The sequence below is a fragment of the Seriola aureovittata genome, chromosome 12, assembly GCF_021018895.1.
Source record: "Seriola aureovittata isolate HTS-2021-v1 ecotype China chromosome 12, ASM2101889v1, whole genome shotgun sequence".
Classification (NCBI taxonomy): Eukaryota; Metazoa; Chordata; class Actinopteri; order Carangiformes; family Carangidae; genus Seriola; species Seriola aureovittata.
In genome coordinates, this window is record NC_079375.1 from 9,853,053 (window position 1) to 9,971,491 (window position 118,439).

At 37.4% G+C, this 118,439-nt stretch overlaps 5 protein-coding genes across 13 annotated transcripts; 3 read left to right on the top strand and 2 right to left on the bottom strand.

Annotated features, from left to right (window-relative positions):
* The first annotated feature begins 7,188 nt into the window (after window positions 1-7,188).
* Window positions 7,189-45,786, top strand: LOC130179382 (RNA-binding Raly-like protein). 4 transcript variants are annotated; one of them, XM_056392324.1, is made up of 10 exons: window positions 7,189-7,446; window positions 7,817-7,906; window positions 21,337-21,617; window positions 39,352-39,427; window positions 39,819-39,866; window positions 40,638-40,831; window positions 42,156-42,269; window positions 42,527-42,684; window positions 44,204-44,241; window positions 44,994-45,786. In XM_056392324.1, the coding sequence occupies exons 3-9, from the start codon at window positions 21,362-21,364 to the stop codon at window positions 44,234-44,236; spliced, it is 879 nt and encodes a 292-aa protein (XP_056248299.1). In that variant the 5' UTR covers window positions 7,189-7,446; window positions 7,817-7,906; window positions 21,337-21,361; the 3' UTR covers window positions 44,237-44,241; window positions 44,994-45,786. The 4 variants fall into 4 exon arrangements, with proteins under 4 accessions (XP_056248299.1, XP_056248300.1, XP_056248298.1 ...); XM_056392325.1 differs by having other exon boundaries at window positions 21,340-21,617; XM_056392323.1 differs by lacking the exon at window positions 7,817-7,906.
* A 2,921-nt stretch (window positions 45,787-48,707) lies between these two features.
* lrrcc1 (leucine rich repeat and coiled-coil centrosomal protein 1) lies at window positions 48,708-62,562 on the top strand. 2 transcript variants are annotated; one of them, XM_056392425.1, is made up of 20 exons: window positions 48,708-49,109; window positions 49,557-49,762; window positions 49,932-49,997; window positions 50,101-50,268; window positions 52,397-52,563; window positions 53,201-53,413; window positions 53,783-53,982; window positions 54,795-54,969; window positions 55,595-55,743; window positions 56,827-57,031; window positions 57,308-57,447; window positions 57,742-57,943; window positions 58,504-58,689; window positions 58,968-59,142; window positions 59,558-59,721; window positions 59,919-60,127; window positions 60,466-60,603; window positions 60,932-61,067; window positions 61,718-61,810; window positions 62,508-62,562. In XM_056392425.1, exons 1-20 carry the CDS (start codon window positions 49,066-49,068, stop codon window positions 62,511-62,513), a joined length of 3,042 nt encoding a protein of 1,013 aa, XP_056248400.1. In that variant the 5' UTR covers window positions 48,708-49,065; the 3' UTR covers window positions 62,514-62,562. The 2 variants fall into 2 exon arrangements, with proteins under 2 accessions (XP_056248400.1, XP_056248399.1); XM_056392424.1 differs by lacking the exon at window positions 62,508-62,562 and having other exon boundaries at window positions 61,718-62,198.
* Window positions 62,563-62,974: 412 nt separating this feature from the next.
* e2f5 (E2F transcription factor 5) lies at window positions 62,975-72,338 on the top strand. Of its 3 annotated transcripts, none has more exons than XM_056392427.1 (8): window positions 62,975-63,232; window positions 64,754-64,896; window positions 65,118-65,277; window positions 65,837-65,929; window positions 66,547-66,871; window positions 69,610-69,741; window positions 69,990-70,028; window positions 70,766-72,338. In XM_056392427.1, the coding sequence occupies exons 1-8, from the start codon at window positions 63,104-63,106 to the stop codon at window positions 70,840-70,842; spliced, it is 1,098 nt and encodes a 365-aa protein (XP_056248402.1). In that variant the 5' UTR covers window positions 62,975-63,103; the 3' UTR covers window positions 70,843-72,338. The 3 variants fall into 3 exon arrangements, with proteins under 3 accessions (XP_056248402.1, XP_056248401.1, XP_056248403.1); XM_056392426.1 differs by having other exon boundaries at window positions 65,837-65,947; window positions 70,766-72,333; XM_056392428.1 differs by having other exon boundaries at window positions 64,754-64,863; window positions 65,837-65,947; window positions 70,766-72,327.
* Window positions 72,339-74,767: 2,429 nt separating this feature from the next.
* Window positions 74,768-78,541, bottom strand: ackr4a (atypical chemokine receptor 4a). 2 transcript variants are annotated; one of them, XM_056392079.1, is made up of 2 exons: window positions 78,466-78,541; window positions 74,768-76,139 (listed from the first exon to the last, which is right to left on the bottom strand). In XM_056392079.1, the coding sequence occupies exon 2, from the start codon at window positions 76,131-76,133 to the stop codon at window positions 75,027-75,029; it is 1,107 nt and encodes a 368-aa protein (XP_056248054.1). In that variant the 5' UTR covers window positions 76,134-76,139; window positions 78,466-78,541; the 3' UTR covers window positions 74,768-75,026. The 2 variants fall into 2 exon arrangements, with proteins under 2 accessions (XP_056248054.1, XP_056248055.1); XM_056392080.1 differs by lacking the exon at window positions 78,466-78,541 and adding an exon at window positions 77,572-77,689.
* Window positions 78,542-97,682: 19,141 nt separating this feature from the next.
* Window positions 97,683-104,924, bottom strand: LOC130178259 (uncharacterized). 2 transcript variants are annotated; one of them, XM_056390331.1, is made up of 10 exons: window positions 104,782-104,924; window positions 104,552-104,623; window positions 103,718-103,795; window positions 103,258-103,329; window positions 102,382-102,498; window positions 101,913-101,993; window positions 100,259-100,330; window positions 99,382-99,498; window positions 98,929-99,000; window positions 97,683-98,498 (listed from the first exon to the last, which is right to left on the bottom strand). In XM_056390331.1, exons 1-10 carry the CDS (start codon window positions 104,896-104,898, stop codon window positions 98,490-98,492), a joined length of 807 nt encoding a protein of 268 aa, XP_056246306.1. In that variant the 5' UTR covers window positions 104,899-104,924; the 3' UTR covers window positions 97,683-98,489. The 2 variants fall into 2 exon arrangements, with proteins under 2 accessions (XP_056246306.1, XP_056246307.1); XM_056390332.1 differs by lacking the exon at window positions 103,718-103,795.
* Window positions 104,925-118,439: the final 13,515 nt, after the last annotated feature.

Genomic DNA, 118,439 nt, shown 5'->3' on the forward strand with positions numbered 1-118,439 from the left:
AGAAGCATAGGACTATCCCAGATAATGTAAATCATCATATACAGTAGGTTTATGTAACGTCCATCAGTTTTAATTATTTCAACCTCATTCCTGAGAAATGCACAGCAGACAGGGCTACATACTATAATACCCATGAGCCTCGGCTACTGTTACTATGGAGAAGAAGCCAGTCAGAGGCAGAGCCGTCAGAGTTGTAGCAAATTGAAAAACACTTTGTTGTCACAGTTGTAAACAAAAGGTGCTGTCATAGTGGCTGAATCTGTCCAAAAATCCATAACGAACTGCTTCAAGATAGACATATATATATACACATAATATATATATGATATATTCAAGACATTGTCTTTTTAACTTTCACCTGCTGTTAGCAATGCATGTGACTAATTTTAAGTTTGGTGACTGAATGATTATTAACAAAATGCATCATGGGAGTTGTTTTTTGGACATCTTATGCCTTTACAAAGAGCGTTTGCACTCACGTGGCATGCACCCTAACAACTTATGGGAAGAATGAGTGGGACTTTTACTACCAGGGCCAGGGGTGTGCAAAATAGCTCCTACCAGTTTCACAACTCTACAGTCCAGCACATCACCATCAAAATGTGGAACTATTCCTTTAATTCAGCTGCTGTTTGCTGTTACAGCTACAGAGATGACTGTTACAGAGTATGCAAACATCATGCCTAAATTACAGCTGAGGAAAGTCACGGTTACTATGAGTGAGCGAGAGGATGCACTGAATGGTTTTGACAACTTCTGAACATTTTAAATCCCCACAGGAAGCTTAATAATCACCCCTTGAGCTTAAACTAAGCAAGGAAGGAAATGAGCGAGAGCATCAAACTTCTCCATCGGCTGAATTAATCAGGAGCCTGAGAGTACTCTTCAGAGCGCAGGCTAGCATTACGTCTAATGACTCCGAGTTGAAGCACACTGTGTCCTTAATTGAACTTTAAACACTCAAGAAAGACAAGGAGAGAGGGGACAAAAATAACACGCTGTACCCATTACTCTTCACATAGCAGAGTGAAAGTTCAGGCGGAATTCTTAGTGGGGTGCAAGGAGACGAGTTCCCAATGGGGTTAAAGGTGCAAATGCAGATTTCCACTAGAATGAGAGTCACAACAAATCCTCGGCGTCTGCACTTTATGTCTCTGTTTTGAGAGCAGACGCAATGTTTTGAGTCTATTCTTACTGAATGGGCATTTTCGGGGAACGAGTACTCATCGCGCAGTAAGACCTTGCTTTGTGCGATGGGCACATATTCCCAAGTGTGCTATAATACATCATGGAGTTTGCATAGCAGGCAAGTCAGGGGTTTCACATTTGCAATTCATAGCAGCTCCCCCTCACGCGTTTGCTCACTCTCCAGAGTAATAGACTCCTGTCATTGATGAGTCCCTGGGGTAACCAGAGTAAATCCTTTCTCACGTCTGTATCGATTGACCAGAGAGTCCTACCTGATTTACATTGACAAGATCATTTGGCTTCAAATGAAAGTAAGCATGTTTTCCAAATTGGAAACACAAGGGAAACGTCGCTCGGCAAACAGACAGCTGGGAAGGTATACACTGACGTTTGGATTGAATACCAGTGAAGAAGGCTGACTTAGCTACTTTTGCCTCACTCCTTTAAGGGCAGTGGTCACTTTAATCGAGGTGTGTCTACAAGCTGTAAGGATAATTTGTGTGTATAGTGTGTATGCAGGTGTTAGTGTTAGTCTTAAAATTATGATGTTGCTGATGCAAACTCAGTAAAGAAGGGCACTTATGTACGCAAACGTAAGTTTTGAGTGACATGTACAATAACAGTGAATATATCTTTAATGCACTTTTTGCAATGCAAAAAAATTGAAAGAACAAGAGCTGATTTCTTTGGGCACTTACTGTAGAAGTAGCAGACAAAGTAATAAACACAACGCTGATATATTACCACCTTATAAAGAATTTATGGCTAATATTTTGCCAGCAACTACCTATATGAACATGGAGCAAATACAAACCAACATTAGTAATCACGTATGTGTATTAGGCAACCTCATGCATGTAAGTCCGATATTCTCTCCCCTTTACCTCTGTTTTTGGTCTCCACCAAGTCCTGAGGGAAATATCTGGCTCTTCAGCTGCTAAATGTTCCTCTATGTTCACCAGCTAGTCCCTCACTTTATCCGTCTGACATTTGGCACTGGGACCTTGCAAAGTTTGATAATGTGGTTTCATCACTACAAGCAACACCTTTCACATTATATCATATTTTAATGATTTAATCCATTGTGAATATAAAAATTGATTAGTGCACGTTTCACAATCTGCAGTATTATTGTTAATATGAGCAGGCGCACTTGCACTGTTTGGTGTTGAATTACACTTTTTAAAGTTTCACATTCGATCTTATATTCAGACAGGATAAAAATATTATGAGGTGAATCCGTGAGTTTGGCAGGTTAATTCACAGTATGATACAGAGACCCACAGCATATGGGTGGCCATATTGAGAAGCCAAATGAACAGATGGCCTAAAGCGCACAGTCATTTAGGTGTCAGGGCTCATTTAAGAGTCAGTATCATAAGCTGGGTGTTTGATTTTAAAAAGTCAATATTGCTTTTTGATTTTAGTGAGATTCAGTCACTGAAGTTTGATGGACACACAGAGAAGAGTGAATCATCAGCTTTATTCAGAACGATGTGCCTTCAAATCTACACAGCCATGAAAATTGTAGTACTTTGGAAAGTATGGCTTTACAAAGTCATGACCACGATATCAAATATTCCACTCACATGGACGGAGAAAGATCATGAGATGTTCAAATTACATCACACACAGACAGCCGATGAAACACTTTGTTTGAAAGCAAAAACGTTAACTTGAATTCATATTTGACAGGGGGCAGATGAAGTATTGAAGCTGATGTAATTATGTTGTTGATGCCGGCTTTGCATGGTATGAGAGCTGACAGAGCCAGCAGCTCAGGGAAATGTGAGCCTAAAGAATGTCAAGGGTTTCAGTTTCATAGAGGAACACGACAGATCTTGGGAAATGTCAGTGTGTAAACACATTAAAAGGTTACGCTTCGTCAGTCATGTGCACACTGGCAGGTGCATGGACAAACGCACAATCTGCACATGCACACAATCTCACTCTGTAAAAAAAGAAGAATCAGAAAACTCCCATACAAATGCACACACCAACTGCATCTGTAAATGACCTTTTGTCTCATCATTACTTTTGAGGAAGCAGCACAAATGGCGTTTTCATGAACCTCGCAGACAACCAAATTAGCAGCAGAGGACTCGAAAAGCACTCAAAATTTCCTCAGAGCTGTAATTTAGACACCATTAAAATTTGGTGATTTTTTTTTTTTCCAGAGGACCTTGAATAATGCTGGCAGAATTATACCAGGACAAAGCTTATTTGGTCTACATATATACACCACTCAGCCACCAGCTTTCATTTCCCTTTCTACATATCCTAAATTGTATTTAATAGCTCCAATCAGTGTGGGGATAGTGAATCCCTGCTGCTAATGCACTACTCGTGTTTGAAAAGGGGACATTGTGGGCGAAGCATCAGTCCCTTTGCCATTAACGTTGCATTACATGTCCTGTTACCCACTATAATTACAGCTCTTGCTCTGCCAGAGTGCAGACTCATGACTCGACCTGATGCTCAGAATAAATCCAGCCTATCAGGTGTGATGAGGAACAGAATTGGCCTACACACAGAAACACACACACACGCACTTTGTCTGTGATCGCCGGCAGACACATGGCTAGGAGGAGGGAGTATAAGCTAAGATGAGCTGCATGCCAGATACTGTTGGACTATGCACACAGAGCTTGGGATCCCAGCCAGAGAATTACCATGTGTATTGGGGTGGAGGAAGGTGGATAGTGATGCATAGATACAGAAATCCTTTGTCACACTATGTTGGAGTGGCATCTGCTCTGAGATTTTGTGTGAGCAGAGAGGAGTAGTGTGATTTTTCTTCTTCACTTTTCAGGAATATGTTGTGTTGCTATTCCTACAGCAACACAAGCATGTGAATGGTCTCAGACTGGACTTAAACAAAACATTTCCCTTAACAGAGCTGACAATGTCAAACAGACAACGTTTGCAACTAGCTGGTGAACATAGCAGAGCGTTTAGCTGCCAAGGTGCCAGATATTCGTCTCAGGAGTTTGTGGAGACCAAAAACAGAGCAAAGAGAGGGTAAATGTTAAACTTCATTGTCACCAGAAATACAACCGTGCATGAATGATAATGTTTCCTGGATGTGTAACTGATAACAAGTTAACTGGGAAGATTTTAAATTACAGTTCAGTTAGTGTAATCAGGTATTTCCTACACATTCCAAACCTAAATGTATAAATAAAACAATGTCATTCCTACATTTACACAGGTTTAGTGGGTAAGGTAAACATAGTTTGGCCTCCTGAAACTGTCATTTTTGGAAGTTATGTTAAATTCTTTTTATGCTACAGTAACTTGGTGTTTACGTAACGAATTGATTTTGATTGGAGGGCGCTACGGATGTTTTCTAGCAACCAATTTACGCATTTAAGTTTTTCCTTAAATAACTAGAAAGTGAGTACGTTCCCTCAAGTAACATTACTCAAGTACCTCAAAAGTACAGCTTTGAGATACTTGTACCTTATTTGAGTATTTTCTTTTTCCATAACTGTAATTACTAGTTACTTTGCAGATTCAGATTAATACAGCATTAAATATAATCAGCAAATTAATTATGAATTGTTATGAATTATTAATGTTAAAAGTTAAGACTTTATTGATAATAATAATTACAAGTACTTATGATCCAATAATAAAAAATCCATTACTCTTAATTGGTAATTTAAGTATATTTTGATGCTAATGTTTGGGGTACTGCTGCTTTTACTGTACTTTTACAGCTACAGCTTCTTTCACAACAGCATTTTAATACATTGTGAAATTTGAACACCTTCCCAAATCACACCTCATAACACAAGACATCAAAAAACATGTTTGATAAATGCTGCTCCTGTGATGTTTGCCAAAACCTATCAAGGAATTCATCCTTGTAAGAGAAAACAAAGAGGCCTTTGGGGGAAGCGTGCTGTCCTTGCATCTGTCTGTCTCTGCCTATCAGCCCCTTGAGAAGTCATTGATCCATACAGACCCTTTGCTCATTTGCCCGGCAGACGCTGCAGAAACAACAAAGACTTCTGTTCTTCCCTGACAGCATGACCACTCATGTTTCCATCAAGAATGGGTAGGAACCCTGGAGCTGTCAACCTTACCGAGAGGGATCAAATGAAACATGATGAGAAGCCAGGCTGGAGCCTAAGTTTTCCAGACCAAAATACACAGCACCTTTTATGTCCTGGAGTTACCTTAATATTTTGTAAGATGCTCAATGTTGCTTCTCAACTGTGGGCTGCAGGTGAACTCATTGCCTGATGTTAACCAAGCTTTAAACTCTGATAAAGAACTTGTTGACATCTTCACTGATGATCAATATTCTCATAAGGCTGAAAAGAAACTTAGTTGATTAATCCTTTAAGTAGTTTTTGATGAGAGAGCATCAGAGTTGAAGTTGTTATACTGATGATATATGGAAACCTTTTTCAGCCATGCAGTGGATTATAACAGCAAAGATGATAATTAGCAATGGGAACCAAATCTTTGTAGCAGGCTGCAAGGAGCAATGTAATGAAAAATGATTGATGTTGTTGCGACAATTTCCTTTTTATGTTGCAAATGTGGTGATTTAAAAAGTAACTCGAGTTTATTATACATGTAACTTGAGATGAATCTTTGAAGTTTTGGGCGTCATTTCTACCACTTGTGATGCCATTTTGTGCACCAAGTTAATTGCTGAAGTATGGGACTGTGGTGAATATGACGAAGGAAGAAGCACAAGCAGTCAGACAGGTCTTAAACAAACCTGTCTTTTTTGTATGAGAAAACAAAAACTTTGACCTACTGTTCTTTCTGTAGTGGTGTGCGCACAGTCTTCCTGTGCAACCATATCTCTACTAAACTGGAAATATGTGCTGTAGGAAACATATACAGGAATATATATTCTGTTGACATAGTGAGGATATGTTGTTAATTCACATATTTTGCAAGTTGTAGATAGTGAACGTAGCAGTAAAATAATACAGAAAAACATCAACCATCACTTCAGACACATGTTTACTTACATTTAACAAAAACTGTGACGAGAAATGACAAAAACTAGAAAAAATAAACCCAAAGAATTGGAATTATCTTTCAAAGCAATAGTTGGACATGTTGGCAGGTGCTGGTAGATGAATTTTGTTTACTTTGTACAAAGCCATGCTAGTGGTTTCCCCTGCTTAGCTAAGCTAACTAGTTGCTAACTGTAGCCTCATATTTACCGTACAGAAATAAGAACGTGTCAATCTTCTCATAACCCTCTGTAAGAAAGCAAATGAGTTAATTTCCCAAACTGTTAAACTATTGTTTTAAGACAGTAGAGGGAAAAATGCAAGTGCCATTAAAACCAGCACCTGTGTTTTAATGCAGCAGTTCTCAGCCTTTTTCAATACGTTAAAACAAAACTAATTGTGATTTCGTCATTACATTTGAACAATTCCTTCTAAAATCTGGAAACATCAGAAGAAACTCTATAGATACTCTATTACATATAATTTTGTGTGGCAGATAACCTATATGTTTTCCTGTTTTGCCTGTTAATCATCTTGCAATGTCTTGGCTGGTCCTGACTCCCCGGTTGGAAACCATACGATGTCTTCATACATTGGCCTACATTTAATTTTTCTAGGACAACTGACAGCTTATTTGCATCTGCATTTGCCTTGGGCCAATCCAGGTTTGATATAACATGCATTGACCAAAATATTGTATATCAAACTTTTTCATACGACATGGGCCCCCAGATAAATTCATTAAATTTTAAGAGATCCTTGATAAGAGTACATACAGAAGGGAATCATTATTATTCAAGGAGAGTTGAATAATTCATTAAACCTGCCTGGAGAGACAACTGCTGCGTGAATCCAGTTATTTATCAAAAAAAAAAACCAAAAAAACAAAATTGCATTTATTCCATGGAGTACCTGGCAAAAATCAACCCCACTTTCCCGTATGGACCCTCCTGGGACACCGTCAGTGACCTCTGGTGGTGCCCGGACCCTATTTTGAGAAACTAGAATAGCGCTGGGAAGAAAAATCAGTGACATTACCCGAAGAGCTCCTATATCTATTACAGCACTGAATACCTTCGCGTGTTGCTACTAGAGAAAAGCTTGGACTGATTCAAAAACTCTGGCCAATCCCGAGTCACATGACTCAACAACCGGCAGCGATAGAGAGCGCAAAAGGGACGCAGAGCCTCGGTACACACAATCCTGCACACCACCAACCCGCCACCGCTATACGCCCAATTTCTTTTTAATAGAAACGTTTTACTCCCGCTCGGTGAGTACATTTTCCACTGCCATTTTCTTAAGCATATTTTTATCCTCTTTTTCTTCCTTCCTTGTCTTGGTGTTTCGACATGGGGAAAGTGTTTTCTCGTTTTCTGCATGCAATGATTTAAATCTTGGATGCTGAGTGTTGGTGCTCCGGCGACATCCACTGAGAAATAGCCCTACGTGCTTGCGGACGCTCTTGATAATTTTTTTTTTTTCCCCTGCTCTCTCTCTTCTTCCTCTTCTCTTCCCGAAGCAGCTTCTTTACGAGCTCACTTGTTCTAATCCCCACCTTTTGCTTATTTTCTGGCGTTTTTCCTTTATCATGGCTTGTTTTGGTGTGATTTTGGTTTTGGTGCTTTTCTCTGATTTTGCAGTGTTTCTCTGGTGTTGGAGGCAGTGCGTCTGCCAGGGCGCAAAGATAACTGTTTTGATTTTCATCTTTGAGGATTTTGCTTTTCCTAGAGGTGAGAAATTTAACTTTGCTGGAGTTTGTTTTGGCATTTTCTTTGTACTTCTTTATGCAGCCTTGACGAGGAAATTCTAACTTTAAAAAAAAAAAAATTCTTTTCAACTGAATATCTCGGACAGAGCTGGATTCGTGTTGAATGATCAAATACTTTCAGATCTTTAGATAGTACATTTGGCTTCAAAACTTCTTCCTGAGGACTAATGAGAAGTGATAAAAATGTCAAGAGAATGCAGGATTTTTTCTTTTTCAAATAAGTCTATGATTGCATATCACTGCTGTGCAAAATAAAACAGACTCCTGCCAACTGAACCAGACACAGCTGTGCTCCTCCGCCCTGCGTCTCTCACAACACACACACAAAAAAAACTCATTGCATTTGCTTTTGATAACTGGCGGACACAGTCAGACACCACACAGAGAAGGTTGGAAACTTATATTGGCTCAATGATGAGAGGCGGGTGGGGGTGAGGCGGTGGGGGTAGGTATCTTTTAGGCCCAGACAAATTCTGCAGGAGTTCATTATGCAAATCAGGCTGATAGATTTGATTAATAGTTTGACCTTCACATGCAGCCACAAACCTGCGGGCGAGAAATTAAAAAACACACTAAACTCCTGCAATTAAATTAAAAATAACCACCAGGATCACCTTTTCAAAATCATTGAGTAAAGTTTGTTTTTGTGCTCCATTAAAAGAAATGCTTTTGAAACTCAAGACAAAACCTCCTTTCAGTCATCCTCGAAAGATATGGGTGAAGGCATTTGACAGTTATTCCAGCCTTCAGACTCTGCAGGTCAGGGAACAGGTGGGGGAAGCCAAGCATGAAATGTGCTGCTACGCAAACAATACTTATCTCGCACCAGGGATGAGGTGGGAGGATGGCTCTGGAATAGCCGGCATATACACGCATGCACAGAATCACTATGAGCCCAGAGAGGAGCGGGAAGGAATAAAGTTTAGCCAGGCATTTCTAGACCAGTCAGTAATCTGTCTGTGTCCAGTAATTTCTGCACCCGTGGGTTGGGATGATCATTGACCCCTAGCAGGTGTACGATGCGGGCTGCCTCAAAGCCACGCACCACAGAGTCCATCTTCTGCAAGATACGGATGAAAAACATTTCAGAGCTGCTCCAGCCTTCAGACTATAGGTCAAAGAACAGATTAGGGGAGCTGCTTCTCCCTGTCTCTTTTTATATCCCTGCATGTGAAAGATAACCAAAGAGAAAGACAGATGAGGGAGTCAGACAAACAAAAAAAGAAAAAAGGATGGCATGCTCGTGTGGAAGAATGTGTTGCTGTGGTAAAAACTGCGTCAAAATTTTCAAGCACACACATGTATGATATCCACTTCACATGAAATAGTTCTGTGTTACATTATGCATGTGGCAATACCCACTGCTCCCTATTAGATCTCCTATTCTTGGATCTGTATGCTACGTTCCAGGCCTGCATTAGTCATATTCAACACATTTTTCAATACAGAATCTGTCTTTCCAGCATTGGAAAACAGCAGTGTGGATATACAACAGCCACTGTATATGCATGCACCTGATGCTCAGTTGTTGTGAGATGTGCCATTAGCCTAGCAGCATCAGTATCTCAGCACCACGGCCAGCTCCTTTTATTCTCCATTCAAAGAGATAGTGGTTGATTTCAGCACCATGGACAGCTGCCAACACTTTATTACTCTGGCAGCTGGAGCGAGCTGATTCCTGCCTGGAAGTCTGGAGTGTCTCTACTCACTAACCCCTGCCCTCTCTACTGCACACATCTTATTCTGAGCTATTTCAAGCTCTGCACCCCTCATTCAAAAGGCTAAAAAAGAGGTCTCACCCTAGATAAGAAACAAAACGATAACACTTTCTCGGAATGGCTGCTTGATGCTTTAGAAATGCTGAAAAAACCGCAATTAATCTTTAATCTTTTTAAACCAAACTGTAATATGGTTTATATTAACGATACATACATCTATGTATGTATATGTATATAGATGTATGTACATATATACTGTATGTACATGTATATATATAACACATATTCTCACATATTTGTGCTCCTTTGTTCATACCAGTACACCATCACAGTAAATTGCACCCCTAAATTTAGCATAGAATTGAATTAGCATGTCTTGGACACAACAAATTGAAAAAGTATGAGTTTACAAATGTAGCATTTATTGCATGAAAATTGTGTTGGATTGCGTTATATTGTCAGGTGTACCTCTTATGAAATGCCCCCATTCAAATGCCAAAAAAGAGGTTTCAACTACTAAACAATAATACTTTCTCGTAGTTATTATTATTATTATTATTATTATTATTACTATTATTATTATTATTATTATAGTTAAACCTGATATAGTATTTTTTCCCCCTTATTGTTAACAAATCTTATGAAAAGACTAAAACCAACCATGGATTGATCCCACTACAGGAATTGCCTGTAAATGGAAAGCCTGATATGGTTTATTCTTCTGTGCCATAGAACAGTGGTATGTTTACCTCAGGGGGCCACGTGGAACATTTGGGGAAATTATGATTTGAAAGCAAACAAAAAAAAAAGCCAGCAACAATAAACTAACTGCACAGGACACACCTCAGTTTCCCACCAGTCAGTAGCAACGTCTGAACAGAATCTGCTGCAACTGAGATCATGAAATCTTAAACAAACTAACAAAATGGATTGCTTAAAAAGTAATGCATTGATTGTAGAAAGCTTCTACTATTTCAAGTGATACAGTAGTAGCACGAACTTGACAAAACCTACTAATAAAACCAGAAAAAACAGACCAAGCCTAAAGTTAAATGGCACCTAGTTTAAAATCACACATTTGGAAGAGCTCCTCTGATAGGGCTCCTGTTAAAAACACATAAAAGATCCACACTGATGAAATGTTCTTTTATTACCCTGTTTGAGTAACATTAGCTAAAAGCTGCAAAGCCCAGACGTTTCAGCTATTCAACTATTTGTGACTTGTTTCTAAAGATTCATGTCCTCAGTTCAGGCCACAGATATGTAAGCTAGGGAAGTGTTGACAAACAGACAAACACTTTGGTTTGGTCTTTTAATGGTTTTTATTTGACAACAACAAAAACATAAAATTTCTGCATGCTCATCTTTTATCTTTTTTCACAGCAAAACTACAACATGCCTTGTACACATCCTCCTCCTCCTCATGCATGTTTTGATCAAACTTGCAGATTGTGCGAATACTCCTCCACACGTTTGTGGCCTCTTGCACACTTTCACCTTTGACCTTTCACCCTCGCCGTTAAATCCTGCCCCAAATCATTACCTCAACATGACTTTTGCACCTCAGTCCACAGGCCTCTGGTGCTGTAAAGCAGAAACATATTTTGTTATCAGCTAATTACTCACAACTCCAGTGACCCAGTTACTTTAGCCTGGTGGAGCGGAAGCTATATTTGGCAGTCACACAAGAGGAGAATTAAGGAAATGGAGAAATATGTTGGTGCCAAGAGATATGGGAAAGCATGGCATATGTTCACATGCCCTCGAGCGGGGCTGTGGATTCCCCTGCTACAACAGCAGGTGGAGTCTTTTTCTCCTGCTTCTCCCTTCAAATGCACATAGTGGTGTAGGAGTAATCCTTTGTTTTGAGCGTGAGAGTGGGGAAATCTCAAAAAAAAAAACTTTTAAGAGCACTCAGACGGAAACAGTGTGATACACAGTGATGCAATAGAGAATTTCTGAAGCAAAATAGTTAGCGTAGGCTGCTGGTAAAAACAAATAACAGGGTTAAAAATATTCCTTTAAAACAGTAAGTCCCCATGGAGCCAATGCAGCAACATCTAAAGAGCTTTTTGCCATCAGTCACCCAAAGGTTCCTCTGTGTATCACTTCCAAAGCTATTTAGAAAAGCTGCAACACTGCAAACAGCTTGAAGTTGTACAAATGATACTCACTGACCCCAAAGATCAGGTGTGTGATATGTAATAAAAGCATGAACAAATGCCCTGATTTTAGCGATAATCAACCCTGTTATTATTATGAGATGCAAGATAAAATCTCTTCCAGGGATGTGGCTTCATCCCATCTCACCATATAGGTCACATTGAGCTTTTATCTCGCTGCTGTCATCGCTCGTGGAGGCTATAGGTTCCTCAAATCAGATTATGGTGCAACTCATTTTAGGTGCGTGGTTTGCTGCCCTCAGTCCTCATGCTTTAGAGAGCCTCCATAAACTCACGTAGAGGAGGAAAAGGGGATAAAGCGGAGTGTATTTTCTTTACAGGAGCTCTGTGTAGTCATATAGCTGTGGGCTCTCACACGGTGAAGCATAGCCTCCCAGTTCAAAAAGTCAGTTCATTAAAGGTATGAAAAATATGTAAATGATAAAAGGCTGATAAAACGGTAATATAAAAGGATAGAGTCACAGTAATAATTTATAAGCAGTACCTACCTACCGCATGATGTATGCCTGCATTTTCCATCTTTGATATTCTGGTCCGAGGCCCAGTTCTAAGCTCCTTGAAGATGATTGGCATTGCAAATACCTTTTTCCCCCTTCTTTTTTGAACATCTCTCATTCTCTCCTTCCATCTCACCTCCTTTTATTTCCCACTCTCTGCTTCTATATCTCTGTCTCTCTCCTTTTGTTGCCATTTTTCCTTCTCCTTCTTCAATTCAAACTCGAGACAGGTATTATGCGGGAGGTAATGGGGTGTAGGAACGGAGGAAAAAAATAAGAATAGTGCTTGACAGTCATCCTTCCTTGTTAAGCTCCACAGTAAAACTTTTTATAAAGAAATTCCAGGTACATAACAAACAGGGCTCAAAACTCGCAAGGCAAGTTGCTCATTACATGTGAGCAATAACAGGCTATTCTCTATCTCCTCTGCACTGTTAGTCAGTATTTACTGTACAAGTCCTGCAGGAGAGATTAGATTCCACTGGGCTCCTCTGGGCTGGGAGCAAAATGGCCCAGCAAAGGACCTCTATTCATTAAGCCTTTAATTGCTAATTGAGGTCTTTGAATGATTCAGCAATAGCCGCTGCTGTTGGGACATTAGCTGAGTAATTTATGGCTGCCAGTGAGCAAGAAAAAAATGAATGAGTGCAGGAAAGTGTTATTAAAAAGGACACTGGTGCCCGCACAGCATTGTTATTACACAACCACCTTATGTTAACTCAAAAATCTGTACAGTGCTCTTTTTTTTATGACTAATTTCCACCATTTGTCTGAGTTAAATTCATTATGTCCTGTGATTAAACATCATTTAGCCATAATGCAATCTGACTCTCCACTTGGCATGCAATTTTAATTGAATATTTGCTTTGATTAAGCATGTTATTTTGTCTTTGTTGGAGTTGTGCATTTGTAATGATGTTTCTGTCTTTGTCTACGACTGACAGTTAGAAAAATGTAGCAGTCAGGTCAGCTACAGTCATTATCCTTCACATAAAATCGCCCAGTTATAAAAGTCGGCCTTGTCAGTGAGTGATTCTCAGCATTATTTTCAGCAGCATTTTGATAAATCCTCTCATTTGAAAGAGGGAAAATAATCCATACCTACTTTGCGATGTACTTTACAAATTTAGACCGTATTAAAAATGTAATTAGATTTGGGTCCACATTTATTCCCCTGTAGTGTTTGACCGTCATTCAAAAGAAATAATATGAAGATAAAGATTATAATATAAGAAACATTCTGTTTTTTTATTCAGATTAAACAAACAGGACATAAAGTATTAATCACTGAGCTTTGGAAGTGCTGGTAAATGGAGTTACCTTTGGACAGAGCCTCTGTTTCCAGTGTGCGTAGCAAAGCTAACAGTATTCTGGTTGTAGCTTCATATTTAATGCACAGACATGAGAGTAGAATCAATCCTCTCTTCTAACATTGGGCAAGAAAGCCTATTATTATACAACCATCTCTCCAAAATGTGTACAATTTTTATAGCTTATTTTCACAATTTGTCTGAGTTAAATTCATTATGTTTTATGATTTAATATCATTTAGCCATAATGTAATTTGAGTCCCCACTTTTGATGCAATATTGTATTTTTAATTAAGCATGTCATTTTGTCTTTGTGGATGTTCTACATTTGTAACAATGTTTTTTTGTCTTTGTCACAGGCTGACAATTATGAAAATGTAGCAGTCAGGTCGGCCACAATCATTGTCCTTGACATAAAATCTCCCAGTGGCTCTGTCATTGAGGGAATTTTAGCACTAGTTTCAGCTTTTACATTATCCACAGGAGCAGTTTTATAAATCCTCACATTTTATGCTGCATATGTTCTCACATATACTGGCAGAAAGGGGAAAAATAACCCATACCTGCACTGCAGTGTAGTTCGTAAATTTAGACTGTGTAAAAATGTAATTAGATTTCAGTCCGCATTTATTCCCCTGTAATGCGTTTGGCTGTCATTCAGAAGAATGAGGCAAAAAAAAAAAAATAAAAAAAGGCTTATTATAGACCCATATTTCATTCTTTTATGCCGACATATTTTTTCTAGGGAGACACTAAAAGTTGAGACTTGGTTGGAGAAATGTCTGTCTGCAGGCAGGCTATGAAGACGTCTACAAATTAAACTCAGCCTTATGTTCCTTCTGTTGATGACAGTTGAGCATAGTCGCTTTCAGTTGTACACTGTCAACTCGCTAAAGATAAAATGCTGCAATGCAACATTCAAGCAGCCAAGGAGTGAGTGTGGCCTGAATGCACCCTTCACATCTTATATGTATTTGTCATATCGGATGAGGAGTTTTCATCTCTTCTCCTCAGTCAGTGAGGAGAGATCAGGGAGGGAGGAAGTGCTAAAATGATTACTTTCACCAGTTCCTTGCTTCTTTATCTCGGGAGAATTCAGACTCTGAAGCCCCTGACAGTCAGTGTGAAAGGACCAAAGAGGATCCATGAAATACTTACACTTGGAACCTCTTCAACACGGGAGGATTCTGTAGAAGCCCTGAAGAAAAAACATCACTGTCAAGCACTCACTGCTCTGTTGTAAGAAATACCTTTTTAGAGACAAACAAAAATGTCTTTGCGTGGAAAAAAACCTGCCAGTGATGATGTTGGGATGTGTTCGCGGCTTCACTGATGCATGAAGATGTTATTTAGCATCCATTTCTGGAGCATCAATTGTGCCAGGATGAATCTAAACCTCCCTCTCTCCTCCTGTTTTGCCGATCGGGCTGCTTCGAATTCAGTGTGAGTGTGTTTTCTGGCCTGGGATGTTTCCACCAGCGTTCGCCAGCAGTTATACCACATGCTTCTTCTGAAAAGGCTTTGAGGATCTTAGAGACTCATGAATATTGTAAAAGAATCGTCTTTGAAGTCTCTTTTTTTCCCATTTTGAATGAGCTAGAGGATTAATGTAAAACTCTTTTCCCTGTGATCATTTTCATTAAAAACATGTAATTGACGGCAATTGACAAAATAATGCTTGGGCATCTCTGGGGTGATAATTTAAGGTGATGCATGTGGAGACAGAGAGACTGAAAACTCATGACTGTCGCTACTGAACAGGCCAAGGATTGCCTGTAGTTGTATATTTGTATTTCCTGCAGCCTGCAGTTATGTAGAGTTCAGTGGAAGCTCCGTGACCATTCGATGTTGTCAGCTGCTGATAGAAGTTTGACAGGTTTTCTGACTCTCTAGGAAAGTACAAACCATTAGTTGAGCTAATGTCTTGTGTCCATAAGCGAGTTTGCATCAGGCTTGAAATTCAAAAACAGACACAAACACTTAAAAAACAATTTTCCATTCCTCTCTGGTCCATAGCTGTTTTTGTTTGTCACGATCCTGTGCCCTCCGGCTTTGGAAAAGGTTGTTTAAATCAAGAAAGTTTTGTTTAGCTTTAACACTTAAGGACGACTATAAGTCTGTATTTAACAAATTGTGGACGAGAGACCACCCTGTGAGGCTGTACTTACACAGACTAAATGCGAGCATGCTAATGGTGAAAAGTCAGGTGGTCACCAGCATGACTGTCGAAACCAAATGCCATGGCAATCCGCCCGATAGCTGTTGTTAAGACATGTCATTTAAAAGCACATATGTCAACCCCATATTTCTTGACAATTGACCCAGTAGCTGTTGAGATATTTTGGTTTGGACCCAAGTGGTGGAACAACCAACAGGCTGACATTGTCATCTCTAGAGCCAGGCTGCTAGTGTGGCCAAAAAAAAAAACAATCTTCACTCTTACTGACTCATAAGCACAAGAATAAAAGCAATTCAAATTCCTTATGACTTCATATTGCTCTAAAAAGAGAGTTCCAGAGGCTTCTGAAGTAAATCCTATACGCCTGCAGTGCAGTAAATCTATTCATGTGATCAGTGAGAGTAATTGCACTCCTGCACATGAGTTTCTTGATAAATGTGTCTTATTCTTCATTTTCACTGAAGAACTTTCTTACTCTGAGCTCTTTGTGCTCTTAAGTGTTATTCTTAGAAAATTATTAGATTCTTAGACGTTTGACAAACACTAGCTGAGTCCCAATTTTAGGGGCTGCATCCTTTGAAAGTGTGGCCTTTCGTGGCTGTCGTAGATCGCGAGGGCCGAACTGAGATGAGGCGGTCTGGCGTATGGAGGATTTCTGCTCTGCGTTAGCAGCTGTGCCTGCACCCACCATTGCATCATGAAACCTTCACAACACGTAACTTTTTTTTTTTCCAAAAACTTTTAGGTTTTAAGGTCTTTGGTTCTGAGCTGAAACCCAGTATTTAAATTTATAGTGTAATCCTCAGGCTCTCTGTCAGCATTGTTTGCTGCCATAGTATTTTTTATATCTGGTGTGCAATGAATCTTGGGATAGGTTGGACCACACAGGATCCACCCATTGGAGCCAGGAAAAGGACGCGTTTCCCGGGGAAGGAACCTCTGAAATGGGATGGCATAGTTGCACCGCTGTAACACAATCGGTCTTCAGACGCAGCCTCCGAACAACGCTGTCCCTGAATTGTGACACAGCTACAGTTTGGTAACCAGCTGCGTCGCCCTTTTGGGCCTCTGTTGTTTCTTTTGCACCCATACACATGTAGGAAACAAGTGGCTCTACTACACATATGGACCACACTTCTCCACTTTCAGCTCTATTAAACAAAGTTTGAATATACATATGATATATCTCTTACCTTTTTGCTTTGTTCACTTTTCGTTTCAGCAAAGGCCGAAGCTTTTAGCAATATCCCAACTCAGCATGGGAATAAATTAGGGAAGACCTTTTGTCCCGTTGAAAGTGTTTTTAAATATGCTTTTGCTTGCTTAATCAACCATCTAATGGCCTCACCTCTGTACATTTGCCTTAAAGAGGCCATTCAATGCACTTCACACCATCAGTCTTAGTGGGTTGGGTCAGGCAGCAGAGCTCTGAGACCATTCAAAGGTAGAGAGACGGAGTGAGTGGTATGTGATTTGATTGGACTGACTGGTGGCTTTTTAGTCCCCCGCTCTGTTGATAATTAAGTCAATCAACTCCTGAAAACTCAATGAGGGCTTTGCCACATTATGGGACTTGCAGCAGTGTTAAATTATCCTCCATTATTTTTTTCTTTAAGAAGAGCAGAGGAGATTGAGAATGGATTATGCGTGGGTGGAGGCAAAGGATTGAAGTAAAGAAGAGGTAGGATGGGGAAAATTGTGACGTGAAGTGTGCCTGAGAGGAGATCGACTGCAGAATGTACTAGTGAATGTGTTAGTGTATGAGTATATATATGTGTGTGTGTGTGTGTGTGTGTGTGTGTGTGTGTGTGTGTGTGTGTGTGTGTGTGTGTGTGCGCGTTTGTGTGTGTGTGTGTGTGTGTGTGTGTGTGTGTGTGAGAGAGAGAGAGAGAGAGGATGTACTGTAGAAGGTAACTATCACTCTGCATGCCTACTCCTCCATCTCTAGCTGGGAAAATGTAGGGACATATTTTTAGAAAACACGTACAGATATTATTGCATCCTTTTTCTGTACTTACTCATTTCTGTTCAGGCACCTGTAGGTTTGGGCTGGAGCCATAAAATATTCACAGATTAAAATATCATCCTCTAGAGTCTCCTCTTCACCTGCACTGCATGTCTTTGGACCATAGGATGAAACTAGAATACAGCTGAAATTGTTTTTTAATTTACAGAAAATTAACTGGAAACTGTTTTGATAATGTATTAATTAATTTTTTTTTTGTAAGCAAAGAAAGTCCAATGTTAAGAAACCATTCTTTGGGCTGTCTGAGGCGAAGGGAAGCGAGGAGATCTGGTCTTCATTGGGGCAGAACCAGTAAAAACATAAATAGGGATAGCAGTAAATAACTATAACAATGACACCAAAACATTGATATCATAATAAATGGAAGAACTGGAAATCATATAACTCAAAGTAATGTTATTAGGGCATCAAATTAAAAAAATCCCTGACTGAGTGAGTGATAGGGTTGAATGAGTGATGAAGTTACATCATTGATTGGCTGTGTGTTGGACTTTTCCCATTGGCCAGTGCAAACAGTCTCTATTATGTCATCAGGGGGCATTGGTAGTTTTCAACTACCATATTTCATCAAATAGTGACTGGGGCCTTTATTTACCTCAACTGCAGAGCGTAACAGGCCTTTATTTGATACACTGACCCATACACAGTCCAGACATATACTAGATTTATACCTAGTCCTGTTAGGTGGTCACCCCCCTTGTTCAGCAAGTTTTGGGTATTGGACTGTTGGTTATTTATGTGACCCGATTCTCTGAGTAGCAAGAGTAAGTCATTGAAATGAGTGCTATAAGAATAAGACATTTAAAGATCTGGGAAAATATAATTAACATTTTTCTCAATTTTCTGACATTTCATAGACAAAACAATGAATCCATTCGGCAGGTTACTGATGATGGAAATAATCATTAGCTTATAATCATGGGCTTACACTTAAGGGAAACCTTTGAGGACATAGGGGAAATAGTACAATAAAGTCAATAAATTGTCAAACAAAATAAGTCCAAGATGATGTCCTCAACAGCCTCAGACCCAAAAATTATTTTTACTGATGCATTAAAGAAGCTATTTGTAAGTTTTGCTACTGCTACATAACCAACTTTAGCATTGACAGCTGTTATCGTACCAGTCTAGAGAAAATGTTGCAAATTCAGAAATGTATTGGAATAGAAATATTATGTAGCACAAAATGGAAGTACTCACGTAAAGTACAAGTAAATGTATTTTGTTACATCCCACCATTGTGAGACTCACTCCTGCACAAAACTTTTTACAGTTCTGTGCTCTTGCAGCCTCAGAGTTTCTTCAAGAGTTTCTCTTGTGATAATAATGTGTCTGCAAGAATCTGGGTTAAAAAGCCTCATTAGTGCACACACTCACAAACAAACAAACAAACAAACAAACAAAAATCATCACCAACAGGGAATTTGAAGAAGAAACAACCAGAGAGGCTCCCTCCTTCATGTTTGAGTGGGTGCAGTAAATTCCTCAGTATTGCTGTGGTGACACTTTGTGATCCCGCCAGAGTTCTGCAGCAGTATGGGAACAAACAGTGCCGGCTGCAGGGGGGATGTAAAACGCTCGCGAAGGACTGGAGATGTTTAGAGGGAGATTACTTCGGGGCTCATTTGAGATCATTTGTCCGACTTCTCCTGCGGGCAAAAGTATTTGAAGAGTCCAGTGAAATCCTTTCTTCTTTCTGTTGACCTGGTTTCAGTGTGAAACTAATGAAGCTGTCACTGGTGCATGAACAATCTGTGGTTGAACAAGTACTGTACTTAAGTAAAAGTAACAATACGACATGCAATAGTATCAACAGTAAAAGTACTTATTCTGTAGTAAAATGTTTCCTGTGACTGATATATTATTACACATGACATTATTATATTATTGATGCTGATGCATTGACGTGGAAGCAGTATTTTACTGTTGTAGGTAGTTTATTCCACTTGTTTACAACCTAGGGTTCTGGCCCCTCCGAAGGATCTAACCCCTCACTTGTAGCTACTTGAGTAAATGTACTTGGTATATGCTTGCAATACCTGGAAGATGCTTGACCAACATGTGAAGTTTTTCCACACGGAGGAGACTCAAAAAATAAAAGAAAAGTGGAACAACAAGTGGTTTGTCACTTCAGTGTGATGAGCTATTTTCAAACGTGGGAAAACAGTTCATGCATCCAGTGAGATTTGTCAGATTCACACGTCTGAATCACAGCTGCCATGTCAGAGTTCCTCTCACCTCCTGCAGATAACAATCTGTCTCAGCCTCCATGTTCCCTGGACCTCAGTGAAGGTAGACATGGAGAGGAAACATACAGCCGAGGACAGTTAGACTAAAATTGGGTTTGGGCCTTTTGGTTTTGGATTGTTGGTTGCACAAAACGAGTGTTTTAAAGGACTGAATGATTTGTTGATTAATAAAGAAAACAATCAATAAATTAATCAGTAAAGAAAATAATTATAATAATCATAAACAGTCATTAAAAAAATGTTAAATGATTCACTTGAAGCTCTTTGGTGCTTTGTTTTCAGTTGTTAATTCTCTGGAAAAAATCTAACTCTCCACCTGAAATATTTTATAGTTGGTGCAGGTAACATGATGTAAATACAAGGCTCCTGTAAATCCCAATAAACGTGACTTTGTAACATCTGATTGTAATCAGTGATTTGCATCTTAAACACAAATAGGTGGCAACAGGGATTTCATTAAAAGCCTCATGGTGCATCACAAAACATACATTTTCCTACATGAGTCATTTTTTGGCTGTATGAGTCAGCCGATTTGATCACAGACACATCAGTATCGGCACATATTCTCCGATATGCGCTGATATGAATTCTTTTATTAAGAAGCAATAATGCAGTGGAAATGCAAGTCAAGTTGTATAGGCAGCATTTGTCATTCAAGTTAAATATATATATACATACATACTTGTTCTTATGTTTTTTATTTATAGTTATTTGTTTTTATATATTTTAATTTATTTTATTTAATTCCCGCTGAAGTTTACCGTTGCAGTATTTTTGTCATTTTGAACAATAAAGTTTATTGTTAACTGTAAAATATCCTGCGTGTTCATATATATATATTTTCGGCAATATATCGATATCTGAATTTTTTTACTCCCTAATATCGGGGTCGGCATCGGCCCCACAAATCCAATATCGGTCGGGCTCTAAAAACAACCCAGTTTTAAAAGAAATAAAATATTCAAAAACAAAATCTTCTAAGAAAAAAATGTCAAGATACACAGCTGCGTCTCCACGTTGTCTGTAAAATTGCCCCCCCATAAAGCAATACTGAAAAAAACTGGCCCACAGATGAAGCTAATTGCTGACCCCTGACCTACAACATAAGCCTACAACATAAGTTTCAGCTCAGATAAATGTTTACATCCCACTGGTGCTCGCCGTTAAGTGTTCTGAAAGTAACCTCTAACCTTCCTGGCTTCCTGAGCAGTGTCCAACTGTGTCTCCCAGCAGGCAGTGCTGCAGGACTACTAGGATGACTGGGAAGACCCAGACCAGCAACGTGACCAACAAGAATGACCCGCGCTCCCTCAACTCCCGCGTATTTATCGGCAACCTCAACACAGCTGTGGTGACCAAGGCCGACATCGAGGCCATCTTCGCCAAATATGGGAAGATTGTGGGATGCTCGGTGCACAAGGGCTACGCCTTTGTTCAGTACGCCAGTGAGAGGAACGCCAGGGCAGCCGTGGCCGGAGAGAACGCTAGGGTCATCGCCGGACAATCACTAGGTAATGCTGATCAAATATTATGCATCATGTTCTGATTCATGCATTGTTAAGACATTACAGCCCACAAATTACAGTTCAAATAATGAGAACATAAGAGGCACCACACTGGAAACTACAGTGTACTGTCAGGCTGAAAGGGTTGAACAAAGGGCTGGTTTATTGTACAGCCCACATATTCCAAACCAACACTCTGATAAGGGAGCTTGCTGTGACATTTCCACAGTCTTCGCTTAAAAAAAAACCGTCACTATATATATATATATATATATATATATATATATATAATTTTCTTATAATGATGATTATGGGACATAAAGGCCGAATCGGGTTTGATTCTTAGTTTAAAGCTAAATCCTAAAAGTACATTTACTCAAGCGCTGCACTGTACTGTACAGTCTTAAGGTACATGTTCTAAGGTACTTGAGTATTTCTATTTAATGCTATGTTATACTTCTGCTCAGCTCCCCTGCATTTATTTCTCAGCTGTGGTTACTGTTATAATCACATTACATTCAAAACATGATAAGATTAGGTAAGAGTAAAAAATGATCATTATTACAGATTTAGCTGCCTAGAGATATATTCAAATGAGCTCCACCTCAACATTTAAGGCCTGCTGACATTAATGCATCAATATTAATAAACCAGTATTAAAACAATAAAACACTACATTATATATTAAACATTATAGAGAATTATTGCTTTCAGTTTTAACACAGATAAATACGTGTCGTATTACTACTTTCATCCACCCTGACAAAAATATTATCATTATCTCTATTATAATTACTACATTTTATTATCATTGTTAAAACATGCACATAAAATATTTTTGTAGATAAAGTGATGTTCTTTATCTCATGCTTAGCCTGACAACAACAGAAATTATACCACAACTAATTAATTGAAATACCCAATACCCAGTAACAACAAAGACCATCACTGTACATCACTGTACCCTGTAATTATTGAATGAGTACCCAGTAATTAAGAAAATACTGTCCCTTATAAAAAAGTTTTTATCTCTTTATTCCTTTCCATTTTATGGTCTACCTATACCTTACATTTCTTATCTATCTATAACGCTGACACTATCATTTACATGCTGTAAGCGTCAGCACTAAGTGCTATAGTGTTATCGAGACACCTTCATGTAACATCTGCACAGGTAGATTGAAAGTGTAATATGATCATTGCAATAATAAAAACCTTTATCTATGATATTTTTCTAAACCTCATTACAAAACAAAGCACTGCATATAAAACACATACAATTTACTGCAAAATCAATAAAACAAAACAAGAAATAAATATAAAAAATAAGGCAAGAGGCATAAAACAAGGATCAATACCAATAATAAAAGATCATTTTATGAAGGCAATCCAATATTAAATGAGGTTTAAGATTGGAAATCTGAAACAGATTTAGTTAGCCTGAGACCTTCAAGCATGTTATTTCAAGCTCTTGTTGTCAAATAGTCGACCTCTTGTTTTGAATCATAATTTCCTGTGAGACCTGAAGTTAACATCTGGCTTGTATTGTTTGTTGTCAAAACTTCTGTGACATATCTTGTTGGCAAGGAAGTTTGATCAGTAAAACCTTAAAATAATTCTGAAATAGAGAGGTGTCGCCAGTGTGAAGATGCTCCGATAGAGAATTCATTTCTAGTAGTTAAACACAGCCAGGCTGCGGCGAGGACGCGAGGAGAGCTTGAACATAAAGATAAGAACGAGAAGACTAGGAGAAAGTGCGACGACAGACAGACAGCAACAAGGCGGAAACATTCAGAGCTCAGTCCTCATGGACGTTCAGTGGATCCCTGTAAATCTTCCTTATATTACTTATTGATTAGTTCAGCGTCTCCTCCATAGAAAATAAAAGTCCTCCCCAAGCCCTGCTTTCTCATTAAATATGAATAAGAGCGCTGCAGGGTCACATCTGTAATTCCACCCTGCGTTTGCCCAGTTTCATGCATTTTTGGCTGTGAAATTACACATGGCAGTGCTAAAACTGCAGGGATGAGTTGTGTTCACAGTGATTTGCTGTATACTTACATGACTCAAGAACTATTATAGTATTAGTGTAGAAATTTATGACTGACACTAGTGAAAATGAGTCAGGCCTGAGCCAGCGGGTGTTTTTTTTAATTTTATTTTGGCAATGATTTCTACTGGTAATAATAACTGTGTACTCACAGAGTTAATTTCTGGAAACCTGGCAACATTAGTAAAAAATATAGGCAAAATATATCAGCAATCATACAGGTTTTTAATAAACCTCCACATAAACCAAACTTATATTGAAGAAAAATTAAGGCTGACAGTTAAATTGTTACCCAATCTGGCCGTTTTACAGACCGACCTCCTGGTTCTGTGGTTCAGTTTTGACCCACAGTTTTACTGTAGTTTTTCTCAGATACTTTTCCTGTTCAATGAGGGATTACTACTCACATTTCAGTTGGGCTAACTTTAGGAATTCTCTTCTGAATAAAGTGGTCTGAAAAAATCTAGCTGATCTGTTGGCTTTTTTAAAACTTTGTGAGGAGGAGGAGGAGGAGGAGGAGGAGGAGGATGATGATGATGATGAACCTGGAATAACCTTCCTAAATAAAACTCAAAAGCACAAGCATGTAAAGATTTTTTTAGTTTCTCTGGTGTAACATTTTTCACTTCTTCTGGCAACTAAATGTCTTTTTTGATATTTCTCCAGAAATGTCAAAGTGAGACAATAGTAGATGATCTTTGTTTACAACCTACTGGAGCCTCTGACTGCCTGTTTTTTTTTTTTTACCTGTCAGACTTTGTTTACTGTTGCCTTGCTTCCAGATATCAGCATTTACTTTGATAAGTATGATGTTATCATAAGAAATGGTAACAATGGCTGAGATTATTAAAGCAAGACCCGTATTGTAATAAATTGTAACTCTTCTTTAAAGGAACAGTTGCTTTTTTGCAAGGAGTTAGATGAGACAATCGATACCACTCGTATGTCTGTACGCTAAATTTGATCCAGGATGTGATTAGATTAGTTTAGCATACAGACAGAAAGTTTTGGATAGCTGCAGCACACAACTCCCTTTAAAACCACAACAGTACCATAAACCATAAACCTAACAAAACAAGATGTAACATGTTAATTTGTGAGCTTCAAAGGCAGATTTTAAATGTTGGAGAAAGCCAGGCTAGCTGTTTCCCCCTGTCTTTGTGCTAAGCTAAGCTAACTGGCTGCTGGCTCTAGTTTGATAATAAACCTACAGAGATGAGAGTCTCATCTCATACTGGAGAAAGAAATCATATTTCCCGCTATGTTAGACCTGCTCCTTTAACTGTCACTTTTTAAAGAGGCATTAAAAGTCTTTACCCCGGTGTAAACAAAGTGCTTAGTTATAAATGACAGCCAGAAATGAGAATTAGAGTTGGACCGCTGAAAAAAAACAGCCATTTGACATTAAGGCTGCTCATTCATATGACCTAATTGCTAAGAAGACAAACGAATCACATTTATAAAACACACCACAGATATTCACGCTGTTGTCAACACATGTACCATCTGTTTTGTCCTGTCTGCATCATTGCATCCACTTAAAGAAGCTCATCTCATTGTTATGCACACTGACAAACCAGAACACAGTTACATATCCTAAAAACACAACAGCTACACAGTTGTATTTTTTTTTCCAAAGAGAAAGGAAGGTTGTATTAAGGGCATGTAGCTGAGAAGATCTCAGGTAAACACGTGTCTCCTGAACAAAGACAAAGCTAAAATCAAATAGGACACGGTTTGCAAAGTGAGGTATTCCTTTGCATAGCGTGGCATATTGCAGCTCCACAGGATGCTCAGTGTCCCTGTAAACACTGAGCATCTGTGGACACATAATAAATTCAGTATATTAACAATGCACTGTAAATGTCAGAGGTATACCATGGGTGTCTACAGTAACGTCTCTGCTTTGGAAATGATCTTCTCTGCTTTTATTCTGCTGCCACTGTGAAATTTAACCCTTATGTCTAATCTTTTAAACATGGACTTTATATTTGATTAGACTCTCTCTGCCAGAGGTAGGAGCAGTCTGCACGAGATATGAATTCTTGATATCTTCTCATACACATTGCTCTTTTATTAAAATCCCCAGTGAGGAGCGACATGAAGGGCGATTGTGTAAAGGTACGACATGTGACAGGAGGGTCATGAGGTCATATTCAAACCTGTAATGACCTGCGTATGCAGCGAGCACGCTTGAGTAGATTTAATAGCCGTGCGATACTGAAGCTCCAGCGATTACTTTACTCAACTTAATTCCTTTGGACATGACTGAGTTGCAGACACAATGACTTTAAGTAGTTCATGCAAATAAAAGTGACATTCAATCACACTGGTGGTTGGCCTGAGACAGCAGCTACTTAGATCCTAAAGAGGACGTGTGCTGGTGATGAAGAGCGCAGGGGTGAGTTTCATCCCCGTTTCACCAGCTCAGCATTTCTCCGCCTACTTTCTGCTTTTGTGGATAAAATTTGGACATAGATGTATTGATATCTTAAGGTTCATTTTTTAAATCGGTGCTTGGTTTGATCGTATCTGCTCTGCCATTATCTTGAGTTCATAATGTGTAAGAGCTTTCATGTGTGACTGCTGTCTGGTTTGGTCTTTGAGTGCCTCTCTGTGGTTGAAATACTTACTGCAGAACACTATAATAAATCCAAGGTGTTTTAAGGTTTTGCTTCGTGGTATTAGGTAGATAATGATAAAGCTGTTAGATTCTCTGATAAATCCTTGATGGTGAGGTTTGAAAAATGTCTGGACACTTTGTTTCTATGTTTGAGACAGTTGTTGTTGGGAATAGTGTCTGTATTTCACGTCACAGGTAACCATCTGTTTGCAGATCTACTTGTCAAAACCCCGATCTGAAAATCACCACAGAAAACCATTTCTCAGAGACTGTTTTAGTTTAATTTACTTGTGCATCACTCTTTAAAACATGAAGTTAACAAAGTGCTCCATAGCATTAAAACAAGAGAGTAAGTAAGTAACAATGAAAAGTTACAATTTGGACATGAAATCGATACAGAAATGAATATGGTTGATAAAATTTTGATAATTCAATTATTGTACAATGTATTAAAATCAAAGCTGAAATATTAACTGGAGCTTTGACTGCCAGACATTTTTTTTTTGCCTCTTTGCTTATACATTCATGAATTTTCCACCTGCATGAACACTAGATGGTGCTGAGAGAATAGCAGTGAGGGCGACAACATCAAATTTGTCCCTCAGCATGTATGATTCATTTGCATCCCCAGTTGTCAAGCTCATGCAGGGATCCTCTGCAGAATATGCAATCACATTTTTTACATTTATGAGTCACTTTAGGCCGTGAATAGTGACATTTTCTGTGAATGTCTTTCTTTCTGCAGCAACTTGCAAACTGAGGACACATGGTCTGCTTTGTTTGAAGATATGACAGTGGCTATGCTTCTTCTGCCACTCATGGTGGTGGTTAAGATGAGCTATCAAATTTGTTCCAAATTAACCTGGAATAACCTTCTTGAACAAAACCAAAAAGCACAAGCACATAGAGAATCGTTTTTGTGTTGCACCATTTTTCACTACTCACGTCAAACAATAAGAGATGTTTAAATGTCCAAAGATGTCACAAATGAGACAATAGGTGAGGCATTTTCAAGTGACTGCCCTTGAAGCCATGAATCCTTAATAGTCAGCCTCTATCTTTCATGAGATTTTAGTTTCTTGTCTTTTCTTTCCAAGAAGCTGGAGGACGATTAAGACGTCATGCGGTGTGCGAGACAGCTGCAAACCCCTTGTCAGTGTAATTAGCTGTTACAATTACAAGACTTCATCTATAACAGAGCCCAAATGCTGCAACAGCTGGGGAATCATTAGGCTGTTTCCCCCCCTGGGCGCTCTGCTTTTTCAATCTGTCTCTTAAGTCCACAGCCTATCCACTTTAAATTAAATTAAAAACAAAGAAAAAAAACTGAATGGTGGCAGACAGTGGCAATGAGAAGCTGATTGGCCCTAGCAATGGATGAAAGCACGTTGTTTGATGGGTGAGTTAAAACAGGATTTTTTTGCAGGTTTAAATGGAAGAAAAAGCAGGATGTATTTTCTAAGATGGACCTTGAATATCAAATGAGAGCCATTGACTTATGACACTCTTCATTAGGTTTGTTTGTTAATTTTCCCCAAACAGTACACAAACAAAGTAAGAGACTAGCTGCAGAATATGGTGGAGCATTTAGCAGCTAAAGAGGGAGAGTCAAACAGAGCTAAAAAAAAACACGGGTTAGTGTTTGCTAACATTTTCACAATATCGACGCTGAAAGTTTAATGTTAATGTTGTGTTTACAGCTTGTGGTGCTGCCCCCAAGTGGCAAAAAAATCAGTGAATACTACTTTAAGTCAGTGCCACTGTACATTAGTTTGTATACAGTATGTTTGAACATATAACATAAATGTAGTCATGACATTTACATTAGTTTACATTTATTGTGTATGGTAATGTACAGCTTTCAGGCTTTTTCAAACACACTACATATACAATATAAAAAGTACAACCACTCCTGTTTAGTTTAGTTTATTTGACATGCAACACACCTAATGCAGAAGCACCAGATGAATTGTTTTCAGTGTACTGGAATGATAATTTTAAAAGTTAAAGAAAAGGAAAATAAAAATGGTGGTACTGTAGCTACATTATTACTGAGGACACTGTAGTCATGTCCTCTGTACTTTTCTTGTTAATTTCACACTCGTTTTCAGGATCTTGATTAAGCAAATTTGATTAATCGATAATGGAAAAAAAAGGTTAGTTGTAGCCATACACATGATGGTATTTCACTGGCAGATTCCTCTAGCTTGTAGGCCAGTAAATTAAGTAATTAAAAATGCATGTATTTCCTCAAGGGGTTTTGCCTCCAGACAGGCAAAAGATTGTCTAAATGAATAGGTGACTGAACAAGTTAAACAGGAAAAATTGAAACTATTAAAATATTTATGAGTCCCCCTCACCTCGCCCACCCCACATGAGGGGAGGTGGACACTAAAATGCTGGCTACGGCGCTGTGTACAACTTGCACTATATATTAATAATATTGTAAAAGCAAACATATTTTCTTTAACAGTAAACATACTTTTTGCTTTTTGTGCTACATTTTATAGCCACTTAAATGCCACTTAATGTTGCATGTAAAGGGACAGGGAGACTTTTTGGATGTCAGTATTTTGCTGTCATCCATAAAGAATCATAATCTTGTCATTTATCTTCCACTAATCTGTGCGACACAAACGGAAAAAGGGGGATTGTTGGTTTAATTTGTGCTCCTGCAGCTGGAGCTGAGTGGAGTATTTGAGGCGAGAGTTCCCCCTGGAATAGTTTGACAAATGGTATGGTCTGAGGCGGCACGGCTGGTAGTCTGAAGCTGGAAGTGCACCGGCAGTCTGTCTAGTTTTAGGAAGGAGAAAACAGAGACAGAGGAAAGGAAAAGCGAAGTCGTGTCGGCCACAGCAGAGCATCTCCCGTCTTTTCCCGTCTCGTCATGACCATGTACAAAGGCAGGCGTCGCAACCAGAGATGTGAGTATCAGAGGCGTCAATCATTGAGGACAGAGGAGTTTATGTCGCTGAAGTTAAACCCGTCGGTTCTCACATTTGGCTTCATACTGTTAAATAGGACGATGGGAAACCCTGTCAGTCATTTCGGTGTTTTAACGTTTAGTAAATGATTAAAAGTTGGTAAATTAGGGAGCTTCTTGAGGTCTGCTTCACTTCACCTTTAACTTAGATGATATGGCTTAAACACATTTTTGTCTTCGTCAAGCGGAGACTCTCAAATTACCGAGACACTGGCCGATAATTGTTAAATTAGCTACATATACTACTTGCAGAGCTGGTGGTTTTCTGATGTCTGTCATTTTAATGAAGTCTTCGTCCCCTTCATTGTGCTTCTTTTCCCGTTGCCCAGTATGTGTCAGCAATTGCATGTAAATTGGAAATTTCAAGGAAATAAAAGTGATCATTATTCTACCGTAAAAGGCGAATCAACGGAGTTACAACAATTAATCAGAAAATGAATCATCAACTTTTTTTGATAATGGATTAATCAGTAATTTATGTCATTTTTTTTCAAGCAAAAATGCCACAATATGTGCTGGTTCCAGTTTTTCACGTGAGGACTTAATGCTTTTCTTCATCATACATGATTTTGGCTGAACAAAAACTAGACATTTGAATACATCTCCCTGGGCTGTGGTGGATTGAAATAGGCTTTTTATATTTATAATATTTATTTATTTATTTATTTTACCATTTTTGTGACATTTTAGTGTAGATTAATCAGTAATGAAAATTGTAGTTGCAGCCAATCATGCAGGATACTCATTAATATGCCATGCTAATATAGTAATAGTTTATGATTTCAGACAATATAAATCCTTTTTCATCCTCTTTACAGGAAGTGTGTGAAAGACTCCTTTTCACTGTGACTTGATCACAGGCAGGAGAGTGCTGCCTAAACGGCTAAACATGTATTTGAATCTATTTAGACACTACACTCATTTAAAAGCTAAAGTGGCTGTCTTGAGAGTGGAAAAGTTGCATGTTCAGAAAACACCGCAGAGGTGCCTGTGAGCAAGGTGCTGTATGTCTCTCCTGATTGCTTTTTGTGGGGCTGCTCAGTGGTTGATTGCACATGGCCGCTCCAGGTGTGTGTGTGCACCTGTGAAGCAGAGTGCTGGTGGAAAGATTTTTTGGCATGGTTAGCATCTCTGGGTAAATGAATTTCCAATTGTGTTCATCTTCTCATGACTCGTTAGATTTCATTGTGACCTTTTTCTGGGGTCATGACCCAAAGGTGTTGTCAAATATCAAAATATTTTCTGTGAATTGACTAAGTGACTAATCAGCCAACTGTTTCAGGTCCAACACAAAAGAGTCTGCGGCCAGTGATGGGTAACACAGGCCAGATGTGTGAGGTGGAATGTGATTTATTTTTTTTCCAGTTGTAACTCCCCACCATGTATGATTCTCAGTGTTTCCACAGTCAGCCCATGAATGAGTAGACAGATGTACAAGTAGTTTCTGGCAGGTGGCAGCTGTCCGTTTGTTTTCCAGCTGCTTGCACAGATTAGCGATCGTGTGGTTAGGTGGAAGTGATGGACCAGCTCCAGGGGTTAAGATGCTTCAAAGCGTTTCACTTAAAAGCAACAAACTGACATCACAAGAAAAGATACCAAAACAGAAAAGGAGGAAAAGTGCATTATCAACTCAGGAGAGATGAAAGACTAAATTATCTTTACCCTCAGGCTATGGCAATATGCTCATTATTATTTAATGCAAAAATCAACATGAACCAATGTTGGGATGAACCACAAATGCGGCATCAAAATTTTAGCTTCTGTGCTGCTGGTTTGTGTCTTTGGATTTAAGAACGTTCACCTTCTAATAGTTGTATTCCCAGTACGTTATGCTGACTCCAGCCAAGCTGAAAATTTAGCAATTCCACATCACGTTCTCCTTAATGAACCATAGCTCAGCAGGTCTAATGAAAATAGTTTTATCAGATGCTCAGGAGCTTGGGGATGAGCTGCCAAAATGTATGTGCTGCCAACTAACTATTTTCCTCAAGAGGGCGAAAGAGCAAAGTACAAGGAATTCATTAAGGAAGGACAGGCTGTCAAGTAATTAATCCACGTCCCAGCCATAACAAAAACTGTTACAGCCTCGAGGTGCTCGTCCTGATTGGAATCAGTCGGGACATGATAGACTTTAGATCAGGCCATGTAGCTCGGAGAGAGTTGACACAGTAATTTGAGTCGCTGTCAGTGAGGTCTGGAGGCTCGCAGGGTGATAGTTTGCTCCCTGTGTAAATGGTTTCAACCTACAGTGTATATAAGATTTACATTATTCACACAGTTCATTTTTGGACTAGTATTTACATTCTTACTGGTAAGACTGAACCATTGTGTTGCATAGAGAATTTAATTAAACATGTCTACAATTCAGTTTTGTGTGAAGTGTGAATTCTAGATATCTCAACAATTATGTTCATTATTGATTTTGCCATTTATTTTATTGATGTTATTCAATTGTTTGGTCTCTAAAATATCAGATAGTAGTTAAAAAAAAAAAAATGCACATCATAATTTTGCTCATGTTTTCAAAATGTAGCCTTGCAGGTTTTCACTTCCATCAGCTTGGTTTGCATGCATGCAAGAGTTTTTTTTTTTTTTTTTTTTTTTTTTTTTTTTTTTTCCTAAACTTTATTCAAAATGGCATTTAAGACATGTTGCCCTGGCGACTGTATTCTAATTGTGATTGGTTGGTTTGTAGACAGATGTCACAGCAGCAGTCACACTGTGAGAACTTCATCCTGAATGTGTGACGTTGACTGACATTTGCCGCAGGCTGTCTTTAGGTTGACTGTTTGTAAGCCTACAAATTTAGCCGCCCTACCACTAGGCTAACAGCGTCTCCATGGTAACAAACAGTGACACCTGCTGTGCAGTGGCACCACATGACAAAAAAGCTTCACTACGCTATGGAGCAACCAAAAAGAGGTTTTCAGAAAACACAGTAACCTGTTACAAAATGCACAGCAATGAGGACATTGTCAGTTTTTTGTTTTTTTTTGTTTGTCCATGAAAACTGTTGACGAGTCAGCACAAGTACCGAGCCCTGCCTCATTAAGAAGCCACAGCAGAACAGGTCTGCACTGCGTAGAGATTTTATGCTAATGTTGAATTTCATGCCGTTAACTGTTGAGTGAACGGAGCTGAGCATTATGATGTGGTTTCTCATTTAGTTGTTGTTAGTTTTTAGTTTGAATATAATCTTAATTTACCTTGAATTCATGGCAAATTAGTCCCACTTAGGGTAGTGAAGCACTAGACACCTTTTGTGCAAAGGATGAATTTAGATATCAATGGAAAAGTCTACGTCATAGTTACAGTTTCCCTTTGGAGACTGGTTTCAGGTTTTACTGCTTATATGTTGAACTTTTCATTTGTAAGAGGAAGATTTCTTTATTGAAACATCCAATAGTTTTGCCCTTACATAAAAACGCCTGATTGTCAGACTATCCATAATTACCATATATCTGTAGTCTCTGTATGTGTAAATGCATTGTTACTAGGTATAATTGCATTGTGAGTCATCAAGATAATGATGACCTCAAGATAATGAGTGTACACACATTAGTGCATACTTGCATATACCCAGACACACAGTGGTGTCGCAGGGTGTGTGCTTTCTCGACCTGTCACTCACCCTGCTCTGCTTGAGGAAAACACGCTCTCAGGTGTAATAAAAACAGGAAGCCGCCTGTGCCCTTGAGCCAAGATCAGAGATTATTCAAGTCTTCCCTGTCAGATTTACAGGGTGAAAGAACACAGCGTAGATTGAATCTGCGACCGCTGTCATGCAGGATGTCTCTTAGTCGCACATTTGTATTCACACAGGTGCCTGGATGATCTCTTAATCAAATACCGCTCACCTGCTCAGGGGATGCGTGCAGCAGCAGAGATGGAGTTTGTTATGTGGCAGAAGTGATGGTTTGCCTGCCAAAAGATTATGTTTAGGCATTAGTTCAGGGAGGAAATGTGCTGCCACTTACTTCCCAATTATTCCCATTACACGTTTCCTAAGAGCCATAGATTAGGGAAGACAGGGTTAAAAGGCCCAGTTGCTTTGTAAAGTCTTTTCCAATGTATTGTTACCTATGGTAACCCCAGTCAAGAGGAAACTTGCTAATACACTATCATTCAGCTTGTGCATGGCTAAATAGATGCAGCACAAGGGCTATACACTCATTAAGCTGCTTTTTCCTTTTCAAATCAAGACCATCACAGTGACTGTAATTCAAATTTGTGTGTGTGCATGCGTGTGTGTGTGTGTGCTCGCGTGTGCCATGACTGTCATTGTCTGTTCCCAGTCCAGTTAAAATGGCTCCACACCACCAGAGATGAAGAGCTGAAGGGCAGGCTGAGCTGAGGCGTCTATATCTAACTAAAATAGACACACACATGCACTAACACAGCAACACACTCACAGGTAATTTGGTAGCTTCATTAATATGAATGAAGACAAACTGAGAGGGCCCTGAGGTAGTGATGATTGTATTGTTGCAGTGTAGATGGATAAAACTGTTAGTGAACTCAGCCACATCCTTCCCGTAAGAAATGATCAGTTAAAATAAAAAACGGGGTCACGCAAAGCCTGCAATTGATGCTTTCATCTTGTACATAGATGAGGGGAGACAGTGGAAAAACCCTCCTTTGACCTCCGAGACTGTGATTTTAAAGCTGCTAGACTAGACTGCAAGAATAAGCAAAAAAAACAACCTGAGAGAAGGTTTTATAGTGCTCTGTTGCAGAGAAGTCCTGCTTCATGCTGGAAGAAATGGCTGAAATTAATGCCACTATATGAATAAAAGATATTTCTGTGGTATAATATGTATCAGTATGAAGCAAATACTATCTGTAAATCTCATTTCAAGACTTATCTTTATTTTTTTAAAGGGTTTTAATGCTTCTTTGCCCCAATTTGTTATTTTTCAGCTTTTTTTTCCTTGACTTTGATGTGAATATTTACTAAAATGCTTTTTATCATATTTTTTTTGATCTGTGAAGCACTTTGTAAATCAGGTTTTGAATAGACAGAAAACTACAACGTTTTTATTATTGATCGAAATGGAAAACCTTAAACCCAACCTTATTAATATTAGTATAATAATGTATAATATTAGAATCCAATTTTCATGTTACTGGTGAAACCCACCTTTCTTATGCTAAGAAAAAAAAGTTGGTGTTGGACAAAATGATGGATCTTCTCAGCCCATGTAAATCTGTAACCAGAATCACCAGTTGTGTTTGTGACCAAGTAGCCACTCGAGGGGTGTTTGCATTCTGAAAATCTTTAGTACTATGATGCATTTTCTGTAACCAACATGGACCACAGATGTTGTGAAATCAACCAGGATTTATATTTAGGATTAATATTAAGGATATAATTTAAATTACCAATCTTGTTTGTTTTATTTCTTTTTCTGTCTTTCTTTTTCTTTTTACCTTTTTACCCTTAAATTACACAGTAAGAACCAACCTTTTAACAGTTTTTCCCTAAGGGAAAGGTTTGTGTCCAGAACTGTACCTCAACGATACCCAGTATAGTAGAGTATGTTTCTCCCTTCCTCTAAAAGTCCCATTTGTCACTCCCTTACCCACAGTCTTGTTTTCAAGTACCAGTAAATATTCTATTGGTACCATATTCATAAAATAAACCGCTGGCTGTATTATAAAGTGTTTTATTTTTGTCAATATGATTGTGTCCACTGAACTGCATATAAAGTAATACTTCTTTCTTGTTTCATATTCGCATACATAAGCTCGGTCTGTGGAGCTGTGCCAGTAAAAACTTTAACCTTCTTATTGGCACATTGCAGTCCGGTGTTAAGAGTCTTGTGCAAATACAGCTTGACAACATTGTCTCATTAGCAGCTATAACATTTTAACCAGAGCTGAACAAGAACAGCCTCTCAGGAGTCAAGAGGAAGGCCAGTGGTTTTACACTATCTGTGCCTGACTTTTTATGTAGTCTGTCAATTTGTCTTGATGTTATTCTGCCGCGGCCATCTCGCTCATAATGGCTTCAACATGAAGTCGCTTTTTATATTCCCTCTCAGTGCAATGCTGCATACAGTTTACAGTATCAATCAAGTCCTAAGTGGCTATTGCTTAGCAACACAATCTCTATCTCCCCTATCTCCAGCCTCAACTTTCTTTATGGTTACACACTTAAACAACTCAGTCTGGAAGCATACAAACATACACACGCACATACACACATTCATGCCATTTTTGTGTATGATTAGTATAATGACTGTAATTAATCAGATGCTCGGTGTGTGTCTGTCGGGGGTTGGGGGTGTTGTGAGGTGGCAGTCTTCATTTTACTGCTCGGCTCTCTCTTTAATGACCCTAGCAGCGGACCAGAGGGGAGCAGACTTTACAATGTGAACCATTCCTCACATCTTCCTTGAGCCTAATGATAATGATACAGCGGTCTCCGTGCACCTGAGACCTACTGATACATCCCCAATCCATTAGTCCATTAGGGAGAGTGAGGAGGGAAAAGAGGGAATAAAGAGAAAGAGGGAGAGACGGTGCGGGCTCCAAACATAGCACCACGGGTGATCTGCAGACAATGTGTTGGAAGATCCAGACACAGGTGCAGCTGCTTGTGCGTGCGTGCGTGCGTGCGTGTGTGTGCGTGTGTGTGTGTGTGTGTGTGTGTGTGTGTGTGTGTGCGCATGTGAGCCAGAGGTGTGAAAACAGAAACAAAGAAAAAGAGAGATCTTGTTTACTGTAGTCTGAAATATTTTGCATTTTATTAATCAAGCTCAGTGCATTAACACCACTGCTCAGGATTTCATTATCAACCAGTGCGACGCCTTCAGCAAATTGACTCAACTTCAGCTCCTGTCATGACATTTGCCACAGCGTGATCCCCAGGGCAGTTGATGCAAAGCTGATGTTTTATCTGTGCAACTTTTTGAAGCTATGAAGAGGTGACTCATCCACCACTCAGGGATTTCTCCCGCTTTTGTCAGTGCGAGGCTGGGTGTGTGTGACGAAGGCAGTGTTTGATATTTGTTTGTGTTTTGGTGTATGACCTTGAGCAGCACTCAAGGCTGATTGAGCTGAGTTTGAGCATCAGCAGTGACAACAAGCCGACAGACTAAACCCAGCGATACCAACTCGGTTTAACGCAGAGGGGCTCTTGGCAGGTAGAAGGAGCTGTCAGTCATCAGAAGAGCCATGAGGTGTGTACAGATGAGTTACAGAAGTCTGCTAATGCATTTGAAGGACATTTTTACTTTTGTCTTTCTACATGGGTGAAAAACACTATCGTAACATTGACTCAAAGTTCTATTTTGCACAATGTCTCGTTTGTCTCAAGGCTCTTAAAATCTTTAAAAACTTTTCAGCCTCTCCGCTCTCCGTTTGAGTCTTTGAGGACCACGATGGACTGATATGAACTCACTAAATAAATCAATGCTTTCTACCTCAATTCACCTGCTTAGTCTCATCACACAGAACCCTGCAGGAGCTTAGATAGGCCCAGCTAACAAACACTTCCATAAGAAGTTCATTTATTTAAAGTTTATTCATTTAACTTTTGGTTAGTTGATTAATAGCTAAATGAAATCCCGTAATTAGTTAACAGACCTCAAAGTCATATATTCAGTCAGTCATAAACAATATTAAACAAGGCAGCTCCTCACATTTGAGAAGTTGTTACAAGAAACTACTCAGACTTTTACTTTCCAGCGTAATAATGTCATTCATTTTCTGTTCATTTTATTTATTTTTTTATAATTTCAGTCATAGCCATCTGTGAATAATTCTTCAACTTTCTGTTCCATCCAAATCTTCAATTGATGAAGATACAATTTTGTCTTAAAAGTGCTTAATTAATTTAATTAGTCCAAAATGATTTTGCAACATCAGCTAATAAATCTAACAAAATCAAACTTTATAGCACTTTTGTGACAAGACTGTAAAGTTTCTTCACATAAGAATAAAGATTTATAAACAGCAGTTAAAAAAAAATGTATATAAACTCCTCCTTATGCACCACCATTAAGTTATACTTCCTGACTAATTTTGAACATACACATATGTATAGAAGAATATATTCATGTATGTATGTATGTATGTATGTATGTATGTATGTATACATACATACATACAAGAATATTAATATTAGAATAAGAATATTCTAATGTTTGAGATATACTTTGCATATTGACAAGAGAAACAGGCAATACCCTTTTTATTTTTCTTAATGATCACTTTGACCCAATAACCTGCAGAACTCAAAGTCTTAGAACAAAACCCCAAACCTTTGTGCTTAATGATACATGTACATACATACCTGACCAAAATACACTGCCCAATGTACAATATACATCTTGAAATGTTTATTTCGGGCCAACAACTAAATCAACTCAACACATAGTTCTAATCGCATATTATTACTTAAAGCAACAAGAATCGCAGTGCATTAATGAATGCATGGCTAACATGGATTTTTACCTGTTTTAAAATTATTATTTTTCCTTGTATTAGTACAAATTATTACTAAAAAAATAAAACAACTTATCCAGTTTTTTTTCTACAGAAACCTCAGTCAGTGCACAGCAGGTCTGCTGAATATGTACAAATGTCAAATTTATCTATAGACTATAGAGAATTCGAAACATAGAAGCAAAGGAAACTCCTCAGGTCAACAACTGCTTACAAATTCAATACAAGATACAAAATTTATATGATGATCTCATATTGTCTGGAAATTGTTAATGAAATCACTGACCCACAAAATAAAGTTTTGCCAATAAATGAATGGCTGTTTCTAAACACCAGCATTGTTTTTCAGTTCCTTGTACCATTTTTGTTTTAGCTTAATTGTCTTTCTGCAAAATGTTTTATGTTATGTGCATGTAAAAAAAAAATGATGCTGATATCAAACAGGCCAATATTTGTACATTTTATCTGCCATTGTATATCTTGAGTACATTTTGTTCAGTAAATGTCACAGCATTGTTGATTATATTGAACTTGGTTATATCTCCGTCAACAAAACACAACTGTCAAAACAGAACAGACTGTACCGACTCTACTGTCTATTCAGTGAAATGAGTTTGTGCTTCAAAGACTGACGGTGTCCTTCGGGCATCATGATGAATACCACTGTATTCATGTTTTGAACAATATTAAGGGCTTTGATATCAAAGTGAATGGCCATTGTATATACTTTCTTTATAAAGTTTAAGGTTGATAATTGTATAGTAAGAAATTCTGCCTCTTCAGTGACTGTGAATCTGCAGGTTTAACTGCAAAGATTTCAGCTCTGTGTAAAAGAATGCTGGGAAAGTTTCCCACATGAAATCCATTCCTCTAAGATGGAAAAACAAATCTGTCATTTCAGCCAAGAGATGAAATTTAGAAGACAGTGAGAAGTGATTTAAGGGAATCAGCCCTCCAGCATTTGCCAGTGACGCCCTTCCTCTAATCTTTTTTCCCCCTCAAAAGAAAATTCTCTAATTAGCAGTTGGGATACTGAGAGCTGCTTGGTGTGGTTTTCTTTGTCACTTTTTTCACTTCAAATGGAGAGTAACGTGTTTCAGCTCTTCAGTTTAGTCTGAAAAATGGGTGGTGGTCAAGCTATAAAGAAGTATGTTCTCAGTTTCTTAAAATAAGCTATTTGGAGATTTTGACAATAGATGTGTGTTGGACCAATGTGTGGAACGAGGCTGCAATTTTTTTATTTATTTTTTTTAAATGATTGATTTAAAGACTAGGTTTACATTTTTCAAGTCTGCTCTGAAACAATACATAAATGCACGAGTACATAACATCATTTTCCCTGTCCATACTAACTGTAAAGAGATCCCTGTTTGATGCTATTCCAATGTAGGACATGAGGCACAAAATCCCTGCTCCTCTTCATGTGTAAAAATACATTCTGAAGCTTAACCAAAGCTATTATGAAGCTTTAGCAGAGTCAAATTGGTATCTTCAAAAGCTTTTTCTCAAACTATTACTCAGAACCATTAATCAATTAATCATTTCAATATGAATTTTTTTTTATTAAATGTTTGCTAGTTCAAACTAACTAAATGCATCATTATCACAACATTGATATTCATTTTGTTTCCAGACATCAACATGGCAGGAGAGCCAAAACCATACAGGCCTAAGATGGGCTCCAAGAGGCCTCTCTCGTCACTCTACAGGTCTGCGTGAAATGTGTGTCTTATTTTACTGTATCAGTTGGATATTGCTTTGCTGACCTGCTTTTCTCGCTCTACATACATATATAACATATAAAGAGTTAGTGAACTTGAGAGCCAGATTTTGTTCATGTTGACATAGCCAGGCTTGTTGTTTCCACCCTTTTTTCCCCCAGTCTGTGTGCTAAGCTAGGCTAACTGGCTGCTGGCTGCAGCTTCATTACAGCACAGACATGAGAGTGGCATCTTCTCATCTAACTCAAGAAAGCAATAAAACATAATTCCCAAAATGTTGAACTATTTCAGACAGCTCAAAATAAATCTGTGTGTGTGTGTGGGTGGGTGTCGCATCATTTTAATACTGCAAAAATAAAATTCTCGTTTATGTTCCCAGTGGCTACGAGTTTGACTATGACTACTACAGAGACGATTTCTACAGCAGGTATGTAAATGGTAAATAACAGCACAATCAGGCTGTGCTTTGTCTTTGCACTTTGTTTTAACTTTTCATATGGCTTTTTCAATCTCTTTTCTCATGATTTTTGCCCTTCAGTGTAAACTTTCCTTTCTCCCCATTTCCAAGACAGCTACTTAGATAAAGATGAGTTTTTAGCGGAATAGCCCCATTTCCATCTGAGGCCAAGTAACTACATTATCATAGGCATAATGAATGTCATATTGGGGAGGTTTTTATTCCTCTCCGTTGGGCTTACTAATGATGCTTTTATCCGCATAGGCGAGTACTGAATGTCAGATAGTCCCCCAGCTGGTCATTTGCGCTGGCAAGGCAAAGAATGCATCTTCCTTCTGACATTTTCATTGGTTTGTTTACTTCCTCTGATTTGCAATATCCCAGAGAGTCAATCCTTCAGCTTTGAATCATTATTGCTATTTTAGCAATTTGATATGTCATCGGCGACAGGGAACAGCATTTGATTGAATGGTTGTGGCATTGTTCAATATGTACAGCCATCGTGCAGACATCTTTTGCAGCATGTCTATTAGGTGCTTTGTAAGCATTTCTTGTTGCTCGAATAACAACATCAATGCACCACAGAAATGACTGGGGAAAAAAACCAGCAACTTGATGACACACTTTGCTGTTCGGTTACCTCTCCCTTTCTTTTACAGACATGTTCCTGCAGTGTAATACCTTTGTAACATTTCTATTGTTGCTGAGATTGCTACAACTGTATTTTTCATGTGTCTTCAGACTCTTTGAGTACCACGGTCGTGTGGTGCCTCCAACCCGGGCTGTGATCCCCATCAAACGTTCGCGACTAGTTGTCCCGTCCACGCGCAGAGCCAAATCATCCTTTCCAGTCAGAGCTTGTTCTTCCTCTTCTTCCTCCTCCTCGTCCTCCTCTCGAGCACTCAATGCTGGCTCTTCCATCACAGGACCTAAATGTATGTTCCCTTTTTGTTCCTCTAGTTCACTTTTTCCTGCTCTGTTTTTGTATTCTGTATTTTTTTTGTAGTTTTGATCGTTATTTTGTTTAGGACTGCAACAAATGGTCATTTTCATTATTGTTTAATTAGCCTGTTATTATCTTAATTAATTGATTAATCATTTAGTCTGTATAATAGATAAATACATTTTAATTTTCCAGAGCCAATAGTGAAAATTTTTATTTTGACCAACCAAAACTATAAAACCCAAATATGTTAAATTGGCTATCATATAAGACAGAAGAAGAAAAGCAACTTATCCTTGCGTTTGTGTTTTTTGCATCAAAAATCACAGTTTCCCTGAGATGAAGGTAACGAACTCAAAAACCAGTTTACAGTCATAGAAAACAAAGTAAAAGCAGGAAATCTTCACTTCAAAGAAGCTGGAAGAAGTGAATTTTTGACATTTTTTTTCTTGGGAATGGACTCTTAATCGATTATCAGTGCTGATTAATTTTCTGTCAGTTATCTCATCGACTACTTGTTTCAGCTGTAGACAGTAGACAAGCCAACGGTAAAAGACGATTTCTTCTTTCTGCCAGTCCAAGATTTCAGCCATTAAAGCTGCTCTCAGCAATATGTTTTATATTATCAGTGGTTCAACTGACTTTGTATAATGTGAGATTTCTCATCTTAGTGTTTTGGTTTTACAGCTGCAACTTCAATGTTTTGGTTCATTCTCACCAATCTTAGCATTGTTTTCAGCAAAACAAACACCATCTCTGATAAACCCACAGTATTCTTCCAGCACAGCACCAAAGGGTTGTCATTCAAAGACTAGCTGGTAAACATAGTGGAACATTTAGCAGTTAAAGAGTTAGATATTTATCTGAAATTGATTATAAATCACTGCTGGTGTCTGCTGGATGTGTAAATAAGCAACTTTATGAGGTGTTCAGTTTGTTGTACTGCTCTCAATTAATACAAGTTTAAGTTGGTGAGTAGAGTGTTATTGTTGCAGAATGGTGGCCAAAACTACAAAAATATGATTCATGTTGTATGAAATCAACCTTTCTTCAATTGTTCCATAGTTTGCACTGCTCATACTTGTACAGATATTAATCAGTATTCTCCCCACAATGCAGCACAGTGAAATATCAAACTTTCTTCCCCATGCCCTTTCACTGATTGAGCCTCAGCCACATTTCTGGCAATGAACGTACCCTTCAAGACATTTCAGAGCAGAGCAGTGCAGCAGCTGTTCCTGCTGTCACTGTGTCTGTTTCCTTGTCAAACATCACATTAACTATGCTTTTTTAACTTTATTAATGTATGCTCACAGTGAAGACAGACCAGCTCCTAACAATCAAAAAGGAGCTGTCACAGATCAAGACCAAGATCGACTCACTGCTGGGAAGGCTGGAGAAGTTTGAGCGGCAACATCGCTCTGACGCCGGTGAGATTTGACAGAGGGGAGGGAGAGCCTGTCTGCTAGAGGGCTTTGCATGTATACACTGGGAAAAGACAGAGAGTGCTCACTAGGTATCGAAATAAAAGATGCAGAGTCTTTGAGGAAAAAGGACAAAGGGATATAGAAAATATCAAAGGCTTATAGAGTAGCTTGTCTGAAAAAAAGCTCAGTTCAATAAATCCATTATGTTCTGATGTTAACTGCCAATCTTTCTCTCTCTGTCTCTCTTTCTCTTTTGCCAGAGATACAGAGGAAACAAGAGGAGGTGTGTGAATGTCTCCATGGAGATGCAGCAGACCACTTTGGTGGAGAGGAAGCGGAGGGGACAGCCGAGGTGGAGGCGGGGGAGATGACGGACGGCGGCGAAGACGACTTTGAAGATGAAGGCACCAGCGACATGGTGAGCAGGCCAAGTAACTATTTCCAGTCTCAGCAAGGAGTAAGTGGGGTTACTGAGTTCCTTTGTGTCTGAAGTAAATGCAAATGTGTCCAAGTCAAGTTATGTGTGTGTGTGTGTGTGTGTGTGTGTGTGTGTGTGTGTGTGTGTGTGTTAGCTGTACATCTTATTTAATAAATCACAATCTCAGGCATTTTGGGAAATACACTTATGTACTTTTCTTTTTGGTGAAGAGTTAGATGAGATGATATCACTCTCATGTCTGTGCAGTAAGTGTGAAGCTATAGCTGGGACCCAGTTATCTTAGCACAAAGACTGGAAATAAGGGACAAATTGTTGTTTTTACACTTTAGTTTTTGTACAGATTAAACAAACAAGATATAACATATTAGGGAGATTTAGAGGTGCTGGTATTCGGATTATATTACATTTGGACAGAGGCATGTATCCATTCTTTGTGCTAAGCTAAGACCAAAATGTCCAACTATTCCTTTAAAGGATAAATTGTGTCCTAGTGTGAACTACATTTATTTATCTCCTAATTTAATTAGACCCAATACACAATCAATAACTAGTGTTTCTCCTGTTACTAGAGCTGGTTGTTATAATACAATGCCTGCAAGCGATTTTTTTTTTTATGTCTGTAGTTGTTATGACCCCAAGCTGGTCTAGGGGAAAGGGGAGTAGCATAAGACTAGATAAAGAACTCAAGGAGTCATATTATTCAGATTCTCAAAGATTTATTGCCAAACATGAAGCACAGTATAATTTCAGGGAGAGCCAAGGCCAAAATAACAAACATAACAACCCTAAATAAAACTATAACCACATTTCGACAGTGTAGTGAGAGATAGACAGGAAATGCATGGAGGGAGAGAGGGGATGACATGCAGTGAATGCCATGGGTCGGACTCGAACCCATGGCACCGAGCCAATGTAGTACGCGCTCTACCAGGTGTGCCCCTGAGGCACCCCACAAAACTACAATAATGACACTAACACAAAACAAAAGGTTCCAACACTAAACTCCCTAACAAACTCTGACTTACACTGATTAAATGGATGTCATCAGGACACTTGTAAAATGTGGGACAGAGGAGGAGACATTAGTACATTGTACGTGGAAGTGCTATTCTGGGTAAAAAAAATAATCCAGTCCTTGGTTTCTTTGACATCATCGATCTTGGGTCTCTTTCCTGATAATATGAAATGATCAAAATCTAAAATGCTTTGTATCCTACATGTATGGTATTTCTCTTAAATGGGGGGAAAAAAAATCTGAAGCCCTGAATGTTAATTAATGGCTGAATAGCCTCTGACTTATGCTACTAGATGCCACCTACAGAACATTAAAACATATGGATGCTGGAAATGCCTGGAAATCCAGTCACACAACCAAATCTGTATTTTCTGATGAAGAAAGGCATGAACTATATAGATGTTTTTCTTAATGTTCCACTTACAAGAATGTATCAAAGTGATGTCTACATTCATCTCCTATTTTTTTTTTCTTGTATTGCAGATAGAGAACCACATATCAGACATTGACAACTGAGTAAGGTCAGTATTTAATCATACTATTTTGCACAATAGAATTTCTTACTTACAAGCAAACAAGCCAATCACTGTACAACATACGCTTTCAACAATTTCATTTCAAGAATGCCCAACAATTCAGACAGCAGTAACACCAACTCAAAACGATCTTCAGCTTGTTTCTATACTTTTAAGCAGAGCGAGAGTGTGAGAAACACTGCTCATCACCTTCCAGTTTAATCCCCCACTCTGTTCTTCTAAATGGACTGTCATTCTCTCCGTCTGGGAGCATATGGAAAGGCAGCTTCTCTGCAGTTATCACTGATGACTGTCTGAACAGCCACAGAGATAGAACTCTGTCTCATCCGCACTTTCCATCAAACGACATTTAAATCTCCCCTGATATTCTTTGTATGAACAAATAGCTGTGAGATTTAATTTGCCTCTTGGCTGACATTTCCTCCCCACTGTCCTCAAGTGCCCGATAACAGAAAGCTTTTTCAGCCGCTCTGAACATGATAGATTGTTAAGTTGATGGCATAATGAACTGTTTGTCCTCGGGTGGATATCTCAGTCAGTGGTTGCAGGTAATATCAGGAGCTCTTAGCATTAGTATATTTTAAATGTTAGTCACAGCCCCCATGCCTCTTCTGTTTTTCCACCCACCTAACCTGAAACTGCAGCCACCTTTTCCCCATATGTTTGCTGTGAAAGACAGTATGACAGTAACAATGAATTTTCACTGCAGTCTGTCTGTTTTTTCATATTTTTTCAAGTTGGGAGAAAGGAAGCCTACAGTACATGAAGTTGGGAGAACAGATACCAGCAACACCTTCTTGATCAAGGAGGTGTATTTGAAATAAAGGAAAGCAATGACAGCAGAAAGAAGAGATTTTCAAACCTGTTTGTTGCTTGTTTGCCTCATTAGAACATGACACTCCTGATGTGTACTTCATGAAAACGCTGGTTATGAATATTCTCCAAACTACAGCAAGATCAACTTCAAAGAGCAATCAATAACTTCCCTTCAAAGTGATTGCCGTTCTGAAAAATAAGGACAATACAGTATATTGTGTGCTTAATATATTATGGTCTGTATTGTGCATAAAAATACAATTACGTTATCAATCAGATGAACCATGAGATGCCCTCTTCTGTTGTACTGCAACTGTATGTTTGTTCTGTTTCTGTGCATTTAAAACTGTAACTGAGCCACAATGCTGGCAGAGAGCTAAATATGAATGTATGAGGAACACATTTTCTTTTACACTTGATTATGTGATTTGCTTTATTTGTACATTTTGCTGAAATGTACAGTATGTAATTTATTCACAATGTCTCCACACAGTATTGTATGCATATCATGTTTGTCATTTGTTATACACGATAAGATGCATTTTAAAATTCTGTTTACAATCTCTTTATGGTAATCAAAAGATGACTATTTTTTACTATCAGCATGTTAAAAACGTGGCTATTATGGATCGTTTGTATTCATTGCATCTGTCACAGCTATGGATGACAACAGTTTTTGAAATAAACACGTTCCTCCCCAAAAAAAAAAAAAAAGTGTTGTGGCTTTCATTTTCACAAACAACCAAAAAACATTGCAGACTGTTTCAGCTCAGTACAAAAACCTTACTTTAACTTAAGGCTTGCAAAACAACTTCAGCAATTTTTTTTTTTAGAACATCTCAATTATTTCAGTTTCAAGTCCAGTGAATAACCTTTGATGGTACAAAGGGAACTAGTAAACCACCCAAGGTTAAAAAGAGGGAATTTAAAAAAAAAAAAATTATGTAATTTCATTCATTTTGAAAACAGGGATTAACTCACAGTTTGCCTAGAGCAAGGGAAGTAAATGCAGCCTTGAAAGTTAATGCAAACAATTCCTAAAGATCTCCCAACTTTTGTTGATGACTTACAATTCCTCTGTCTGCACAAAGGCAGTGTTGGAACAGATTGTGTTATTGCACCCTCATGCATTATTAGGACAATACTATACTGCAGGAAGTACTGCTGCATATTGTTATCAGAATGATGAGAAAAGGGCAAATAACAAAGGAGGACTGACTGGTTGCTTCAGGGGTTCATCCTACAGCAAGATAATTTTGCATAATATAATTGCAAACTTACTGTGTGACTCAATACTTGCGTGACTTTTTCTCCACCCTCAAACCATTTCCAAATCAAATGACCGTAGAACAGGTGAAAAATAAGGCACAGAATAATGCTAAATGTATAAATTCTCCTCTCAAGTTTAATTATAGGATTCCCATAGATTAATCCTATTCTCTAATTGGCTATGAGAATATTCATCTAAGTTTTTTTAATGCAGTGACTTTGAAAACTACAGCCTATGAGAGGTAAATGGTGGCGAGGCAGCAACAGATGGCATTTCTAATTCACTCACTTCATTAGCACCAGATCATCATTTTCACAGGTTAAGGAGGGCCATTGGCAAGGTTGCAGGTATAATTGGTTCTATCATCACTGGATAGCAGCCAGTGAGTACAATGATCAGTCATGCAGCTTCTCTAATAAGGACAAGGTTCAGTGTGTGATGAACTGAATCAATCACCGGCCCGTGTAGCTGCTAGATGAATTATGAGTATAATAGGGGTCAGGATCTCTATAATACATCTGTGATTAGCCATAGCTGAACAAGGATGCACAACTCACAGTTTGCATTGTTTAACAGGCCTATAAGTCAAAGACAGATTGTAATGAAACAGGTTTTATGAATTACTTCTTAGGGAAAGAAAGCATAAAAAGAGCCATTTATATTTAATGTATTACACTATGAATAATTTCAAAATTGCAAGGACTGTCTTCTATCATCATCTTTGTTTGCTATGGTCAACATTGATATATTTCACTCTGACTTTAATGATACCCTAAATTTTGTCATATTTTTCATACACATTTAGGATGATAAAAATCTGTCACAGTTGGCTCATTTGCATGACACTTAAAAATATTTGTGAGGTGTGACATATATTTGTGTCCACATGCAGCACGTCACACAACTTTGTAGTAGAGGCCAAATGCCACTATTAATTATATATTAGCACTATTTCTTAATATATTTTGAACTCCGGTTTTCAGATGCCTATTCAATTTGGATCTATTAAACATACAAAACTATTAAACATTATAGTGTCATTAGTCTATTGTCAAGCTCAATTTTTACATCAACATACTCAAGAGGTCTTTAGCATTTGAACATCTGTAATTAAATGGCAACTGGATAAACTTCATCTGCTGATGAAGATTGTGTGATCTGATGAAAAACTCCAGAACAGCTACTAAATAGGCCTTGAGATGAGGTCATCTTTTCTACCCCTTATGTCTGATGTATGTAACAAGTGATCTACAAAACAGCCTAGATTACAACACTTCTTGTGTGGAAACCTAATCTAACAATTGTGATGTGAAGGCAAATTCTCCCTTTAAATCTATTTGAATAGTTTTCTGTTTTTGTTATGTTTAGTGTTAGACTTCAGGCTGTGCATGTACTTTGCAAAAAGTTAATAGTTAGTTAAAGTTAAAGTTAAATATGATCACTTATAGTGATGACTTCTCAATTATAAGCTTATAGAACTGTAGAACAGCTATTTGGTTCATCTGTTGGTCAGTTTTTTATCAGTATTGCTCAGTGGGGGGGGAGGGGGGGGCAACTTAGTTTTACAGGCACCATGACAACGCAGTTGTACATATTGTACATATTCTTTTAAAAATAAAACAGATTTATAAAACTGGTTGCTTTAGTATTGTATCCAAGGGCAGATATAGTTTCACCCTTGACAGGAGCTTATGTTAATACTTATTCTACAAAAAAAACAAAACAAAACAAAAAAGACTCACGGAGGAAAATGTACGTTTTGTGCTGCACCATGACACTTGAAATGTAAATGATAAGTTATCTACACACAATAAACAGTTGTCACATGTGTATTAGACTGTGACCTAATTTGACTTTGTGATGCAAATCATTAATTATGATCAGACGTTACAAGAGCCTCTTTTTGAAGTGACTTCTTGTTGGGAAGTCAATCAAACAATTGCAAAGACACTCTAAACCAACCACAGAGACACAGAAGGACTACAAAGAGGTATAAAATGAACAAAATCAGATGCAAAACGTCCACAAAAGCCAACGACAGAAACTAAAAACACCAACAAAAAACAAAACAAAAAAAACAAAACAATAAAGAGACACAAATACCACATTTTCAGGGGGGGGAGATTTGGCTCATGGACCACTCTAGAACTTCCTGCTCTGGTACTTTGCTCCTCTGTTTCAAATTATTCAAAACACTGACAGTGCACTGTCTGAGATATTTGACCTGAGGTCCATCTTTAATTTTAACGTTTTAATACTTTAAAATCCTTTGCGCTGACCTGTAAGAAAGCCTTAGGCAGAGTCTTTCAGTGTCCCGGATGTTGCCGTTAACGACGTCATGTAAACAGGAAGTCCAGTGCTAGAAGCGGCCAGTTCAACTCGACCGAGGCTGCAAACAGCAACAAGAAATGTGTTAACGATCTCAACAATGCTATTTTGCCTGTTAGAAAATATAACACTCCAGTTGTTGGCTGTCCCAGCTTTTGTAACTGTAGGTTGAAGACGGGTTTGAATGAGTGAGCCTCCTTTGAGCTCGGTCGATAGTAAACTTTTGCTAGGCTGCTAGTTTACGTAGCTAAAGATTGAGTTGTGTCGGCTCATTCCTCCCAAGTCTTCTGTACATTTAACTTAATGTGACAGCGGTTTGTTTTATTTGTCAAGAGACTTGATGTTGAACATCACACAGACAGTACAAACACGTAAATAGCATCATAGTCATCGTTATGGGAGACAAGGAGCTGAGTCTTATCGACAAGAATATAACAAGGTAACTAATCACAGCTTTTTGTTTTTGTTATTCCCAACTTAAATAGAGGTTGTATTACCATAATTTTAAGTCCTGATTAAAAAAAAAATTAAACATATTGTACATGAAATCTAAATATGCAAAGTGGCCTGTCACTATGAGTGAGATTGACATGAAGTAAAAAGTTGAATATTTTCCTATGAAGCATAATGGAGGAGGTCAGATTGTCAGGCAAAAAAAGACATTGGGAAACTTTGAATTTTGCAGTTCTGGGTATTTTTAGTAGACTTAACCACTAATTGACTACTCCAAAAAAAATTACAGTTTCATTGATAGAAAGAGTAATTGTTGTCTCTAAGGTTGAGGGACAGTTTCGTGCAGGTCAAAATGGTTCTGGGTATTAAGTTATGAAACTATTTTTTTCTTTTATGATGATCCTGTTGTTTCCCCTTGTTGCCTCTTGTCTAGTTTGCTGGATGTTCCCTTGACTCCCACTGTAACATCACTCAGTCTGCACTGCAATCACATCCCAAGGATCGAGGGTCTGACCTCAGCTTGGCACCTGCGGCACTTAGACCTTTCTTCCAATTGTATTTCTAAGATTGAAGGTCTAAGTTCCCTTACTTCCCTGAGAACATTAAATTTATCCTGTAACTTAATCACCAAGGTTGAAGGTGAGTCTTTAGTCACCATTTTAGTCAGATAATAAATGTTAAAACATTGTGGGAGTTCCCCAAGTAATAATTCTTCATCACTGGCTCTTGTGTTTACTCTGACGTTGCTGTAACTGCTTTATGAGCTGTAAAATCACTCAGTTGTTAATGTCCTCTCTCTGTGCCACAGGACTGAATGGCCTTGTGAACTTAACACGATTAAACTTGTCCTACAATCAGATAAATAACCTCACTGGTGAGTTCAATTCTGACTGAACAGTTTCTTTTTCTGCATTCTAATGAAAACATTAACAAGTGATTGACATGCCAATGCTGTTGATTCCTGATGTTCCCATCAGGGTTTTTGTATCTTCATGGCACGGAGTACAAGCTGAAGCACCTCAGTCTCCATAGCAACCACCTGGACCGCATTGATCAACTGCTTCAGTGCCTGCTGGGATTGCAAAGTGTAAGAGAGGTGACTTTAAGCCAGGATGGCAGAGACAACCCTGTGTGTGGGTCACCAGGTAGGTCATAAAAACTTTATTTTGGAGTACACTTTTACCTAGACCAATATATTCCCTGTAAATAACAGCCTTTTACAAATATACTGTATGGGTTCATGAGCTGATATGTAAAATAAACAAAAACAAACACATGGTTCAATCAAAAGTGCAAGGTCATTTAAAATGTCTGGTGCTGAGACTGTGAAGAATGTCAGGTTCATTGTTAAACTGCCATCTACCATGTTTTCAAGACATATCTTTGTCACAAAGATAGAGCTGCAACAATAACTATCAGTCGATTAGTCATTCGACAGAAAGTCACCAACTATCTTCACATTTGAATAATCATTTGTCAGTTTTTAAGCAGAAGTGTGAGAATTTATGGCTTCATTTGTCATTCATGATAGTAAACTGTCTATCTTTGGATTTCAGACATTTGAAGATGGCACCTTTGTCTGTGGGAAAATCATAACACAGTTTTCTACTTCTTACTTCAATTTTGCAGAAAAAAAATGTTAATCAAATAACTGATAATTGTTAGTGGCAGTCCTAGTGTACACAGAGACTACACTCACTTGCTAGTTTAATTGGTACACCTTCCTAAAATATATCTTATTTTTCTTTTGCAGGCTGAAACCTTTTTAAGACTACACCTCTACACACCATACTAGCATTCACCACCATTGATACAATAATAAGTACTTCCAGCTGAACACGCTTGGAGTTATTTATTTGTGTTGATTCAACTTTATGGTACTTTTGAAGGCATTATAATTAGCTGTTCTGTCCAGCACATGTATATCAGTGAAGGTAAACTAAATATTAGGAACAGCCCCAGGCACACAAACCACAACACTAACCTTAACTAAAATAGCTTGAACACTCATCCACCATGAAAATAGGGTTTATTGCTGGTCTGTTGTTGACCACATTCGTTTTAGCTAGGTATACCTAATAAACTGGAGGCTTAGTGTATATTAACCTCCTAGGACCTGGCGTCCACATATGTGGACCTCACATTTCGGGTTCTCTAGACCACAATACTAACTTTTTCTCAACAAGGGCCTGGTGACCACATATGAGCCATGTTCAGAAATTGAAATGAACAGTTTAGAACAGTAACAATGCAAAATGTTCAGAATGTTTTTTACTTTGTTACAGACATACGTCTTTCTGCAACTGTTAGCAGTACTTCAAATGAGCCATATTGCTCAAAGGGGCACAATTGTTCTTTCTCATTTTGTTTTTGCACTCAGGAAAATGCTGCTGTGTTCTGGCACCAAATAAATAGTTTTGCACATCATTACTCAATTGTCTCTTTATTGGTTTCTATCGAAATTTAAAACTAATGTCCTCACATCATTTTTCTCAGAAACTACATCATGTAAAAAGATAATTCTTTGTTGTTACACTCATCAGGTCCCAATCAGCCTAAATAGCAAAGAGAAATTAAAAATGCACGCCATGCAAGAGTTCGTGTCTTAGGAGGTTAAAGATTTTAGGTGTTGGACATTTGAGAAGTGTAATAATTGACATCAAAAGTATTTGATACCTGCTGATTTTTTCTCCTCTCTCTGTTTTTGATGAATCACTTACTACTCCAGGGGATAATTGTTGGATTTTGTAGAATAACTGACCATCACCATCTCCTTTATTGTCTGTAATGAATGCACAGTGAAAATCAGTGGTAGTCAAATCGACAGCCACTGATAGTAACGACTTGTAGTCTCTCTATGTGTTTTCCTGTCCCTGTTTCTTCATAATTCGATTGACAGCAGCTGTACTAATGTAAAAAATCTCTTCTGTTATGCTGAGCACCCATTATCCATATCCTCCTGTTCATGATTAATGCACTGCAGTAGTTGTTGAAAGTATCTCTTTAAATCAATGAGAGCATACTTAAAGCGTTCTTACAACCCTCGCTGTCAATATGTGTAGATACACCAATGTTAGCAGTGCTCAGTTCTCATTAAATGAACCGCATCAATAGTGAATATGTGGATAGCACACGCACAAGAGAGGCTACTCATTTAGATATGGATTATTTGATTTTATGCAACATAACCACAGTGACATTTGATGTTTTAGTCGGGCAATAGTCGGGTTTGGTTTTTTAAATGTATGTATGTGTGTGTCTGTCATGCTGCAGGTTACAGGGAGATTGTTATGCAGTCGTTGCCACAGATCTCCGTCCTGGATGGCCTGGACCGGCTGGGAAATCCATCACATCCAGGTCTAGTTAGTCCCTGTGATATCCCTGGTCTGGAGGACTATGTGGACCTCCTGCTCTCCTCAGATACAAGTCACAATGAAGCTGTAATTATTGATACCACACTACTATTAATTTAGACAATTATGTATTTTAATATAGTAACCATAATGCAGTTATTTCTTTCACTGAAGAACACACCCAGCTAATTTACAGTCATTCATATAGAGCGCAATGTAATTTAACTAAGAGGCCTGAGAGAAAGAAGTTTCACCTAAAAACAGTTACATGCCTCACAAAATGTTTTTTGAAATGTGATACAAAATGACTTTGGCATTGCATTTAATTATTCATTTAATCTTTGCTAGACTTGTTGTCCATATCTGTATATTTTGGATTTGAAAAATTCATTCACACCTTCAGAAAAAAAAGTGTGATTTTTCACTGCACAGCCTGTCCTCTCACTTTTGGAAAGTGTCATATTACTGAACAAGTATAAAGTTTAAAAGTCTGAATTGTTGGAGTATACTGTAATTTAGTGGATTTATACCAGAATAGCAAAAGTTGGGGAATCTGATCTCTTTAATAATAATAATAAGTTACTTTACATATTCATTGCACCACATGGCAATTTCCAGTTTAAATTAGCTGGAGTGGAGTGTGACACAGCCGTAGTAGGTATCCTGATGTAAGACCATGTTCTTAATCAAGTGGGGAAAAATACAATTTAAGTTTCCATTGCAGCTAAGAGGGGACGGCCCTCTCACCACACCCCGCATTGACGAGGTGCTGACCCAGTTTCGGCAGCGGATTGCCTCCGAAGCAATTACAGATGCAGCCACACAACCAGATCACCAGTGCTTCCAGCCAGTTCATTCCGCTGTGGCTCCAGCAGACCCCGTTAATGAACAACGCATCAGGAAACTGGAGCACCAGGTGTCGCAGCTCATCCAGAAGGTGCTTATTTAACACTACTGAAAGCCATTGAGTCATTTATTAAGGAACTTTTGTGTGAGGTATACACTAGGAGCGAAAGCTAAAGAGACACACAGACACTGGTTTGTTATTTCAAAGTAGAAACCAATAGCATTTGGCCTGAATGTGTAGCTAAGGCTCCTCGTTTAAAAATATAAGGCACATAATATATCACGAATAACAGTATTTTTGCATTCAAAACATTCATCTTAAAGACACACTTGTGTCTATCAGATACATCCTATGTTTGATTTATTTTTTAATAAGTTTGTATTCATCTAAACATATAATCTGTCAAATATTTATTTCATCCCCTCGCATATTATCAGCATTTCTGCAATATTTGCCCAGACCCCTGCAGGTGACAAAACCAGTGGCTCTACTCATTCCGTGGTGACGTTACGAAAAGCCAAGAGGGACACAGACCGCACGTCAGAGAGTGAGTGTGACAGCGGGAAGGAGAACAGGAGGCGCACCAGGATCCCCAAATATCGTAAGAACATAACAATGAGGACGACCAGCATGGAGATCAAAGGCAGGAGATCAGACAGGTGATTCTCTGCCCGCATACCTCTACACATGACAGTGTTTCAGCTTTCAGGTTAACTACTCTCTAGTGTGAATAATTTGTTTTGCCATCATGGTATGATTGGACTCCCTGATTTTGTTATAGTAGCTAACTCCCACCCCAGATTCCTCAGAAGTTTCTGTTAATGTTTTGAAACTCAGCTGTTTGAAGACATTTTCAGCACTGTTGGACACTATAACAAAGTCAGGGAGTGTACCTTTGAGTAATGATAATCACATTTATATACTTGCAAAAGTTTGCTGACACATAAGTGTTTATGATGTAATAATTTACAAAATCAAAAGCATCCATAACAATCAAACACAATATGTGGCAATAGATATTTTCATTTCGTACATCATGCATCAACTTAATATCATCAGGTATTTTTTATGATAGAGGAAATCCTTTTACCTCTCAGCTGAAAGGGGGTGATAAATTTTCTTCTATGAGTGATGTAGTAAACTTTCCTCCTCTATGTTAGAAATTACAACTGTCTTCTCATTCCCATGATTAATGACCATGCCTCTGTGGTCTACACCCTCATCTTACTTCATCAGCCACTGATGATGTGCTTAAGATTCAGTAATTTAACTTAAGTAAGCTCCCAACTGTCCTCATCTAAAGCAAGGTGATTTTAGAATATTACCTCCAAATTCAATTTAAAGTTGTTCAGACTTTGCTTACCTGAAAAAGTCATCTGATCTGACCTTTATTGAACCAGACATTAGCTTGAGGGGTGTTTATAATCAATTTTACAGCTGGTTCAATTTCTGTGATTTGTTTTATGTGCAGCGATCAGGAGAATCATAAACAGAGGAGTTCAAAGTCTGCTGTGGCGCCCAGGAGGAAGCCTGGTGGTGCAGGAGCTGTAGACGCAGTTGGACCAACAAGGAGTGGAGCTTTGAGAGCTGCTAAGACCTCAGGCGATGTGAAAAGGAAGTCCACCGAGGAGGAGGAAACCTACAGGGTACAGGATGGATAGGCCTATTATTTTCATTATTGGTTAAAGATTGGTTAAAGAAGCCATTTGTAAGTTCCCCAATTGCTACATAGCCAATGGCCTTTAATCTGATGATATTTTTTGATTAATTGAAACATTTAGTCTATGAAACATTGTTGTGCTGAAGGGGACATCTTCAGATGTCTTGTTTCTTCCAAAAACCCCTAAATATACAGTTTATAATGATCATTTAACATGGTGTCAGGCTTTTTGCAGCTCAGACCTGTAACAGACTTTGATGTGTAAAATCAGTCGCTCTCCCCTTTATTCTTATTAGTATTCTTTACAGGAACTCACAAAAACTTCAAAAACCTTTTGAAACATTCACAATGTTATTTAATTGTTCATCCCTTAGATCACCAAGCATTATGGTTAGAGGACAACTATAAAAATGTCAAATGTAGCAGAAATCCACTTTTCAAATTGATGCCAAAGTAATGCCAGTTTTTTGTATGTCTATGTATGTTAACTCAATGTGTGTGTGTGTGTGTGTGTGTGTGTGTGTGTGTGTGTGTGTGTGTGTGTGTGTGTGTGTGTGTGTGTGTGCGTGTGTGTGTGTGTGTGTGTGTGTGCGCGCGTGTGTGTGTTTCAGACAATTGTGGAGGAGCGTGACCAGGAAAGGGAGAGGCGTTGGAAGGCGGAGCAGGCTGTGAGGAAACTAACAGAGGAGCTAAAGTGCCTGCAGACAAGGGTCAGTGAGGAAAAAGACCTTCAGAGCATGGCCCTGCACACCACAGACCGGTAAGAGAAAAAACACAGATGTATGCACTATGCACACAAACTTCCACATGAATCGCTGCAGCGGCTCTAAAGCAGATATCATGATGAAAGGGGATAATTGACCTTGTCTCTGTGGATTTTAGTTGTCAACTGCATAATGGATTCTCATCCATTTCTACCCTCTTCATCTTTTGTATTGGCTCTCCTCAGTCCAGAGCCTGATGCCTGTCTCATTCCTGAACAATGAGTATCCAACCCACCATTATAATTCCTCACTATCATTCTTCCCTAACCTCTTATGAAATCAAGCACACATACTGGCTCATCACACCAAAACCTTTAAATATTCGTTCATCTGTCTGTGATAATAAAGCTGTTTAGTGTAAAAAAGATCATTAACCTACGCACCCATCCAGCTTATATACCTTATATTTAAATTATAGCCAGAGGCTATAATTATCTATAATTAAATATTCCTATCTCTATCCCTTCTTTCTGCACTGCATAGCTATATCAAGAGTCAGGTAACTATTTTTTGCACTGTCCTCATTTGTATCACACCCTGCTTAGATAAATCTGCATTATGATTGTAATTAGAAGCCTGGTGACAAGCATATGTCAGCAGTATTACATGAATCAATCTTAACTATCACTTTCTAATAACACTGAACACAGCTGTTACTGTTGACTCCCTCGCTCATCAGGAGACAGATGACAGAGGAATGACTCATCATGGCACATTTAAAGAGGGAGCTAATGTATATGAAGTGTTCCTACAGTTTTCTTGTTCCTTACTAGGCTAGTTTTTTCTCTTGTTTTTCTTTCCACCAGACTGCCCTATTGTAAAATCGCTTTTCTTTTCCATTCCCACTATAATTCTATTTTCTCTCCCTTAAGATAAGATTTTGATGATGGTGTAATGTCAGAATTCTTCAATTTCAAATGCTATCACATTTTTAACACTGAGCGATAAAACACAGGACAGTCAAGGGCATCACAAAATTGGTTGTAGTTCCAATTTCTATATACAGTAAAAAGAGACATTCGAAAAAAATTACTCCTGCATCTCTTGCACACTCTTATCATCATTTTCTTCCCGTGCAGACTGAAAGAATTGTTGCTAAAGGAGCGATCGGGGCACTCTGCACTACAGACTCATGTGGAGGAGCTGGAGGGGAGGTGTGAGTCCCTAACCCAGCAGCTGGAACAGGCCCGCAGCAGTGAAGAACAACGCAAGACTGCACTGCACAGACTGGAGGAAAGCATCTCCCATGGAGAGGCACTCAGGACTCGCCAGCAGGCTGAAGAGGTACAGTAGCTGGTTAAGTATACCCAAGAACACTCGCATCTCTGTTTTGATACAGACAGTGTACATTTAGTTCGGTCATTCTAGAAAAACAGAGCTTATACGTTTTTATACTGACTCTTGCAAATGAAAGCCCATCATTCTGTTACACCCTATTATCTATTGATTTTAATTATACTAGTACAGCATTCAATGATCCAGCCTTAAGATAAAAGGATTCAGCAGAGGGGGTCGATCATTGTGACAGGCTGGTATAGAACATGTGTTGACCTTCCACAGATGAAGCGGCACCAGGAGCTGGAGAACAAAGCAGCAGCTCTGAAGAGGGAGTTGGACATCCAGAGAGCCTCAGTGCGCCAGCACAAAGACAAACTGCAGCAGCTGCATGAACTGCTCGCATCCAGGGAACAAGAGCACAGGTAGATCTGGAGGATTTTATACTCATCACTAGAAGAGGATTTTTTATGATATTTGTGGTTTAATATCAACTATAAGATTTTTATATAAAATTTCTTTAGAAGTTTGCTATATCCAAATGAAATATTGTGCGAACACATGTCAGTCTCATTTATTATTTAAAGTCCTTAATGAAACACTTAACAAAGTCCTATTACAGTAAGAATTTCAGGTTATTGCTCACAAATTACAATGTGAAGACTCTTGTGCTCCAGTAGTCAGGTCAGTGTACTATGCCTGTTTGCATTGTTTTGCAGAAAACAGCTGGAGTTGCGTTTGCAGCCTAGCGGGACGGATTTCCGTGACGCTGTGGCGCAAGAAGTTGCATCAGTGGAACAGAGACAAGCTCACAGGGAGGCAGAGCTGCGGGAGAAACTGGCAGACGGCAGGAAGCAGTACGCTGCTCTGGAGGACGAGTTCCGCATGGCACTAACCATCGAGGCTGCTCGCTTCTCTGAGGTCTGCTAAAAGATGGACAACAGCCATGCAGATGGCCTGTAATTTTTCATTATATTCTCTGTACAGTCCAGCTGATAAAAGATTACTGTGTCCAGTGAAAAGTGAAATGATTGAACTGGAATTGACCCCAATCTCAATAGACTGATGGTGAAAGCTGAAATTGAATTAGGATCATTTGACTCTGGACAAGTAGTCTGTGATTGCCGCAGGAAGAAAGCTATACAAAAGGACTGGATTTGAATCAATCTGTACTTTCTCGTTATGGTTACCAATTTCATTCAGCCCCAGCACAAAATGTAATCTTATTCTTGATTGCTACTGCTTGCACAATTTTCTAGTTTAAGTCTCCAAACTTTTGACCTTTGAGAAAAGTTGAATGAGATACAGATTGCAAGCCACACCTTCACTCATGAAAACCTCACTGAAACCTTCTCTGTGAGACCTCAAAAGTGACATTGATTGATAAAATTGTCAATCTGGTAATGCTTGAACCAAAAGTCCTTCATTCTGTTTAACTGCTAGCTGCCTTATTCACATTCAGTTACACTCTGCTTTTGTAGGTGAAAGAGGCTTATGATCAGATGACTGCAGAGCTGATGGAGCTCAAGGCGACCCTCGCCCAGTCCCAGCAGAGGGAGAAAAAATCAGGCTGTCTGGTGCAGGAGCTCACAGCCATGGTCAAAGAACAGAAGAACCGCATCACTGAGCTCATCAAAGCCAAAAAAGACGCTGTAACTGATCTAAAGGTACAGCACAGGGAGATTTTTATTCCTCAAACCTCTAGGTAAATTATGAGCAAATTACTTGATTCAGGTTTGAAAAAATTCACATTATATAAGATGGAGATGACCGGTCCTGGGCATCAGTCATTGCCTTTTCAAAAACTGTTCAGCCTGCGCCTGTAGGAGACTTGACTACTTTGGGACATCATAAATACTGAACGGTCCAGCTGCCTTTCCATCTGCCAGCCATGACAGATGGCTGTTGATCATTAATACTGTCTCCATGTCTGTCCCTCTGCCAGAGCCGCCTGCATTCCTTGGAAGCAGAGGTGGAGCAGGACCGGCGTCACAGCCTGCAGCTCGAGTTGCTCAAGAAAGACAAGGCGCGACTGTTGTCTCAGCTCACAGCTCAGGAGTCAGTGATAGATGGCCTCAGGGCAGAAAGGAGGATTTGGGGCCAGGAGCTCGCTCAGCAAGGTGGGAGACGTACAGGGAGAGCACTTGTACTTTGAATCAGCTGTACAGTGCGTGGGACACAGTCAGCGAGTTTTATTTGTTTTTACGGACTGTAACTTACTTTGTAATGTATTGACCTGTAAGTCACTCTTAACATTTAGAGATTCTACATTAGAGTAGGCATTATTTGTTTGGCTTAATACTGTACTAATGTTTTATTTCATTTATATCAAGTAGAGCCTGCCATCTAGTGGTGACTTGTGAGACACACTTTCATATTTATTTACATGAAATCAAAACCGCTTTTAAAAGACATTGAAAAGGAAAATATAGTAAAGGATTAAGAATAAAGGCCTAAAAGTTATAGAACAGTTTCACAAGTTCTATCATTAAAGACATGATCTGGTTTACAATTGTATGTGTATCTCTTTGCTAGGAGCATCTTTAGCTCAGGACCGTGGGCGCCTGGAGGCCAGGATAGAGGTGCTGAGCACTGAGCTGCAGACACAGAAGAAACAGAATGAGAGGGACAACGATGCCCTCAAAATCAAAGTTAAAATCATTGATGACCAGACAGAGACCATCCGCAAACTCAAACAGGTAGGACAGCAAAAGACAAACATCCTACCAGAACCTGTCATACGTTCATGTTTGTGCGTTCTACCATGAGCATTGAGAGTTGGTGTATGTTTATGTGCATTTGTGTGTATGAATCTATCTGTCTTGTCTTATCCTGTTTTTATCTTGAGACACACTGAGGCAGTTTCTCTTCCTCCCCCCACCTTCCTGCTGTTTAGGTCTTGCAGGAGCGTGACGATCAGATCCGTAGGCTGCGTGAGGAGGCAGTCCAGGCCCAGAAGAGTTTCCAGCAGCAGCAGGAGGAGGAAACAGCACGGCAGGCTGAGCTGAGAGAGCAGCTAGAACATGTCAGCCTGCGCAAGGAAGAGCTGAAACAGCTGCTGGAGGACAGAGAGGCAGAGCTAGAGGAGGTCAAAAGAATTCACAGGCAAGGGTCCCATCACAAATACACTATACTTAGCGCAAAAAGTTCTGCCCTAGTGTTGCGTGTGTGGAAAATGAAGTGAGACAAGGATAAAAAGGTCCATTATAATCAATTTATCATTGTATTTTAAAAAGTTATTTGAAAACAACATATGAAAGTAAAATTGAATGCTGTAGTAATTTTTTAATTTTAGATGCCAACCTGACCCAAACCCTCATGGTCAAAGGCTGCTGCTGCTGCTGCTGCTGCTGCTGCTGCTGCTGCTGCTGCTGCTCAAATATTGATGTAGCAGCTACTTTCTGAAATACCACAATGTTTTCTGTTTTGTTGTCTCTATTTAGTGATTCCAGTAAGAAGTGGCAGGAGAAAGCAGACCTGCTCACTCTGTTGGAGAGCCAGGTGAAGCGTATGAAAGACAACTTTGATTCCAAGGAACGCTTGCTGCTGGAAGAAAGAGATAAAGCAACAGAAGCCCACAAGTATGCTGCAATGTCAGAGGAGAGCAAATCTCTTTTCAGCATTTCCCATCTGCTATTCTGGGCCTGCACATACTGCTGTCAGTCCACTCACATGGTCCAGGCACATCTGTGTCTCAAGGATCATGCCTACATAATCCAAACATATTCGCCTACTTTGTCTTTTTATTTTTTATTTTTTATTTTATTTTATTTTTTTTTTTTGGTAGTGGTTGAAAATTGTTGAATATGACAAATAATGGAGGTTTGGGATGCAATAAATGCAATCACAGTTGTTAAATGTCTCACCTTACGTAATATTATGTTTTGTTTGTGATTGTCTGTTCTGCAGGGCTGCAGTAGAGAAGTTGCACTGTGTGGATGATGCTTTCCGTCGACAACTTGAGTCTGTCCAGGCTTCCCATCAAGCTGAGCTGCTGCGAATGGCTAATGAAAAGCAGAAACAGACAGAGCAAGCCAATCAAAAGGTAAAATATAGACACTTTCCACAGAAATTCCCAGTTTCCCTTCAAGTTTTTTGGATTTGTGCCAGTGTATTCATATATGAGAAATGTGGAATGCCAGGTAATCATGCTCATTCTAGTATTAATGAAGGAATAGTCCGTCTGTATTAAATAGTGTACACATTCTAATTAAAATAGTCTTAATATTTGCTATGGTACAGTAATGTTATCTTCTAATGTTTTATCTGCTTCACCATGCTCAAGAGGAGCAGTTTTGAAAGTAGTTACTAATGGTTACAGGTGACCATGCTAGAGGAGAGACAGCTACACAAACATTGCATGCAAGGTCTCCGTTGCTTCACTGTTGGATTCATAATGCACTACGCTTAATGGGAAAGATTTTGTCATGGAAAGGTTTACATTCCTGACATAGCTGAGAATGTCTGGATTTGAGAAAAAAATAACATCTTGAAAACGAATACATTTAAGGAAATAGGACAAATCCTACTAATCCTAAATAATGGAGATCTGCAGTTTCGAAATGTTTTTTGACAGTTTTGTGATTAAAACAGATGATGACTTATAGAGCATGAAAATCCTGTATGAAGCAGTTTAAAGAAGTCACGTGTGTGTGCTGCAGCTGAGGTTGTCTGCATTGTGCCTGTCCTCCTCAGGTGTTTGACGTGGAGGAGGAGATGCGTCAGCTCCTGGAGGAGACAGAAACTAACAAGCGAATCATGGAAGAGAAAATGAAACGTCTCACAAGTGTACTTAAAGACTTCTAACCCATAAAATACGTCTTGTTTTGCTGCTACAGAAATGTATGAATTAAAACACTAGTGGATAGTTGTATTTATTTTTTATGACAATTACAATTACTACTTTTTATTTATTTTTTATGTTAAGTTATTGTTGTATTTCGATAAATCATGATTTATCTCATTTTTTTTCTTGAGCATATTTTTCTTTTCTTTTTTAGAACACGTAACAGAATTGGGTTTATGCAAAGGGAAAATGAGAACATCAGGTTCTGTGTTAAATAATTGTTAATCTTATGATCGATTAATATTAGTTTTACTACAATTTTTTGGTATGTGAGTATTTTGCTTTGTGAATATGCTTTCCTTGACCAGTTCAAGTAAATCATTAAAAATTTTACTCGATAATTGATGTTTTTGTAATGCACCTCTTATCACAAAAGTAAAATTAAGAAAAACAAAACATGGAAGTAACATTTTCAAATGTTAGAAACAAATTTTAATTTATTTTTTAATCACTGTCAGTATGTTGTAACTTCTGAATGTTGATGTAAAACATTATAGCACTTGCCAGGCTACGAAACCCACTTAAGGTGCCACTAAGCCTGTTAAAATTGCTAGTAGAGAACAAATGCTGACTATAAATGGCTGAAAAATACCAGTATTTGACTTCTGTTATCTTATCTTTACACTTCCTTGTGTCCAGAGGTGAGAACACAGGCAGCCAAACTCAAGAGGTGTTGGAGCAGGTAAAGGTTTTGAAGGCACAGATCTCTGAACTAGAGGACCAAGAGAAAGAGCTGGACAACCAGACACACAAAAAGTAGAAATGCTCATTATAATCAAAATTCTGATGCTAAGTCCTCCTTGACCTCTGAGCTGTACTTACTACGAGTGGCAAGTATTTTTATTTTATCTATTTTTGATATTTATTTATTTAATGTTATTTTTCATCATGCAAACATTCCTTTTATGTTTATTTTGTTGGCGGACACGGGCTTCAATACAGATTTCGGATTTAGGAGCGATTGATCAGTCAGTTGATGTGGTGTGCGGTGGAACAAGGAGAGGGCGGGGTCGAATTTGGACTGAGGCGGGGCTTCACTGACAGGGAGCGCTTGACAGAGCGGGACAAGGGTTGTCTTGGCAACTGTAACATAACGTAACGTCCGTTCATTTAAAAACCCACAGGTACCTGCCGTCGTCCCATTGAGATAACAGAGACGGTACCTGAATGGAAAGAAATGTCCGTTATTTGAGGTTAAACATTATTAAAAAATAAGTTAAACATTTAGAAAGAAGATGGAGTTTGAGACGACGGAGACCATACGCTCGACACCGAGTCGACACGAGAAAAGTTTGGGGCTCCTCACAATGAAGTTTGTCAGTCTGCTACAAGAAGCTAAGGATGGCGTCCTTGATTTGAAAGTGGTCAGTGAAACAACGTCGATAACCCCAATGTTGTTGTTTGAGGGTTGTTATTGGGGTTTTGTTAATTGGTGTTTCGGAAGTGCCACCTTCTGTGAACAAAGGGCTGTCAGCCCAACCGGGGCCAGTCAGGTGCATTGATTTGTTTTAACAGGTGGACTAGCTAGCCGCCATTAACCAGGCCTCCTCGTCTCTATTTACTTTTGAGGTACTAGCATTTCCATGTTATCCTCTTTTTTTTTACTCCACTACATTTATCTGATAGTTGTACTTTTTCAGATTAACGTTTTACATTTGAAAACATATATTAAACTTGTGAAATAAAATGCCCTGTTAAATATTGAGTTTCGAGCAGTTTCGGCTTGTAACCTGTGTCTCCTCTAAACTCCTCACATGGTTTCATTTAAATAACTGTTCTTGGCACAAAGAAGTAAAACTCTACTATATTTAGCGAAAAAAAAGGAAAGGTCCCCAAAATCCATACAGCTTTAGTTGTAAAACTTTTTTCTACTATTCTCTTGTATTAACCATATTACAACCCCTCAGTTTTACATTATGACCCTTTGAAGGGGTTAGAACCACTTCACTAAATTACTAAACTGTAAATAGCGTAGAAAGATCAGATCTATGTTGTTACCCTCTGGGAAGACCAGTTATAGCTGTAACAATTTGTCAATTAAAAAGTTTAATGGTTAGTATAATTTTTTTTAAAGAAATGAATAACAAATATTCTAGTTCCAGCTTCTCCAATGGGTTTTTGCAGAACAAGACATTTGAAAATATCACCTTGGACACCTTGAACAGGGATAAACGTTTTTCACTGTTTCATGAGGTTTTAAAAAATGAAAAAAATTGAGAAGATGATTGACAGATTCATTTATAATGAAATAGTTGTTAGTTGCAGCCCTAATGCCAGTGAGATGTGCCAACAAGCAACATTTTCTTTGAAAGTTTCCTTCCTGCCATCGCTCAGATTATTCTGTTTTCTTGTGGCTGTTTGCTAACAGCTACTTTTAAGCTCTAGAAATGAAGCATAAATGGTGATGTTTTTTAAAAACCCTTTCCTCAAATATTAAGTTGAAATTTTGAACCATCTACCCAGCAGCCCTTAGTATTTTGATAGGTGGGTGTATCTTTGCCAGACCAACCTGAGATGAGAAAAAATCTACCATCTTTTTTCACTGAAAATAAGTTTTCCCTCTTTCCTTGCGCGCCAAAGCTGAGTAATGTTTACACAGCAGGCTTCTCGGACGATTTCCCTCCTCCTCCGTCCTCTGCTATTGTATAACTGTCCTCTCCTGCCAAGGGGTTTGACTTGTTGTTTGTGCAGCTTAATTTGAAAAATTGTTCATTTGTTGGCTTTGCTGAAGTCTCTTTTTTTTTCATTCCATGCAGTCTTCGCTGCATAAATTTCCTGTTTATTGCCAATGCCTGTTAAAAGTGTCTTTGATGTGCCTTGTCAACGAGGATTCACATTAAGCTACCACTGAGTAAGAGCCTTTATGGAAATGTCTGTCTTAACAGGCTGCAGACAGCTTGGCAGTGAAGCAGAAGAGGAGGATATATGACATCACTAATGTCCTGGAAGGTGTGGGGCTGATTGAGAAGAAAAACAAGAATATTATCCAGTGGAGGTTTGAAAACACAAGTCACTGCTATTTTCAAATGTTAGAAACAAATTTTAATTTATTTTTTAATCACTGTCAGTATGTTGTAACTTCTGAATGTTGATGTAAAACATTATAGCACTTGCCAGGCTACGAAACCCACTTAAGGTGCCACTAAGCCTGTTAAAATTGCTAGTAGAGAACAAATGCTGACTATAAATGGCTGAAAAATACCAGTATTTGACTTCTGTTATCTTATCTTTACACTTCCTTGTGTCCAGAGGTGAGAACACAGGCAGCCAAACTCAAGAGGTGTTGGAGCAGGTAAAGGTTTTGAAGGCACAGATCTCTGAACTAGAGGGCCAAGAGAAAGAGCTGGACAACCAGAAGGCCTGGCTGGAGGACAACATCAAACACCTAAACCAGAATCCCATCACCAGCACATATCCTTGTTTTACTTTTTTGTTCAATTTAGGTCAGTGTTATCTTAACTCCTTCTTTTCTGTACTGAGAGCACAAACTTGTTTGTGCTAAGATTTATTAACATTTCACATTAAGGCAAGTTAAAACACCCCAGTACCTACTTTGTAACATAACCTAAAAATAATGTACTGTTTTACTGATCACATTAAGTGTTCAAAACATCTACTACTGAGACTTGATTTGTGATGTCATTCCAGTTAAATGTCACTTGGTGTCATTTGTATTTGCGATTCTTTTTTTCTCTCTTTACTGTTGGTAATTCAACTCCTTTTTGGGTGCCATTTATTCATTTCAGAGGGAAAAAAATCCCCTCTTAATCCTTTTAACATTATTTGCTTATTGAACAGAAAATGCTATAAAGGGAGGATTATAGATATGAATGCTATTGTCACTGTCTTGTGAAATCACAGCCAGGCTAATCCCAATGTGTACAAAGCTCACAGTCTTGTTTTTCCAGTTTATCGAGTTCAATTTGCTCCCATAAGTAACCCTGTTCATATTTCCTTAACACTTCTTTACTTATAAATTTGTTACGCATGAAGACATTTGCAGTGCCTTCAGCGGAGACACTCTTCTTGCTGTCATGGCTCCTGCTGGAACGCAACTGGAGGTTCCATTACCTGAAATAGTTGGTCATTTCTTAAAATATTTCTTTATTGATTTGGATGTTCGTGTGGTGTGTGAAGTCTAACTGGAATTACAAAAACAAGTTTGCGAATGAAGCACAGAGTCATCAACACATATGGCTGGTTATTCTGCACAGAGGTGTGTATCTTGCATTCATACGATAAGCATTGTCGTATAAATGACTACACTTGTTTCCTGTAAAGAAATTAACCTTGCAATAGCTGACTTTTGGCCCTTATAGAAACAAGCTGTGAACACAGCACTGACAAATTATCACCTTTGCAGATGTTAGGGCAAAGTTGTTAGAAAAATGTTGCTCATTTTACACAATATTCACCACATTTTAGATCTATTTTTAGTTTCCTTCAACTCCTGCAGGAAATATCTTTGGCTGCTAAATGATCCAGTCTGTTCAACAGCTAGTCAATAAATGTCTATCATTTGGTGCTGAGCAGGAAGTGTTCAGTGGCTTTTTCGCTGAAAACAGGTTCCTGCTGTAAAAGTTATGCTATAATACCGGTGAGAGTGAATCAAAACAGTAGTCCAAAGTGGTTTACAAAGGCATGATCATAATCTTACAAACATGTTGTGGCTTTACAGGGCCAGAGTGGTCAGAAGAAGTACCAGGTGAACCTACGTAGCCACTTGGCTCCAATCCAGGTCATGCTCATCAACAGGGATTCAGACTCCACAATACCTGTGGTCTTCCCTGTGCCGCCCACTGATGACATCTGTCTGATGCCATCTCCACCCAGCACGCCTGCTAGCCTGCAGAGGCTCCCCCTCTCAACATCCATCTACTCCACCTCCAACACCATCTCCTCCTACTGCAGCCAGGACTCTCTCTGCTCAGACCACCAGATGGTGCTGCCAGAACATGATGAAGTGCTGACGCCTTCGTCTACCCCCCCTGATGTGCAGATGGGTAAGGACAGGAACTTTGATATTTGAGCATTTAATGCTTTTTATATACAAATTCGACTTTTAAAGACTTTTCTTAGGCTGTGATGAACGAAATTTATAAGACAAAAGTTTGACTTCACACAAAGAAATATTTATATACACAGTAGAAGTTTAAAACATAATAACAAAAACAATTCACAGCTTCAGTAGCCTCTAAAGTAAGAAGCTAATTGCATTATAACCCCAAAGTGCTGTCATCTTGGGGCAGTTTCATTTTCCCTCCATCTCTACATTTCCATCATGATTTAGCTTAAATAATATCCTCAATCTCATGAGTCTGGAGATGTTAAATAACCCCCCCCCCCAACTGTAGCTGCAAGTCCTTTAGTCAATATCACTTTAGGTTTGAGTCACTTAACAAGTGGTGTTGGGTGTCCACAGTGACGCTGGCTGAATGCACCAGGTGTTTCAGTTAAGTGACAGTAGAAATGGTGTAGAGAAAATCCCACTAGTGTAGACTTGCGTACCAAATGCCACTGGCATCTCCAATAAAAACATGCCTATTGGACATATACACTCACTTACCACATTATTAGGAATACCTTGCTAAAACTTATGCAGTCAAATGCAAGAGCCCTGCAATAAGTCCTACTTTATAGAGTTAAGGAAACAGTTTGTGGTGTTGATTCAACTGTATAGTGATCTTAGAAACAGTAGTAGTTTGTGGTGCTGTTGAATTACCCAATAACTGAGTCATATTTTCTATTTCCCGCTTTCATTTTTACTTTAAATGACCTACACAGTAGCTACATGGCCCATGTTACCATTAACAGCTGGTAATTTACTAGTCTTGCAGTAAAAGAGGTAGAAGACGTTATACCTCAATGATTCTTATTGGTACATTGACTTAAGAGACCTCTTGCAATTCCCAGTATAGCTTTATTTAACTTGACCCTAAGCAGTGGGTTATGAGCCAGAATAAGTTAAAACACTCATGGGTGTGCAGGCCCTTTAAAACCATCACAAACAGCTGCAAGAGGTCAAACAACAACTAATTAATACTAGGTTTGTAAAATGATTGCTTGGTTGTGTCAGTTAGGGTGATGATGTCACAAGCCTAATCTCTCTGTAAAAATTGAACTATCAACACGCAGTGCTTTCAACGGCACATGCTGCTGTCCTTTTTTTTTTTTTAAGTAAAGCTACTCTTAGACTTTCTAAACATCAGAGGAGGTCCTGGTTGTTGATCTCTATTGCACAATACTGAGAGGAAAATGTTTTTCTACAAGTGTAGACTAACTATTAAAAACACCTGTCAGTTACAACCAATATAATGCAACAACACTGTAAACTACAAATAACCACAAATGTAAATCACCCCTCTTAAACAGTTTCAACAAAAACTGAACATTAAAACCGTCTATTATTATATATATACTGCTTCTTTTTTTTTTTTTTATCTTTGTGCAGTAATGCAATTACTGGCAGAGATGGTTTTTTCAAAACTCTGAGTTGTATTCAGTAACGCTCCCATGTCCAAGAACTGAAAGTAATGCATTGCTGAGCTCCGTTGTCAGGAACTCAAACCCTGAAGACAAACAAAGAGAATACTGGCATTGCGAAACGAATCGTCGTCATCATGAAGTGGGTTTATTATTTCTTTAAAAGGCAATTGACTCAATATCAGATGACAGAGCACCCTCACAGGCAAGAACAGGAAACGTTTTTAAAAGGCCAATGCTTGCATCCATAATACTATGTGATCATAATGTAATTTAAAGGCAAAACCAAAAGCACTGTGTCACTCATAATGGTTTGTCTGTCTCAAGCATGTTTAAAATCTCAGAAGTTGATTTTCATAATGCAGTTAAATAAACCAAAACCAATGGCCAGACCATAAGAAATCAATTTAAAAATCCATGCCGTAAAATTTTTAGGAAACTCCCACAACAGCTCTCGTGGGAAGAAAGCAAAAACATTCTGCAAAAACATTCTGGGCTAACATAATTCAAAAGTTCACAAGGGTTTTGTCTGTAACAGTTTTACACTGAGAGAGAAGGGAACTGTGATCTACTTGCATTAAAAATGAAAGTGGAAAAATATAAACATATTATCTATGTAAACCTGAAACTGCATCTCCGAATACCCACATGATATTTTGGGAAGACACTAAACACTGGTATTTTGTGTGTAGCAGACTTCCAGTATGTGTGAAAGACTAACCACTTCCTCAACTGGATCTAGGTTTATAAGAAAATGATGAGTAAGTTTTTCATAGGCACTGTAAGCATAGATAAAACTGGACAATGTGCAAACAGATATTTCTTTGCATTGTTAAAGTGAAAGTCAGTTGGATCTTCCTTCCTTTATGAGGAATTGTCATTACAGTGACACAGTAGACATTTACAAAATGATCTTTACTGTTAAATAACTCAACATATAGCGTGTTTACTCAGTGGCTTGCCACAAAATAGCCGGAGTGTCGAGATGTTTTTGAGGGGATTTACTTTTAAACAGAGGCAGGTAAAAATAACAGTTTGGATCTATACGAGGTTATGTAGTGACTCATTAGCAATAAGCTAATTTCTTTAAGTCTTTTAAGCGACTTCGTGCTTCACTATTTCTGGGATAGTGACCTGTCTTCTTCTAATTTGTCTAGGTCCAGGTAATTGAATCATGTAATGTTGCTGGTTTTATTTGTTAAAAGGAGCTTCACTGTATAGATAAGTATTCAGTTTGCACCGGCCATGCTCCCTGCAGAGTGTCAGCCAGTAGCAGTGTTGGGGCAGCAGCAGATGGACCTGGCGGACCCAGAGTTCCAGTCTGTGCTGGACGTGAGCAGCCTGCTGAAGCTCAACGCTGCTGGGGACCACATGAAGGACGACAGAGAGGGTAAAGGGATGAGGGAGATGGGGATGTGAACAGAGTTTATTCTGTAATTGAATGCAGCAGTGAGGCTTCGGGGAGACTTGATGTTTGTTTCACAGTTGTTTCAGTTATGTTCTGTAAAGGCTTTAAGATCTAAGCCTGCTTTTATTCAGTTTATTGATTCCTAGCTTTAGGATTAGGCTGAATTATATACCTATATTTTAGTAGACTACTTACTGTTAAACAGAAACATGTTTTTAATACTCTTGCAGGAGCTGTTGACCTGATTGATGAGCTAATGTCTACTGATGGTAAGAATTGCAAGACCTGGAATAAGTAACTTCATAAATGGAAAAACTGTGTCTTTATTTACTAACTGTTACAGTGTACAACCCAACTAGCAAGCCTGTTTCACTTCTGTTACACCCAGCATCACTGGTGGGTGTGGCCAGAAATGTGCTCTGTTACATCTTTAACCGCACCCAGCAGTGATTTCCTAAGGTCCTGGAGTCTGCCTGTACATCACTGCAACCAGGTGTAAAGTTAACTAGCAAAAACAAGATTTTCAGGTGGTTAAACTTACTCTGTAAATAGATAATGTACACTAATGACATTGGCAGGTTAATATTTGTCATTTTCAGCATCTTAATTTAGCATGTTAGCATGTTAACATTTGGCAGAGACAAAAGTTTCACACTGCAGATTTATAAATGTCTGTACAAAACTTGCTAATCAAGTCAAAAGATGTTGAGATATTTCACAGGATATGTGAACACTTTGACTTGTTGGTGGTGCCAGAGGAAAGGCCAGGGATCACCAAAGTCATTAGGAATCTTCCTCTCACCATGGATATGGGAACCAAATGTCACAGCAATCCATCCAACAGTTGTCGAGATGTTTCGATCTGAACAAGAATGTGTGACTGACCAGTGTTACGATCCCCTGGGCTATGACGCTTTGCAAAGCTTAGAATATACCTGGGTCTGCCTGTCTTTGTCTTACTAATGTTTTATAGTAATCTCGTTGTTGCTCCTCTCTCCTCGTGCAGGTATAGATTACAGCTTCAACCTGGATGACAATGAGGGGGTCTGTGACCTGTTTGATGTCCAGATACTCAATTACTGATGGCAGACAATGTGCTCTTCTCTGCAGTCATACAATGTCTGTAAAGACACTTCAAACCTTTCCCATTTTGTTAGAGTTGCACAGCTGACTTTAACTTTAACATTCCATTGTTATTTATCTTTAAAAACAAACAACCTTTTACACACAAGACTTCACTGCTCTGCACCAGACTTCTTCAGTGTACTATACTGGCCGTTTGCCCTCAGCCAACATTAAACAAAGTGCCTGAATTAATTAACCATAAGATATTTACATAGCCAGGAGTCATTGTGTCTCCGTTGGGTCTTTAACTGGGTGGTTATCTGCAACATTCCACAGAAATGAGTTGCCTTACTGGAAGAAAACCAGGACAAATCCTTCAGCCTTCTGCTGCTTATTTACATGTAAATTTGTATTTTTCCACATCTAGTGGAAAGCCTGAGACTTGAAGACAACTGCTTTATTTTTTGTAGTTTATCAACATTGGGACTGTGACAGCATTTTACTTTAGGTGATATTTACAGTAACTCATACAGTATTAGCTTTTTTTCTTACATTTAATACAGGGTTGATGATCTAGTTCAGGGTATTTAAGTTAGTAACTTTGTTTGCATGGAAACCATATTCTGTAAAAAGCTAACAAATTTCATAGTTATATTTCATGAAATGGCATATTGTATTTAATGAGTGAATGTTTGGTTACGTTTTGTAACAGTGTTCTCATGTGGAAAATGCCAGAAAGTTTTCTTTTCTATTGTGACACTGCCATTTTAGGCCTCTGAGTTTTTGTTTTAAAAAATTCTTAGAATTACATTTATATATTTGAACAAGTAATACCTTTTACTTAATTTGATAAACAATTCTTGGTTCTCGTTTGTTGAAAATGAAGCTGGTTGAATGCCGTAATTAAGGAATTGAATTAGCTATATTTCTTATCTGAAATAATAAATAAGAGCCTTGAGTGGCATTTTTGTATATTTATAGTTTTTTTTTTGTTTTTTTTTTTATCACAGGAAGCCATGTTTATGTTACATTTTGTTGTTTCTTTGCACATTTTTGAAAGTTTTTTTCAATAAACAGTACACTTTTGTTGTAAGTAATAGTCATAGTTTGATTTGAAAATGTGAAATGAGAGGAGTCATTTCAACATGTACTCAGTTTTTCTTATGTGAGACTTATTTGTTTGTGACTTGTCATGTTTGTCTTCAGTCACACAGAAGGCCGTGTTTATCACACTGAACAGTTTGATCCTGAGGTTGAAACTCTTTTGGTAAAGTGTTTTGGTCTGTTAACAGATGGTAAACCTCAGTTAAATGGTTTCCACATCAAACAGTACAAGCGCCAGAGCATGACCAGCAGCATGACTTTATAAAGTATCACTTGATCCTTACCAGCTGGGAAGAAAGCTAAAAAAAATAAAAATAAAAACAAACACAATGAACATTGAAACAAAAATGTGAATGGAGAATTTCTGATATTCTAACATTCAGTGAATGCTGTTTGTCTGAGAGATGAACATGACAACCACAGCATGCATAACACGATAGTACTATTTAAACTATGTAGTGCAGTGGCGATTGCTCTAAGACTGCAAGGGAAGCTCAGCTTCCCCTAAAATGTCAACAAAATAAGTGGTCAAATATGTTCTGTTGTGTGAACATTTCATTGACTAAATATGCGCTAGAACACGTTCTTCTTTGTTCAGAATCAGCTACTTATCACAGGTAACCGACACGACTTCTCCTCATTCATCCCTGCAGCGCCACAGAGCTTTACACAGTGTAGACGCCGAGCGTCTACTGACTTCACTGGGGAAGCAGAGAGTGGGTTGTTCCACTGTAGCGAAACTAGACGGTGATTGGATAAATGCTGGGCTTTGTCCCGCCCATCGGACGCTCAGCGTCTCTGGGGGTCTATGGGACAGTGGGCTGGCCCGGACGCTCGGCTTCTGCATGATGATTGGATGATCTGTCTGAGGCTGAGTCCGTTTTTGATTGACAGCGAAATGAGCGAATCAGCGATCTTGAAGTATAAGCACCCACCGGAGCATTTTTCAAGTTTTTCATTCCGTTGTTCGGAGTTGATCTGGAGACGTTACTGATCCTCAGCGACTTTGTCTTTGTTAAAAACGACTAGCGTTGTGTTTGGCGACTCTCTTCTGTCACTCTGCGAATTTACATATAAATAAACGGACACATTTTATGATGTAGGCCGAAAATGAGCTTCCCCTCCTTATAAGACCAGCAGCCGCCACTGATGTAGTGTGGTATTTATGTCTAGCTTACAATTGGAGACTGTTTTTGAACCAGTGGATGTTGTAACTGGTTTGCAAAGGAGAACACTGACCTTTTTATCTAAATAGGTCCAGACTGCTAATACTGGAATTTGTGTGCACTATTAAATGTTTGAAAATATGCAACCCTCCCTCTCTGCCCAGTCACACAAATTGATGCTTTCTTTCCAGATTAAATCAGTGTTAAAGGAAAACATGTGTAATAACATTTGCAACAATGAAGAGAATTAAGAGATGAACTTTTCAACATTTCTTCATAAACTCACAAAGAGCCTAGTAAAAATTGTTTTCTGTTGAGCAGCTTGGCAGTCCACTCAGAGAAAAACAGTGAAGTGTACATGTGTGTTTCAGATGTTCTGAGGAAACCAAGAAACAACAAAGCTGTTTCCCATATGAAAGGAATGAAGATTTGGCACACATTTTGAACAACACCAACAGTGGGGAAAAAAGCATTTGTTATCACTTCATTTTCAGGCAATCATGGTCCCTTTGCACAGTTAGTTGCAGTTAAAACAAGTAAGGCATCATTTAAAATAAATTCCATTTCAAAGTTGTTCTACAAAAGGGCAAAGGTCAAGTTACCTATTCCCTTTGTAGCTGTTTTGTGTTTCGTGTATTAACCTTATTTGCACTTTGTACTGTGTTGGAGTTAAATGTGTCTTGTGAAATCACAGATCCATTACTTCATCTCTAGCTTGTGAGTTATTGTGCAAATGGCCATGTTGATTATGTGGAACGTTTTCTGTTGAATAGGTTAAAAGGTCCAGTTCTTGGCACACTAGCCAGCAACTAGTGGCTCTACGGTCAATTGATCCAACAGTTTGTTCTTAACTGAAATATTTCAACATCTGCTGGATGGATTGTCATTAAATCTGGTACGGACATTCATGATATCCCTCAGGATGAATTATAATAGCTTTGGTGATACTGATTTTTCCTCTTGTGCCATCACCAGTCAAAATTATTCTTTATGACAAAATACCTGCAAATCTATTATCTCCGTCAGCCTCAGCTGTACTTTGCGCTTAGTGCTTATTAGCAGATGCTCGCATGCTAACACATTACACTACAATGGTGAATATGGTACTCTGGTGCATTTCAGCGTGCTGCTAGCATTTAGCTCCAGGCACCCTGTTCACAATATAGCCTCATAGAGTCTTGTTAGCCCATATACTAGTGGGTGGTGGTCATTGTCGCTTGACAAGACCTTCGGCCGTCGTCTTTATAATACAAGAGATTATAATACGCTCTTTGAGCAGTGCTACGCTACGTCTTCTGGTCAGATTGGAGGCTACAGTGAGTCGGTACCGTTAAGTGACGAGACGGGCCGGGGGCTAGCTTGTTAGCATGCTAACTTCGGTAGAAGAAAAAGAGTTATGGAGACAGCACTTGGCGAGTAAAGGATAGAGGCTTGATGCTGAACTCACAACGTGTCTTCCAGGCTGGTTATGATGTAAATGCTAACATTGGCTATGTAGCAATAGCAAAATTTATAAATAGCTCCTCAATCCAGCGAGGGATAGTTTCGATTCTCTAGACTATCTTTCTTTTTTTTTTTTGTTATTTCATTTAAAGTTTGTGTTAAAGCTCAAAAAGTTTATTGTCATATCAACTAAAAAAAAGTACACTCACTACAATATCACTCACTTCACAGAAAGATATATAATTTTATTAGTTGCTACAGTAACAAAGAAGTCATTTAAACAAATACATGTTACTCAAACCCATTTTTTATAAAACTAGAGGAAGAAAAGACTTAAGAAAACAACCTCCTGTTTTTGATGTACTCATTTCAACCTACTTCCACTGCTGCTGTCTCAACAGCTATCTACACAGTAACTGCATAGCTCTTATACTATGCTAAATAAGTGATACATACAGACATCATTCACTCTGGCATACTAGTGTTAACTCATATAGAAAATGTGTTTGTTGCTTGAGATGCACTGTGGGAGTTAAATGATATGTCCATCCCTCCTTCTTCTGCAGGGTTTTCCCTCCTCCTCTTTCTTCTCTTCTCGCCAAACTTCTTGGCCATTTTGGTCATGCGCTGCCTGAAGGAAGACCCCATGAAGGCGTAGAGGATCGGGTTGAGGCAGCAGTGAGTGAGGGCCAGGCTCTCCGTCACCTGAGCAGCCTTATCCAGCACTTTACTCGTCCCACAGTGGGTCACTAAAGCGTAGACCGAGTCCATCATTCGATAGAGCTTCAAGACATTATAAGGCAGCTGTGTGACCACAAACACTCCCACCACTATTAGGAGAACACGCAGGGCTTTCCACTTCTTGCCTCTGCTTTCAACAGGGAGGCCCTTCAGCGCTCGGCCCACGCTCCAGTAACAGATCACCATAACCAGGAGAGGAAGCAAGAATCCCAGCAGCACCTCAGCTATCTCCAGTGCAGCTTTACCTCCTCTAGCCATGGATGGAGGGTAGACAGCCAGGCAGATGTTCCTATTAGATGCCCACCTCACTTCTGAGAGTATTAAATCAGGCAGACCAAGCATGAAAGCTGTTGCCCAGACAACTAAACACACCTTCCAACAGTGTCTCCTGCTGAACGCCCTCTGCAGCCAACCTCTTTGTTCTCTACCTTGCACCCTGGCCAATGCTAAGTAACGATCCAGGCTGATGCAGGCCAGCAGCAGCATGCAGCAGGTGAAGTTGACCGTGTAACAGGCTGACATGATCTTACAGATGACCTGACCCAGCTCCCATCCCCTTGCAGCATCAGCAGCCCAGAAAGGCAGTGTGAAGAGCAGGAGCAGGTCAGCCACAGCCAGGTGGCTCAGGAAAGCGTCTGTCATGGTCTTCAGGCGTTTGTGGTAGGCGTACACGGTCACGACCAAGGCGTTTCCTGCCAGTCCCACCACCAGACACACCGTGTACATGATGGGGAGGAAGAGGGCAGCAAAGGAACGGATGTCAGCCTTCTCACACAGGGCAGGGTAGTCATCATAGCTGAAGTTGAAGCTGATGTTTTCATGGTAATAGTAGTCGTCCTCCTCCAAGACATCCATGTTAATCTGATAAAGCAGTGAGGAACAATGTACATACCTAGAGTTACCATGGTGGTAAGTAAGTACATGTACTTAATTACTTTACTTAAAGTCACAGTGAAATGTAGCAGGTTACGGAGCTCCACACCTCTTACAATGATATTACTAGCTACACACACTGACTAATGATCGGCCGGTGTTATAGAGAGCTTAAGTGAAACCTGACCTCCCAGGTCCAGGTTCTCTGAAGTCTCTTGTATGTTGTTGGTCATCATCCTTGGAGGAGGTATGCACTGTACTGAGTGGCCCTCTAGTTGTGCCTTATTAAGATCGGCCATAGTGTTCTGACCTGAACTCTTCCTTTCTGTTGTAGTGCTCATTCTGCCTCTGTACTAAAGAGAGGCTTGTATAAACTACCAAATTCCCCTAGAGATTCCCTGATGGGATTTCTCCTCTGCATAAATGAATACACCCATCACTGATTGTTAAACAAATTTAGAGGTTAAACACAGTGGTGGAAAGAAACTAATTACATTTGCTCAAGGACTTTATTTAGGAACACTTTTGAAGTATTTCACTTTAGTTCCACTTTATGCTCATTTATACTACATTTCAGAGGTGTGTTCTTTTTTTCACTACATTTTCCTTTACATTTACATTTTGACAGCTATAAATTACATTGAGTACCTCTTGAGTGCTCTGCTTTTTCCTGTTTCTGGGAAATACTCTTTTTTTCTTTCATTTTTTATTCCATTGCTTGAGAAATACCACAGTTCCTTTCTTCTGACTGATATTGTTCAAATCTTATACCTAAAAATACAATGATAAAAGTTCTACTTTGAAAATGTCACATGCAAAAGTACTATTAGTAAATGTATCTAAAACATAGTGCCCATTATTCAGAAAAATGTCCAAGAATTGCATTATTGAATTATTATTAATGATACTAATAATAATGTTTGGGGTTGAGTTCATTTTGCCTATTTCATACACTGTTCGGTAGTTTAATCTATTACAAGTATATTATTTCATAAACTCACCATGGATTTTGTGTGTAAAATATTAATCTACAAAGTAACTAGTAACTATAGCTGTTAAATGAAGGTAGTGGAGTAAAAAAGTGCAATATTTACTTATTTATTATAGTGAAATAGAAGCATAAAGTAGCACGAAATGGAAACAGTCAACTAAAGTAGAAGCGGACTTCAGTAGAACCACAGTACAGTTACAGTTAAAGTAGCTCCATGACTATGCAATGAAGTGAATTATATGAATTAAAGAAACAATCAGAGGCAGTTTATGTTGAATTACTGTAAGCAGATATTTGTAGAGGTGGTGAAGCAGATTAACAAAAACGCAGTTCACAACGGAGCTGAAACCAAAACACATGATTAAAACAGAGATATGTAGCGTTACAGAGGTGTGGGCGATCTGCATGTTTTGTTTGATAGATACTCACGGCGTTTCATTCAATATTCAATATCTGTGCCGTCTATTTACCCGATGTACAGTGAGCTCCACTCAGTTTGTGTTTGCTCTGCGCAGTAGAGGATTCGTTTGATTTCACTCTCGCGCAGCATAAGTGGGCGTGAATTCACGTAAGAACCGGCTTCATCTGCGCTTGATGTGAAGATGCAATGATCACAGCGAAGGAAGAAATGAGTCATTTCAAAGAGCGGGAAAAATGCAAGGGAGCCCATTACAATGGAAACACTGATGTTGCAGCTTAACAGCTGCAACATCAGTGATGCTTGCATTAATGCATCAAAAATATATTTAATTATATATTATTTCAAATGAGCCATACTTTTAAATTATATATTGGTGTTAATACTTTTATGCTTTTGATTTTTACTTGTAGCAGAGCTGCACTGTGATATTGTTAGCTTTACTAAAGGGAAAGATCTTTCTGCACCACTGATGGAATCCACTGCACTGAGCAAGTTCATTCTGAGCCTGTGAAGTTTTATTTTTTAGTTGGAAATCTGAATTTTTCTTTCTGTATTACAAACAACAAAATGGCCTCACACTCCCATCTCGCATAAAGCCATGATTTATCCCTCTATAAACACATTTAAAACACAGCATAAATAAACCAATTCTGACAGTGAAAACATTCTGGTCAAATAGTCACTACCACACAAGTTGTGTTTTCCTGTTATTATTTGTTTGCATTTAAATATACTGGGAAGACTAGATCAGGATAAATCAGATTCAATCCAATTTAAAATTAAAAATCACGAATACTGTGCATCCTCAAGTTTACGTTGTAATTCACACTATGTTGCAGGGTTACTAGCAACAGTATTTGGCTGTGAACACGCCCAATTATCAAGTCAGAAACCAGTCTTACCGTTAGTCACAGCTTTGATTCTCTGGTGACAGTTCAGTTGCAAATCCAGCTGAGTCTTGTTGCTCCACACTCTTTAAACACACTTTGAGGAAGGATGACTCAGACAGAGAGAGAGAAGTCAAGTGACAGGAGACAGAAACCAAGTAGGAATTAAATCAGCTGTTCAAGGTGTTTATTGAGGAAACAATTTTTTTTGTTTTATGAACATGCATGAACTTGTTTAAACTGAGACAAAAGCATGTGTGTTAACAGCATAGCAACACCAGAGATACAACACAAACAATAAAGCATTGCACCTTACATGAAATACAATAACTTTTTAGTCTAGTTTTAGAAAATGAAAGCATTGAGAGATGTTTAGCTTAGCAGTGAAGAAAGAAAACAGGCAGAAATATCCAAAATGACAAATTGCATCTTAAATATTAAGCATCAAGTCATTGCTCAGTATTAAAGGACACAATTCTGCCACTAAAAACATACATGAGGTGTATTAACTGTATTTTATCTTGCATGCACATCCACAGTATTCATAACTACCCCTCCGCTCAAACCACAAGGACTGTGTCAAATTACCTTTCAGTTTTAATCCATTAATATTTGGCAGAGGAACTTTCTTTCTTTGAAAAAAAAATAGCTCCCCTTTATGTCCTGTGTTCACTCAGAGGCCGAGCAATCGAGCTGCAGTCACAGAACGATTCACAGTAGAAACAAACACTGGATTCCTTTTGTTCTCAGAATGAAATAGTTGGCTACAGAAATTTTTATCTGTATTTTGGAAAATCACATACAAATGTAGAGGAAAAACCACAGGCCATACATCACTTTTAAGTAGTTTGTATCCACAGGCCAGCTGCTGAGGTGGTCTGTGAATGTTAACTATCACTGAAAGAATGTAAATGTGCTTAACAAAGATTCATTACATGCAGTCTATGTGTGAGTGTTGGTTACATCCAGTTCTTGCATATTAGTGACAGCAAAGCTTTATAAATTGGTGTAAAAATTAATTCAGGGTTGCCGTGGCTGGATTAACCTGTAAAGAGGGAAAAATGAGCTGGAACGCCCCCAGTAAAACCCTGTCACAACAGGAGGTGGCATTAAATCCCTCCCTACAATAGAGACAGCACTTAGAGGATATAGTAAATTCTGACCTTCACAACCATCCTCCCAACCACGGTCCAATGCGGCTTGCAGAGAGAGGAACAGGGCACATGGACAAACTCAACTTTGATCCGCCAGTTATTTGATGTAATTAAATGTGATTCTCAACTTCATGGTCTGGACCATAGAGTGTATATAAGGTCTGGACAGGATTTAGATGCTTGTTAACCTCAGCGTCAACGGAATACTGATGTTTTCAACAAACAGCAGCGCTTCAGAGGTGTTGTTGCAAATTATCACCGACATAGCACTCTGTCTCCAAGAAAGTACATTTATAACCAGTTTGACTAAACCACAACAGTTGTAGTGGACACCTATTAAAATAGCCTGCACTTTGCCAGGTTTAGGACATCAGTACTTTAATGTCAGAGTGTATAATGTTTTTCATCATGCTCTGTCTTTTGTTAAACCTAATGACTCGCCGAATACTCCATGACTCAAGGTGAGGCCGCACCTCTGCGAGGTGCAACACTCTCATTATTCCAGTTGTGAGTCTTATCATGAAGTTTGAATGGAACCTGGCTAACCCGGTGATCCATACATGCTTCTTCCCCAGCGCTGTTACCCAGCAGAATGAGCTGCACGCAGCATGTTGATATGACGGAAAGATCGCTGCAAGTGTTTAGTGCTGAGTGAGAAGTGGTATTTTTATTTTAAGAATATAAATATGCATTGCACAGTAGAGTTGGACTATTAAAAATACAGATGGTAATGGAAAATTTTTTTTGGTGCCACTCCTGGCACCAGTTGTCATTTGTAACGTGGTTTCCTCCAACAGTCCAGATATAAAGGTTAGATAAACTGGTTACTCTAAATTGGCCTGTAGCTCTGGACTGTTGCAGGATGGATCGATGAACCTTTTATTTAAGATACAGATGATTTGTTTTTTGATTGGCAAAACTTTTTTATTTGATGCTTAAAAACAGATTAAAAAAAAAGCATGTACTGTAAATACAATATTAGCATTTAAACAGTGGGAGCATAACTGCACTCAGACACACAGAAAGAAAATGGTTACAAGGTTTGAGTTACAATTTTTTATAAGATATTAATAACAAGAAAATTGTGGAAATTGTTTTTTTCCAGAAAACTCTCTGTTAAAATCTTTCATAATAAACTGAGTAACTTGCTTGAAGAGAATATGTAATTAGCACAGGTCTTCGTGTCTGTCGTCAGTTCTCTGGTTTTGCTTCGTCTTTTCTTCCTTTGATCACTGACAGAAACAAATGAAAAAAGTGATTGAGAAGAAGAGTAGGAAGAAAAACATTGTAATGTACAGTATCAATCAATCAATCAATCAATTGAAAATTAAATGAAATAGCTACAGGTTTCTTCTGAAATCCAGCTGCTTGAATGCATTTGCAAGTGTTTCCATTGTGTTTCCATTTTGTTTACTTACACAATAGTTCACAATCGTAATCTCTTTGTATCTTGGGATCATGGTAACATAAGAACAGATTGGCTTCCTGGTTGAGGTCTGTGTGAAACAAAAACAAATCCTACTGATTCTTTTCATTATGCTTATATACTGCTGGTCGTTTTGCAAGCCCGTTGCTGTATTTGTGTTGACGTGAGAGATTGGGTCTTACAGGGGAGGATGCATTTGTGGTCTTGGTCTTCCTTTATGCGATAATGACTGTAATATACAAAAAGAGTCTCAGAAGCAGCTGCTTAATTCCTCACATGCACAAATAAACATGAACTGACTGATAAAATTAATGTGATATGCACAAAACAAGCCACTGCATTTCAGTTACTGATCATCCTTTTCGCTGACGGGCAAAATAAATCTTGTTATTGGGATGATTTTTAATTCACTTATTTTACTGTGAATGAAGTAAACTCAAAGTCAAGCAGATTTGTTCTTACAGGGCGGAGACCTCCACATCGTCCTGGTTTCCACTTACAGCCTCGTCTATTAGTGCTCATTTTTGTGTAGTGTGCGCTTCCTTTGTCTGCCTGCGACAAAATGAGGATAAATTATGCAATATTTAAAGAAAACCATCCTTTGTATTACATGCATTTTCATCGTGTGTGTGATCCCAAAATCAAAATCCAAATAGAGCAAAATTGTCTCAGTAAAAACATCCATGCTGTCAGTGACCAGCAGTGGATCGTCTTACCCGATCAAGAGGCGGTTGTTGTTGATCATCTTTCACTGGAGCCGCTGCATCAGTAGAAGTGAAGGCTGTGATGAGCAGGAAAACCTGCAGAGACAACACGACCACAAGAAAGCTTTTGTCCATGGCTGATGAGCTGAAGAGTTTGATACAGCTGTGAAACACACAGAGCTTTATATACTCACTGCCAAACCACCACTTCCATGTGGATAAAGATAAGAAAAAGTACACAGATGCAAAACCACCATTTAAAATTGGTTTATTTAATCTAAGTCCAGTTTAATCACCACATTAACTCTCTGTATATGAGTCTGGTATCTCTGCTTCCTTCCCTTGTAGACCCTCCTTGAGCATCTTCTTATCACTGCAGTAAAAATAGCTCAGCTGCTTTACAGACAAACGTTTGTTAACTTTTGTGCTTGAGGTTACTGTACATAAACTTGATTAAACTATAAAGAAAATCCTGGTTAACGAATATTATATTGAACTAGAAAATTCCAGGGAAATTTTGAGTGCCACGGGGGCTACTGCCGGGATGAGTACATGATTTATTTCCAGTGTTCAAAAGTCACCCTGATCATATTCTGGTTTTGAGAAATGTCTTGATATAAAAGACTCTGATATAAAACAATGTCACATCCCTCCATCATGTATTATGTGGGAAATATCTCATATTCTGTGTTGTTTTTTTTAATAAAACAAGAGGCGACATGTCTTCAAACTGGCATTTAAAGGGTTAAAATCCCGAAAACTAATAAACATTTGATAGGTTTGAGCAGAACTGAAGTGGTTTAAGAGATTTATGCAAAAAAAGCAGAAAAAAATATTGATATATGATGATTTTATAGCATTTTCTTTGTGTGTCCTTTTTTGGACGCGAGGAACCCCAGAGGGTACAAAATGTGTTACCAGTGTATAATAGACCTGTAACAGTAACTGACATTAGATTTTAAAAATATGTCAAAAAAAATAAACTTTCTTGCAGAAATCCATACCTTGAGCTGTAACACAGCCAAAATGATCAGCAAATCAAAAAAGAAAAGTGAAGAAAATGTCCAAAAAAGGACAGAGGGACCCCTGAGGGTAATAAATCCCATGAACCGCTATTTAAATTACCACTATTATGTTTTTTTCTGTGCTAAATTTAACATTACTGGGGAGGAGAGCAACGCGACTAGAAGTGACAGCGAGAGAGGGCTAGTAGCTTCTCCTCTCCTCTGTCTCAGCGGAGACCGTCACAACTTCATTCACTCTTTTAACAAAACAAAAAAAAAAGCAACGAAGGAAGCAGTAAATGGACTTACATATTTAAGACCAAACTAAATGTAATTTAAGACCTAACATGCGGCTAATGTAAAGCTAGCGGAGCTTGGAGAGTTGGTTATCTGGTTGCTAGGCGCACGCACGCACGCACGCAGGTCAGGAGCTGCCGTTGCCATGGCAATGTGAAAATCTGCCCAGAATTTGGCTTCTACATGGCTTCAAACAACTGCAAATTATGAGAAAACCGTTACTTCTTTTCATAAACCGAAAAGACCGTGCCAGACACTGAAGCCAGAAGTTTCTACAGTCTCTATTTTATTCAGATATTCCTTAAAATGAGTGCGGGATCAAGACGCACGTTTTGATGTATATATTACCGGGGTTTTCTCAAAGCTGCGGGACGAGTTACGCGCCGAAATTTGGCGGAAGAATAATAAACCCGAAACAGAATATTAATAGATGCTATAGATGCTCAGCTATTCTAGCTGTAGAGGACTGCTTCAGAGCTGAGCACCCGTGGCACTAACTATAAAAATCCTAGAGAAGTCCTTTATAGTCAGTACAGAGTTCAGTTTTACCTCCTCTGCTTTCATTTTTAGATTAAAATATGCAGACATGTACAATATTTTCTAACCCAGCTGCACGCTCATGAAATAGACTAATGCTTTCACATCTGGAATCAGTATCTACCAGTAATAGACTGTGGTTTTACTGACTGGCAGCTGTTTAGTAAGCATTACCAGAATAAATAAGAATTTTATATGTTTGCTTTTATTCTTATTATGAAAGAAAAAAGCGTTCTGATCTTTGATATATTCGACTTTATGTAAAATGCTAAGCTACAAAGATGATGCACTCCTTGTGCATTTTTATTACAAACACTTTATTTGGTTTAAAACAAGAAAATGAAGTGAACGACTGCTGCAAAGAATCAGCAGCACGTGGGAGTAAAAAAAATATTAATCGTAGAAGACGTTTGTAAGGATTTTAATAGCAACTGTATGAATTAATATATTTACTGAAGAGATTTTAACCAAACTACAAACGACACTACATGTCTTTAACAATGTGTTTTCAGTGGATGTTGATTTTCTTCTTCAATTCTTCTGTCCTGATTATTTCATTTTTCATAAGCTACAGTAGCACAAATATGTGGAGGACTACGGGAGATGTCAGTGCAAAACTGACATAGTAAAAGCCTCAACACTGAATTTTGAGATAAAGGGAATTCATGAAACAATCAAACAACAAAATGCAACAAAGTAGAAAATACATGGTAAAATTTCTCTCTGATAACTGGAAGAAAAACTCAATATACGAATGTTGTATTTCATGTCTATAGTCATGAGCTATAACTGGTACCTCATAAGGAGGAGTAATGACCTTCAATGTAGATGTTGGAAGCTACAGCAAACACAGTATATAAAGACTTCTTTCACAATGCAGTGATAGATTATTGTCACCAAAATAGCAAAGCAACAGATAAGCTGTTATAATAAACAGAGCAACATCCTTGAAGAGAAGATGTGTTACTGCAGGTTTTCATGTCCGTCTTCACTCCTTTGCTCTGGCTTCTTATATTTTCTTCTGCTCACTGACAGAAAGAAAGAGAGGAAAGTCAGTGAGGTGGAGAGCAGGAATAAATATTTCAATATGAATGTGATGGATCAAACATGTTTCTGTGGAAGTCAATCAATCAATATGGTTGTTGAAAATGAATCAAAGCAGCTGTCAGCTTCTTCTGAGCTGCTGCTGCTTGAGTGCACAGGTGGGGGTTTCTTTATGTTTACTTTTTGTTCTCCTACACAATAGTTCACAACAGATGTGATCTCAGTCTGTGTTAAAATTCATCCCCAAAATATGAAGCACATTTACATGATTTCTTTGTTTGTCCAAAGCCAACAATGGAGGGTTTATAGTTAGAATGTGTAAAGAGAGAAAAAGAGCAGTCCATCTGAGATCTGCTGCTGAACTGAGGCATTAGTTGGTTCATCTGTTGTTTTGCAGCACTCACTCATTCGTCCACTTCCAGCACCACTGATATTACATATCTGTCCTGCTTGTTTGTTTGTTCTTTTACAATACAGTAAATTGTAATAAATTAGCTTTTACATTCAGATTGATCATTGTGTGTGATCAACACAAAACAACCTCACTGACTGGTATCAGCCTTTTCAGTGAGGAGCATCTTTAGCGACTGTTTTTCAAGATGTAAATTCACGTATTTTACTCTAAATGAAAAGTTCTCAAAAGTCAAGTAAATGTGTTCTTACCTTTTCCATGGGTCCACATCCGCCTAGTCCATCAGTACAGGGGAGGGGATATCTTGGTTTTTCTTTATGAGTTTTGTCTTCTCTCCTTTCTCTAGTGAGCATAAGGATTTCCTCAACCTGGACAAAAAATCAGGATAAAGATTAATTTAATTATGCATTGTTTCACATTATTTTGCACAGAAACCACCTTACTCTACTCTTCTAACTTGTATTCAAACTCAATGCAGTGACTCCAAACCAGTGGTGGACCTTAAATACACATTTGAGTTTGTTTCTAGAGAAGTTCAAACTAGCTCCACCTCAGCCAGCTACACCAGTGAGGTGACGAGAAAACACTGATGTATCAGTATTAATAATGTTGTTCATTACCTGTAACTGACTATACCTTTAAACTTTTGATTAAGGAATTAAAATTAAATCACTAATATCCAGCACCACAGATATTACACACCTGTCTTGCTTATTTGGGTTTTTTTTTACAATGCAAAACATTTATTGTAAATTTCCTCTAGTATTCAGATTACCTTTGTGTTCTCCATGTTTTGTTTAATCGGTGGTTCAGTGGGAGGCTTCAACAAAACAAACAATAATTAATTGATATTAGTGTGAGATCAACACAAAACACTTCACTGATCAGCCTTTTCTATGATGAACATCTTTAGCAACTGTTTCTCAAGATGTAGATTCACATATTTTACTGTGAATGAAAAAAAAAAAATCGAAAGTAAATTTGTTCTTACCCGTCTAAAGCCTGAACAATCACCTGGTCTCAAACCACAGTGCCATGCAAATCTAGGATATTTCCTCTTGGGCATTCTTATGTCCTTCACCTATGAGAAAATAAGCATAAATAAGCATTAAATTATGAATTATTTTGCACAGAAACTACCTTAATCTACTTTTCTAATTTCTACCTGTATTCAAATTCACTTGTGTTAGTCTGTGCAGTGACTCCAAACCAGTGGTGGAATGTAAACAAGTAGTGCACGCAAGAACAATTTTGAGGTATTTGCATTTTCTGCTATTTAATATTTGTACTCCACTACATTCCACATGGAGATATTGTACTATTTGGTCTTTGAATCAAAGATCTTACAATATTAGAGAAGCTCCTGCATGAATCATCTTACCAGATCAAGAGGCGGTTGTTGTTGATCATCTTTCACTGGAGCCGCTGCATCAGTAGAAGTGAAGGCTGTGATGAGCAGGAAAACCTGCAGAGACAACACGACCACAAGAAAGCTTTTGTCCATGGCTGATGAGCTGAAGAGTTTGATGCAGCTGTGAAACACACAGAGCTTTATATACTCACTGCCAAACCACCACTTCCATGTGGATAAAGATAAGAAAAAGTACACAGATGCAAAAACACCATTTAAAATTGGTTTATTTAATCTAAGTCCAGTTTAATCACCACATTAACTCTCTGTATATGAGTCTGGTATCTCTGCTTCCTTCCCTTGTAGACCCTCCTTGAGCATCTTCTTATCACAGCAGTAAAAATAGCTCAGCTGCTGTACAGACAAACATTTGTTAACCTTTGTGCTTGAGGTTACTGTACATAAACTTGATTAAACTATAAAAAAAATCCTGGTTAACGAATATTATATTGAACTATAAAAATCCTAGAGAAGTCCTTTATAGTCAGTACAGAGTTCAGTTTTACCTCCTCTGCTTTCATTTTCAGATTAAAATATGCAGACATGTACAATATTTTCTAACCCAGCTGCACGCTCATGAAATAGACTAATGCTTTCACATCTGGAATCAGTATCTACCAGTAATAGACTGTGGTTTTACTGACTGGCAGCTGTTTAGTAAGCATTACCAGAATAAATAAGAATTTTATATGTTTGCTTTTATTCTTATTATGAAAGAAAAAAGCGTTCTGATCTTTGATATATTCGACTTTATGTAAAATGCTAAGCTACAAAGATGATGCACTCCTTGTGCATTTTTATTACAAACACTTTATTTGGTTTAAAACAAGAAAATGAAGTGAACGACTGCTGCAAAGAATCAGCAGCACGTGGGAGTAAAAAAAATATTAATCGTAGAAGACGTTTGTAAGGATTTTAATAGCAACTGTATGAATTAATATATTTACTGAAGAGATTTTAACCAAACTACAAACGACACTACATGTCTTTAACAATGTGTTTTCAGTGGATGTTGGTTTTCTTCTTCAATTCTTCTGTCCTGATTATTTCATTTTTCATAAGCTACAGTAGCACAAATATGTGGAGGACTACGGGAGCTGACATAGTAAAAGCCTCAACACTGAATTTTGAGATAAAGGGAATTCATGAAACAATCAAACAACAAAATGCAACAAAGTAGAAAATACATGGTAAAATTTCTCTCTGATAACTGGAAGAAAAACTCAATATACGAATGTTGTATTTCATGTCTATAGTCATGAGCTATAACTGGTACCTCATAAGGAGGAGTAATGACCTTCAATGTAGATGTTGGAAGCTACAGCAAACACAGTATATAAAGACTTCTTTCACAATGCAGTGATAGATTATTGTCACCAAAATAGCAAAGCAACAGATAAGCTGTTATAATAAACAGAGCAACATCCTTGAAGAGAAGATGTGTTACTGCAGGTTTTCATGTCCGTCTTCACTCCTTTGCTCTGGCTTCTTATATTTTCTTCTGCTCACTGACAGAAAGAAAGAGAGGAAAGTCAGTGAGGTGGAGAGCAGGAATAAATATTTCAATATGAATGTGATGGATCAAACATGTTTCTGTGGAAGTCAATCAATCAATATGGTTGTTGAAAATGAATCAAAGCAGCTGTCAGCTTCTTCTGAGCTGCTGCTGCTTGAGTGCACAGGTGGGGGTTTCTTTATGTTTACTTTTTGTTCTCCTACACAATAGTTCACAACAGATGTGATCTCAGTCTGTGTTAAAATTCTTCGTCCACTTCCAGCACCACTGATATTACACATCTGTCCTGCTTGTTTGTTTGTTTGTTTTTTTACAATACAGTAAATTGTTATAAATTAGCTTTTACATTCAGATTACCTTTGTGTTTTCCACCGCTTGCGCAATGTTGAGTTAGAGCTGTGAAAGAAGAAACACAAGTATTCATCAGTTGATGTCAGTGTGTGATCAACACAAAACAACCTCACTGACTGGTATCAGCCTTTTCAGTGAGGAGCATCTTTAGCGACTGTTTTTCAAGATGTAGATTCACGTATTTTACTCTAAATGAAAAGTTCTCAAAAGTCAAGTAAATGTATTCTTACATGTGACCAACATCCGCCTACTTGGTCACTACAGAGGTGATATCCTGGTTTTTCCGTTTGAGTTTTGTCTTCTCTCCTTTCTCTGGTGAGCATGATGGTTCCCTCAACCTAGACAAAAAATCAGGATAAATATTCATTAATTATGTGTCATTTTACATTATTTTGTACAGAAACCACCTTACTCTACTCTTCTAAAGTCAACCTGTATTCACCTCAATGCAGTGACTCCAAACCAGTGTTGGACCTTAAATACACATTTGAGTTTATTTGAGAAATTTCCATTCTCTGCTTCTTGATACTTGTACTCCTCTACATCCACAGGGAACTATTGTACTTTTTATTGAGAGCTTAAGTAACTAGTTACTTTAGTTACTCGTTACTTTTCAGGTCAAAATTAGACATTAAAATCACTTCTGATCAGCTTATGGACTGCAACACATTGTTAAATATTAAAGCAGTGATTTCCAAGCTTCTTGGCCTTTGACCTGTAACAAAACATCAGTGTCTAGTTGCGCTGTCATGTCTCAGATGTAACTTGTTGGCAGTTACACCAAAGAGACATTTCCTCTTTCAACTGCTCCGATTGTTTCATTTAGTCAATTGTTTTGAGGCCCAGAGAGGTCTTGTGACTCTTTGGAGGGACTCAACCCCTAGGTTGGTGACCACTTGACTAAACTGCCAAACTGTTTCTGGAGAAGTTCAAACGAGCTTCACCTCAGGCAGCTACAGCAGTAAAATGTTGTGTACACACTGACGTATCAGTATCAATATGTTATTTATTATTTTAAATGCATTTTTACTGGTAATAGCTTTATACTTACATACTTTAAGCAGGATTTTAACATCAGCTTCAAACTGCCAAGACGCACAGAACAATATCAACACACGTCAGAGCCCCCCCCCCCCCCCCCCCCCCCCCCCCCCCCCGCTCTCTCTCTCTTCAACAACATGTTTGACGCTTACACAAAAGAAAACAAATGGAATCAAAGATCTACAATATTAGAGAACTTCCTTCATGGATCTTCTTACCGGATCAAGAGACTGTTGTTGTTGATCATCTGTCACCAGAGCCGCTGCATCAGTAGAAGTGAAGGCTGTGATGAGCAGGAAAACCTGCAGAGACAACACGACCACAAGAAAGCTTTTGTCCATGGCTGATGAGCTGAAGAGTTTGATGCAGCTGTGAAACACACAGAGCTTTATATACTCACTGCCAAACATCTGCTGCCACGTGGACAAAGAGGAGGGAACTTAGAGGGTGTATGGTGCTGTACACTAATCAATACACACAGATACACACACACACACACACACACACACACACACACACACACACACACACACACTCACACACACACACACACACACACACACACACACACGTGCACACACAGATACACACACACACACACACACACACAATTTTAATGTTTTTTTTTTAATTATGTGTTTAATTTCATCATGTCACTCACTTCCCCTTTATATAACTGATATCTCTGGGTCCTTTGCTCTAATCACTGCTTTGATACTCCTGCTCATATTAGTGAAAATATGCCATCAACTTGTTGATGCTCATTCATCTCACTCACCACTCATGTAATGGGACATTTATTGATCAATAGGGTTATGGGATCATTTCCATTTCTTGTCACTGCCGGGCCTCAGGATTGAGAAATAAGGCTGAATTCGCCTTTGCGAGTGCTTTAATGGAGGAAATAACCAAACAAACTGTCAAACAAGTTAGCACAAACCAGTGGAGGCACATGAAGCCTGGAGGGTTCAGAGGCCCCGGAGCACTAGGGCCTCAACAGCTGCCCGCTTTGCCCAGGTTGATAGTCCAGCCTTGAGAGTGGCACAGTGGTTCAGTGGTTCAAGGACAAGGAGTGCCTGATGAATCTGAGGGGTCACGAGATGGTTAGAAGAATAGTAAACCAGAAAAAAATGTTTTATGGAAAATTTGGTTTATTTTTTCTTTTAATCATTTATTGATTTATTAATTACAGGATATTCTTTTTCCATTTTTAGGCTTGAAGTATTTGAATAATCATTCTTTGACTGGACTGATCATAACCTGTCTACATATGCAAACTGATGAGTGGTACCAAGATGACAAGGCCTTGTTTTAAGAGTTGATTAACCTAAAATGTTGGGAACCAGTGCTCTATAAGAGATGTAGATGTGGATGTGAGTATGCCCGCCCTGTATTAGACTGTGTGTGATATTGTGTGCTGGAAGTCTTAAGTCACCTGCAAACCTGCACAAAATCATTAGTTTCAAAGATGGCTGGATGAAGTTTTCTCATGGAAACTCTAAAGATTTCCAAAAGAAATGTTGTCTTTCTGAATATTTATTGCATTCTTCACAAATGCATGTTGGTCAGTCTATTCACACAGAGGTAAGACATGAGACTCACGGTCTGCACAAACAGAAAACAAATCAGCTGAGGCAGGTGGCAGACTGGTTTGAACTATTTAAGCAGTATTTATAAGCAGTTACTCCAACGCATCATCTTCCAGGGACCTGGCCTTGGCTAACAGATAGTCGTTTCTTGTAAACAAGAGCGTAGAGAGAGAAATCCTCCCATCAGGTGCACATCATCCTTCTCTCCAATGAGCAGTGTAAGCAACAATTACATATAATATAGGCGAGGTCACCAAGTGAATTTAGAGACAAGACGGTAACAAAGGATTATTATGAAATGTGAATTTCCACTGGAGCGTTTATTGAAAACACTAATGACTTTAACAGTTACACTTGTTTTCAACATTTAGACAAGAGAAAAAGAACAACAATTTAAAATAAAATAGCAGTCTTAAACTTGCTGTAGGGCGTTCATGAAAAAGTAGCTATCACAATACTCTCTGCCAGCAAAGTAGCAAAAACTACCTCTAACTTTATATCTGATAACTGGCAGAAATATTGAATATATGTTGTATTTCATGGCTAGCTGCTACGTTTTACCTCTACTGAAATTAGCAGTATTGATTAATGTAGATGCTGGAAATTACAGCATATTAGCACAATATATAGATACTTCGCACAGACAATGCAAAGTTCCTGCAGGGATAGATCATTATTGTCAACAAAAGATACAAGCTGTTATAATAAACAGAGCAACATCCTTGAAGAGAAGATGTGTTACTGCAGGTTTTCATGTCCGTCTTCACTCCTTTGCTCTGGCTTCTTATATTTTCTTCTGCTCACTGACAGAAAGAAAGAGAGGAAAGTCAGTGAGGTGGAGAGCAGGAATAAATATTTCAATATGAATGTGATGGATCAAACATGTTTCTGTGGAAGTCAATCAATCAATATGGTTGTTGAAAATGAATAAAAGCAGCTGTCAGCTTCTTCTGAGCTGCTGCTGCTTGAGTGCACAGGTGGGGGTTTCTTTATGTTTACTTTTTGTTCTCCTACACAATAGTTCACAACAGATGTGATCTCAGTCTGTGTTAAAATTCATCCCCAAAATATGAAGCACATTTACATGATTTCTTTGTTTGTCCAAAGCCAACAATGGAGGGTTTATAGTTAGAATGTGTAAAGAGAGAAAAAGAGCAGTCCATCTGAGATCTGCTGCTGAACTGAGGCATTAGTTGGTTCATCTGTTGTTTTGCAGCACTCACTCATTCGTCCACTTCCAGCACCACTGATATTACATATCTGTCCTGCTTGTTTGTTTGTTCTTTTACAATACAGTAAATTGTTATAAATGAGCTTTTACATTCAGATTACCTTTATGAGCTCCAATTCGGGCTTTTTGGGGGGTTCAACCTGTGAAAGAAGAAACACAAGTATTCATCAGTTGATGTCAGTGTGTGATCAACACAAAACAACCTCACTGACGGGTATCAGCCTTTTCAGTGAGGAGCATCTTTAGCGACTGTTTTTCAAGATGTAAATTCACGTATTTTACTCTAAATGAAAAGTTCTCAAAAGTCAAGTAAATGTATTTTTACCTTTCCCAAGAGTGAACATCCGCCTCGTTTCAAATTACAGAGGAAGGGGAATCTTTGGTATTTTGGTTGAGGTTTTTCTTGCTTATTTTGCTTAGTGAGCATAAGGATTTCCTCAATCTAGACAAAAAATCAGGATAAAGATTAATTTAATTATGCATTGTTTCACATTATTTTGCACAGAAACCACCTTACTCTACTCTTCTAACTTGTATTCAAACTCAATGCAGTGACTCCAAACCAGTGGTGGACCTTAAATACACATTTGAGTTTGTTTCTAGAGAAGTTCAAACTAGCTCCACCTCAGCCAGCTACACCAGTGAGGTGACGAGAAAACACTGATGTATCAGTATTAATAATGTTGTTCATTACCTGTAACTGACTATACCTTTAAACTTTTGATTAAGGAATTAAAATTAAATCACTAATATCCAGCACCACAGATATTACACACCTGTCTTGCTTATTTGGGTTTTTTTTTACAATGCAAAACATTTATTGTAAATTTCCTTTAGTATTCAGATTACCTTTGTGTTCTCCATGTTTTGTTTAATCGGTGGTTCAGTGGGAGGCTTCAACAAAACAAACAATAATTAATTGATATTAGTGTGAGATCAACACAAAACACTTCACTGATCAGCCTTTTCTATGATGAACATCTTTAGCAACTGTTTCTCAAGATGTAGATTCACATATTTTACTGTGAATGAAAAAAAAAAAATCGAAAGTAAATTTGTTCTTACCCGTCTAAAGCCTGAACAATCACCTGGTCTCAAACCACAGTGCCATGCAAATCTAGGATATTTCCTCTTGGGCATTCTTATGTCCTTCACCTATGAGAAAATAAGCATAAATAAGCATTAAATTATGAATTATTTTGCACAGAAACTACCTTAATCTACTTTTCTAATTTCTACCTGTATTCAAATTCACTTGTGTTAGTCTGTGCAGTGACTCCAAACCAGTGGTGGAATGTAAACAAGTAGTGCACGCAAGAACAATTTTGAGGTATTTGCATTTTCTGCTATTTAATATTTGTACTCCACTACATTCCACATGGAGATATTGTACTATTTGGTCTTTGAATCAAAGATCTTACAATATTAGAGAAGCTCCTGCATGAATCATCTTACCAGATCAAGAGGCGGTTGCAGTTGATCATCTTTCACTGGAGCGGCTGCATCAGTAGAAGTGAAGGCTGTGATGAGCAGGAAAACCTGCAGAGACAACACGACCACAAGAAAGCTTTTGTCCATGGCTGATGAGCTGAAGAGTTTGATACAGCTGTGAAACACACAGAGCTTTATATACTCACTGCCAACCAACCCCTTTCATGTGAACAAAGAGGAAGGAATTAAGAGGGTGCATGGTGATGCAAAACGGTTTTTTTCCATGATTCAAAACAGACATTATGTTTGACTGAAATGTTTGTGGCAATACCTGTTTTGACATCCCCAGTAAACATACTGCATGCCAGCGGATAATGACAGTGTATTGATTCCTTATGGGAACATATTCCACACCCTGAATATGACTAAAGTAGTAATATTTCTTGTATTTAGAAGCCATAACGGGAACACTAATGTGCATTTAAAGGCACTGGCTAGCATGACACAGAGCAGAAGCTGAATAAAGCTGAATTAAAGTAAAATATCCCTTAGTTGTAAGATGAATCCACTCAGGGGCACCATGGCCCTGGCAATTCTTGGCAACAGAAACTGCCTTGTTTACTGATGATCAGTGGTGGAAATACTCAGATCTTTTCCTTTAGTAAATCTTCCATTTCAACAAATACTAAAATACTCCATTGCAAGTAAAATTTCTGCAACATTGTCCATTTTCAACCATGTAGTATATTTCATTTGCTTATCATATGTTGTATTATGTAAAATCTTAATATGATATGAAAAGTAACTGGCAGCTTCAGCTGTACAATAGTATTTCCCACTGAAATTTAGTGTAGAAAAGTGGCAAACACTCAAGTCAAGTACAAGCACCACAAACTAAAGTAAACCTCATGGTATTATTTCCTCACTACAACATTTTGGTTGGATACTTTTGAATTAAACTCTGTGAGAAGTCCAACATTGAATTACTTTGAAAAAAACTCCTCTTCACAAAATGATCTTGTTAGGAATTTTACAAAGTGTGTACTGTGTAGTCAGGCAATAGAAACCAGTTTTTCCTCCTCAGCTCATTACAAAATACGGGAAAGTACAGAATTTGCCAACCCACACTGTAAATCAGTTCAAGCTGGTTCAGCTTAAAAACACACTGTAGGTTCCCCACATGCCATGAGAACATGAGTTAACTGAACAGAGGGTGAATAAATAGGTCAAAGTTGTTGAAAATGTAAAACCAGCTGAACTGCACTTGAGAAAATAAGTTCAATAATTGCAGTGGAATCAAAATCTGCAACAGCAAGGCCCACAAGCAGACCAGAGGACTGCAGCCTGCAGTCACAGATTTGTTTGCCGTTAAAAAATGTTATAAGTCTGATGAGTCACTTCTTCATGTGACCAGTCCAGAGAACTCCTGTTTATAAGTTCTGAAGTGGTCTGAGAAAAAAAACTACAACCTAGAGCTGAATTAAGTTGAAATGAATTAAACTTGTGTATTTTTGTTAGGTTATTTAGAACTAGAAAATTCCAGGGAAATTTTGAGTGCCACGGGGGCTACTGCCGGGATGAATACATGATTTATTTCCAGTGTTCAAAAGTCACCCTGATCATACTCTGGTTTTGAGAAACGTCTTGATATAAAAGACTCTGATATAAAACAATTTCACATCCCTCCATCATGTATTATGTGGGAAATATCTCATATTCTGTGTTGTTTTTTTTAATAAAACAAGAGGCGACATGTCTTCAAACTGGCATTTAAAGGGTTAAAATCCCGAAAACTAATAAACATTTGATAGGTTTGAGCAGAACTGAAGTGGTTTAAGAGATTTATGCAAAAAAAGCAGAAAAAAATATTGATATATGATGATTTTATAGCATTTTCTTTGTGTGTCCTTTTTTGGACGCGAGGAACCCGAGGGTACAAAATGTGTTACCAGTGTATAATAGACCTATAACAGTAACTGACATTAGATTTTAAAAATATGTCAAAAAAGACACTTTCTTGCAGAAATCCATACCTTCAGCTGTAACACAGCCAAAATGATCAGCAAATCAAAAAAGAAAAGTGAAGAAAATGTCCAAAAAAGGACAGAGGGACCCCTGAGGGTAATAAATCCCATGAACCGCTATTCAACTTACCACTATTATGTTTTTTTCTGTGCTAAATTTAACATTACTGGGGAGCAGAGCAACGCGACTAGAAGTGACAGCGAGAGAGGGCTAGTAGCTTCTCCTCTCCTCTGTCTCAGCGGAGACCGTCACAACTTCATTCACTCTTTTAACAAAACAAAAAAAAAAGCAACGAAGGAAGCAGTAAATGGACTTACATATTTAAGACCTAACTAAATGTAATTTAAGACCTAACATGCGGCTAATGTAAAGCTAGCAGAGCTTGGAGAGTTGGTTATCTGGTTGCTAGGCGCACGCACGCACGCACGCACACAGGTCAGGAGCTGCCGTTGCCATGGCAATGTGAAAATCTGCCCAGAATTTGGCTTCTACATGGCTTCAAACAACTGCAAATTATGAGAAAACCGTTACTTCTTTTCATAAACTGAAAAGACCGTGCCAGACACTGAAGCCAGAAGTTTCTACAGTCTCTATTTTATTCAGATATTCCTTAAAATGAGTGCGTAAGCTCAGTGCGAAGACAGAGAGAGATTCTTTTGAAAAAAAAAGACGATTACATTAGGTGTCAATGAGAGTGAGACAGGTATTGCTGCCGGACTCGGCACCCCCGTTTAAATTTTGTGCAGACCCTGCCTGTCAAAGTTACATTTTATGAATCCCAACAACTATGTCTACATTTTCAGAAAGAATTATTTGTCTCCTTTTTACGGTTTGGCCGCGAGCTCGAGTTAAATATAAAAATAAAGGTTATTTTTTACTGCTTCACGCACTCTAGCCAACTGACGCTTTCACTCTAACTTTGAAGAAAAAGTGATTTGCACTCCTCCTTTGAGTGCTCACAGTTTGAAAAGTTTACATGTTATGTAAAAACAGTTCCTGTCTTTTTGAGAGAGCAGAAGTTTTCCTCCGTTTTATAGTTTGAATCACATTTCTACGTGCAGGTATGAGAGAGCTGGGTGACTCAGAAAAAAGGTGCAATTTTGTCGAAAAAAGGTGGGTTTCTAAAGAAAATGCCAATGCATTTCTAATGCATTATTTATTCCCAGTTTTTTGGGAATAACTTTGGGAAAAATTGGAATTTTAACACCAAAAGTCATAGCACCCCTTGCGGGATCAAGACGCACGTTTTGATGTATATATTACCGGGGTTTTCTCAAAGCTGCGGGACGAGTTACGCGCTGAAATTTGGCGGAAGAATAATAAACCCGAAACAGAAGATTAATAGATGCCTCGGGGCTCTAACTAGAGAACTATTGAGAATTAGTTAAATTCACTTATGTCCTGCATGATGTTTTACGGTGCGGCTGAACACTGTCCGTAAAGAACAGCGAGAGAAACACTTTCCCATCCGGAGCCCTGGTTATACTGGGCAGCTCCCAGTGTGAATATGTGTAACTGTGTCGCTGCTGGAAAAGCATTAACGATATTAGTCAGCTTTACCTATAGTGTATAAATATTTAGATTGAGATGTTGGTTATCATTGATTTAAAAAAAAAAACTGTTTTTTGATTTTGTCAAAAGTCTACTTTTAGAAAAATTACTATACAAGTAAAATGCTATCAATAATGGAGGCTTAATGGGATTCTTCACTTTTCACTTCAAACACTTTATTTTGTTTGCAACAAATTATACAAAATGGTTACACAAAGTTGACTGACTCCAACTTGTGGTAACATTGTGCAGTAGGCTACTTGAGATATGATATAACATGCTGAGTGTTTTCACCAATGAACATATAGGCCAGAACATCCTGATCTCCCACCACACACCTAGATCCTAGTCCTTGTCTGTTGTTTTCTCAGTACTCACCAGCTTCTCCCATCATCTACACACACACACACACACACACACACACACACTTAAATCTTTATCTCTGTGTTGCAGTCTGGCAGAAACATGTACTTACATATAACAATCTGCACAGTGCAATGATGGAAGCTTGTGGATATTTATTTCTTTATTTCTTTCCAAAGCAAACAAAGTGAACTATCGATGTTAAAAAAATGAAAGTGACTCCATCTTGTGGTCACATTATGCAGCACTTGGACTCATAGGTAATGCCATTATTTTTCATGGCAAAACCAGACATTTATACGCATCATCACTGTATCTCTAAAGAACAAAAAAAATTGTTTTAACCAACAGATATCAAACTGCTTTAATAACTAACAATGAGCAATGGAGCAGAAGCAATCAATACAGTTTCAATCAATGAATTACTACTTTAAGTCCAATATAATGCAGATTAATGTAGTGAACATGCAAGAAAACACACATTCTTAAATCCACATAAACACAAAAAGTTATATTAAACAGCCAAATTGTCACTCAACATGGAGTACACCCACACACTTTACAATTAACATAAATAATTAGTGCACATTCATGAGCACGATAATACAAATTTACTTCCCCTCCTCAACACAGTGGCAGTTTATTTAACTTCTGTAATTTCAGTGAACAAATGCTGTTGACTCTTTATTTTTGCACATTCACTATTTTCTGAGAAAGATATCTGCTCTTGATATTTAATGAAAAATGAGCAGTGATGTGTTCAGGTCATCGAGTTACTTTTTAGAGCCTTTAGACTGTCGCATTAGTAAGTTTTTGTCACTGAAAATCACAGTGTAACCTTAACAATAAAATATGCAGCATTTTTGCTTTTTTTTTTTTTTTATTGCAGATGCAGATTTATGAGCAAAGACAAGTGCAGCACCCTGGTCCTCCAGTCAAGTAAGCCAAGAAACTACTGGTCCTAGAGACAGAGAGAGAGAAATGAGCAATCATTAACTGACAAAACTCATCTATAAGTCTGACTTATCATTTTAAACTCGATACACAAGAAAAATGACACAGCTGCCTAAAAATGTACAAACAATCCCCTTTCTCAGAGTTCATGTTAAATATAGTTTTATTTTTGTGAAACGTTTCAACTGGTTCTCCCAGTTTGTCTCCACATTATATATCTAAAGTTATATGAATAAAACATGTTCAGTGTATTAACCAAAGAACAGATAGCTCCAGGAAGATTTTATCCATCTTTACCACAATGAGCATCAAAAACAATGAAATTTGAAGAAGAGTCACAGGATGATTTAGATATGATTTTCAGGATGTAGCTTTTGGGGGGATTTGTTGTGACTGCAAGAAAGAAGAAAGATACACCCAAATTAAGTCAAGTTTACCGGGAAGGCATGTTCTCCTGGCTTGGCGGAATCTGTATCTCTGTTCTCTGAAGTTCGTTTTTCCACGTTAACCTGAGAAATAACAAAATGCATCATTTTACACAGAAAACTACCTTTGTCATCTCTTTGTATAGAAATTACTGCAAATCCACAGTCCTAAAAGAAAACACCAAGTAAGTCAAGGATCTTCAGAAAAGCTCCATACAGACTGTGGATCTTCTTACCAGATCAGGAGACTGTTGTTTATCATTGTATGTCAGCATCTTCTACAAGATGCAAGTCCTTCTCAGCAACAGCCTTGCCTTAATAAGTGCTGATAAAAAGTGTCAAGCTCACTGACTGGTATCAGCCTTTTCAGTGAGGAGCATCTTTAGCGACTGTTTTTCAAGATGTAGATTCACGTATTTTACTCTAAATGAAAAGTTCTCAAAAGTAAAGTAAATGTGTTTTTACCTTTTCCATGGGTCCACATCCGCCTATTCGGTCACTACAGGGGGGGCGAGTGGTTGTTCGTTTTATTTTAGTTTCGTCTTCTCTCCTTTCTCTGGTGAGCATGATGGTTCCCTCAACCTAGACAAAAAATCAGGATAAATATTCATTAATTATGTGTCATTTTACATTATTTTGTACAGAAACCACCTTACTCTACTCTTCTAAAGTCAACCTGTATTCACCTCAATGCAGTGACTCCAAACCAGTGTTGGACCTTAAATACACATTTGAGTTTATTTGAGAAATTTCCATTCTCTGCTTCTTGATACTTGTACTCCTCTACATCCACAGGGAACTATTGTACTTTTTATTGAGAGCTTAAGTAACTAGTTACTTTAGTTACTCGTTACTTTTCAGGTCAAAATTAGACATTAAAATCACTTCTGATCAGCTTATGGACTGCAACACATTGTTAAATATTAAAGCAGTGATTTCCAAGCTTCTTGGCCTTTGACCTGTAACAAAACATCAGTGTCTAGTTGCGCTGTCATGTCTCAGATGTAACTTGTTGGCAGTTACACCAAAGAGACATTTCCTCTTTCAACTGCTCCGATTGTTTCATTTAGTCAATTGTTTTGAGGCCCAGAGAGGTCTTGTGACTCTTTGGAGGGACTCAACCCCTAGGTTGGTGACCACTTGACTAAACTGCCAAACTGTTTCTGGAGAAGTTCAAACGAGCTCCACCTCAGGCAGCTACAGCTACTGAGCATCAAAAACAATGAAATTTGAAGAAGAGTCACAGGATGATTTAGATATGATTTTCAGGATGTAGCTTTTGGGGGGATTTGTTGTGACTGCAAGAAAGAAGAAAAATACACCCAAATTAAGTCAAGTTTACCGGGAAGGCATGTTCTCCTGGCTCTGCGGAATCTGTATCTCTGTTCTCTGAAGTTCGTTTTTCCACGTTAACCTGAGAAATAACAAAATGCAACATTTTACACAGAAAACTACCTTTGTCATCTCTTTGTATAGAAATGACTGCGAATCCACCTAAACAGCCCTAAAAGAAAACACCAAGTAAGTCAAGGATCTTCAGAAAAGCTCCATACAGACTGTGGATCTTCTTACCAGATCAGGAGACTGTTGTTTATCATTGTATGTCAGCATCTTCTACAAGATGCAAGTCATTCTCAGCAACAGCCTTGCTGATAATAAGTGCTGATAAAAAGTGTCAAGCTAAAGAAGTGTGTTTTTTGTGGCTGACATAAAGGAGAAACCATCACAAAGGTGTATAGGGCAGTACTGAGAGTTGATTATTTGACATCAAATCCAAGCACAACAATTATTCACACTAAACAACTGATACTGTAAAGCAGCCAATGAGCCAAAATACTTAAAAACACCCGAACATGTGGGATTGCATTTAAATATCACGCCAATTTCAAAAAGATTTTGTGTGTCATGTAGGGCTGTTTGGGTTAGAGGGTTAGTGGTTAATAGTTAGCAGACAAATTATATTTTGTGAAATGACACACAAAAGGCAAAAAATGTGTACTGATAACACACAAAATGCATTATTCATTTATAATTCATACATCATTTGGTGAGACCAGGCTCCAAGATCTGATCACTCATGGCACAGGTGTTATTGACAGGGAATAGATTGCTGATGACAGGAAATTTAAACAACGTTACCAAAATACACTCAAAATAAGTAAAGTTTACCGGGAAGCCATATTGTCCTGGTAGGGGGCAAAATCTGCAGCAATATTGCCATGTCCGTTTGTCCACAGAGACCTAAAAAATAACAAAATGCATCATTTTACACAGAAAACTACCTTTGTCATCTCTTTGTATAGAAATGACTGCGAATCCACCTAAACAGCCCTAAAAGAAAACACCAAGTAAGTCAAGGATCTTCAGAAAAGCTCCATACAGACTGTGGATCTTCTTACCAGATCAGGAGACTGTTGTTTATCATTGTATGTCAGCATCTTCTACAAGATGCAAGTCATTCTCAGCAACAGCCTTGCTGATAATAAGTGCTGATAAAAAGTGTCAAGCTAAAGGAGTGTGTTTTTTGTGGCTGACATAAAGGAGAAACCATCACAAAGGTGTATAGAGCAGTACTGAGAGTTGATTATTTGACATCAAATCCAAGCACAACAATTATTCACACTAAACAACTGATACTGTAAAGCAGCCAATGAGCCAAAATACTTAAAAACACCCGAACATGTGGGATTGCATTTAAATATCACGCCAATTTCAAAAAGATTTTGAGTTTCATGTAGGGCTGTTTGGGTTAGAGGGTTAGTGGTTAATAGTTAGCAGACAAATTATATTTCGTGAAATGACACACAAAAGGCAAAAAATGTGTACTGATAACACACAAAATGCATTATTCATTTATAATTCATATATCATTTTGTGAGACCAGGCTCCAAGATCTGATCACTCATGGCACAGGTGTTATTGACAGGGAATAGATTGCTGATGACAGGAAATTTAAACAACGTTACCAAAATACACTTAAAATAAGTAAAGTTTACCGGGAAGCCATATTGTCCTGGTAGGGGGCAAAATCTGCAGCAATAATATATCTTTTGCCTTGTCCGTTTTTCCACGTTAACCTAAGAAATAACAAAATACATAATTTTACACAGAAAACTACCTTTGTCATCTCTTTGTATAGAAATTACTGCGAATCCACCTAAACAGTCCTAAAAGAAAACACCAAGTAAGTCAAGGATCTTCAGAAAAGCTCCATACAGACTGTGGATCTTCTTACCAGATCAGGAGACTGTTGTTTATCATTGTATGTCAGCATCTTCTACAAGATGCAAGTCCTTCTCAGCAACAGCCTTGCTGATAATAAGTGCTGATAAAAAGTGTCAACCTCACTGACTGGTATCAGCCTTTTCAGTGAGGAGCATCTTTAGCGACTGTTTTTCAAGATGTAGATTCACGTATTTTACTCTAAATGAAAAGTTCTCAAAAGTAAAGTAAATGTGTTTTTACCTTTTCCATGGGTCCACATCCGCCTGATAGAACACTACAGTCGTCATAGCTTCTCTTTTTTTTTGTTTGAGTTTCGTCTTCTCTCCTTTCTCTGGTGAGCATGATGGTTCCCTCAACCTAGACAAAAAATCAGGATAAATATTCATTAATTATGTGTCATTTTACATTATTTTGCACAGAAACCAACTTACTCTACTCTTCTAAAGTCAACCTGTATTCACCTCAATGCAGTGACTCCAAACCAGTGTTGGACCTTAAATACACATTTGAGTTTATTTGAGAATTTCCATTCTCTGCTTCTTGATACTTGTACTCCTCTACATCCACAGGGAACTATTGTACTTTTTATTGAGAGCTTAAGTAACTAGTTACTTTAGTTACTCGTTACTTTTCAGGTCAAAATTAGACATTAAAATCACTTCTGATCAGCTTATGGACTGCAACACATTGTTAAATATTAAAGCAGTGATTTCCAAGCTTCTTGGCCTTTGACCTGTAACAAAACATCAGTGTCTAGTTGCGCTGTCATGTCTCAGATGTAACTTGTTGGCAGTTACACCAAAGAGACATTTCCTCTTTCAACTGCTCCGATTGTTTCAATTAGTCAATTGTTTTGAGGCCCAGAGAGGTCTTGTGACTCTTTGGAGGGACTCAACCCCTAGGTTGGTGACCACTTGACTAAACTGCCAAACTGTTTCTGGAGAAGTTCAAACGAGCTCCACCTCAGGCAACTACAGCTACTGAGCATCAAAAACAATGAAATTTGAAGAAGAGTCACAGGATGATTTAGATATGATTTTCAGGATGTAGCTTTTGGGGGGATTTGTTGTGACTGCAAGAAAGAAGAAAGATACACCCAAATTAAGTCAAGTTTACCGGGAAGGCATGTTCTCCTGGCTTGGCGGAATCTGTATCTCTGTTCTCTGAAGTTCGTTTTTCCACGTTAACCTGAGAAATAACAAAATGCAACATTTTACACAGAAAACTACCTTTGTCATCTCTTTGTATAGAAATGACTGCGAATCCACCTAAACAGCCCTAAAAGAAAACACCAAGTAAGTCAAGGATCTTCAGAAAAGCTCCATACAGACTGTGGATCTTCTTACCAGATCAGGAGACTGTTGTTTATCATTGTATGTCAGCATCTTCTACAAGATGCAAGTCCTTCTCAGCAACAGCCTTGCTGATAATAAGTGCTGATAAAAAGTGTCAAGCTCACTGACTGGTATCAGCCTTTTCAGTGAGGAGCATCTTTAGCGACTGTTTTTCAAGATGTAGATTCACGTATTTTACTCTAAATGAAAAGTTCTCAAAAGTAAAGTAAATGTGTTTTTACCTTTTCCATGGGTCCACATCCGCCTATTCGGTCACTACAGAGGCGGCTATATCTTGTTTTTTTTTTTTTCACGTTAATCTAAGAAATAACAAAATGCAACATTTTACACAGAAAACTACCTTTGTCATCTCTTTGTATAGAAAATTACTGCGAATCCACCTAAACAGCCCTAAAAGAAAACACCAAGTAAGTCAAGGATCTTCAGAAAAGCTCCATACAGACTGTGGATCTTCTTACCAGATCAGGAGACTGTTGTTTATCATTGTATGTCAGCATCTTCTACAAGATGCAAGTCATTCTCAGCAACAGCCTTGCTGATAATAAGTGCTGATAAAAAGTGTCAAGCTAAAGAAGTGTGTTTTTTGTGGCTGACATAAAGGAGAAACCATCACAAAGGTGTATAGGGCAGTACTGAGAGTTGATTATTTGACATCAAATCCAAGCACAACAATTATTCACACTAAACAACTGATACTGTAAAGCAGCCAATGAGCCAAAATACTTAAAAACACCCGAACATGTGGGATTGCATTTAAATATCACGCCAATTTCAAAAAGATTTTGTGTGTCATGTAGGGCTGTTTGGGTTAGAGGGTTAGTGGTTAATAGTTAGCAGACAAATTATATTTTGTGAAATGACACACAAAAGGCAAAAAATGTGTACTGATAACACACAAAATGCATTATTCATTTATAATTCATACATCATTTGGTGAGACCAGGCTCCAAGATCTGATCACTCATGGCACAGGTGTTATTGACAGGGAATAGATTGCTGATGACAGGAAATTTAAACAACGTTACCAAAATACACTCAAAATAAGTAAAGTTTACCGGGAAGCCATATTGTCCTGGTAGGGGGCAAAATCTGCAGCAATATTGCCATGTCCGTTTGTCCACAGAGACCTAAAAAATAACAAAATGCATAATTTTATACAGAAAACTACCTTTGTCACCTCTTTGTATAGAAATGACTGCAACTCCACCTAAACAGTCCTAAAAGAAAACACCAAGTAAGTCAAGGATCTTTAGAAAACCTCCATACAGACTGTAGATCTTCTTACCAGATCAGAAGACTGTTGTTTGTACTTCAGCGGAGTGGATTCATCAGCAGATGTGAAGGTTGTGGTGAGCAGGAAAGCCTGCAGACACAACATGAGCAGCAGCACAGTTCTGTCCATGGCTGATGAACTGAAGCCAACATGAAGCCCACATTTATACACTCAGTGGAACCGAAGTGGACGAAGGTGAAGCAATAACAGGATGTCAGTTATACTGCATTAATATCAGCAAGTCATTCTCAGGAACACACTTGATTGTAAGTGTTGATAATAAGTTTCAAGCTAGAGTAGTGTGTTTCCTGCACACAATAAAGATGCATAGGCATACAAAACAACACATAAAGCAGCCTACGATGAACTACGATACATAAAAACACTCTAATATGACCTCATGGTTTTGGCACATGTCATATCTATGCATTTTAAGCTTTTTGCGTGCTGCATAACACTGTTTTGGTTAGAGTCAAGGGTTACGGGGTTCGTCAGCAAAGAAATGAAATGACGAGAAAGTACATGTGAAAAACAAAAAATGCATGATAACAACACATGAAATGACTAAAAATCATTTCAGCTTCACCTGATCCCACCTCCATCCGATAAAACTAAATGGGTGTAAAAGGGCATGAGCAAACAGCAGCCTTAAATCAATAACACAACCAAATTGACAAGTGATTGGCTGAGTAGTCCATTAAAGAGAGGCTGGCCCTGTTTGTTCCTCTCACTATCAATCACATAGCTTATGGTTAGAGAAGACAGACCTTCAGCCACTCTATTCAATTCTTTTGAGAAATAAACGATTACCCTAAATCTAATATTTGTGTTATCATTACGAGGAGATCACACTGTGGTACAGTCACACACACAGTGTTGGGAAAGTTACTAGGTTACAGATTACTATTTACCCTGTTGAAATGTAATAATGTTTCAATGACTTGATTAAAGTAATATAACTTATTACATTTTATTACTTTTTGATTACTTTACAGTACTGTTAATTTAGTCTGTTGGTGTCCTGTGGAAATTTCAAAGCATAATGACCTCTCCAGGTTAATATTCAATGAAAACACAAAGCTGAATTAAGTTAGTGAGTGTTATAAGATCTCACACCTATCACAAAGAACATATTTGGTTGTAAGTTGTTTGTAATCACCAACATTTTGATTAGTAATTGTAATTAAATGACACATTTTTCTCAGTAATTGCAACACATTACAATGCCATTTATTTTGGAATTTAATTACACAATCCTGTTACTCCCCAACACTGCTTTTCTATTAACACAATATAATCTATTACCAGCTCCACTGGTCTAGTCAAACAGATGGTGACAACACTCAACGGCAAGATAGCTGGCATACTAAACTGTTGCCACTTTTTATATCAACTGCATATTTTTATTGCTATAAATATCCTGCTTTGTGACAAAAATAGAGACAGATAAAGTGTGTTTTTTTTTTTCTGATTCAGTTGTTGAATATATGTAACAGTCCTCTGCACCAACCTTACAACAAGGTTTCTTGTTTGTAAACTGAAGCCCTCACGGCCTGTAACTCCACGCTGATAAACAATCACCAGCTGGCCATGATTCCAGGCCTTATTCTAAGCTAACTTTTTCCTGACTGGCTCCTATAGCTTCATATTCATATTTAGTTTTGTAAAACATGCCTTTGCTTTCTTGTTGAAAGTTAGTTTGAGACATTAGATACCACTTCCATGTCACTGCAGTGAATATGACGCTACAGCATGCAGCCAGTTAGCAAAAACACCAGGAACAGCCTGGCTCTGTCTAAACTTATAGTAGAGCATAAAAATGTCAAAAAACGTCATATTATTATATGGCATAAAATTTCAAAAAAACATCATAGTATAATAAGGCATAAAAATGGCAAAAAACGTAATAGTATAGTATGGCATAAAATTTCAAAAAATGTCATAGAATACTAAGGCATAAAAATGACAAAAAAACGTCATAGTATAGTCAGGCACAAAACGTCACAGTATAGTAAGGCATAAAAATGCCAAAAAAATACATATTATAGTAGAGCATAAAAATGGCAAAAAACGTCATAGTATAGTCAGGCACAAAACGTCACAGTATAGTAAGGCAAAAAAATGCCAAAAAAAGTCATATTATAGTAGAGCATAAAAATGTCAAAAAACGTCATAGTATTGTATGGCATAAAATTTCAAAAAAACATCATAGTATAATAAGGCATAAAAATGGCAAAAAACGTAATAGTATAGTATGGCATAAAATTTCAAAAAATGTCATAGAATACTAAGGCATAAAAATGACAAAAAAACGTCATAGTATAGTCAGGCACAAAACGTCACAGTATAGTAAGGCATAAAAATGCCAAAAAAATACATATTATAGTAGAGCATAAAAATGGCAAAAAACGTCATAGTATAGTCAGGCACAAAACGTCACAGTATAGTAAGGCAAAAAAATGCCAAAAAAAGTCATATTATAGTAGAGCATAAAAATGTCAAAAAACGTCATAGTATTGTATGGCATAAAATTTCAAAAAAACATCATAGTATATTAAAGCATAAAAATGGCAAAAAACGTCATAGTATAGTATGGCATAAAATTTCAAAAAATGTCATAGTATACTAAGGCATAAAAATGCCAAAAAAACGTCATAGTATAGTCAGGCACAAAACGTCACAGTATAGTAAGGCATAAAAATGCCAAAAAAAGTTATATTCTAGTAGAGCATAAAAATGGCAAAAAACGTCATAGTATAGTCAGGCACAAAACGTCACAGTATAGTGAGGCAAAAAAATGCCAAAAAAAGTCATATTATAGTAGAGCATAAAAATGGCAAAAAACGTCATAGTATAGTCAGGCACAAAATGTCACAGTATAGTAAGGCAAAAAAATGCCCAAAAAAGTCATATTCTAGTAGAGCATAAAAATGCCAAAAAACGTCATCGTATAGTATGGCATAAAATTTCAAAAAACGTCATAGTATACTAAGGCATAAAAATGACAAAAAAACGTCATAGTATAGTCAGGCACAAAACGTCACAGTATAGTAAGGCATAAAAATGCCAAAAAAAATACATATTGTAGTAGAGCATAAAACTGGTAAAAAACGTCATAGTATAGTATGGCATAAAATTTCAAAAAACGTCATAGTATACTAAGGCATAAAAATGGCAAAAAACGTCATAGTATAGTCAGGCACAAAACGTCACAGTATAGTAAGGCAAAAAAATGCCAAAAAAAGTCATATTATAGTAGAGCATAAAAATGTCAAAAAACGTCATAGTATTGTATGGCATAAAATTTCAAAATAAAACATCATAGTATAATAAGGCGTAAAAATGGCAAAAAACGTCATAGTATAGTATGGCATAAAATTTCAAAAAACGTCATAGTATAATAAGGCATAAAAATGGCAAAAAACGTCATAGTATAGTCAGGCACAAAACGTCACAGTATAGTAAGGCAAAAAAATGCCAAAAAAAGTCATATTATAGTAGAGCATAAAAATGTCAAAAAACGTCATAGTATTGTATGGCATAAAATTTCAGAAAAACATCATAGTATAATAAGACATAAAAATGACAAAAAAAACGTCATAGTATAGTATGGCATAAAATTTCAAAAAATAGTAAGGCATAAAAATGGCAAAAAAAGTCATATTCTAGTAGAGCATAAAAATGGCAAAAAACGTCATAGTATAGTCAGGCACAAAACGTCACAGTATAGTAAGGCATAAAAATGCCAAAAAAAGTCATAGTATAGTCAGGCACAAAACGTCACAGTATAGTAAGGCAAAAAAATGCCAAAAAAAGTCATATTATAGTAGAGCATAAAAATGTCAAAAAACGTCATAGTATAGTATGGCATAAAATTTCAAAAAAACATCATAGTATAATAAGGCATAAAAATGACAAAAAAACATCATAGTATAGTCAGGCACAAAACGTCACAGTATAGTAAGGCATAAAAATGGCAAAAAAAGTCATATTATAGTAGAGCATAAAAATGGCAAAAAACGTCATAGTATAGTATGGCATATAATTTCAAAAAACGTCACAGTATAGTGAGGCATAAAAATGCCAAAAAAAGTCATATTCTAGTAGAGCATAAAAATGGCAAAAAAAGTCATAGTATAGTCAGGCACAAAACGTCACAGTATAGTCAGGCACAAAACGTCACAGTATAGTAAGGCAAACAAATGCCAAAAAAAGTCATATTATAGTAGAGCATAAAAATGGCTAAAAATGTCATAATATTGTATGGCATAAAATTTCAAAAAACATCATAGTATAGTATGGCATAAAATTTCAAAAAATTTCATAGTATATTAAGTCATAAAAATGGCAAAAAACATCATAGTATAGTATGGCATAAAACGTCACAGTATAGTAAGGCATAAAAATGCCAAAAAACTTCATTGTGTACTATTGCGTGAAAATGTCAAAAAACGTCATAGAATAGTATGGCATAAAAATGCCAAAAAGCATCATAGGACAGTAAAGCCCCAAAACAGGGATTGAACGCATGACCTTGTCAGTGTTAGGCAGTAGTCCTGACCATTGTACCACAATACTTCTACATCACAAGCTCATAGTATAGCAAGGTATTAAGGATATTTTAGTATACTTATCCATGAGATAGCACAAAAGATTGTCCATTAGGCATAAAATGTCATGAAAAAATCAAAGTATAGTAATACAAAAAAATGTCAAAAAACGTAATCATATAGCGTGACTTGAATATGTCAAAAAATGTCATTGTATAGTATGGCATAAAATGTCACAAAAACATAATAGTATATAAAGGCATGAAATGTCATAAAAACGTAAGGCATTAAACGCCAAAAAACATCACAGTATCATAAGGTATAAAAATGGCAAAAAACATCATAGTATAGTAAGGCAAAAAATATATCAAAAAGGACCATAGGACAGTAAAGCCCCAAACCAGGGATTGAACCCATGACCTTGCCAGTGTGAGGCAGCAGTCCTGACCATTGTACAACAATACTTCTGCATCACAAGCTCATGGTATAGCATGATATTAAGGATATTTTAGCATACTAATCCATGATATATCACAAAAGATTGTCCATTAGGCATAAAATGTGATGAAAACATAATTGTATAGTAAAACATATAAATATCAAAAAACATCATAGTATAGGATGGTGAAAAAATGTCACAGTATATAAAAGCCTGAAACCAGGGTTTGAACCCTTGCCCTTCTCAGTATGAGGGAATAGTCCTAACCATTCTACCACCATACTGCTGCATTGCAAACGCCTTGTATAGAAAGGTATATAAAATATCAGTATACTACTCTGTGACATATCATAAAACATCATAGTATTGTCAGGCATTAAACGTCAAAGTATAGTAAGGCATATAAAAATGCCAAAAAACTTAATCGTGTACTGTAGCGTGAAACTATCAAAAAACATCACAGGATTATAAAGTATGAAACCAGGGTTTGAACCCTTGACCTTCTCAGTGTGAGGGAATAGTCCTAACCATCGCACCACGATGCTGCTGCATTACAAAGTCATTGTATAGCAAAATATATGAAATATCAGTATACTACTCCTTGAAATATCATAGAACATCATAGTATAATAAGGCATAAAAATGGCAAAAAACGTCATAGTATAGTATGGCATAAAATTTCAAAAAACGTCATAGTATAGTATGGCATAAAATTTCAAAAAACGTCATAGTATAATAAGGCATAAAAATGGAAAAAAACGTCATATTATAGTCAGGCACAAAACGTCACAGTATAGTAAGCCAAACAAATGCCAAAAAAAGTCATATTATAGTAGAGCATAAAATGTCAAAAAAAGTCATAGTATTGTATGGCATAAAATTTCAAAAAAACATCATAGTATAATAAGGCGTAAAAATGGCAAAAAACGTCATAGTATAGTATGGCATAAAATTTCAAAAAACGTCATAGTATAATAAGGCATAAAAATGGCAAAAAACGTCATAGTATAGTCAGGCACAAAACGTCACAGTATAGTAAGGCAAAAAAAATGCCAAAAAAAGTCATATTATAGTAGAGCATAAAAATGGCAAAAAACGTCATAGTATTGTATGGCATAAAATTTAAAAAAACGTCATAGTATAATAAGGCATAAAAATGGCAAAAAACGTCATAGTATAGTCAGGCACAAAACGTCACAGTATAGTAAGGCATAAAAATGCCAAAAAAATACATATTCTAGTAGAGCATAAATATGTCAAAAAACATCATAGTATAATAAGGCATAAAAATGACAAAAAACGTCATAGTATAGTATGGCATAAAATTTCAAAAAACATCATAGTATAATAAGGCATAAAAATGGCAAAAAACGTCATAGTATAGTCAGGCACAAAACGTCACAGTATAGTAAGGCAAAAAAATGCCAAAAAAAGTCATATATAGTAGAGCATAAAAATGTCAAAAAACGTCATAGTATTGTATGGCATAAAATTTCAAAAAATGTCATAGTATACTAAGGCATAAAAATGACAAAAAAACGTCATAGTATAGTCAGGCACAAAACGTCACAGTATAGTAAGGCATAAAAATGCCAAAAAAATACATATTATAGTAGGGCATAAAAATGGCAAAAAACGTCATAGTATTGTATGGTATAAAATTTCAAAAAAACATCATAGTATAATAAGGCATAAAAATGACAAAAAAACGTCATAGTATAGTCAGGCACAAAACGTCACAGTATAGTAAGGCATAAAAATGCCAAAAAAAGTCATATTATAGTAGAGCATAAAAATGGCAAAAAACGTCATAGTATAGTATGGCATATAATTTCAAAAAACGTCACAGTATAGTAAGGCATAAAAATGCCAAAAAAAGTCATATTCTAGTAGAGCATAAAAATGGCAAAAAACGTCATAGTATAGTCAGGCACAAAACGTCACAGTATAATAATGCATAAAAATGCCAAAAAAATACATATTATAGTAGAGCATAAAAATGGCAAAAAACGTCATAGTATAGTCAGGCTCAAAACGTCACAGTATAGTAAGGCATAAAAATGCCAAAAAAATACATATTATAGTAGAGCATAAAAATGGCAAAAAACGTCATAGTATAGTCAGGCACAAAACGTCACAGTATATTAAGGCAAAAAAATGCCAAAAAAAGTCATATTATAGTAGAGCATAAAAATGTCAAAAAACGTCATAGTATTGTATGGCATAAAATTTCAAAATAAAACATCATAGTATAATAAGGCATAAAAATGGCAAAAAACGTCATAGTATAGTATGGCATAAAATTTCAAAAAACGTCATAGTATAATTAGACATAAAAATGGCAAAAAACGTCATAGTATAGTCAGGCACAAAACGTCACAGTATAGTAAGGCAAAAAAAATGCCAAAAAAAGTCATATTATAGTAGAGCATAAAAATGTCAAAAAGCGTCATAGTATTGTATGGCATAAAATTTCAAAAAAACATCATAGTATAATAAGGCATAAAAATGACAAAAAAAACGTCATAGTATAGTATGGTATAAAATTTCAAAAAATAGTAAGGCATAAAAATGGCAAAAAAAGTCATATTCTAGTAGAGCATAAAAATGTCAAAAAACGTCATAGTATAGTCAGGCACAAAACGTCACAGTATAGTAAGGCATAAAAATGCCAAAAAAAGTCATATTATAGTAGAGCATAAAAATGGCAAAAAACGTCATAGTATAGTATGGCATAAAATTTCAAAAAACGTCATAGTATAATAAGGCATAAAAATGGCAAAAAACGTCATAGTATAGTCAGGCACAAAACGTCACAGTATAGTAAGGCAAAAAAATGCCAAAAAAGTCATATTATAGTAGAGCATAAAAATGTCAAAAAACGTCATAGTATTGTATGGCATAAAATTTCAAAAAAACATCATAGTATAATAAGGCATAAAAATGGCAAAAAACGTCATAGTATAGTCAGGCACAAAACGTCACAGTATAGTCAGGCACAAAACGTCACAGTATAGTCAGGCACAAAACGTCATAGTATAGTATGGCATAAAATTTCAAAAAAAGTCATATTATAGTAGAGCATAAAAATGGCAAAAAACGTCATAGTATAGTATGGCATAAAATTTCAAAAAACGTCACAGTATAGTAAGGCATAAAAATGCCAAAAAAAGTCATATTCTAGTAGAGCATAAAAATGGCAAAAAACGTCATAGTATAGTCAGGCATAAAAATGCCAAAAAAATACATATTATAGTAGAGCATAAAAATGGCAAAAAACGTCATAGTATAGTCAGGCACAAAACGTCACAGTATAGTAAGGCAAAAAAATGCCAAAAAAAGTCATATTATAGTAGAGCATGAAAATGGCAAAAAACGTCATAGTATAGTATGGCATAAAATTTCAAAAAAATTTCATAGTATACTAAGGCATAAAAATGACAAAAAAACGTCATAGTATAGTCAGGCACAAAACGTCACAGTATAGTAAGGCAAACAAATGCCAAAAAAAGTCATATTATAGTAGAGCATAAAAATGTCAAAAAACGTCATAGTATAGTATGGCATAAAATTTCAAAAAATGTCATAGTTTACTAAGGCATAAAAATGCCAAAAAAAGTTATATTATAGTAGAGCATAAAAATGTCAAAAAACGTCATAGTATTGTATGGCATAAAATTTCAAAATAAAACATCATAGTATAATAAGGCACAAAAATGGCAAAAAACGTCATAGTATAGTATGGCATAAAATTTCAAAAAAACGTCATAGTATAATAAGGCATAAAAATGGCAAAAAACGTCATAGTATAGTAAGGCATAAAATTTCAAAAAAAATCATAGTATAATAAGGCATAAAAATGACAAAAAAAACGTCATAGTATAGTATGGCATAAAATTTCAAAAAATAGTAAGGCATAAAAATGGCAAAAAAAAGTCATATTCTAGTAGAGCATAAAAATGGCAAAAAACGTCATAGTATAGTATGGCATAAAATTTCAAAAAACGTCATAGTATAATAAGGCATAAAAATGGCAAAAAACGTCATAGTATAGTCAGGCACAAAACGTCACAGTATAGTAAGGCAAAAAAATGCCAAAAAAAGTCATTTTATAGTAGAGCATAAAAATCTCAAAAAACGTCATAGTATTGTATGGCATAAAATTTCAAAAAAACATCATAGTATAATCAGGCATAAAAATGACAAAAAACGTCATAGTATAGTATGGCATAAAATTTCAAAAAACGTCATAGTATAATAAGGCATAAAAATGTTAAAAAACGTCATAGTATAGTCAGGCACAAAACGTCACAGTATAGTAAGGCATAAAAATGCCCAAAAAATACATATTCTAGTAGAGCATAAAAATGTCAAAAAACGTCATAGTATAGTATGGCATAAAATTTCAAAAAATGTCATAGTATACTAAGGCTAAAAATGACAAAAAAACGTCATAGTATAGTCAGGCACAAAACGTCACAGTATAGTAAGGCATAAAAATGCCAAAAAAATACATATTATAGTAGAGCATAAAAATGGCAAAAAACGTCATAGTATAGTCAGGCACAAAACGTCACAGTATAGTAAGGCATAAAAATGCCAAAAAAAGTCATATTATAGTAGAGCATAAAAATGACAAAAAACGTCATAGTATAGTATGGCATAAAATTTCAAAAAACGTCATAGTATAGTATGGCATACAATTTCAAAAAATGTCATAGTATACTAAGGCAAAAAAATGCCAAAAAAAGTCATATTATAGTAGAGCATAAAAATGGCAAAAAACGTCATAGTATAGTCAGGCATAAAATTTCAAAAAAACATCATAGTATAATAAGGCATAAAAATGGCAAAAAACGTCATAGTATAGTATGGCATAAAAATGGCAAAAAACGTCATAGTATAGTCAGGCACAAAACGTCACAGTATAGTAAGGCATAAAAATGCCAAAAAAAGTCATTTTATAGTAGAGCATAAAAATCTCAAAAAACGTCATAGTATTGTATGGCATAAAATTTCAAAAAAACATCATAGTATAATAAGGCATAAAAATGACAAAAAACGTCATAGTATAGTATGGCATAAAATTTCAAAAAACGTCATAGTATAATAAGGCATAAAAATGTTAAAAAACGTCATAGTATAGTCAGGCACAAAACGTCACAGTATAGTAAGGCATAAAAATGCCCAAAAAATACATATTCTAGTAGAGCATAAAAATGGCAAAAAACGTCATAGTATAGTATGGCATAAAATTTCAAAAAATGTCATAGTATACTAAGGCTAAAAATGCCAAAAAAAGTTATATTATAGTAGAGCATAAAAATGTCAAAAAACGTCATAGTATTGTATGGCATAAAATTTCAAAATAAAACATCATAGTATAATAAGGCATAAAAATGTCAAAAAACGTCATAGTATAGTATGGCATAAAATTTCAAAAAATGTCATAGTTTACTAAGGCATAAAAATGCCAAAAAAAGTTATATTATAGTAGAGCATAAAAATGTCAAAAAAGGTCATAGTATTGTATGGCATAAAATTTCAAAATAAAACATCATAGTATAATAAGGCACAAAAATGGCAAAAAACGTCATAGTATAGTCAGGCACAAAACGTCACAGTATAGTAAGGCAAACAAATGCCAAAAAAAGTCATATTATAGTAGAGCATAAAAATGGCAAAAAACGTCATAGTATTGTATGGCATAAAATTTCAAAAAAACATCATAGTATAATAAGGCATAAAAATGGCAAAAAACGTCATAGTATAGTATGGCATAAAATTTCAAAAAACGTCATAGTATAATAAGGCATAAAAATGGCAAAAAACGTCATAGTATAGTCAGGCACAAAACGTCACAGTATAGTAAGGCAAAAAAATGCCAAAAAAAGTCATATTATAGTAGAGCATAAAAATGTCAAAAAACGTCATAGTATTGTATGGCATAAAATTTCAAAAAATGTCATAGTATACTAAGGCAAAAAAATGACAAAAAACGTCATAGTATAGTCAGCACAAAACGTCACAGTATAGTAAGGCATAAAAATGCCAAAAAAATACATATTCTAGTAGAGCATAAAAATGTCAAAAAACGTCATAGTATAGTATGGCATAAAATTTCAAAAAATGTCATAGTATACTAAGGCTAAAAATGACAAAAAACGTCATAGTATAGTCAGGCACAAAACGTCACAGTATAGTAAGGCATAAAAATGCCAAAAAAAGTCATATTATAGTAGAGCATAAAAATGGCAAAAAACGTCATAGTATTGTATTGCATAAAATTTCAAAAAAACATCATAGTATAATAAGGCATAAAAATGGCAAAAAACGTCATAGTATAGTATGGCATAAAATTTCAAAAAACGTCATAGTATAATAAGGCATAAAAATGGCAAAAAACGTCATAGTATAATAAGGCATAAAAATGACAAAAAAAACGTCACAGTATAGTAGGCATAAAATTTCAAAAAACGTCATAGTATACTAAGGCTAAAAATGACAAAAAACGTCATAGTATAGTCAGGCACAAAACGTCACAGTATAGTAAGGCAAAAAAATGCCAAAAAAAGTCATATTATAGTAGAGCATAAAAATGGCAAAAAACGTCATAGTATAGTCAGGCACAAAACGTCACAGTATAGTCAGGCAAAAAAACGTCATAGTATAGTAAGGCAAAAAAATGCCAAAAAAAATCATAGTATAGTATGCATAAAATTTCAAAAAACGTCATAGTATAATAAGGCATAAAATTTCAAAAAACGTCATAGTATAGTCAGGCATAAAAATGCAAAAAAAGTCATAGTATAGTAAGGCATAAAAATGCCAAAAAAAGTCATAGTATAGTAGGCATAAAAATGTCAAAAAACGTCATAGTATAATAAGGCATAAAAATGGCAAAAAACGTCATAGTATAGTATGGCATAAAATTTCAAAAAACGTCATAGTATAGTAAGACATAAAAATGGCAAAAAACGTCATAGTATAGTCAGGCACAAAACGTCACAGTATAGTAAGGCAAAAAAATGCCAAAAAAAGTCATATTATAGTAGAGCATAAAAATCTCAAAAAACGTCATAGTATTGTATGGCATAAAATTTCAAAAAAACATCATAGTATAATAAGGCATAAAAATGACAAAAAACGTCATAGTATAGTATGGCATAAAATTTCAAAAAACGTCATAGTATAATTAGGCATAAAAATGGCAAAAAACGTCATAGTATAGTCAGGCACAAAACGTCACAGTATAGTAAGGCATAAAAATGCCAAAAAAATACATATTCTAGTAGAGCATAAAAATGTCAAAAAACGTCATAGTATAGTATGGCATAAAATTTCAAAAAATGTCATTGTATACTAAGGTTAAAAATGACAAAAAAACGTCATAGTATAGTCAGGCACAAAACGTCACAGTATAGTAAGGCATAAAAATGCCAAAAAAAGTCATATTATAGTAGAGCATAAAAATGGCAAAAAACGTCATAGTATAGTCAGGCACAAAACGTCACAGTATAGTAAGGCATAGAAATGCCAAAAAAATACATATTATAGTAGAGCATAAAAATGGCAAAAAACGTCTCATAGTATAGTCAGGCACAAAACGTCACAGTATAGTAAGGCAAAAAAATGCCAAAAAAAGTCATATTATAGTAGAGCATAAAAATGTCAAAAAACGTCATAGTATTGTATGGCATAAAATTTCAAAATAAAACATCATAGTATAATAAGCATAAAAATGGCAAAAAACGTCATAGTATAGTATGGCATAAAATTTCAAAAAACGTCATAGTATAATAAAACATAAAAAATGGCAAAAAACGTCATAGTATAGTCAGGCACAAAACGTCACAGTATAGTAAGGCAAACAAATGCCAAAAAAAGTCATATTATAGTAGAGCATAAAAATGTCAAAAAACGTCATAGTATAGTCAGGCATAAAATTTCAAAAAAACATCATAGTATAATAAGGCATAAAAATGACAAAAAAAACGTCATAGTATAGTCAGGCATAAAATTTCAAAAAATAGTAAGGCATAAAAATGCCAAAAAAAGTCATATTATAGTAGAGCATAAAAATGGCAAAAAACGTCATAGTATAGTATGGCATAAAATTTCAAAAAATGTCATAGTATACTAAGGCAAAAAAATGCCAAAATAAGTCATATTATAGTAGAGCATAAAAATGGCAAAAAACGTCATAGTATAGTATGGCATAAAATTTCAAAAAACGTAATAGTATAATAAGACATGAAAATGGCAAAAAACGTCATAGTATAGTCAGGCACAAAACGTCACAGTATAGTAAGGCAAAAAAATGCCAAAAAAAGTCATATTATAGTAGAGCATAAAAATGTCAAAAAACGTCATAGTATTGTATGGTATAAAATTTCAAAAAAACATCATAGTATAATAAGGCATAAAAATGGCAAATAAAGTCATAGTATAGTATGGCATAAAATTTCAAAAAATGTCATAGTATACTAAGGCATAAAAATGACAAAAAAACGTCATATTATAGTCAGGCACAAAACGTCACAGTATAGTAAGGCATAAAAATGCCCAAAAAAAGTCATATTCTAGTAGAGCATAAAAATGGCAAAAAACGTCATAGTATAGTCAGGCATAAAAATGCCAAAAAAATACATATTATAGTAGGGCATAAAAATGGAAAAAAA

Excerpts from the sequence above, each read along its gene's own strand:
- LOC130179382 (XM_056392324.1), top strand. The coding sequence starts at position 21,362 with ATGACTGGGAAGACCCAGACCAGCAACGTGACCAACAAGAATGACCCG. Across the intron at positions 39,867-40,637 it reads AGAGACGATTTCTACAGCAG|ACTCTTTGAGTACCACGGTC; the intron begins GTATGTAAATGG and ends ATGTGTCTTCAG. Across the intron at positions 42,270-42,526 it reads GCAACATCGCTCTGACGCCG|AGATACAGAGGAAACAAGAG; the intron begins GTGAGATTTGAC and ends CTCTTTTGCCAG.
- lrrcc1 (XM_056392424.1), top strand. The coding sequence starts at position 49,066 with ATGGGAGACAAGGAGCTGAGTCTTATCGACAAGAATATAACAAG. Across the intron at positions 49,998-50,100 it reads TCAGATAAATAACCTCACTG|GGTTTTTGTATCTTCATGGC; the intron begins GTGAGTTCAATT and ends TGTTCCCATCAG. Across the intron at positions 57,032-57,307 it reads CTCGCCAGCAGGCTGAAGAG|ATGAAGCGGCACCAGGAGCT; the intron begins GTACAGTAGCTG and ends GACCTTCCACAG.
- e2f5 (XM_056392426.1), top strand. The coding sequence starts at position 63,104 with ATGGAGTTTGAGACGACGGAGACCATACGCTCGACACCGAGTCGACAC. Across the intron at positions 63,233-64,753 it reads GCGTCCTTGATTTGAAAGTG|GCTGCAGACAGCTTGGCAGT; the intron begins GTCAGTGAAACA and ends CTGTCTTAACAG. Across the intron at positions 64,897-65,117 it reads AGTCACTGCTATTTTCAAAT|AGGTGAGAACACAGGCAGCC; the intron begins GTTAGAAACAAA and ends CCTTGTGTCCAG.
- ackr4a (XM_056392079.1), bottom strand. The coding sequence starts at position 76,133 with ATGGATGTCTTGGAGGAGGACGACTACTATTACCATGAAAACATCAGC.
- LOC130178259 (XM_056390331.1), bottom strand. The coding sequence starts at position 104,898 with ATGGACAGAACTGTGCTGCTGCTCATGTTGTGTCTGCAGGCTTTCCTG. Across the intron at positions 104,624-104,781 it reads AACAACAGTCTTCTGATCTG|GTCTCTGTGGACAAACGGAC; the intron begins GTAAGAAGATCT and ends GTTATTTTTTAG. Across the intron at positions 101,994-102,381 it reads GATGTGGACCCATGGAAAAG|GTTAACGTGGAAAAACGGAC; the intron begins GTAAAAACACAT and ends GTTATTTCTTAG.